A 137,526-nucleotide genomic window follows, 5' to 3' on the forward strand; every position below is an offset into this window, starting at 1 on the left:
ACGTGTTTTTCATTTATACTTCTGTTTCATTCTTTTAAAACTCCACTGGCAATCCTGATCTCTGCATTGCCACATTCCAGCTCTGAAATCAAGTCTCCGTGTGCCCTTGTCCAAGGCTGTACCTTCTGGGCCTGTGTCTAGGAGATTTAGGAACTAGGAGATCAGCTTTCACGTTGTGCTCTGGGGATCCCTGGGTTCCCTGGTACTGACGAGAGGGTACTTGATCAGACCTGCTGCCTCTTATATATTGAATATTTCTTTTAAACAAGGGATTTGAAATAATTTTTTTTGAGACAGTCTCACTCTGTCGCCCAGGCTGGAGTGCAGTGACGCAGTCTCAGCTCACTGCAACCTCTGCCTCTCATGTTCAAGTGATTCTCCCACCTCAGCCTCCCAAGTAGCTAGGACCACAGGCATGAGCCACCACGCCTGGCTAGTCTTTGTACTTTTAGTAAAGACGTGGTTTCGCCATGTTGACCAGGCTGTTCTCGAACTCCTGACCCCAGGTGATCCTCCCAACTCAGCCTCCCAAAGTGCTGGGATTACAGGCATGAGCCACTGTGCCTGGCCTTGAAATAAAATATTTTTAAAACCACTGGGCTAGGGGAGGTCTAAGTTTCCTTCAAGTTCAAATTTGTGATACTGAATTTTCATCTCAGATATGACAATGTTTTATGACAACCTGTTGACTCTGTAGATAGTTTCTGACTTAGACGTGTGCACAAAAGCACCTGACCACCTGGAGAACTGGGTCCCGAGTTCTGTTGCTAGTGAGGAAAATCTGTTTTACTTCCTGAAAAATTTTCCAATCTTTTGAAAACTTGTAGAAAGCACTCAAGAAATGTTCATAGCATTGAGTCAAAGAGATGAATTGACTTGCCCGAGATCACACAGCTCAAAGCTGATGATGCTGGAATCCATGCCTAGGCAGCCCAGCCCAAAGCCAGGCTCCAGGCCACTGTACCATGGCCTTCCCCATAGAAGCTGATCAGAGGGACACCAGCCCCAGGCCCACCCACTCCTCTCCATCTCCCCTCCCAGGCACAAGGGCACGACATTACTGTATCCAGACAGCCTCGGAGGCTGGGGCTGGGTCCAAGGCAGGGCCGTAGGGCCCCAAGTACCCCACACTCCTAACACCCATCCCCTCCTCTGTACATTCATCCTGGGACCCTGAACAAGTCCCAGGGGCTGCAGGCCTCAGCTTCCTTGTCTGTCCAATGGGAGAAACGTTCTGGTGCCCCTCACCTGGGGACAGGTCTGGCAGCAATGAGGTCAGCCAGGGCGGGAGGCCCCAGGTCACTCCTGCCCTCGACCGGCTGGTACCAGTCACAGGCCACCTGGACTCCTTCCCTCTCTAAATGATTACACAGTCGTACAGATAATGAGATCTAACATTTATTAAACACTGATGTTGCACCATTTTCAGTCCTCACTAATACCCGAGTCAGGCACTATTATTGTCCCCATTTTCAGATGAGGAAGCTGAGGCACAGTGAGGTTAAGAGATAGTGTCTCTTAACACAGCCAGTTACAGAGTGCATAGGGGATTTAAACCAAGGCTCACTGACTCCAGAGCCCGTTTAGAGACACAGTGTGAGAGTTGGCATTTCCAGGCCATTCCGGAGACTCTGAGAACCGGCCTGAGGTGGGGCCCTGTAGGTACTGCAGCTCTGGTCCAGTTCTGGCCAACAGGAGAAGGCAGTGACCTCCCGTGGGGCAATTTCTCTGGCTTCCTCATGTGGAAGGCTCAGCTTTGTGAAAACAAGAAATAGATTTGCAAACTGGACAAGTGTGACTTCAGTCCTGATATGGTTTGGCTGTGTCCCCACCCAAAGCTCACCTTGAATTGTAATAATCCCCATGTGTCAAGACCGGGGCCAGGTAGAGATACTCGAATCATGGGGATGGTTTCCCATACTGTTCTGGTGATGGTGAATAAGTCTCATGAGATCTGATGGCTTTATAAATGGGAGTTCCTCTGCAAGGGCTCTATCTCTTGCCTGCCTCCATGTAAGACGTGATTTTGCCCCTCATTCACCTTCCCCCGTAATGGTGAGGCCTTCCCAGCCATGTGGAACTTCGAGTCCATTAAACCTCTTTCCTTTATAAATTACCCCGTCTTGTATGTCTTTATTAGCAGCATGAGAACAGACTGATACAAGCCCTCTCCAGCAGGAGACCAGAGGCAAGAGGAATTTGCTTCCTGTGGTTGACAGCCTCAAGAATGTCAGACACTATATAAACCTGCAGGGTGCCCTACTTCCAAGTCCCTACAGACATGGGCCTTTTAAAAGTTGCACAGTGGTGAGAATGTCTAGTTGGAAAGCCTCGTTAGCACAGTGCAGCCCGTCCATGGCTGAAGTCCTGGGCTTATCCTGGACCTGCCCTCATCCTGGACCTGCCCTCCCACGTCCTCCCTCCTGGCTAGCGGCAGCTCCAGCCTTCCAGTCAGGCCCACACCTCACAGTCCCGGGCTTGTCTCTGCATCCTCTATCCAGCCCATCACAGGTCCTGCTGCTTTGCCTTCAGAGAGTGTCCAAGAGTTGACCACTTGTCACCACCCCCACCACTGCCCCCATCCAAGCCACCAACATGGTCCTTTTAGAATGCAAGCCAGGTGCAGTGGCTCATGCCTGTAATCCCAGCACTTTGGGAAGCCAAGGTGGGCAGATCACTTGAGGCTAGGAGTCCAAGAGCAGCCTGGCCAACATGGTGAACCCCATCTCTACTAAAAATACAAAAATTAGCTGGGCATGTTGGCAGGCACCTGTTATCCCAGCTATTTGGAAGGCTGAGGCAGGAGAATCGCTTGAACCTGGCTGCAGTGAGCCAAGATTGCACCATTGCACGCCAGCCTGGGCAACAAGAGCGAAACTCTGTCTCAAAACAAAACAAAACGCCAGGCGCAGTGGCTCACGCCTGTAATCCCAGCACTTTGGGAGGCCGAGGCAGGTGGATCACGAGGTCAGGAGATCAAAACCATCCTGACCAACATGGAGAAACCCCATCTCTACTAAAAATACAAAATTAGCTGGGCGTGGTGGCGCATGCCTGTAATCCCAGCTACTCAGGAAGCTGAGGCAGGAGAATCGTTTGAACCTGGGAGGCAGAGGTCGTGGTGAGCTGAGATCGCGTCACTGCACTCCAGCCTGGGCGACAGAGCGAGACTCCGTCTCAAAAAAAAAAAAAAAAAAAAAAAAGAATATAAGGCAGACCTTGCCCGGCTCTGACCAACACCCTCCAGGGGCTCCCATCTCATTCAGCCAGAACTGGAGTCCTCAGAATGACTTGCTAAGCCTGCACATCTGACCCCAGCCACCTTCTGACCTCATTGTCTTCTTCTCTCCCTCTCCCACCCTCTGCTCAGCCACTCTCTGCCTCAGGCCTTGTTAGCTGTCACTAAGAACCTCTCATGCTAAATGGAATGCCCCTGGGTGACTTTTCCCGCACCCTGGCATCCCCTGCCTCTGGAACACGGCCTCACTCACAGTGGGCTCTGGGGCGCTTGCTGTATGTTAGAAGCTCTCCCTGTTAAGGCCGCTGTGTGGAAGGGGCAGCCACACGGTTGCCTCCTCCACCGTTTCTGTCTGCCTCTGATGGCCCTCTGGCTCCCGACTGCCTGCACGGTCGGGGGGTGGCACAGTGCCTGCAAATCTAAGCCACCCTCTCCCACTCCCTGAGCAGCTCCTGGCCAATGACTGGAAAGCCTGGCGCCCTTGATTTCATCACAGGCTCTGCTTCTGGGGTACACTCCGAGACAGGAGCTTTCCTCTGTCCTCTCCCGCAAAGAGCCGGTTCGACCTGGGGGTCTGGGACGATGAGGGACTGAGGTGTCTGGATACACTCCCCTGTGCGTGGCCCAGGCTGCATCATCTGCCCCCACTGCCTGGGCCAAGCCCCTGCCCTGGCTTTTCATTCCCTTTGGGAATCTGACACGTTCACGACGCAGGTACACAAGCCTTCCTGGGGCCGGGATGCTGTATACACAAGATAAACGGACTTGGGTCTTAGTCCCATTCCCCTCGGGTCATGCTCCTCCTCCACCCAGGGTGGCTACGGTCATGAACCTGACAGGTGTCCTTCTAGTCCATGCTTTTCTATTTTACCGCACATACACCCAGGAACAACATATGGCATTGCTGTGAGGTCTGAAAATTCATCCCAATGCCATTCTGCAATCTGCTTTGTTCACATTTGCGGGGGGCCAACGTTGGTGGAAATAGGTCTGGTTTAACAGCTGTAACTGCTGCACTGTGCTCCATACGATGAATGGACCGTGGCTTACTGGTCCGTACTCCCTATAATGAATGGACCGTGGCTTACTGGTCCATACTCCCTACAATGAATAGACTGTGGCTTCCTGGTCCATACTCCCTATAATGAATAGACTGTGGCTTCCTGGTCCATACTCCCTGTAATGAATGGACCGTGGCTTACTGGTCCGTCTCCTGACAGCGAGGCTGTTTCCAGTTTCTCACAACTGCAGCTGCTCAGCAGCCCTCTGCCTGGAGCACAGCCCCTTCCCCACAGCAGCCTTCCTCCCTGACCCAGAGGCCCATGTCCTCTTCTTTCAGGGCTCTTGCCTCTGTCTGTAATCCTCCAGGTGGGAAGACTGCTAGGTTGAGAGCAGGCTCCCAAGGTCACCACTGCAGCCCCAAGCCCGCTCGGCACCAGGCAGGTACTGAGCCTCTTTTGATTGACAGATGGACGCAAGAGAATAATGGGAGTTGTGCACTAGGCCTTGACCCTGTGCCAGGGACAAGCCAGGATGGCCTGGGAAAGCCCTGGCACTTGGTGCCCAGGGGGCAGAAGAGCAAGCTGTGAATAGCTAGACCTGTCCGTGGGGTGGGCCGAGGCCCTGGGGAACTTCTGGAGGTGTCAGCCCAAGTCAGCTGTGACCAGACACAGGGGCCACCAGGAAGAGGTCGCCCCTGCCTCCTAACCTAGCATCGTCACTGGCCCGAGGAGCAGGTCCACTGCTAACAAGTTCACCATCACTTAGGGAGCCCTCCTCACGCCAGGCACTTCACACCTGGAGCAGGCACCAACCCTTTCTAGAAGACACTGAAGGCATGCAGCTAGTAAGTGGCAGAGCAGGATTCCAAAGAGTGCCTGGGTCATCTGGTTCAGAGAAACGGATGCCCACGCACCACACCCACCAGTGTCTCTCTCTCCTGTAGCCTCTGCTAGGCCAGAGCCAGGCTCAAGCCCAGCTCAGCCAACGCACATGCCTGTTTCCTCCTGCCATGACAGAATGGGGCAGCACAGCACAGGCTCCACCTGGGAACTGGCAGGAGACATCTTCCCAGGAACAAGGCCAGGCCCCAGCCCAGCCAGGAGATTGAAGGTGGCTCAAAACACAGCCCATCTACAGAATTCCCCAAACTTTAATGCTGTGCTCTGAAAAGGGAGGCTGGAGGTTGTGGTGGGTCACAGTGTTGCTGACACCTCTGGCCTCCAGCCCTGCATCCCTAGGCACCAAGTGACCAGGCAGTGAGAAGGACTCACTCCCATGCCAGACTGCTCCTCGGGCTGAGCAGGACCTGAAGTTCTCAGGGCTTCCACCAAAGCCCAGCAAACTTGCGGGACGCCTGAGGGGGCATCAGCAGTCCTTAAAGGCCTGAGCTTGCAACACTCAGGCAGGACTCGGCTGAGGGCCTCTGTGGTGCCACCATGGGGTAGGAGGTAAAGAGAGACCCTGGTTCCAGCCTGGGAACCAGTGGGTGCCCTGAAGGGAGGGGAGGCCTCAGGGAGTTCGGGACAGGAGTGTGCATGGTACTGGGCGGCCCATGGGGGCTCCTGGCCTCTTGGTTCAGGCAATCCCTGAGCTGGGGACACATTCCATCTTAGATCCAAGAGACGGAGGTCAGGAGCATCCCTAGAACGACCTCCCAGGCACGAGGAAGGCCCGGGGCAGGGCCGGGTGCAGCGTGGCTGGCTTCAGTACCCTCGGGCATCTTGACTCCTGCCCTCTGGGACTGCAAAGGGATCTGCGGGCGCCTCTGCTGAGTCAATCGTCTGGTAGGCACTACGGTCCTGAGAAGACCCAAGGAAACCTAGGTGACAGGGGACATGGTGGGAAAGAAAAATGAAGGGTGAGAACTCGGGATGTTCAGCTGAGTCCAACCCAAGATCCACCCCCGCCACCCTCGGGCTGGGCATCCTGACACCATGCACAGAGACAGAGGCAGCAGCCCCAGGCCCTAAACCTTTAGCATGTATTATTCATTCAATCCTGCCGTATCCCTGTGCGACGGGTATTTTTATTGTCCCCACTTTACAGATGAGGAAACTGTGGGTCAAAGGGATGAAGTGACTTGCCCGAGATCACACAGCTCAAAGCTGATGATGCTGGGACCCACGCCTAGGCAGCCGAGTCCAAAGCCAGGCTCCTGGCCCCTGTGCCATGGGCTTCCCCAGGCAGCACGTGCTTAGGAACCTGGGCAGAGGGACATCAGCCCCGGGCCCACGCACTCCTCTCCAGCTCCCCTCCCAGGTACAAGGACACCACATTACCATATCCAGATGGCCTCGGAGGCTGGGGCTGGGTCCAAGGCAGGGCCGTAGGGCTCCGAGTACGCCACATGCCTCACTCCCATCCCCTACTCTGTACATTCATCCCGGGACCCTGAACAAGTCCCAAAGGATGTGGGCCTCAGTTTCCTCATCTGTCCAATGGGAGAAACATTCTGGCACCCCTCGCCTGGGGGCAGGCCCAGGCAGTGCTGAGGTCAGCCACTGTGGGCAGCCCCAGGCCATTCCCACCCTCAACCAGCTGGTGGCAGTCACAGGCCACGTGGGGCATCTCATCTCAGGAGTGAAAGGCAGAAGGCCACACCCTACCACCTCCCTCCACTCCTCTCAAAGAGAGAGAGAAAGGAAGAGAGAGAGAGGTGTCAGAGAGCAGGCAAATGGCTCAGCCACCAGGAGAAGGAGTACAGGAGTTCAGAGAGGGCGTGGGAGAGGGCAGGTGTAAGGCTGGGTGAGTGGGGAGGGGCTGGTAGGCAGGGAAAGTGCCCCCTCCCTGTTCAGGGCTATCTTCACTGAGGCTCCCACAGCCTACACTGGCACGGGCTCTGCCCTGGCCACCTAGCAGTCTCTGCAGCAGGAGAGGGAAGACCCCATGTGGCCGGAAATGGGGTTCCAGTGATGGGCCCCGGTGAGAACAGAGAGGAGACCTGTAGGTGCCCGTGGCTCTCAGGATGGAGACAGCCCAGGGCTGCCCCTGGGAACTAAATGGTACCCCCAGCTGTGCCTGTGTTCTGGGCTGAGAGAAGGGCCCAGCCTCAGCTTCACAGCAGAAGAAGGTCACGGCAGACCAGGACAACCAGGGGACCCCTGGGCTCCTGCAGCAGAGACTAGGAGCTTGGACCTGTCCAGCCTGGTACAGAGCGCCCATGCCACACTCTCCCTGCACCTTCAGCCCTGGCCCCATGGGGCAAGGCTGGCTCACTGAGGGAGAGGCTGGAGGCCAGGCAAGGGAGAGACGGGAGCGGTGAGGAGCTGGCTGGAGGTGGTGGCCTCACCAGCGTGGACCAGGAGCTCACCCCCGCGCTCCCGGTACATGTGGTAGACGAAGCAGCAGGAGAGCGGCTTGAGCAGCAAGCTGAGGATGGCCATGCCCACGCCAAAGCGGCCCGTGTCTGTGAGGCTGACCCGCGGGTAGAAGATGCTGATGTGCACGATGTCCAGGAAGATGGTGGCCAGCAAGCCACCCAGAAACTGCAAGACACACCACACTGATGAGCACAACACCCCCAGCACGCTCCGTGGCTCCCCCACCATACACCGGATGGGAAGCTGTTTCATGCCCTGCTGTGTCCTTGGGGCTTGCGGGAAAATGGATCAAGCAAGCAGGCAGGGCCCCGTTGGGGAGCCGCTGGCTGAGACTGCAGTCTGGGGGCAGGGATGCCGGGGGCCCAGGTCTCGGTTACACCAGAGCCTCCCTCCCCACCCATTTCCCGTCATCTCCAAGGCCATGATGGGCACAAGACTTGGCTCTAGAACCTCCATAGAGGAAGGTTCCTTGGAGTTCACCCAGTCCTTCTCCAACACAAAGAAAATCTCTTCTCAGTCATCCTGAGGCCCTGGCCTCGGCTTGAAGAGCCCGTGCGGGAGTGCTCACTGCCCCACGGGGCCCCGTGGGTGCTGAGAAGCTCCCCCTGTGGGAGGTTTCAGTGGGGCAGGGTCACCTCTACTTCCTAAAGTAGTGGAATGCCCTCTTGACCAGGTCTCCCAGCCATATCCCCTCCCCTAAAAGAGAGCCGCAGAGGGAGGTTACAGGGGATGTTCCACTGCTCTTGCGAAGTGGCTAATCCGAGGCACTGGTGGGACCCACCCCATGGCTTTCCTCAGGGAGATAATGGCAGACTTGGGGTTCTCTATGCCAGACAAGAAGAGCAGCAGGCTGGGCTCCTGAAGACAGGCATGGGCCGGAGCCCAGGAGGCTGATGAACAGGCTTTAGACAATGGGAAGTGGTGGCCCAAGGAAGAGGGGGAAGATTGGGATGGGACGGGGTAGCAGAGCCAGGCTATGTCTTGCCCTGTGCTGCGGCCCCCAGCCCTGCCGCCTCTCCCCGACCCTGGCTCACCATGCTTATGGCGTCGATGGAGTCCCGCTGAGCCACAGCCCACACGCCCAAGGCCAGGATGGTGAAGTTGGCCCAGGCATAGGAGCCTGAGAATACAATGCAGCCCCTGTAGGAAGAGGTAGCTCAGTCCCGTCAGGCGGCCACCACCCCGCAGGTCACCTCCCTCCTGCTCCGGGGTCTCAGGGCCTCCTCCCAGAACATACCATAGTCTTCGAGGCCACCCGGCTGTGTGCCAGCAAATCCCATGGGCTCCGCCTCCCACCCAGACCCTGGATCTGGCTCTGTCCCTGTAGATCCAAAGCACCTCCCTCTCCTGGCAGATGACAGCCTCAGCCACCCTGTGCCAGCGTCCTGACTGCCACTCTGTTCTCTAAACAGCAACTGGTAATGTAGTCAGATGCTGTCACTCCTCTGCTAAAAATCCTCCAACAGTTTTCTGTCCCATTTGGAATAAAATGCAGACTCTTCACCAGGGCCTAAGGGGCCTGTGGGATCCCGGACACGGCCTCGCCCTACTGACCTCCCAGCCACTGCCCTGTGCGGCGGGCGCCCTCTACCCTGACACCTGGCCCTCCTTTTGTCATTCACCCTGAGACTCGAATGTTCACCCTGAGACTCCTTCCCTCGCCCACCGGTGCTAAGTACAAGTTCGTCACTTTCCTAACAGAAGGCCCGCCCTATTCTATTTTTAGGGTATTGATACTGACATTGTTGACTTGTCAATCCAATCAAAATCATAGTGAACACAGATCACTTGCTAGTACCTAGCATGGTTCTGTTTTAAATTAACTCATTCATGTACATTTATGTTAATAACCATAGGAAGGAAGTATTATTGTTACCCTCACTTTAGAGATGAGGAAACTGAGACACAATGAGGTTAAGTAACTTGCCCAAGGTCACACAGTTGCTGAGCAGTGGGGCTGGGATTTGGAGTCTGGCTGGAGAGGCCATGCTCTTGCTCACCCTGCTGTGCTGCAAGGAAGACTCAGGGGGACAGGGACTGAGTCTACCTCGTTTATTACCAAACCCACTGGGCCTTGCCTTCCCCTGCATGCAGCGGGCGCTTCCTAGATTTATAGGACATTCACTAAAGTGTAACATGCAGAAGACATGTGCAAGGCAGGTGTGGAGTGCCATTTGGTTCAATAGGTCTTTGAATAAACCATCTTATCTTTTGCTTTTAAGAAAGCAGGTGCCTGGGTCCCAGCCCAGAATCACCAACTCAGAATCTTGGGGAACTGTGACTAAGAAATCTGTATTTTGGCCCTGCTTCTCAAGGTCGTGAATCATGATGGTTACAATTCACATTACTCACAGCTGTTGCCCTGTGCGCTGCACTTCGAAGTTTGCAAAGTGCACAGGTGAGCTCAATCGTTTCCAGTCTTGGTTTGGCAGAGAAATGTCTCCAGAAGCTCAACAGATTAAAAGAGATGGTAAAGGTGAAAATCAAGCTGCAGTGCTGAGGCCTCACTGTGGGGCAGGCCCTGGGGAGCCCTGATGAGCACTTCCATGTCTCCCTCCCAGCTCCTGCAGGGTGTGCAATCCTTATGCCTATTGTACAGACGGAAATCAAGACCCGGAGAGGCAGAGCTGTCTGGCCCACAGTGACCTGGTTAAAACACGGCAGAACCAGGACCTGACCCGGCTGACACAGACCCTGAGACCGCAGGAGACACACAGATCCCCACAGAGTCACTTACCAGGTTGTCAGCAGCCAGTGACCTAGGAGAATCACCTGTGGCACAACAAGGGGGAGAGAAGAGGTCTGTGAACATGACCACCACAGAGGCAGGAAAGTGTCGGGTGCAGAAAACACAGGACGCCCCTGTGCCTGGCACCTCTGAGGGCCTCGGTAATGTCTGTTGAAAAGGCACACCAGCAACTGCAGGTGGCCCAGGAGTGAAGGAGGAGGAAGAAAGCAGGCCAGGCCAGGGAGGGGCCGCTTCATGCCTTCACCCCTCCCATGGGGCAGCTGACACACACACCCCTTCCAAGCGTCAGAGGCGTATGAACCAGAGCAATTCCATCTTGAATAGGAGCTGGGTAAAATAAGGCTGAAACCTAGTGGGCTGCAATCCCAGATGGTTAAGGCATTCTAAGTCACAGGATGAGACAGGAGGTCAGCACAAGGTACAGGTCATAAAGACCTTGCTGACAAAACGGGTTACAGTAAAGAAGCCGGCTAAAACCCACCCAAATCAAGATGGCCACGAGAGTAACCTCTGGTTGTCCTCACTGCTACACTCCCACCAGCACTGTGACAGTTTACAAATGCCATGGCAACGTCAGAAAGTTACCCTATATTGTCTAAAAAGGGGAGGCATGAATAATCCACCCCTTCGTTAGCATACTATCAAGAAATAACTACAAAAATGGGCAACCAGGCTGGGCGCGGTGGATCACACCTGTAATCCCAGCATTTTGGGAGGCCGAGGTGGGAGAATCACCTGAGGTCAGGAGTTCAGGACCAGCCTGGCCAACATGGTGAAACCCTGTCTCTACTAAAAATACAAAAATTAGCCGGGCATGGTGGTGTGTGCCTGTAATCCCAGCTACTCAGGAGGCTGAGACAGGAGAATTGCTTGAACCTGGGAGGTGGAGGTTGCAGGGAGCCGAGATCGTGCCATTGCACTCCAGCCTGGGCGATGAGAGAAACTCCATCTCAAAAATATGTAAATAAATAAATTAATTAAGTTTTTAAAAAAGGGCAACCAGCAGCCCTCAGGGATGCTCTGCCTATGGAGTAGCCATTCTTTTATTCCTTTACTTTCTTAATAAACTTGCTTTCACTTTACTCTATGGACTCGCCCTGAATTCTTCCTTGTGCGAGATCCAAGAACCCTCTCTTGGGGTCTCGATCGGGACCCCTTTCCTGTGACACAAGGGTGGGAGGCTCCTTTGTGGAATGCAGGGAATCTGCTCTGAAATCAGAAGAGGCCTCGATGGGAAGCGGAGCGGTGGGGACTCACGTGAGGGTGATTTCTTGGGACACTGGAGCTGGCGCACTGTGGGGGGCAGAGGGGAAAGCAGCTGTTGTGGCTGGAGAGAGCGGGCAAAGGGAGGGTAGCTGGGGACAGGTACGGGGGCCTGAGGGCCTCGGGAAGGAGCGTGGGCTTCATGCCAAGTGCAACGAGGGACACCACTGAGACTTTTCTACAGGGAGAGAGCTTGGTATGCCTTATGGTAAGGAAAAACAACAACAAAATCCCCCTGGCTATTTTTCTGGATTTCTGCAATATTCTACTTTTTTCTTTTTAAATTTGGAGACAGGGTCTTGCTCTGTGGGTCAGGCTGGAGTTCAGTGGCGCCATCACAGCTCACTGCAGCCTCAAACTCCTGGGCTTAAGTGATCCTCCTGCTTCAGCCTCCCCAGTAGCTGGGACTACAGGTGTGTACCACCACGCCCAGCTAATTTTTGTTTTTTTGTAGAGACAAGGTCTCCCTATGTTAACCAGGCTAGTCTCAAATTCCTGGGCTCAAGCAATCTACCCACCTTGGTCTCCCAAAGTGCTGGGATTACAGGCAGGAGCCACTGCACCCGGCTACAATATTTTACCCTTTTTAATGTCCTCTGTGTCCTTAAAATAACAGCCTCCTCTCCTGGAACTGGTCTCTACTCCGGGACATCAACAAGGCCCTGACTGGAAAGCACATAGAAAAAGGGCAGATGGAGGCTGGGCACAGTGGCTCACGCCTGTAATCCCAGAACTTTGGGAGGCTGAGGTGGGCAGATCACCTGAGGTCGAGAGTTCGAGATCAGCCTGACCAGCATGGAGAAACCCCGTTTCTACTAAAAATACAAAATTAGCCGGGCATAGTGGCACATGCCTGTAATCCCAGCTACTCAGGAGGCTGAGGCAGGAGAATCGCTTGAACCCAGGAGGCAGAGGTTGCAGTGAGCCGAGATTGCGCCATTGTACTCCAGCCTGGACAAGAACAAAACTCCGCCTCAAAAAAAAAAGAAAAGAAAAGAAAGAAAAAGGGCAGATGGGCTGGGCGCGGTGGCTCACGCCTGTAATCCCAGAACTTTGGGAGGCTGAGGTGGGCAGATCACCTGAGGTCGAGAGTTCGAGATCAGCCTGACCAGCATGGAGAAACCCCGTTTCTACTAAAAATACAAAATTAGCCGGGCATAGTGGCACATGCCTGTAATCCCAGCTACTCAGGAGGCTGAGGCAGGAGAATCGCTTGAACCCAGGAGGCAGAGGTTGCAGTGAGCCGAGATTGCGCCATTGTACTCCAGCCTGGACAAGAACAAAACTCCGCCTCAAAAAAAAAAAAAAAGAAAAGAAAGAAAAAGGGCAGATGGGCTGGGCGCGGTGGCTCACGCCTGTAATCCCAGCACTTTGGGAGGCCAAGGCAGGTGGATCACTTGAGGTCAGGAGTTCGAGACCAGCCTGGCTAACATGGTGAAACCCTGTCTCTACTAAAAAGACCAAAATTAGCTGGGCATGGTGGTGGGCACCTGTAATCCCAGCTACTCCGGAAGTTAAGGCACGAAAATTACTTGAACCTGGGAGGCAGAGGTTGCAGTGAGCCCAGATTGGGCCACAGCACTCCAGCTTGGGTGACAGAGTGAGACTCCATCTCAAAAAAAAAAAAAAAGAAAAAAAAAGACAGATGCCTCGGGAGGGCAGGCAGCTGCAGAAAGAGCTTCCAGAGGGAAGGGACCCAGGCTGAGCACAATGTAGGAGCGGGGCTCGGCCAGGCAAAGTGGGGCCAAGCCCCAGGCCCTGCATGGGTGGTGGTGGGCATGGAGATAACTGAGGTCGGGGTGGGGTGGCACAGATACTTTGGGAGGCCAGGAGCCCCAAATTGGGAGCTTCAACGGGCCTGGTGGTCAATGAGGGCCCTAGAAGTTTACTCAAGGGATTGAGGGGTCAGGCTGGAAGGGAGAGATGCCACATGCCTGGGGCAGAGGCAGCGTCCTGGCGCAGACACGGGCAAGGTTTGCGAAGAAGGCCGGGGTTTCTGGCCTGGGTGGAAGGGCAGAAGGAGCCCTCACCACCTGCAAAAAAGAACTGTGGGCCAGGTCTGGTGGCTCACGCCTGTAATCCCAACACTTTAGGAGGTGGAGGGAGAAGACTGCTTGAGCCCAGGAGTTCGAGAACAACCTGGCCAACAAAGTAAGATCCTATCTCTACAAAAAATCAAAAAATTAGCCAGGCATGGTGGAGTACACCTATAGCCCCAGCTACTTGGGAGGCTGAGGTGGGAGAATCACTTGAGCCAGTGAGGTCAAGTGTACAGTGAGCCAAGATCATGCCGCTGCACTACAGCCTGGGGGACAGAGCAAGATCCTGCCAGAAAGAGAAACGAAGGAAAGAAAGAAAGAAAGAGAGAAAGAGAAGAAAGAGAGAAAGAAGAAAGAAAGAAAAGGAAGGAAAGAAGGAAGGAAGGAAGGAATGAAGGAAGGGAAAGAAGGTAAAGAAAAGAAAGAAAGACAAACTCACTCTGGCAGAGGAGGAAAAAGCATTTCTAGAAGAGTTACTCTTGACCACACACCAACTATGTGCCAGGCCCTATGCCAACCGTCTCACATGACCTTATCTGGACCTCACAGCAGCCTCTGGTACTAGTATTCCCATTTCACAGATGAGAAAACCAGACTCAGAGATAAATTATGTTGATCAAGACTCCACAGGTAGCAAGTGGCAAAACTGGAATTAAATTTCAAACTCGCCTCCAAAACCAGCGCACCCAACCTCCCCGCTGGGGGCGCAGGCCTTCACCTGGGAACTGTTTGGGCTTGTGAGAAAGGTCCACACATGGGGGCAGATGGAATCCAGAGCTGGTGGCTGACATACTTCACCTTTACCTCCAGGGCCCAAGGCCAGAGTGAACCACAAGGGGCCTGGCTCTGTGGCCCAAAAGAAATTCCTTTCCCAGCTCCAAGAGACTAGGAAAATAATTCTGTAAGGACCGATGCACCCAACTTTAAGATCTCGAGACTCTGACCAGGCTGAGTAGTGTGTTACAGAAGTCTAGCTCTAGAAGGAATCTTCGCCATCACCTCACCTACCTTCGTCTACTATTGAGCGCTTCCTATGTGCTAGGTGCCATTCTAAGTGCTTTCTGTATATAAATGCACTAAATCCTTACAATCCTCTGAGGTCTTATTATCCCCATTTTACAGCTGAGAAAACTGAGGCTCAGAAGGAAGTAACTTGCCCAAGGTCACAGAGCAGGCCAGTGGCAGAGCCAGGACTCAAACCCAGGCTGTGCTGTCCAGCCATTAGGCCTCTCCCCATTACAAAGATGGGGAAACTGAGGCAGGAGAGGTGTAGTCTTCCATGGATTTCAATCCCCAGGGGCCTGAAGTGATAAACGGTGTTAAGTTTCTTAAACATTTAGTGTCACCCAGCATCACTGGCACCTGCTTTTCATCCACCCTGGGGAGTCAGAGGTGTGCAGAGCAGATTCGGAGCTGAGCTCTCAGTACTGACCTCGCTAACCAGGTACTCTGCCCTAGGAATGGAGGTGCAGTGAACCCTCATCCCGAAGGAAAGCACCTGATTCAAGGAAAGCATCCTGAAGGAAAGCAAGGGAAAGGGCACCTGATTGAACAGCAGGGAGGCTGGGAGGGTGGGGTGGTCAGGGGCTTCTCTGAGGAAGGGATGGGGGAGGCTGAGGGGGAAGAAGAGCATTTTGAGCAGGAGGGGCGGCACTCACAAAGGCTCTGTGGCAGAAGGGGGGCATAGAACTTTCTGGAAACTGAACAGAAGCCAGTGTGGCTGGAGTGGAAGGTGAGGGGAGTGGAGGAGGGAGCGACAGGAAGTTGGGGGCAGGCAGGGCTGGGCATGAGGACGATTCTGATCTTTATCTTCAGAGCTAACCACTGTCCCCTCCATCTGATAGTAAACCCTGGACCACAGACAGGAAGGAACTTGCTCAGGGCCACACCGCAGAGTCAGCCACAGTGGTCCCAACATCCAGCTTTTAAAGAAGACACCGAGGAAAGAGACAGAGGGAAGGTAGCTCCCATCACCCCTTTCCTCCCCAAAATCGACACCTAACTCTTCCCACTCTGGGCTTGTTTTGGAAATGATCTTCATTTTCAATGCTCTCGCTCCTATGCCTAGACTGTACACAGAGTAGGTCTTTAATAAATGGGCCCTGCAGAGCCCTGGATTATTCCGGAAAGAATGGCAGTTAGCATGAAAGGCTGAGTCCCAGGGGGGCCTCTGATCCGCAGGATACCCTAAGGGTCATGCTTACAACCTATGAGGTAAAGGCTTTTCCTAGCGCTGGAAGGGCCTGTAATATAGAGTGAGCACCCAGCTGGGTCCACACCTCTGCCATCTCTGTTAGGGAAGAAAACAAGGTAACCTGGAAATACTGCAGATCCTTAGCGCACACACAGTCTCCTCTGCGTGATGTCACTTTGGTTTGATAAATATGAACAAAGTTAGCACCATTTGCTCCTCTTAAGCCCCTGGGAAAAGAAACGTCCAGAAGCCTAAGCCTCCCCTGCCTCAGTTTCTTCATCTGTGTAACAGGAGGACACCCAGAGAGGCCTTAATGTGCAGGAAGGCTCCAGGGAGAAACTGAGCCAAACGGGCCCTGCACTTCCTGGCAGCCCAGGGAAAGAGGGGCCAGTAACTGTCAGGACAAAACCACTGTCTTTTGGCCCTGGGGGAGCTTCCTGGTAGCCAAAGAGACACAGGATTCTCAGGTATGGCCTGAAAGAGGAGCTGGAAGCAGGGGAGGAACCTGAGCTAAACGGGTGGCAGGGCCAGGACCTTTCCCAGCTGGGCAGGAAGGACGGACCTGAGCCCCTGGACTCTCACTACAGTGCTCAGCCCAGGGGAGGCCGCCCAGCTCTTTCCCAGACAGGGGTCAATGGGCCAAGGCAGCAGAGGGTCCCAGGATGCTATGCTGGAACAGGAAACCTGGGTGCTGGTCCAGGCGCCAAGGCCTCAGGCTCCTTTCTGCGAAACGGAGGCAGTACCCATTTGTCCCACGGGGGTGCCTCAACTGCCAGAGACAAGCATCTATCTGGACGGTCACTGTAAGTATCCGTTTACTAACTGTTAAATACCTATGTGGGGCAGGGATCCTGCATCATCAACGACAGCAGCAACTCCTGCTACTGACAAGCACCTGCCTGCCATGCATCTACACTGCACTGCCCCTAACTCATGTCATCCGTGTAACTGTATGGGGTAGAACTGAGGCTCTGAGAGATTAAGTAAATTGGCCCAATTCATAAAGCTTACAAACAACAGAGCCCAGACACAAATGTCAGAATCAATCTATCCAGCCAGAGTTTTTGTTTGTTTTTTTGAGACAGAGTCTTGCTCTGTCGCCCAGGCTGGAGTGCAGTGGTGCGATCTCGGCTCACTGCAACCTCTGCCTCCCGTGTTCAAGTGATCCTCGGTGCCTCAACCTCCTGAATAGCTGGGACTACAGGCGAGCACCACCACACCCAGCTAATTTTTGTATTTTTAGTAGAGGTGGGGTTACATCATGTTGGCCAGGCTGGTCTCGAACTCCTGACCTCAAATGATCCACCTGCCCGGGTCTCCCAAAGTGCTAGGATTACAGGTGTGAGCCACCACGCCTGGCCCAGCCTGAATTTGTAACCCTAATTCTAGACTACGTCCTGGACCATGGATCCATCATCCTAGGAGGTAGGGACTGTATTTAACTTCTTTTTACAATGAAGAAATAGATACTGAGAGAGTTCAGAAACCTACTCAAGGTCACACAGAAACCTACTCAAGACCTTGAATGCAGACCTGCCTGCCCCCAAAGCCTGTGCTCTGTCCACTGTGCTACACCGTCAGGATCTCGAAGAGCCGTAGAGGGCAGATGGAAATGAGGAAGTCTAACCTGGAGAAGGAAAGGCTGAAGAGAAACCAGCAGGGCATGCAGACCAAGACTTAAACCCTTTGTTTGCCACTAGAGGACCCATGGCGGGGTAGGACTTCCCAGAAATGGAATATACTCCTACCAGTCCTGTGCAAACACTTGGTGGCCTGTTACACGTGCTAGTGAGATCCCCCAGGGTGGCCGGGGCCCAGGGACACCAGTCAGGGCTGCCAAGGATGGGAGGCAGAGTTGTGCAGCGGTTAACTTCGTGGGTACTGGAGGCGAACAGGTGGATCTGATCCTGGCTCCATGACTTTAGAACCTAGTGACCTTAGGCAAGTCACCTGACCTCTCAGAACAGCTGTTGGCTCTTCTGCAGAGAAGGGCAATACTGCCTGATTCAGTGTTGTTGTGTGGATCCAGTGGTACAGGGAGGTGGAGAGGTGTGGGAAGCGCTCCACACAGTGCCTGTCAGGAGTTCAGCCCTCCATCCCAGCAGTCCTCATTACTGAGTTCTTAACCCAAATGCTACACGACTACCTCCCAGACCGCCAGATCCTCCTCCCAAGGTCTTCTTCCCACAAGACCTCTGTACCCAAGTCCAGTCCTTTCTAAGCTCATCACAATGTCATTCTTGCAGCTCAGGACCTAGCTTCAAGAGACATGGACAGGGCTTGGTCAGGAGCTGCCCTTTGTGCAAAGGGCCTGGGGCAGTTGTTTCTTCTCACCTGGCACCACTGCCCACTCCGGCTGAGCTGGGCAGAAGCAGGCACTCAGCCCTTGCCCAAGGAATATACAAAACGAGGGAGTGGGGAGGGAGTGCAGGCCACAGGGAGCAGTTCCCCACCTCCTGAAGGGCTCTGAACTCAGAACATCCCCTAAGTGCCTACAAGCAAGGAGTCAACAGCTGCCCTCCACAGGGTGGCCAGATCCAGCAAACAAAAATACAGAACACCCAGTTAATTTCCAATATCAGATCATGAATAATTTGTTAATATGTCCCACATATTGCCTGAGACTTACTTATACTAAAAAACGGTTCGTTGTTGATCTGAAATTCAAATTCACCTGGATCTCCTGTACACGACCTGACAACCCTGACCCCTCAGGGCCTTCCAGCACTTCGTTGTCTCTGACTGGTAGCGGCTAACACCCTTGGAGACTGGGGTCTCGTTTGCCAAGTCAAGGAGAGGACCAGCCTTTTCATCCTGGGTACCGAAAGCCAGCATAGCTCATACCTGTGGATGCTCTTAGCCTGTCAGGCCCAAAAAGTTGCTCAAAAAAAGCCCCAACGAGACTAAGCCCTCCCAAAGGACAGAAACAGCCAACGTTAAAGTCAGCCCTAAGCTGGTACCCCAGAAAGGACCTGGCCCTGGAGTCTGATCCCTATGGGTTCAAATCCTGATACTGCCACTTACTCCCTGTGGGACCTTGGCAATTTACCCAGTCTAAGCTGAAGTTTGCTCATCTGTAAAAAGATGACCATATCAGCTTTCTCATAAGGCTGCCTTGATTAAATAACCTGGCACACCACAGAAGCCCATAAATTAGAGCTCTGTCCCTCCCACTGCCCTCACCTGATCCTCTGTCAGCAATTATTTTAAGCAAATCCCTCATCAGAGAAAAGGCAGTTGGTGTTAACCCCACATTGCCTGGAATAGAGTGCATATTGATACCAACAAACCTCGGCTGCTGTCACGTAAATTTCTTCCCAGCTGAACGTGCCATCCAAGCCCATTCCCTTGCTCCAGCCATGTCTCCCCACCACCTTTGACTGGAAGCTTCAGGAAGGTTTGCTGAAGCAAGTATGATTAAGAAGGGAAACATGCCTATAGCAAGTCATAGCACAGATGTTGTGTAATAATAAAGTGTATTAAGCCATTGTTTTGTAACCATCTATTTCTCAGGTTCCTTTAGTCCCAGACACCAACAGGGAGTTAAATGCTTTGTCATTCATGAGTAAGAGGACATTCCTGGATATTGCCTCAAAGGAGGCTGCACTAAGACCCAAAATGGCCGGTTTGGTCCAAGGTCCACACCTTCCTGACCAAAGCTAAAGCCCCTAGCCCCTCTAATGCAAATGGAGCCCAGACACGTGGGCGGCGGGGCTGGGCGGGGAGAAAAAGAACAGCCGCTGGCACCCAGACCCGGACTGAGCTCACGGCTCGGGAAATGAAGACACCACAGGAAGCCCTGCAGCTTTTTCCCCAGTGCACAAAGTTGGGGTTTTCTGCTTTTAAGTAATTTCTGTTGGAGTTCGCGCTTCTTGATTATGAAAGAAGGGCGCTGGATGTGTAAACTTTATAAAACCAACTGCTTGGGAACATCTGATTTCCTTAACCCGACTTAGCAAACAAGGAGGCTCCTGAAACGGTGCTGGGACCCGGGGGGCAAGCCCAGTCCCTGACCCCGCGCGGGGGAGGTGAGCCGCCTACAAGCCCCTCCCGCGCACCTTCCTCCTCCTCCAGGGGAATTCTGGGCGTGCAGGCAACAGCAATGCTGGGACCGGCGCTGCCCGCTGGAGGGTCTGAGTCCGGGAGGGGGCGGCCCTTGCCCTCCGCTGCCACCTCCAACGGCCCCTCTGTGTCGCCCTGCTGGCCTGTGCCTGGATCACTCTCCCTGCTGTGACCTGCCTGCCCATCTCCTTCTTGCGTGGGGTCTGTACCTTCCCTTCCTCCCTACCATCCCTCTTTCCCCAAAACTCCGGTCCTTCCTCCCACCTTCCGGGAAAATGCAAATGTCCCACTTCCTCCCGCAAAGGGGACCCTCCCCCCAGCCCGTCGCCACCTTCAGGTTCACAGCAGGCAGCTCCATCCCGACTCAGGCCGAGGGCACCTGCGCCGCAGCCGCGGGGGGCTCCTAGGCTCCGAACTCGGGGAACAAACTTGCCCGGCCCCGCCCCGCCCGTTGCGGCCACTCCAACCCCAGCGCAGCTCAAGACCACGTGAAACGGGCTGGAGCGGGTCACGTGACCGCCGCTTGGTTGCTAGGAGACGGCGTCGGCAGCTCGCGCCTTCAGCCAAGCTCCAGACTCCCGCCACCGCCCAGGCAGTACCTGGGGGCCGCTGGCGAAAGTTGGAGTTTCTGTCGCCCAGGGCGTATCCTGCCTGGCTAATATTCCAGGAAGCGGACTGTTCGGACTGCCTGCAGCCAGGACAACTGGGGGACCGTCCAGGCGCAAAGTGCTGATGTGGCAACAGCTTGTGTCTCATCCTTGGGGGCACCCTCTCTCCTTCCCACTTCCCTGTGTAAATGGGCTATTTAGGCTACCTACCTCATATGATCCTTATGAGGATTAAATGAGCTAACTGCTGTTGTTAAAGAAAACGTTATCGGGACTGTTGTTAAACCAGTACTGTTCAAGACTTGCTGTAGGGTTATTGCCATGGAGTGAGAGTTTGGGCTCAACACAGAATACAACAAGGACCAAGGAGGGATTTATAGCCAGAGCAGAATAAGGGAGGAGGAATGGAAGATTCCTAGGAGGAGACATCAAGGATGGGGGAGTTCTTGCTAACTTAGCAGGACTCTTGCTGAAACTGGTTTATTATGCAGGCTCAGGCCCAGCAAGGACAGGAAGACACAGAGGTCCAAGGTCGAGGCCTAGTCAAGATGAGGACTCAGAGGAGTCTAACTACGGTTTGTTCTAGGAGAGAACAGTGCCCGGCACTTAGTAAATGGGCAGGACACACAAGCTATTGTTATTACCAACACAAGATGAGGCTGGGCGCAGTGGCTCACCCATGTTATCCCAGCACTTTGGGAGGCCAAGGAGGGTGGATCACCTGAACTCAGGAGTTCGAGACCAGCCTGGCCAACATGGTGAAACCCCGTCTCTACTAAAAATACCAAAATTAGCAGGGCATGGTGGTGTGCACCTGCAGTCCCAGCTACTCAGGAGGCTGAGGCACGAGAATTGCTTGAACCAGGGAGGCTGCAGTGAGCCGAGATCACGCCACTACACTCCAGCCTGGACGACAGGGTGAGACCTTGTCTGGGAAAAACAAACAAAAAGCAACACCTGAGGAGCCAAATTGGTGGGAGCCCACTTTAATCAGCATACCAAAAGTTTTAGAAAACTCTAGCTGAAAAACCATAAGAAATTCCTCCCCCAATTGTACATGAGGAAAGAAAGGGCTGTCTCCTGCCTCACCTGGCACCTCCCTTAAAGATTGTTGACCACCACATCCCCCCACCGCAACAAGAACATTAATCCGCTCTACCTCCAGGTCCCTTCCTAACATCAACTTTCCTTTAGAGAACACCAGCTTTTGTTTAGTGTCACCTAGGTATGGAAACCTTCAGGGTACACCGGAGCACTTGGTCTTATTCCTAGGATGGGGGAAACCAGGTGGGAACCTACAAAACTGCCTGGGTGAGTCCTTAGATAATACCAAGACCCATAGTCTCTCCAGATGCAAAGAAAGGGTTTCTCTGGATGGATGAGGAGAGTTTTGCAGGGCTGCAGGGCCCACAGGCCTAACTTAATGCCCTCTTAGGAGGCACAGATCCCCCCAGTCTGGGGGTAAATTAGAGACCAGCCAAATGGCTACATCCAGTTTGATTTAGGACTGGTTGCTATTATTAGTAGTAGTTCATTATTGGTAATTAATTATTGTTATTAGTAAAGTACTTAGAAGAGAGTAATTTCTCAGTAAGCAGTCAATATTAGAATATTATGTTATTATTATCTTTTTTTTTTTGAGATGGAGTCTGGCTCTGTCACCCAGGCTGGAGTGCAGTGGCGCGATCTCAGCTCACTGCAACCTCCGTCTCCCGGGTTTAAGTGATTCTCCTGCCTCAGCCTCCTGAGTGGCTGAGACTACAGGTGGGTGCCAACATGCCCGGCTGATTTTTGTATTTTTAGTAGCGATAGGGTTTTGCCATGTTGGCCAGTCTGGTCTCAAACTCCTGACCTCAGGTGATCTGCCCGCCTCGGCCTCCCAAAGTGCTGGGATTTCAGGCGTGAGCCACGGTGCGCAGCCTGATCAATTTCCTTCTAAAAAATATTTCCCATACACTCCAGATTCTAGAGGGATTTAATCCAAGCCTTTAGGTATATAATAAAGTTGTGATCACTTTGTAAGGAGAAAATGAAAAACAGGCCGGGCACGGTGGCTCAAGCCTGTAATCCTAACACTTTGGGAGGCTGAGGCCAGTGGATCACTTGAGGTCAGGAGTTCGAGATCATTTTGGCCACCATGATGAAACCCTGTCTCTACTAAAAATACAAAAATTAGCCAGGCATGGGGGTGTGCACCTGTGGTCCCAGCTACTTGGGAGGCTGAGGCAGGAGAATTGCTTGAACCTGGGAGGTGGAGGTTGGAGTGAGCCGAGATCCTGCCACTGCACTCTAGCCTGGGCAACAGAGTGAGATTCCATGTCAAAAAAAAAAAAAAAAAAAAAAAACAACGCAAAACAACTGCTAGGATTAGAGCTGACATTTACTAAGCTGACATTTACAGGACCCTGTAGGGGCGGAAGGGTGTGATACCTTTCCTCACCCATCATAAAGATCACAGCTGACACTCCTGTAAAAAAAGACTGCTTAACAAGAGAAAAGCATACCAAGTTTAGTTAAGCAAAGCTTCATGTGACATGGGAGGCTTCAGAGATGAAGACTTAAAGGCCCTGGGAAATCTGTCCATTTTTGTGCTTAGTTTCAAGGAAGAATGAACAGCCCTGTAGCAATGCAATTGGATAAAAAGAAAATGAACAAGTCTTGTCCAGATTCTTCTTGGGCTCTCCATGCAGCATTCCTTCCTCCTGGGTATGGGGTAGAACCCCTCTGTAATGAGGTCTTTAAAGAGAGAAGGGAGAGAGCCACCTTTCTAGGTTTTATGGCTACTTTGGAGACACGGGTTCTAGTTTCTGTGACCCACCTTGGAGAAGGAGGATTTTTTTTTTTTTTCTTGAGACAAGGTCTTGCTGTGTTACCCAGGCTGGAGTGCAATGGTGTGATCATGGCTCACTGCGGCCTCAACCTCCTGGGCTCAGGTGATCCTCCCACTTCAGCCTCCTGAATAGCTGGGATTAGAAGCACCTACCACCATGACTGGCTAATTTTTGTATTTTTTTTTTTATAGAGACAGGGCTTGCCATGTTGCCCAGGCCGGTCTCAAACTCCTGGGCTCAAGCGATCCACCTGCCTCGGCCTCCCAAAGTGCTGGGATTACAGACTTGAGTCACCTCATCCCCTGCCAAAGGAGGAATTCTTGTTCTGTGACTGCCTCACGGGAGAAGGAGGGGCTGGAGACAGGAGGTCAGGAGGGGGTCACAGAGACCTTGCTTTTGAGGCCTCCAGTCTTCTGTAGTTCATAGTACTTAGCATGCCAAAGCACCAGATATTGGGGTGACATTTTCTGAGCCCCAACAGTAGTTGTCGTGTGGCAGACAGTGTGAAAGGGCTTCACAGTGGGCCGGGCACGGTGGCTCACACCTATAATCCTAGCACTTTGGGAGGCCAAGGCGGATGGAACACCTGAGGTCAGGGGTTCGAGACCGGCCTGGCCAACATGGTGAAACCCTGTCTCTATTAAAAATACAAAAATTAGCCGGGCATGATGGCACATGCCTGTAATCCCAGCTACTCGGGAGGCTGAGGCACGAGAATCGCTTGAACCCAGGAGGTAGAGATTGCAGTGAGCCGAGATCCTGCCATTGCACTCTAGCCTGAGAGACTGAGAGACGGAGCGAGACCCTGTCTCAAAAAAAAAAAAAAAAAAAAGAAAATTCTTCATAGTAAATGCTCAAAACAACACTATGGCACGCGCTGTTCTTATTCCTGTTTACACTTAGGCAACTGAAATCAACAGAAGTGAAGCTGCTTGCCGCAGGCACAGCACTAATTGCTGCTGGAACTGCAGTGGGACCCAGGAAGCCTGGCTCCAGGACCCTGACGTGTAACCACACAGCAGAAAAATCCGGCCAGGGCTGAAATGCGAAGGATAGAGCGAAGCAAGGAGGAGAAGACAAGGATCGGAAGGCAGCACAAGGCTAGGCCTGTGGAATGTCCCTGTGGCTCAGACACTGACACTGTATTCATCTCCACCAGCTGGGGCCAGAGGCGGAGGGAGGAGAGCACGAGAACACCCAGCTGGCTGGGCGGGCTTGGCAGGCTGGTGGGGTTGGGGGGATGGGGGGAGGTGGGAAGCACGGAGAAACAAAAGAAAGTGAAACTGTCCGTATCCTCAAAGGAACCGGAGTTCCTGCCACGACCTATTCTTGGCTATGGAAGGACATAATAGACCCCCACGTGGCATTCCACAAGGCTTGGGGTCATGTATTGAGTGAGTACAGACACTCCCCAACTTACAATGGTCTGACATGATTTGTCTACTTTCCAACAGTGTGAAAGCGATCTGTGTTCAGTAGAAACCATATTTCCAGTCCCCAGTATAACCGTTCTGTTTTTCACTTGCAGTATAGTGTTCAATAAATTCCATAGGGTTTTCAGCACTTTATTATGGAATAGGCTTGTTTTTCATGATTTTGCACAACTGTAGGCGAATGCAAGTGTTCTGAGCATGTTTAAAGTAGGCTAGACTAAGCTATGATGTTCAGTAGGTTAGGTGTATTAAATGCATTTTATTTTCTTTTTTTGAGACAGGGCCCTCTAGGTGCTCTGTCACCCAGACTGGAGTACAGTGGTGCAACCTTGGCTCACTGCAGCCTCCAACTCCTGGGCTCAAGTGATCCTCCCATCTCAGCCTCCCAAGTAGCTGGTATTACAGGCTCACACCACCATGCCCAGCTAATTTTGCTTTTTTTTTTTTTTCTTGAGATGAACTCTCACACTGTCGCCTGGGCTAGTGTGCAGTGGGGCGATCTTGGGTCGCTGCAGCCTGCACCTGCCGGGTTCAAGCAATTCTCCTGCCTCAACCTCCCAAGTAGCTGGGACTACAGCCACGTGCCACCACACTCAGCTAATTTTTGTATTTTTAGTAGAGACGGGGTTTTACTGTGTTGGCCAGGCTGGTCTCGAACTCCTGACCTCATGATCCACCTGCCTTGGCCTCCCAAAGTGCTGGGATTACAAGCATGAGCCACCGTGCCTGGCCAGAGGGGACATTTGTTTCTGTGACTACTTAAAACTAATGAGGGCTGACTCTGAACGATTTGTCCCGATGGCACAGAATTCAATCTTACAGCGGCATCCCTTGCTGACACTTATGGACTCCAGCCAGCCTCCATAAATACTCCTTGAGCTTTAAAACACAGGAAATCATGCCTGATGTTCCGGCTGCTCTGCCACCTCATCAGGGTCCTATGAAAATTACTGCCGGTTAAGAATGATCCCCGCCAGGCCTTCCCAGACATGTGGCAATAGTGCCCTGTCCCTCCAGAGACCCTTGTGCTCAGAGAACCCATCAGAATGCCCTATGGAACCCTTGGTGATTGTAGAAAAGGCAGAAAAGGAAATTGCCTGTGCTCTGTTGGAGTCCAGGAAGCTGTGGCTGTGTTAGAAACCACCCAGAACACAAGCGGAAGTAAGAGGCTATTGCCCAAGAGGAAGGAGAGGCACTTCAGCTACTCTCAAATTCTGACCTATGGTATTTCCTTCAACCCCTGCTGCAAACAGCAGCAATCCTCTTATTTTATTGTGTGCATGTGCGCGCACATGTGCGGGTGTGTGTGTGTGTGCATGTGTGTAGGTGTGCATGGGCATGTGCATGGGTGTGCATGTGCGGGGGTGTGTGTGTGCTTTGTGTAGGTGTGCATGGGCATGTGCATGTGTGTGCATGTGTGTGGGTGTGGGTGTCTGCATGTGCGGGTGCGTGTGTGTGCATGTGCGGGTGTGTGTGTGTGCGTGTGCATGTATGTGTGTGTGCGTGTGTGTGTGTGCATGTGCATGCTCACGTGCTTTCCTCAACTCTGAGCATCTTGTTCAGAGCTCAACTCCAGCCCCTGGCCCAGGCCCTGCACGGAGCGAGCTTCAATGTGTGCTGCTCGCCTCCCGCCTCCCATGGCCTGTCCTGGTTGTGTCATAACTTCAGGCTGCTTCCTCCTCCTCTCTTTGTTCTCCCATCTTTCCACGTGGATGCTGCTGGAATTCCAAGGGAGGCGTTGGAGGGCTCTGGCTGAATCTGAGTGATGGCTCAGATACACACATGAGGCCTGTTGTGGCCACTGAGCCCGACGGCCCGAGACGCCTATCTGCCATGGGGTTTATCTTCGGTGTTTGCTTTCACTGTTTTCAGGCCTCACTGGCGGTGGCTTTCACGTCTGACTCTGCTGCAGGTTCTTCGAGGTCTCATCTTCCTTGCAGGGGGCCAGTGGCCACAGGGAGAGAGAAGAGAAGAACGAGGAAGTGGGTGGGGGAGGGGAGGGTGCTTCCACTGGCTCTCTGGAAGGAATCCAGCCCTCTTCCTCTCTGGGAAGCCGGCCTGAAGGTGAATCCAACTTCGGTCCTGGCAGCCCCCTGCCTGACAGCGGCCTCGATGGGTCCTAAATGAGTGGCACAGTGCCTGTGAGGTGGGAGTAGGGGTGAGATCAGTGATCAGCTCCTAGTAGGTGCTCAGTAAACTTCAGGTATTTGAGAGGCAACACGGGGTCATGGACATGATCAGGTTTTGGAGTCAGGCAGACCTGGGGGAGGCCTCTCCAGCACCACTTTGGGCAAGTGGCCTTAATTCCTTTGTGCTTCCATTTTCATGCTTGGCAAAAGAAGGTCTAACAATTCCCAGTTACGCAAGAGGAGGGGCGCCTCACGCCGTCAATGGAGGCCAGGGCTGTGTCTGGAGGAAGGTGTTCCCTCTGTACACAGGTATTCTGCTCTGTGCCAGGCGCTGACACAGGTCAAGGTCGGGATGCACAGTGCCAGTTCAAGACCACAGCATATAGCGCCGTCCAATTGTGCCCTTGCCGCAGTGCCTAATCGCCAGCAGGGACAGAGCCCAGGCTCCTGACTGCGGTTCCCCAGTGCAAACGTGTGAGTTTCAGGATATGCCATCGTGTGTTGGGGGAGGTGTGAGGAAGGGACAGGGGCAGCTCTGTTTTGTCATTTGCTGACCCAGTCAGGCATCCATTCATATCGCTCCTCACCCGATCCCTCCCCACCCCATCCCACCCCAAATTGCAATTTCATGTCCTAACACTGGGTAGACACTGGTCTGGGCCCACCACAGCATGTGTGTCCATGTTCATGACCAGGGTTGGCCACCGCTACACTGAGGCTCAAGCTGCCAAACAGAGTGAGGAAGCCCAGAGCTTCATGACCCGCCACAGTCAACTCTGTCGCACGTCCAGTCACCGGGATCTGAGCTGGGGAGCTGAACTCCAGAAAGCTCCATGATGGTCAATTTCATGTGTCAGCTTGGGCAAGTTCTAGTACCCAAGGTTTCAGTCAAAAAAGAATGTAGGTGTGTGTGAGGGCATCTGCAGTCAGTTGGCTTGAAGGAAAGGAGGGTACCCCTGAGAATGTGGTGGGCCTCATCCTATCAGTTGAAGGCCTTAAGAACAAAAACTGAGGTCTTGGGAGAAGAAATTCAGCCTCAAGACTGCAGCATTAACTCCTGCCTGAGTTTCTGGCCTGCCTGCCTGTCCTACTAATTACAGACTTGCCAGCCCCTACAATCATGGGAGCCAATTCCATAAAATAAATCTCTTTATATACAGTCATGCATTGCTTAACAGCAGGAATACATCCTGAGAAATGTGTCATTAGACAATTTCATTGATGGGCAAACATCATAGCATTACACACTGCAAACATCATAGTGTGTACTTACACAAACCTAGATGGTGAAGCCTCCCACACACCTAGGCTCTCTGAGATAGCCTGTTGCTCCTGGGCCACAGACTTGCACAGTATGTTACTGTACTGAATACTGCAGACAACTGTGACACAATGATGAGTATTTGTGTATGTAAACATATCTAGACATAGAAAAGGTACAGTAAAAGTATGGTATTAGAATCTTATGGCATGGTGGCTCATTACAGGCATGGTGGCTCATGCCTGTAATCCCAGCACTTTGGGAGACTGAGGCAGAGGATCACTGAAGCCAGGAGTTTGAGACCAGCCTGGGCAACATAGCGAGACCCCATCTCTACAAAAAATACAATAATTAACCAGGCTAATTACTGTATTTATAATACAATAATTATTATTGCATTAATAATACAAAACTTCGGAGGCCGAGGCAGGAGGATCATTTGAGCCCAGGAGTTTGAGGCTGCAATGAACCATGATTGTGCCACTAGACATAGTGTCATGACTGTGTGCAACCTAGACGTAAAGCCAGATTCTGTCTCAAAAACAAAACAAAACAATCTTAGGAGACCACTGTTGTATGTATGGTCTGTCGTTGACTGAAATGTTTATATGGCACATGACTGTGTGTATACACACACACACACACACACACACACACGAGATATATAAATACATAGCTATTTTAAGATATATAAATATAAATATCCAATTGTTTCTGTTTCTCTGGAGAACCCTGACTGATCCACCCCAGTGCAGCCACCTGCCGTCCACCAAGGGCTGCACCCAGGCTGCTGGCACTGAGAGCTGACATCCTGTGGCCTTGGGCTTGACTGGCCCTAACCCCTTATCTCAGCACTGTTCTGACCTTTATTAGTAGAAATGGGTTCCAGTGGACATCCCAGGACAGAGGGGTTTGGCTTTTAGATGGCCAGCATGCCTTTCTGTAACCTTTGACCCAGGGGTCAGTAGTACAGACTGGGGTCAGCAAGCTACAGCTCCTGGACCAAATCCGGCCCGCTGCCCTTTTGTGTAAATAAAGTTTTATTGGAACGCTGCTGTGCTCACTCATTTGCATGCATCTGTTTCTGTGTGATCCATGGCTGCTTTCATACGATGATGGCAGAGTTGAGTAGTGGGCAGAGAGGGTATGACTTGCAAAGTCTCTTGGAGGGGGACAGGCCTTCTGGACTCAGCTCCTCAGAACCATCCCCCGTGGGAGCTCCTCCAGCCACCTGGGGCTGTGTGGGGAGGACTGTGAGTTCTCAGAAGATTTGGTGCAGCAGCTCTCAGACTTGAGTTTCAGTTGTGCAGATTCCCAAGCCCATGCCTGGAATTCTGAGTCAGAGGCCCAGGTGGGGCTCAGAAACCTGGGCTTGCTGTCCACAGGATTCTGATGCTGGGGGTCCGAGGACCCATGTTTTAGGAAACCCTGGATTTGGGAAGCCTGATTTTCCCTGTCCTGGCTAGGCAGAGACATCTCTGCAGATATGGACACCAGGCTCTCAGGGCGCCCCATCTCTGTGGTCACCACGGCCCCCAGGGGTGTCTGGGCCCCACCTTGGCTTTAGGACCAAGGTCACGGGGAGACATAACAGCCTGCCCGAGGAAGCCCTGGTCAGCAGAGCTGGGCAGCACTGGCTGGAACTGCCACCACGATAAGAGATGTCCTTCCTGGTGCCAAGCCAGGCCACCCCCTCACCAGTTCACGCCCTTTCCCAAGATGGCAACTGACCCTGCCCCAGCCCTGGCTTCCGTTGAGCTGCCTTGTCCTTTCTTATCTTGCAGGAGTCCCGCTTCTGCTCTTCTCTGCACTCGGCCACCTTGGCTCGGAAGGAAGCTGCTGGGGACTGGCCTGCTGCAACCCGCCTCAGAATCTCTTTGGGACCTCAGCGGCCCCAACCCTAAAATGGGTAGGGAGATAAAAATCTGGGACTCCGGCCAGGTGCGGTGGCTCACGCCTGTAATCCCAGCACTTTGGGAGGCCAAGGTGGGTGGATCACTTGAGGTCAGGAGTTTGAGACCAGCCTGGCCAACATGGTGAAATCCCGTCTCCTAAAAATACAAAAAGTAGCCTGGCGTGGTGGCACACGTTTGTAATCCCAGCTACTCGGGAGGCTGAAGCAGGAGAATTGCTTGAACCTGGGGGGCAGAAGTTGCAGTGAGCCGAGACCGTGCCACTTTACTCCAGCGTGGGTGACAGAGCAAGACTCTGTCTAAAAAAAAAAAAAAGAAAACAAAAAAATCTGAGACTCGCAGTCAGGAGGTCTGGCTGAGGGATTATGATGAGGACCAGGCGAGGGCAGGGGTCCTGTCTGCCTTGTTTGCTGCTTAGCTCAGGGCAAATGCTCAATCCAGTGTGTTGAGAAGTCATAGGTGGAATACCAGGCTTAGGATCCCCTCCAAATGCCCCTGTAGAGCTCACTACCAGCACAGACAGACCGTCTCCTGGAGGAACAAAGAGAGACACCAGGTGGGCTTTTCAACCATCGTCTCTTTATTTACAGCTCAAGAGCACATGCAACATGACATCATGAAACTACAAGGGCGTGGCACTTCCCCCTCCCCCTGCCGCTCCCCAACTTTAAAAGGAAGTACAGCACCCTAGGAAGTTGCCTAAGAGTCAGAAAACCCTACACTGAGGGTCCCAGGCCGAGGTGCTCCCTTCATTGCCTCCAAAAATAAAGACCAGTTGCAGCCCAGGAGGCTGGGCCTCAGAGCCTGGGAGTTTGTCATTGCTGGTAATTAGCTACGCAAAACAGGTCTCGGATTTGCCAACTCACACCTGAATACAAATAGCCCGAATTATCCAAATGTCCCTGACCACCCCACATTTCTGTTTTCCCTGTCGCATCCTAGACCTGTGATTCTCAAATTTGATCGTGCCCAAGAATGACCTGGAGAACTTGTGAAAAGCCAAATGGCTGGGCCCCACCCCCAGAGATTCTGGCTCAGTAGGCGTGGGGTGGTGGGGCCCAAGAATCTGCATTTCTTTTTGTTTTTTTTGTCTTTTTTTGAGACAAGGTCTCGCTGTATTGCCTAAGCTGGAGTGCAGTGGTGCGATCATGGCTCACTGCAGCCTCAACCTCGGGCTCAAGCGATCCTCCCACCTCAGCCTGGAGAATAGCTGGGACTACAGGTGTGCACCACCATGCCCGGCTAATTTTGTTATTTTTTGCAGAGATGAGGTCTCCCTATGTTGCCTAGGCTAAGATTCTGCATTTCTACCAAGCTCCCAGGTGCTGTTACTGGCCCGGGACCGTAATCTTGAGTGTCTAAGGTCTAGAAAGCCTCTTGCACCCAGAAGTGACCCAGCCATGGATCCTGTATCAGACCGCTTGTTCTGACTTAGAATTCAGAAAATACACTCCCTGCAATATAAACCCCTGGTTCTGCAAACCGCCCTTCCCAGGAAAGGCAACCGTTCCTGCTAACCTCCTCCCCAGGAAACACACACAGTCACCATTGCCTGTCAGAGTGAAGACTATCACAGAGGTGACAGGGCTCAGTCCAACCCCGTGAAACCCCCAGTGAGGAGCCACAATGGTTTGCTTCTCTGGCCTCTCCACTGTCTGTCCTAGCACCATTTTCCTGGCTGTTCTGTTGTTTTATAAACCTGTTCCTTGCAGGTTTCAGGTATGCTGTCTCTCCAGCTGCAGAGTGAGCCCCACGGCAGGGGCCGTGTGCCCACCACCTCAATGTTAGGTTTTGTTGGGTGGGTTGAATATGGCTTGAAATAAGGACCCACCTCCAGCAGCTCAGTGGTAGAAGGGGTTGTGGCTTTAGGATTTACTTTGTGGCTTGGTCACTCCTCAAGGGGCTGTGAAGCTGTCATTTTCCCACAAGCCTTGGCCCTCATGTCCTTGCATGCTCAGCCTATTCCCAGCAGGCATGGAAACCACTCTTGGTGTCTCCAGACAAACCACGGAAAGGCAGCCCTGTGGGAACAGCAGGTATTCCTGGGATCCGCGGTGAGACTCCAGCTGGAGGAGTGCAGGAGGGTTCAGGCCACGGGCCCAGCAGCTATTGGTTGCCACCTGGCCTCCTGCTCAGCTCCCCGACTCCACCTAGGGTATCGTTTTAGACTCCAGCACCCATTTTATTGCAAAGCCACTTACTCCTCCAGCCCTGCCTCGGTGCCTGGAATCTGCACATGCTGCCAAGGGCTGAGGCCAGAACAGTTTTCCAAACCTCTCTGACCATGGAACCGTACCCTGACCCTTTCTAATGGAGCATCTCATGGTCCCAGTGTTCTATGGAACACACTTTGGGGAAGGAGCTTGAATGGTGTCTTAGAAATGATCTCAGAGTATGTGATGGGTCATTGTCAAAGAACCGACATCTAAAATTCTCCTAGAATAACAAATCAGCTAACACTGGAGGTTTATTAGGTGCTAGGCACTGTTCTAAACACCTTATAAGAATTCTGCGTTCACAGGCCAGGCATGCTGGCTCATGCCTGTAATCCCAGCACTTTGGGAGGCTGAGACGGGTGGATCACCTGAGGTCAGGAGTTTGAGACCAGCCTGGCCAACATGGTGAAACCCCATCTCTACTAAAAATACAAACAGTAACTGGGCGTGGTGGTGCTTGCCTGTAATGCCAGGTACTCGAGAGGCTGAGGCGGGAGAATCACTTGTACCCAGGAGGCAGAGGTCGCAGTGAGCCGAGATCGCGCCACTGCACTCCAGCCTGGGCAACAAGAGTGAAACTCTGTCTCAAAAGAAAAAAAAAAAAAGAAGTATGCATTCACTACTCACAACAACCCTATGAAGGGAGAGTTATTATTCCCATTTTACAGATGAAAAAATCAAGGCACAGAGACCTTAAGAAACTTTCCTAAGATTGCCAAAGCGGTGAGAGGTGGAATAGGTGGATTTAACACCAGTCGCACTGCTACAGATGGAAGGGGAGAGCAGAGACTCTCAGCCCCAGCTGCACCTGAAGTTACCTGGGAGAAAAACTATGAAGCCCAGACCAAACAAAACAGAAGCTTTGTGGGTGGGCCCCAGGCGTGTGAATGTTCCTGGATTATTGCAACGTGCAGCCAACGTTGGGAGTGAGCAGGCTTGAGCAGGGGTTGGCAAACCGTGGCCCTCAGGCCAAATCTGCCCCACTGCCTGTTTTTGCGCAGTTGGCAAGCTAAGAGCAGTTTTTGCACTTTTAAATGGTTTTAGAAAATTAAACTAATAATATTTTATGGCCAGGTGCGGTGGCTCACACCTGTAATCCCAGCATTTTGGGAGGCTGAGGTGGGCGGATCACCTGAGGTCAGAAGTTTGAGACCAGCCTCGCCAACATGGTAAAACCTTATCTCTACTAAAAATACAAAAATTAACCAGGTGTGGTGGCACATGCCTGTAATCACAGCTACTTGGGAGGCTGAGGTAGGAGAATTGCTTGAACCTGGGATGAAGAGGTTGCAGTGAGCTGAGACTGAGCCACTGCATTCCAGCCTGGGCAGCAGAGCAAAACTCCATCTCCCAAAAAAAAAAAAAAAAAAAAGAGAGAATAATATTTTGTGACATGTGAAAAGTATACGGAATTCACATGTGTGTCCATAAATAGTTTTCCTGGAGCATAGCCATGAATTCATTTACACACTGTCTGTGGCTGCTTCGAGCTACGACAGAGCTGAGTAGCTGGTGGAGATCAGATGGCTTGCAAATCCTAAAATGTTTATTTGGCCCCTCACAGTAAAAGTTTGCTAAACCCTGGATTAGAGGAAATTGGCTTCTGTATGAGCAAAATAAATTTAAGATAGACCTAAGGAAGAACTTCCTGGCAGAGAGGTTGGTTAGACACTTGAGAGGGCTTTGGGATTCCCAGCTCTGGAGTTAAGAGGTTCCATCCACCCATCCCTCTTTGGAAATGTCAAATAGAGATAGCTAGGGCAAAGAGATGGGCCTTGAATTTCCAACCATGGAACTACCCTGGCAACCAGTGGCAACCAGTTCTATGGGCCTTTTAGCTTTGTCCTGACCCTCTGTGTTCTCCATGGCTGATGTCCTAGGACCATCTAACAGCTGTCCCCCAGCCATAGTAATGCTGGGCTTTCTTCCTGCGGTACTCCTTAGGGTTCTAGCCCCATAGAGCCAGCACAGTCCCAAGTCACCACTTAATGTGAGGCACACACAGCATGTGGGTTGTCTGGTCTCAAGTACGAAGCTGCTGGCAGATCCGCCTTTTTAAATTTTTAAGTGTTTTATATTTTTGGAGTCTCACTCTGTCGCCCAGGCTGGAGTGCAATGGCGTAATCTCGGCTCACCGCAACCTCCGCCTCCTGGGTTCAAGTGATTCTCCTGCCTGAGCCTCCTGAGTAGCTGGGATTACAGGCACCTGCCACCATGCCTGGCTTATTTTTGTATTTTTAGTAGAGATGGGGTTTCACCATGTTGGTCAGGCTGGTCTCGAACGCCTTACTTCAAGTGATCTGCCTACCTCGGCCTCTCAGAGTGCTGGGATGTCAGGCGTGAGCCCTCGTGCCCAGCCTTAATTTTTGTATATTTGGTAGAGACAGGGTTTTGCCATGTTGGCCAGGCTGGTCTCGAACTCCTGACCTGAGGTGGTCCGCCCACCTCAGCCTCCCAAAGTGCTGGGATTACAGGCATGAGCCATTGCATCTAGCCATATCTGCCTTTCAGCTAGCCTGCTTTGATCTCCCAGTTCCCCTGCCCTCCCCGCTCCCTCCCCACAAGGTTCCCATGCCCATCAAACTTGGATAGGGAGAGAACAAGCATATTTAGTTTCTTCTAGATCTGCCTGCTTTCCTTGGTGCCTGACCCCTGACCCCGACTGATTTTTCCAATGCAGTAAACATCTCTGGCATCTTATGGGTATGATCCAGGCCAGTGAGGAATTTGGCCAGGAAAGTCTTTTGTCATTTGCAACCTGGTTCGCCCTGGAACAGAGGGTTGGCCAGGAGTGAGATGCCAAGTGGGGGGATTTAAATGGTTCTCCTGAAGTGACCCCTGAAGCCAGATCTGCTGGGACAGATGTTCTGGGTGGGCATTGTGAGTCTGGCCTGTTAGGGGCAGTTAGCTTCAGATAGCACCTCAATTTCAGGCGAGCCTCAACTTCCCAGTGGGCTCTGCTGCAAAAATGTGGGGTGGGGTTCCAGGGATGGTTTTGTGGTCCTGGAAATCACTAAACACTATGCAAAGTGGGTAAACATGGGCAATATGTGTGGGGTTTTTTTGGATTCCATGCTTGCATCAGAACCCCTGGGGTGGACGCGCTCCAGAAAACTGTAAAGTGCCTGTCCAGGACTGGATGATCAGGACCACAGGGACATAAAGGCCAACATGATTCTTTTCCCCAAACATTTCTTATCCCAGGATATCAGCTACCAGACCACAGGGATCAACCTGCCCAACTTATTCCTGCAAGCAAGTATGTGCTTAAGTTGTATTTTGTTTTGTTTTTAAACATGATACACCTTTATCCAGGGAAGGCAGAGAACAGTCAAGTTATTCCAGCCACAGAGGAAGGGAATACCAGGGTGTAAGCCTCTCTTGCCAAAAGCCTTAGAGAATCTGGAAGAAATTCTTGGCTGTGGAGCAGCAAGAACGTGGGCCTTGGAGCTGGACAGCCTTGGCCCAGGTTCATGTCCTTGCTCTGCCATGTACTTCCTAGGACCTCTCAGTGGGTCCCTGGGCCAGCAGCCTCGCGTTCCCTGGGAGCTTGTTAGAGCACAGAGCCCACTGAGTCAGATGTGCTTTTTTTTTTTTTTTTTTTTTGAGATGGAGTTTCACTCTTGTCCCCCAGGCTGGAGTGCAGTGGCACGATCTCTGCTCACTGCAACCTCTGCCTCCCAAGTTCAAGCGATTCTGGTGCCTCAGCCTCCGAGTAGCTGGGATTACAGGTGTGCACCACCACGCCCGGCCTAATTTTTGTATTTTTAATAGAGACGGGGTTTCCCCATGTTGGCCAGGCTGGTCTCGAACTCCTGACCTCAGGTGAGCCACCCGCCTTGGCCTCCCAAAGTGCTGGGATTACAAGCGTGAGCCGCCGCGCCCGGCCAGATGTACATTTTTAACTGGACCTCCAGGTGACTCTTAGCATGTTCAGGTTTGAGGAGCACTGACCTGGGACCCTGGGCAAGTCGAGTCAAATAACTCCAGCGTGCCTCACGGTCCTCAACCTGTCGCATGGTGATAATGCCTACTTGAAAAGGTCGTTGTGATAATTCAATGAGATGATGTATTCCAGCACTTAGCACAGTGCCTGGTACATAGGAGATGTTCCATATTCATCTCCTGATGGTGGACCTTCTTTCGGGAAGTTTAAATTTCTTTTCCACTCTCAAAAACGCCTCTTGGTTTTGAACTTGAAGCTGTTGCAGTGCTGGAGTCGGACAGTAGAGGGCACTCTCGGCATTGCCATCGCGGAGAGCAAGACACGCGGGATGGAGGCTGCGTGGGTCCGGACTTCGTGTGTGCAGGTGCTGCGGGCCGGCTCCTGGGCACCCACCCAGCTCATTCGCCGAGCGGCTCCCCTCCTGGGGTTGAGTGTCCTGGGCCTGAGTCTGCAGCCTCAGCCATCTGTTCCCCAACTTCATCTCCCACTGCTAGTTACAAACAAATCGCCCGGCTTGTGCAAACCTCCCGGGCTCAGTCCCCAGTCCCGCGGGGCCGCTAGACGTTGATGAAGGATCCCTGGTCGCCGTTGGCCGTCTCGGGCTCCACACAGCGCCCTTTCCTCCGTGTAACCCTGCGGTTCCGGTGGAATTTGGCATAGCAGCGCAGCCCTGGGCGAGTGGAGGCAAGGGGGGTCAGAGGCGCGAAGGGCCCGTGCCATCCCCTTCCTTCCCCTGCACGCTCGGGGCCAGCCAGCTCCCTCCTGCCTTCTTTATTCTGCCCTACAACCCAGCTTCCTCACGGCAGCCCCAGTGAGCTTAAAAGACACGAACCCAGAAGAGGGGAGGAATGAACACGGAAGGAGAACGGAGAAGACTCAGGGCGGTGAACATATTCTGTGTGACACGTAATGGTGGGACATGGCATGCATTTGTCAAAACCCACAGAATGCACCGCACAGTGAACTAAAACTTACGTTGACTTCAGTTAGTAATAATAATACATCACTATTGGTTTGTCAAGCAACAAATGTACCAAGAGAGGCCGGGCACGGTGGCTCACGCCTATAATCCCAGCGCTTTGTAAGGCCGAGGCAGGTGGATCACTTGAAGTCAGGAGTTTGAGACCAGCCTGGCCAACATGGTGAAACCCCGTCTCTACTTAAAAAAATACAAAAACTACCCAGGCATGGTGGTGGGTGCCTGTAATCCCCGTTACTTGGGAGGCTGAGGCAGGAGAATCACATGAACCCGGGAGGTGGAGCTTGCAGTGAGCCAGGATCATGCCACTGCACTCCAGCTGGGGCGACAGAGCTAGACTCCCTCTCAGAAAACAAACAAACAAACAAATCTACCACATGATTGCAAGATGTTATTAATAGGAGAAACTGCATGCAGGGGCAAAGCAGGTATATGAGAACGACATTCTGTGAAATTTTTCTAGAAAACTGCTCTAAAAATAAAGTCCACAGGGTACGGTGGCTCACACCCGTAATCCCAGCACTTTGGGAGGCTGAGGTGGGAGGATCGCTTGAGCCCAGTAGTTCCAGACCAGCCTAAGCAACATAGGGAGACCCTATCTCTACAAAAAATGTAAAAATTAGCCAGGCATTGTGGCATACACCTGTAGTCCCAACTACAGGAAGGAGGGGCTAACATGAGAGGATCCTTTGAGCCCAGGAGTTCCAGGCTGCAGTGAGCCTTGGTTGCACCACTGTAGTTCAGCCTGGGTAACAGAGTGAGACTCTGTCTCAAAAAAATTAAAAAATAAAATACACAGATACATTCAATTAAAAAGTCTATAATCTTGAAAATTGGAAAGGAAAAAGGTTATTAAATTTTTTTTAAGTGGCTCAAATTCTGCCCTTCCCTGTAAAACATCCTATGGAGAGCCATTGCTTTTTTTTTTTTTTTTTTTTGAGATGGAGTTTTGCTCTTGTCACCCAGGCTGGAGTGCAGCGGCACCATCTTGGCTCATGCAACCTCTGCCTCCTGGGTTCAAGTGATGCTCCTGCCTCAGCCTCTCGAGTAGCTGGGATTACAGGCATGCGCCACCACACCCAGCTAATTTTGTATTTTTTTTTTTAGCAGAGATGGGGTTTCACCATGTTGGCCAGGCTGGTCTTGAACTCCTGGCCTCAAGTGATCTGCCTGCCTCGGCCTCCCAAAGTGACGGGATTACAGGCATGAGCCACCATGCCAGGCCTCCCTTTTTTTTTTTTTTTTTTTTTTTTTGAGACAGGGTCTTGCTCTGTTGCCTGGACTGGAGTGCAGTGGCATGGCAAGATCTCGGCTCACTGCAATCTCTGCCTCCTGGGCTCAAGTGATCCTCCCCACTTCAGCCTCCCAAGTAGCTGGTACTATGGGTGTGCGCCACCACACCCGGCTAATTTTTTTTTTTTGTATTTTTGGTAGAGACAGTGTCTCTCTACCTTGCCAAGGCTGGTCTCCAACTCCTGGGCTCAAGGATCCACCTGCCTTGGCCTCCCAAAATGCTGGGATTACAGACATGAACCACCCCGCCTGGCCTCCAATGCCCACTTCTGTCTACCCTTTCTTTTTTTTTTTTTTTTTGAGACGGAGTCTCTCTCTGTTGCCCAGGCTGGAGTGCAGAGGCACGATCTCAGCTCACTGCAACCTCCGCCTCCTGGTTTCAAGAGATTCTCCTGCCTCAGCCTCCTGAGTAGCTGGGATTACAGGTGCGCGTCACCACACCTGGCTAATTTTTGTATTTTTAGTAGAGATGGGATTTCACCATGTTGGCCAGGCTGGTCTCAAACTCCTGACCTCATGATCTGCCTGCCTCGGCCTCCCAAAGTGCTAGGATTACAGGCATGAACCACCCCCCTGGCCTCCAATGCCCACTTCTGTCTACCCTTTCTAAAACAACTGTAGGACTCATTATCACATTATTATCTTTATAGCCCTTATTACTTACTTTTTTTTTCTTTTTGAGACAGAGTCTCACTCAGTCACCCAGGCTGGAGTGCAATGGCAGGATCTCAGCTCACTGCAATCTCCGCCTCCCGGGTTCAAGCGATTCTCATGCCTCAGGCTCCTGAGTAGCTGGAATTACAGGCAAGTGCCACCATGCCCATCTAATTTTTGTATTTTTAGTAGAGACAGGGTTTCACCATGTTGGCCAGGCTGGTCTCACTCCTGACCTCAAGTGATCCTCCTGCCTCGGCCTCCCAAAGTGCTAGGATTACAGGCATGAGCCACCATGCTCGGCCATAGCCCTTATTATTTTCTAAAGACATACTATCTATGTATTTGATTGTTGTCTGCTCATATCACTAGAATGTAATTCATGGGCACAGAACTTGCTGGTTCTTTTCACTACTGAACCCCCCAGTGTCCAGAGCAATGTCTGATACACAGTAGGTGCTCCCTAAATATTTAACTGATTAGATGAGTGAATAATCAGAACTACATAGCTTTATTGCCGAGGCGGGAGGATCCCTTGAGCCCGGGAGTTAAAGCTACAGAGAGCTGGGATTGCGCCACTGCACTCCAGCCTGGGTGACAGAGTGAAACCCTGTCTCAAAAAATAATTAAATTAAATTTAAAAGTCCACAATTTTAAAAACTGGGAAGAAAAAGATTTATTATTATCATTTTTAAGACAGGGTCTCGCTCCATCATCCAGGCTGGAGTGCAGTGGCACGATCATGGTAGATAACTCTCTGAGGCTAATATGAGCAAAACGGGGCATGTATCTCAGGTCCACAGAGGGGCTGAGCCCCAATTCCCCCATCCAGGAGATGTGTGAATGCTGATTTGATATTGGATGGAACTGATTAATTATCGTTCATGTTTGGCATTTTGTTTTTAAAAGAGTACTTGTCTTTCAGAGGTACACACTAAAATATTCACAGGTGAAATACCTGTAAGCTCCCAGGAGTTGCTTAGAAATCATGTCGGAATAAGGAAAGCGTGTGAGAGATGATAGACACAGATTGGCCGTGAGTTGGTATTTACTGAAGCAGAGTGATGAGAAATGGGCGTTCATTAGACTATTCTAACTACTTTAGTATATATTTGAAACTTTGCAGAATACAAAATTGAAACTGGCTGGGTGTGGTGGCTCATGCCTGTAATCCCAGAACTTTGGGAGGCCAAGGCAGGTGGATTGCTTGAGGTCAGGAGTTTGAGACCAGCCTAGGGAACATGGCAAAACTCTGCCTCTACCAGAAATACAAAAATTAGCTGGGCTGGTGGCATGCGCCTGTAGTCAGAGCTACCTGCAGGGCTGGGATGGGAGGATCACCTAAGCCTGGGAAGCAGAGGTTGCAGTGAGCCAAAACTGCACTGCTGCACTCCAGCCTGGGTGACAGAGTAAAACCTGTCAAAACAAAACAAAAACCTGAAACTATTCCCCCCACTTTCCTGGCTGTGTAAGTTTGGGCATCATTAAGCTTTCTGTGCCCCAGTTGGCTTATTTGTATGGTGGGGATCATCATAGCCCCTTTCTAGGGGTGGTCATGGGGATTTCAGTAGAAAAGTGCTCAGCACAGAGCCCAGCACACCTAGGCGAGGTGGGGGCACGGAGGAGTTAAAGAGGCAGCTGGGCAAGTGCATCCTTCCCTGGGACATGCTGGGAAACCCACCCCCACCCCATTATCACACTTCAATGCCTCCGCTGGGATAGAATTCTGGTGTGAAAGCGGCAGCCTTCTGAGGCTGGATCTAATTTAAAGAGATGTGCTCCTATCTCCTCCCTTCTCTTCCAGATAGTGGGAGATTGCGCCAGCTTGTATTTCAAAAGTTGAGAAAAGCAAATCTCAGAAATGATGCCAAGAATCAGGACTAAATGAGTTCACAGATTGGGAAGGCACTGATAAAGCTGTTCTTGCTCACGTCTTCGGCTCCCGAGGGATTCTCCCACCTACACCCCCGCCGCAGGCCCATGATCCACCCTCTGCAAGGAAAGCTTGTCCCCCACTCGGTGCAGAAGCAGCTTCGAGAAAGGGAGGCTTTGTGGTTCTCAGAGCATGGGGAGCCCCCCGCAAAGGAGTCTGGACCCACCTTCCACACACATGCAGTCATCGAAGCATTTGTTGTTGAGGCCTCGGTTGTGGGGTGTGCAGAGATGCTCCCGCAGGTCGCAGCAAGTCCCTGCCAACACAGAGAGCACACGCAGTCAGCCAAGCTGAGCCGCCCCTCCCCGCAGCCCTGCACTCGGTCCCACTGGACAAGAGATCCATCATCTCTGTGGCAGGCCGTGCCCTGGCGGGCTGGGCCACCTGGTGTGCAAGGCTCCTGAGTGGAACCACAGAGAGATGTCATGGCCGAGGCCCCCAAGGATCGGTGGCAGAGACCCCAGCTGCCTCAGATAGGGAACTGATTGATCATGGGAAGAGCGAAGGTGGTGTGAGGTCTCCTCCCAGACAGAGCCAGTAGAACAGCTGGGGGCTGCCAGGTGTGGAGTCAGCTCAGAGCTGGGAGGGGCCTCAGGATCCCCAACACCAATGTCCTCTTTTGACAGATGGGGAAACTGAAGTCCTGGGCACCTGCCATGGAGCCGGCTCCCAGAGCGACTGTCCAGTCGGCCCAAATGCGGGCCTTTTCTTTGTGCCCAGGGTGAAAACAATGGTTTGGGAATGAAGCAGCCTGTCAGGGAGCTGGTGGTTTGCCTTATACAATGCTAATTGCTGGTTTGGTTGCTGTTTTGTAGAATATTCTGGTCACTGATCTAACAATCGTGGTGCCGTGGAGGTGTGCCGCTCAGATCTCTCTTGGGGAAAGCGCTTGCTGGCGGCCTCCAGCTGGTACAGCTTCAGGGCCACCTTGGCCCATGGCAGGCTGTTCCCAGCAGCCCCTGCCAATGACAGGCATGGGGGTTCTGGGGCCCAGCCATTTCTGCTCAGCACGGGCCTCGTCTAACAGGCCACCTCTGTACTGGAGCGCCCATCCGGTGCATGATGTCTGAAGCTTCCTCCATGCTTCCTCCACCTTTCATCATTCACAAGTGTTTCCCACCCCTAGCCCACCCCAAAATAAATCTGTTGCACTTTTTGTTTTGTTTTGTTGAGACAGGGTCTTGCTCTGTCACCCAAGCTGGAGTACAGTGGTGCGATCATATCTCGCTGCAGCCTTGACCCTCGAGGCTCAGGTGATCCTCCTGCCTTAGCCTCCTGAATACCTGGAACCACAGGCGCACACCACCAAGCCTGGTTGGTTAATTTTTTATTTTTTTATTTTTGTTTTATTTTGAGACAGAGTCTCGCTCTGTCAGAGTGCAGTCGTGCAATCTCGGGTCACTGCAACCTCCACCTCCCAGGTTCAAGCAATTCTTTGCCTCAGCCTCCTGAGTAGCTAGGATTACAGGCACCTGCCACCATGCCCGGCTAATTTTTGTATTTTTAGTAGAGATGGGGTTTCACCTTCTTGGCCAGGCTGGTCTTGAACTCCTGACCTTGTGATCCACCCACCTCGGCCTCCCAAAGGGCTGGGATTATAGGCGTGAGCCACCGCACCCAGCCAAGCCTGGTTATTTTTTAAAATTATTACTATTTTTGGAGATGGAATCTTCCCGTGTTGCCCAGGCTGGTCCTGAACTCCTGGGCTCACGGGATCCTCCCGCCTCGGCCTCCCATAGTGCTGGGATTACAGGTGTGAGCCACTGCACCCGGCCTCACACTTCTAACTTACCTCAGTATCTGCTTCCTGGAAGGTCCGACAGACCCCCAAGGGCCCCCAGGGTTTAGGACATTAGTTACAACGTCCGGCTTCTTGTTTTTAGACTGTCTCCATGGAGACGGCTGCCGAACAGTGAGGATGTCACCAAAAGCATCTCCAGAATGCCTGGCAGTGTTGTGATGGGACAAGGACAGCATTAAGCCCTGCCTGGTGTCAGGAGGAAGAGGGCAAGAGAGGATCATCCCGATTTAAGGCAGCATGGGGCTGTGGTGAAGAGGCTTTCCAGCCAGGCCAGGTTGGAGCCACTTCTTAACCGTGTGACCTTGGGCAAGACAGCCTCTCTGGGGCTCAATCACCTGGCTTGAAAACTGCGTTGTTGTGAGTAATGTATTTTTTTTTGAGACGGAATTTCACTCTTATTGCCCAGGCTGGAGTGCAATGGCACGATCTCAGCTCACCACAAACTCCGCCTCCCGGGTTCAAGCAATGTTCCCGCCTCAGCCTCCCAAGTAGCTGAGATTACAGGCGCACACCACCATGCCCAGCTCATTTTTGTATTTTTAGTAGAGACGGGGTTTCACCATGTTGGTTAGGCTGGTCTCAAACTCCTGACCTCGTGATCCGCCTGCCTCGGCCACCCAAAGTGCTGGGATTACAGGCATGAGCCACCATGCCCAGGGTATTTTTTTTTTTTGAGATGGAGTTTCCCTCTTTTCGCCCAGGCTGGAGTGCAGTTGCATGATCCCAGCTCACTGCAAACTCTGCGTTGCAGGTTCAAGCGATTGATTCTCCTGTCTCATCCTCCCGAGTAGCTGGGATTACAGGCATGTTCCACCATGCCCGGATAATTTTTATATTTTTAGTAGCGATGGGGTTTCGCCATGTTGGCCAGGATGGTCTCAAACTCCTGACCTCAGGTGTTCCACCCGCCTCAGCCTCCCATAGTGCTGGGATTACAGGTGTGAGCCACCGTGCCTGGCTGTGAATAATGTATGAAATGAATGGATGTCTGACAGCAACTCTCAGGAAAGTGGCAGCTGTTGTTTTTATCATCCATGAAGGGTCAAGGATTCTCAGGTCCTGCACATGTGGGAACCCCCACTCCCACCCAGGTTCCCTCCCAGCACCCAGCCTGGTGCCTTGAATGTGGGTGCTGGCTGGTACCTGGCAGGCAGTCTTGGTGATGGTCGCATGGTTCCCCTTCGGCTGGTGATGTTTCGTTACCATCACTGGAGAGTTTACCGCGGTGTTTCTCTGGGGATAAGAAGATCTGTCGTCAGAAGCTGGGGCCCAGCAGAGCAGAGGTTAAGCACAGGGACTCAGATGTTGGAGTGCCCATACCACCACCCTACAGCATGGCTTGGACAAGGCACTGTACCCCTCTGTCTCTGCCTCGGTTTTCTCTTCTCTAAAATGGGATCAACAGTACTATGGACCTAACAGGTATTTTCCCTCAGGGTAACATGAGTGGAAACATGGAAGCGTGTGGCACGTGATAAGCATTTGACAGCATTCTCCATTCCAAGTGGTGTTTCCAGGTTAGGCTCCATGCTCCCCCTCTCCCCACATCCCACCTTTGGACATCTGAAGATCAGACAGGGCTCACTGGGGCCCCCACCTCAACAGATGGTGCGGGAGGGCAGGGCACCCAGGCATGGAAGGTAGTGGGGTAGGTGGGCATACCTTTCTTCTTTGCAGAGGGCCAACCATCAGGTTTTAAGTCTTCATAATCGGTCCAGTCGAACAAGGCCATGTCCAGCGTGGGCATCACCTCCCCGTCAGACCTGGGCTGTGCCTGCTGGAGACCGTGGAGAAGGGGGATGTTGGAACCTTCAAATCCATGGAAGCAGGAGTGTGGAGTCCCAAGGTCAGAGGGCAAAAAAGAGGCTTCTCAGAGGCCACCTTATCCTCTGCTGGGCAGCCTGGAGTCTCAGCCCGAGGACATAAAGATGGCTGCCGGAGGCTCCTGTTCCAGTGGCCACTAGGTAATTTCCTTCCTGTGCAGCCATTACTCAAGAAGGACCATGCAGACACACACAGGTGAGTTACCTACCAGGCCCTCTGAGGAGGGGCAGAGACCACCTGCAGGCTGGGAAGGCAACCTTGCTTGCCCAGGGTCTTTAAGCCCACGAGGAGGGTGTTGGAAGTAGCCCAGCCACTCACTGGACTTTCCCATCCCTTCCTCTCTCTGCAGAGGTTACCAGCAATCCGTGGCACCATTAAGGCCACAACCAGGGCTCAGTCCCACTCACAGCCTGGGCCAGTGGCCCCAGGAATGCAGAGGGCTAGAGGTCCTCAGCAATAGCTGGACCTACACATGGGCATGTGCGAGCACTAGGGCATGGGCAGGAACCGCACCTTCTAGGCTGGCCTGCAGGGGGCCTTGGATGATAAGACGGATAACCATGTATTCCTGGGAAATGGTCTGCAGCTTTTATCACAATCTCAAGGGGGTGCAAGACCCCAAAAAAGGATAAGAAAGATCTGCTGCTAAAAAAGCTTTATTTCTTTTGTATTTTTGTAGAGACGGGGTTTCACCATGTTGGCCAGGCTGGTCTCGAACTCCTGACCTCAGGTGATCTATTCGCATCGGTCTCCCAAAGTGCTGGGATTACAGGCGTGAGCCACCCACTGCACCTGGCCTATTTCTTTTTTATGTATTTTTTATACATATATATTATTGATCCTTTTAAATAATTTTAGTTTGAAAACATTTTTTTTTTTTTTTTTTTTTTGAGATGGAGTCTCACTCTGTCGCCCAGGCTGGAGTGCAGTGGCGTGATCTTGGCTCACTGCAAGCTCTGCCTCCCGGGTTCAAGCAATTCTCTGCTTCAGCCGCCCAAGTAGCTGGAACTACAGGTGCCTGCCACTACGCCCGGCTATTTTTTTTTTTTTGTATTTTTAGTAGAGATGGGGTTTCACCATGTTAGCCAGGATGGTCTTGATTTCCTGACCTTGTGCCCGCCTTGGCCTCCCAAAGTGCTGGGATTACAGGCATGAGCCACCGCGCCCGGCCTGAAAACCTTTAAAAGCCACAGAAGAGGTGCAAGAATGATGCGGTCAGCTCCTATATACCCCTCTTCAAGAATCACCAGTGGGTAGTGTTTTTGCCACATTTGCTCGCTTACTTTCTCTCCACATTTTTTTTTTCCCTTGAGACAGGGTCTCACTCTGTCGCCCAGGCTGGAGTGCAGTGGTGCAATCATGGCTCACTGCAGCCCTGACCTCCTGGGTTCAAGCGATCCTTCTGCCTCAGCCTCCCAAGTAGCTGGTACTACAGGCACATGCCCTCATGCCTGTCTAATTTTTAAAAAAAGTTTTGTAGACACAGGGTCTCACTATGTTGCCCAGGATAATCTCAAACTCCTGGGCTCAAGTGACCCTCGTGCCTTGGCCTTCTAAGGTGTTAGAATTACAGGCTTGAGCCAACATGCCCGCCCCACATATCTTTTTTTTTTTTTTTTGAGACAAAGTTTCACACTGTCACCCGGGCTGGTGTGCAGTGGGGCGATCTTGACACGCTGCAGCCTCCGCCTCCCAAGTTCAAGCGATTCTCCTGCCTCAGCCTCCCGAGTAGCTGGGACTACAGGCGTGCGCCACCACGCTCAGCTAATTTTTGTATTTTTAGTAGAGATGGGGTTTCACTATGTTGGCCAGGCTGGTCTCGAACTCCTGACCTCGTGATCTGCCCACCTCGGCCTCCCTAAGTGCTGGGATTACAGGCATGAGCCACCGCGCCCAGCCCACATATCTTTTTTAAAGATCTGATGCAGATGGGTCCAAGTGTTAGCTAATGCTTATTAATTCTGGGTCTTGACGACACAGTTTTAAAAATCACCATTATTATGCTTCATGCTCCTCTGTACACAGAAAGCTCCTCCCCAGGCCTTGCTGCTCTCCATGCAGACACCAGCATGCTGAGCTACCACTTGCCTCCTTGGCTGTCCCCAGAGTGGGCCCCTGGGAGCACTTTGCCCTGGACAGTGGCAGACCCTTGTCAGGATGGAGCACCCACCAGGGCTGGAGCTAGACTGGATGGGCAGCAGGAGATCTGGTTTCAATCTAAGTAAGCTCTGTGGCCTCCTGCCCCCGTGCCTCAGTCTCCCTACATGTATTAAGAGGGCTTTCCATGACATGGGCTCAAGGACCCTTCCAGATCCGAGGCTGTTTGGGGACCCCTTACCTGGGGCCGCAGGGAGGTGACGGGCAGGATCAGGGACTCTTCTGTGGCAGGTGCTGCCTCAAAGGTGGTGAGAAAGAACATGGTGGGAGCCAGGCTGGTGGAGGATTCCTCCATGGCTGCATCCAGCACCTGGGCTTCGGAGAGCTCTGCCTTCTTCATCAGGGAGCTGGGACCTCGGACCAAGGCTCGGCCTGAGACACAGGGTGGGGAGCACAGGGGCTATATCTGCTTGCCACCTCGTGGCAGTCTACAGTAGAACCCACGTTTTATGCTGCAAACTAGGAGGCAGCAGGCACTGTGTGACAAGCCCTTGGTTCAGCCCCCATTCCTGCTTCCTACCCTTCTTGGGAGGTTGGGGGATGGGAACTCGGAGGAAAATGTCTTGGAAGAACTTGCAGTGTCGCTGGGGAGACAGTCCAAGGATTCTCCCTGTAAAGCAACATTCCAGCAAGTCCAAGTCCAGATTGGCTGGGCGCAGCCAGATATGTAAGTATAACAAATAGGAACTAGTAGGATTAACCATGGAAGGCTTCCTGGAGGAGGTGAAGTTTGAGTAGGGAGAAATGTCATGAGGCTGAGAATCATTGCAGTGGCCTTTGAGGAAGCTGGGAGGTGGGAATCACTGCTTATCACACACAAGTGAGTGCATCCTGTGTGGTGACCATTAGTCATCACCCCATTAATGGAGCACCTGCTGTGTGCTGGGTCCCAGAGGAGCTGTGTCACAAGCGTTATTTCGTCTAACTACTGCAAGAGCTCTGGGAAGTGGGTGCTCCTTCAGTCTCATCTACAGGGAAGGAAACTGAAGCACAGAGAGGTTAGGTGACTCACGCAAGGATGCACAGCTCATGAGTAGCAGGGTCTGGATTCAGCTCCAGCAGGGCTGGAGTGCAGGGGCTCAATCTTGGCTCACTGCAACCTCTGCCTCCAGGGTTCAATTGATTCTCCCACCTCAGCCTCCTGAGTAACTGGGATTACAGGCATGCGCCACCACCCCTGGCTAATTTTTGTATTTTTGATAGAGATGGGGTTTCTCCATGTTGCCCAGGTTGGTCTCCAACTCCTGATCTCAAGTGATCTGCCTGCCCAGCCTCCCAAAGTGCTGGGATTACAGGTGTGAGCCACCACGCCCAGCCTGGCCTGAGGTTTCACAGCCAGTCATTAGCAGAGCAGGGCCTAGCCCGCAAACCTTCTCCATTCCCCACCTCCTTCTCACCATATCAACTCTCCCAGGAGGCCTGGCTGCAGCCCTGGAGCTGGCGGAGTGGGAGCCCAGCAGGACGGGTCCACACCCCACGCGTGCCCTTTAGCTGTCCTCAAAGGTCCCAGCATCCTCCCCTGAAAGCTGACACAGGTAACTCCAGGAGTGGGAGGCTGAAAGTCGAAGCCGGGGGACCCTGACTGACCTCTGCCCTCTTGGGGGGTTCTCAGGCCTCACAGGGAAGCCAGCCTCAGCTGTTTGCACAAGAAGGGGTGTTGAAGCTCCATTGCCTTCCTGCCAAAGAACCCTGCTGTCACCACTGCATTTGTGGCACTCGGCATGTCCCTAGAGGCAGTCGGGTCACATGGAGAGCTTAGAAGCCAAGTTCCCTGGCTTAGGGCCAGGCAAGGCTGGGAGGAGCCACCTGACTGGAGCTGAGGGGACATGTCTGCTCCGAGACTGAATGGGCACGGGGAGGGGGAAGCCTGGGCCAGCAGGGGGCTAGCTAGCTCCCAGGGGATGTGGGGGAAACGTTAAGGAAGGTGGGAAGGGCTAGGGGAGCACTGAGACAAATAGGGCAGAGGCAGGAGCGGTAGGCAAGCGATGCCTCTCCTGGAGTCACCTGCGTCCAGGCTGGAGGACACTGAGTTGGCCTCAGCAGGGGGCTGAGATTAACCAGAACAATGACTGCTCATGGCCCTGCCAGCTGAGCTCCAAGCGCCCCACTAACTAAGTCTCTGCAACGACACTGAGGGTAGATGGGATGGGACCAGTCTCCTTGCTTTACAGAGGGGAAAACCGAGGCACAGAAAAAGAACTTGCCCAGGGCCACACCCTAGTGGTGGAGGCAGGACCTGATCTCGGGCAGACCTGGCTTCAGAGTCTAGGCTCTTAGCTCCTACTGGATGCGTCAGAGTCGAGTAAGAAATGTGCTTGGAGGGCGCTGAACTGTTCCATTTCTACTCAGAACTTAAAGTAGGAGAAATTTAGGTCAGATACAAGGTAGAACTTCCTGATTCAGGAGGATGATCTGTTGATAAGACAGATTATTATTATTATTTTTTGAGACGGAGTCTCGCTCTGTCACCCAGGCTGGAGTGCAGTGGCGCCATCTCAGCTCACTGCAAGCTCCGCCTCCTGGGTTCACACCATTCTCCTGCCTCAGCCTGCCGAGGAGCTGGGACTACAGGCGCCCACCACCGCGCCCGGCTAATTTTTTGTATTTTTAGTAGAGACGGGGTTTCACCGTGGTCTCGATCTCCTGATCTCATGATCCGCCCGCCTCGGCCTCCCAAAGTGCTGGGATTACAAGCGTGAGCCACGGCACCGGGCCGCGATAAGACAGATTCTATTGCAACACATCCCTCTCCTCTTCCCATGCCCCAACCCCAGGCCTCTCCCAGCCTCCTCCCCTTACCAGGTCCCTCTGGCTTCAGTGAGACCCCTCCTCTCCTCTGGACCTCACGCCCCTGACCCTTGCCTGCATCCTCTCCTGCTCCCCTCAGTCCATGGCAGGAATCACCCCCATCCCCACCCCTCGCAGCCCTCCAGCTACCTCGGTGCAGCCTCAACCTGTCCCTGCGTCTCTTGTGCTCCCTGCTGCGTTTCCTGGTCCTCTCCCAACCTGGAGGTCGGTTCTCCTTCTCGGGGTAGGGCAATGCCAGCCCCAGGAGCAGGTCCTTGTCCTGCAGCAGGCCTGCAGGACTCTGCTCAGGCAGCAGCCCCTCAGCCTCTGGCAGCCTGGAGGCCTGCCTGGTGGCGGTGACCACAGCCCCATCCTGGGCCTGGCTGGGCAGGCCTGGGCCCCACTCCTTCTTGCCCGGGCCCCGCCGGCGGTGGTGGCTGGCCTGAGGCGTCCACAGCGCTGGGCCTGGGAGGTCAATGTGATTCTCAGGGAGGTTCCGGGCAGGGGTCCCAGGTGCAAGGGCGCCTGCCAGGCTCAGCTCCAGGGGCAGCAGGAGGATGAGGAACAGCATGGGAGCGGTGTGGATGGCAGGCCCAGCCATTGGCTCCTCCCTGCAAGAAGAGCAACACCATGAATGCGCAGCCCCAGGCCTCTCTCTGCTGCCCCTCACTCAAATGATTAAAGCCCAGTTTTTCTCAACAGCCGTAGAGGGAGATTTTGCTCCCAGTGACATTTGGCAATGCCTGAAGACATATTTTAGTTGTCAAAACTGGGGAGTGCTACTGGCAGGTAGAGGTTGGAGCCCGTGGATGCTGCTAAACGCCCAACAATGCACAGGACAGCCCCCCAAACCAAGAATCATCCGGCCCAGAAAAACAACAGTACCGAGGCTGAGAACCCCCGGCTTAAATCGTTTCAGCAGCATTCAAGTTCCAGATTAGTCCAGAATTCCTTTCTCTGCACAAACCTCTGCCCCTTACCAAGTCCCCTAGAAGGAACCGAGTCCCTCAGAGCTCAGAAATATGCCTCTGGCCCCTGAGACTTGACTCGGAGCCTAATTCCATACAAATGGAATAATAGCGTTTGAGCGCACGCTGTAGGCAGGACCCACGTTAAGTGCTTTGTGTGAATTCATGTCACTTCGCCCTTTCAAGAGCTCTCTGAAATGGCTCCTGTTATTTTCCCCATTTTTCTGAAGTGGCGATTAAGGCTCAGAGAGGTTAAGTCACACCTAGTAAGTGGCACTGTGTCATTCCTGTCCCTGAGCCCTGAACCCCGTGTGGCTGTCCCAGGATGGCCCAGCTCTGCCTTTCTCTTCTCCTCTCATGATGAGCTCTGAGGCCCCAGAATGTTCTGACACTGTCCCTTCCCCTGGGGGAGGGGCTTTGGGAACAGCTTTGCAGACTTGGCTCTGACCCCTGCAGGGTAGACTGAGCCAACCCGACCTAGCCTCAGGACATCCCCCTCAGGGGACCCAGTGCCCTCCCTCCACACTGGAGGGAGAAGCTGCAGCTCAGGGGGTGGTGGGGGCGACTGTCAGACTCTGGAGACCTCCTGCCCCCATGCACCACCCGCAGCTGCTCCTCCACGCACCCCTCTCCATTGTACCAACCTCACTGTATCCTGGAGCTGGGCACTAGGTTAGCCAGGCTAATTGAATTTTTATGGCCTCCCGAGTATTCCACTAGGCTGGCAAGGGTGCTTACGCCACCGTTTCTTTGTGATTTGTGGCCATATAATTGTCCCGGGCTGAGAAAAGGTTGGTGGGCCTGTGATGTTTCCCTGCTTCCCGGCGCCTCTCCCTGCGGCCCCCATGCTGGCTGGCCCACCCCAGTGTCACCTTAGCCCCGACCCCGAGGGAGGGTGGTAGGGCAGGGAAACTGCTGTGCCCTCGAAGCTCTGACCACGCACTCGTGGAGGGGAGGGGGGAAACACCTTCTCCAGCCTCGCAGGGTCTGTGGTGGCTTCACCCAGTTCTGCCTCCATCCCAGCCTGGCATGTCCTGGTCCCCTGGGATCCTGGGCCCTGGCCCCCACTGTCCACAGCTCAGCTCTTCCTAGAACTGTGGATGGAGACAAGGAGGTGGCCGTCACTTTCCATCTTGTCCCCTATCCCGGGGATCTGGCTGAAGATACTAGGTGAGCCTTGGTGACGTGCGTGGGACCCTGGGACAGGCTTGTTGTGACAACCCTGTCTCCCATCACAGCTGCATCCATTCCTAAGGCCACAGACCCTGCACCACAGTCCCTGCTACTGTCCTGGTCACGTCACCAGCAACGGAAGGCTCTGTCCCACTGGCCTTGCCTCCAGCCCTTCCCTAACAAGTGCTCTTGAGGCCAGAGCTCAGCAAGCGGGACCTGTGTCCCTGGTTCCTGAGGCAGCCCAGGGGGAGGAGGGGCCCATTTTAAAGGCCTGTCACTCAAGCATTGTTCGGCGCAGAGGGAACCTCAATCCTGCTTCGGGGCCAGTGGAGCGGGGCTGCTCTCTGGGCTGGCATTTAGCCTGACCACTGCCAGACTTCACCCCCTGCTCTCCTTGTGACTGGAAAGGCCAAGCGCATATGGGATCCCGTCCATGTCCGAGACCCAGCCCTGCCTTTCTGTCCTGCAGGGACATGACAGCCTGGGAGAAGCCCAAAGAGCGTCCTAGGGACAGGGAAACCTTGGGACGTTGGCCAATGAAAGGAATCACCACCTCCTCCTTGTCCTGGGGGTTGAGGGGAATGAGGTAGAAAACCCAGACAGTGCGGGCAAGAGAGCAGAGGAGGCTCAGTAGAGAGGTGGGCAGCTTCTCAGCTAGTCTGCTGTCCCCGGGGACACACAAGGCTGTCAGTAAACCTCAGAGCCGCCTCTGAGCCTGGTGAGCAGCCTAGGTGCTGGTCTTGGAGGACAGCTCCTTCCCTGCAGAGCCAGGAGATGAACTCCCACTCCTGCCCCACTCCAACACCCCCAAGCAGCATGATCCCACCCAGACTGCCACCTTCCCAAGCTCCGTTGCCAAGACCCTACTTGGCTGTGGGGCCGTTCACAGTACCCATCCTGCTTCAGGGCCAGTGGAACCCCAGTCTGAATGCCATCTTTGTTCCCTCCCACCCTTCAAGCACCACATATCACCCACGCAGCCAGCCTGGGACAGAGGAAGTGGGATTCAGTGCACAGTGCCAGAGCACCCATGGGGGTCCATCCAAGGGGGCTCCATCCTCTCCCCAGACCCAGCATATACTGGTGGTATGGCTACTCGGGTTGTGACCCTTATCTGCTCAAAACTGTCTATGGCTCCCTATTGCCTTCCCATGTAACCACAGACTCCTTACTTTGGCACTGAAGACCTTGTGTAATGTGGCCCCAACCAAGCTTTGCAGCTCCAACTTCTACTTTCTCCCCTTCACAGGCAACAGAGACTGCTCCCTGGGCCCCAAACACACCCCTGCTTTCTGGCTGGCTGTTCTCACTTTGCCTGTCCCCTCTGCATGGAACCTCTCCCCCCCTCCCTCATCTCTCTCCGTCCACGTCCTGCCCATCCTTTGGGACTCAACCCAAATGTCCCTTCCTCCAGGAAGCCTTGTTCAGTCCCCTGACTCCATGTGCTCTCCGCTTGGTGCTCCCACATGCCTTTGTCCTGCTCTTGAAGACCTTGTGTGTCATTTTGTGCTGGGACCGTCAGGTTTTTTAAAGCCCCTGGCTAGACTGGAAGCTCATAAAGGACTCTGCCCAGTCTCCCTTCTGCTCTGCGGCCCCTCCAGGGCCCTGCACATAATAGGCGCTGGTAGCCATGGATCAGAACAGAAGTGGATTGAGCACAATCCAATTTATGTATCAGGCCGGGCACAGTTGCTCATGCCTGTAATCCCAGCACTTTGGGAGGCCAAGGTGGGAGGATCACCTGAGGTCAGGAGTTTGAGGCCAGCCTGGCCAGCATGGTGAAGCCCCGCCTCTACTAAAAATACAAAAATTAGACGTGCATGATGGCATGCGCCTGTAATCCCAGCTACTCAGGAGGCTGAGGCAGGAGAATTGCTTGAAACTTGGAGGCGGAAGTTGCAGTGAGCCAAGATTGTGCCTCTGCACTCCAACCTGGGCGACAGAGAGAGACTCAAAAGAAAAAAAAAAAAAAGAATTCATACCTCGGTAGAAGATCATAAATAAATCCCCAGGATGTGTGAGTGTGTGTGTGTGTGTGTGAGCATCTGGCATGTATGTGTGAGCATGACGTGTGTGTGGAGCATGTGTGAGCATGTGTGTGCGTGTACTATGATCATGTGTAAGCGTGAATATGTATGGGTGTGTAGGTGTGTAGTGAGTGTGTGGGAGTGTTAGCATGTGTGTGTGGAGCATGTGTGAGTGCACGTGTGTGTATACTATGATCATGTGAGAGCATGAATATGTGTGGGTGTGTAGGTATGTATGTGTGTTGTGTGTAGGAGTGTTAGCATGTGTGTGTGAACATGTGTGAGCGTGTGTGTGATGATGTGTAAGCGTGAATGTGTGGGTGTGTAGGTGTGTGTTGTGAGTGTATGTGTGTGCTGTGAGCATGTGAGTGTGAATATGTATGGGTATGGGTGTGTATGTGCATGTGTGTGTGACAGCGTGTATGTGTTGTGAGCATATGTGTGGGTGTGTGTGAGCATGTGTGTATGTGTGAGCATGTGTGTTGTCAGCATGTGTGAGCGTGAATATGTGTGTGGGCGTGTACGTATGAGTGTGAGCATGTGTGTGAACTCGTGTGTGTGTGAGAGCATGTGTGTTGTGAGCATGTGTGAGCGTATGTGTGTGCACAAGCATGTTTGTGAGCATGGGTGTGGACTGTGTGCAACAGTGTGTGTCAGCTGGAGGAGGGGCTGGGGGAAGACTACACGGGCCCCTCTCTCCAAGCCCAAGGATTTGTACACAGCTCTTGGCACAGCCCAGCAACTGAGATGCCAGCCTGGCAGGGAGCCCCCGAGGAAACGTGGGCTGCTACAGAAGTCGTGCCAAGGATCCACAGCGACCAAGGGCTCCAATCCATTTCTGTCACTCTGAAAGCCAGTTGGAGGCTGTGTCACAAAGCACCAGGCAACCAGGCGGAAGGAGGAGGCAGCCCCCTCCGCCTCCCCGCAGCCCGGGGCGGTTCTGCCCGGCCCGGGTTGCTCACAAAGCCTGCGCTTCTGGCCCAGGGTCTGCTCCTTCCAGCCGGGCACGGTCAGCAGCCCGGAGTAGCCCTGGACCAGAGTTGCTGAGGGATGGCAGGAACATCCACAACCCACAGCCGGCCCCTTTCACAACTGAGGTCTGATAGCGAATCATTAAAAACAAAACAAATTAAAACAAAAGCAATCGTAATTGTAGGAGCTGCTGTCCCGGAGCAGCTGTGAAGCCCATGCCTTTCCGCGTTTCCTTCTTTCATCCACATCTCATTTTTCCTCTCAATTGCGCTGTACATCAGGGAGACTTTTCCATGGTTTTAAAATGATGAAACCGAGGCTCTGGGGGTGAGGGGGTTGTAAGCCACAAATCCAAGATGGCACAAACCCAAGCCCATCTCAAGGCCGGGGTTCTCCTGGCACCCGGTGCACACAGGACATGGTTCTTGTCCCCATTGCCCGTGGGGCCACCTGCCTCCCTCACGCAGCCGCTCATCCTCGCTGTAAGAGCCATCTTCCTCCTTGAGTGCAGTCAGGGCCCAGGAGCCACCAGCAGCTGGGAAACAGACACTAACCAGGGAGGGGAAGGGGCTTATCTCAAGCCCCCATCCTGTCCCCCATCCTAGGGGAGAGTTGGAGAGCTGTCAGCATCGCCGTATGCAAACGAAGGCGATGAATCGAGCCTGGAGTCAGCTTTGATTCCTGAGCCCCTCCCCCACAACAGCCTTGCATTTGGGGGCCAGGAGACTCGGGGGATCCTGCCCCGCCTGCCTGAGGGACAACTGTGGAGCTCGGCCACCCGGGACAGCTGTCGGACCAGCATTCCTGCGGCGCTGATCGGCCTTCCTGTTGCATAGTGGGTTGGGGGGAGCAAGTCATGGCTGGCCAAGGCGGGTCCCATGGGAATCCTGGGTCAGGGATATCAGTGATGCTCAGATGGTGCGGAAGGATTATGATGTGAAGCAGACAACCCCCCACTGGGAGAACCGGAGCCCATCAGCCTCCCTCCCTTACCCCGAATCTACTCATGTGCCAAAGCGACAAATTCGTGCGACTGTATTTGGCAGGAATGTTTCAGGGGTTCTGTAAGCATCTGATTCTAGCTTCACTTTAAAAATATATTTTTAAAATTATTTTGAAAACTGTAGTAAAAATAACAGACACTCTCGAATACATTCTCTACCCAATTTGAACATGGGCACGGCCCCATCATAACTTGGGCTTCTGGTTCACTGAAGAGTATTCCAGGGATATAAGGTGAGCAGTTTCAAAGACTCGCTGCCATTTGCAGCTACTTAATTGCATGCTCCAGGATTTTCTGAACGTGAACAATCAAAGCCAGTTAGAAGCGCAGCCTCACGTCCATGAGGGTAACTGATATCCATTACATCATTTTCTATCATGGAGAACAGCTTCTTTTTTTTCTCATTGGTTTACTTTATTTATATTTATTTATTTATTTTGAAACAGAGTCTCGCTGTGTCACCCAGGCTGGAGTGCAGTGGCACAATCTCGGCTCACTGCAACCTCCGTCTCCCGTGTTCAAGCAATTCTCCTGCCTCAGTCTCCTGAGGGATTACAGGCGCTGCCACCACGCCCAGCTAATTTTTGTGTTTTTAGTAGAGACAGGATTTCACCATGTTGGCCAGGCTGGTCCTGAACTCCTGACCTCGTGATCCACCCACCTTGGCCTCCCAAAGTGCTGGGATTACAGGTGTGAGCTACTACACCTGGATTTACTTTATTTATTTATTTATTGAGAGTGAGTCTCGCTGTGTCGCCCGGGCTGGAGTGCAGTGGCACCATCTCGGCTCACTTCAATCTCCACCTTCTAGGTTCAAACGATTCTCCTGCCTCAGCCTCCCAAGTAGCTGGGATTACAGGCACGCACCACCACGCCCAGCTAATTCTTGTATTTTTAGTAGAGACGGGGTTTCACTATGTTGGCCAGGCTGGTCTCGAACTCCTGACCTCAGGTGATCCACCCACCTTGACCTCCCAAAGTGCTGGGATTACAGGTGTGAGCACCATGCCTGGCTTGAGCCACTGCGCCCGGCGGTTTGCTTTAAAATAAGTAAATATTAGTCCTGGCTACTTGGGAGGCTGAGGCAGGAGGATCCCTTGAGCCCAGGAGTTTGAATTCAGTCTGGACAACATAGTAAGTCCCTGTCTCTAAAAAAAAATTTTTTTAACAAAAATTAAAATAAGTAATTATTATAAACTGGGGCAAAGCAGTGGTCGCACAGAATCTAGGTGGGAGAAGCCAAAGAGAGTTAGTCTGATCGCAAGTAGGGCTTAAAGGTGTGTTGTGTCTGCATAAAATAGAAACATTTTTGATTTGGGGAAAGGCATTCTTGGTGGTGGTGGAGTGCTACATTGCTTATAAAACACTGTTTTGTTGATTTTATGTATTGGGATTATGGATCGAATTTCATTTGGGAAAAGATTTGCACTACTCAAAACATTTCTTTTTGGCAGGGAGTAGGGGAGGAGGACCACTGGGCCATTGGATTAGGTGGTCCCAAAGGCCCTGTCTGCCAAGGGAGCCTGAGAATTTATGATCCATGACGATAAGACTCCTCCATCTGTCTGTCTGTTCAACTGTCAGACCCCTATGGGGAGGGGTGACAGACAATATTCAGTAGGGTGTGGACTGAGCCTCCAGGAGCTAGGGGCAAAATCTTCTTCCCTTCCGGATACTCCCAACCTAGGAGCTCTGTGGGGAGGAATTGTATACCCAGATTCAGGAGATTTTGTTGAATGCAGGAATCATCTCAGGTTTTATGTCTCTGTAGTTCCAGGAAGATTTTACGATTGCTTTTTTGTTTGTTTGTAGACAGAGTCTTGCTCTGCCCTACAGGCTGGAGTACAGTTGTACCATCATAGCTCACTGTAGCCTCAACCTCTCCGGCTCAAGCGACCTTCCTGCCTCAGCCTCCTAAGTAGCTGGGACAACAGCCACAAACCATCATGCCAGGCTAATTTTTTCTTATTTTTAGTTGAGATGAGGTCTCTCCCTATGTTGCCCAGGTTGGTCTCGAACTTCTGGCCTCAAGTGATCCTCCCACCTTGGCCTCCCAAAGTTCTGGAATTACAGGCATGAGTCCCGGGCCCAGCAATTGCTTTAACTTGAGATTGATCTGCCCAACTTTTCCCTCTGGCTACTCCTCATCACTCACATGGACACTTCCTGAAATGGCAGGAATTGGAGATGGGCAGTGCAGTCCCCAAGCCCATCTGCTCTTAGCAGAGTGTGGCCACTCTGCAGTCAGCCCCAGATCTAGTTAGGGCTTCCTGGAGCCCCGGCCCCCTAGGAGCAGACTTCTGTCTTGTTTAGGTGGAGCTGACACCCCTAGGGCTGGAAAGTGGGTAATTTTCTTGTTCAGTCAAAACAGTCATATCCTACATGAGAGTTGGGGAACAACTGTATGGATTCTAAATTAATTCCTGGGCTGAGCTCTTCCCAAGGTAATTTGGAACGAGAGTGTTCTAACCCCCCTCCTGATCCCTCCCAACATCTCCTCCCTTCATGAGTCTATTCCCTTGTCTGTGAAATGGGATTATTAGGCTGCCATGAGACTTGACTACTTAGGAAGTCAGTGCTTCTGTGTGGTTTGTGTGTGTGGGTGGGTGGTGGTGGTGTTCCGGGTATGGATGGAGCCTGGCAGTGCAGGTGGCATAGAGGATGGGGCGGGTGAGATTCACAGCAGCTGCCCTGCTGGGTGTTCACTGGCATACTGGTGCGTTGATCATCCTGGACTAGTCCCTACCCATCTCCCTGCCTCCTTGTGGCTCTGTATCCCCCAAAGTGCCACTTGGCCAATAGGAAGGGGCGTCTCAGCAACCCCTAGGCCTCAGAGCAGCCAGAGCCCCACCTACCCCTCCACGGGTCTTTCTCAGGCACAGAGCTCTGCCTTTTGCTCTGCTGGGGACTGCTGCCTCCTTGCGATGGAGATTGCAGGGGAGAGTGAAACCCGGTGGTCAGCCACTAGCTGAGCCCCTCTGTGTGCAGAACCAGGATGCCAGACAAGGGCACCTGCTCCAGTCTGAAGGGAGAGACCTGGCTTCTGCTCCTGGAAACCACCAGTCTGAGGGCGGACACATAGTCCTGGCTCATTGGGATAGGAGGGAACCAGGTCATGCCTTAGAGGACTCTATGACTATTAGGGGACCCAGCCCATGGCTGCAGAGTGCTTTCAATCTAAGCCAGAAGCAGCCCCTGCCCTGGGGAAGCCTCCCATCTAGCAGGGTAGATACAGTTGCTGTCCTCAGGAATTTGCCAATCTGATAGGAGAGGCACAACTCTGGCCTTGGGAGGGTCCCAGAACATGGAGCTGCTGTTCTGCCAGCAAAGACACAGTCCTTGCCTCCAGGTGTCCCCATTGATAAGGGAGACAGTCCGGGTGAGAGGCCACAGGTCTCATTAATGAGAGGTGGAGGCCCAGACATCACTACTACCGATTCCAGCTCACAGATGTCAGCCCAAACTCACCAAGCTGACCCATGGGAGGGCCCTCACTGAGCAAAGCAGAAGGAGCTAGACAACCTGGGCAAGTTTTTTAACCTCTCTGGGCCCCAGTTTCCTCTCTTGTAAAATGTTAGCTGTCATGAGGATTGGGGAGTAAAAGTTGTTTTTTTTTTTTTAAATTATTAAGATGGAATCTCGTTCTGTTGCCCAGGCTGGAGTGCAATGGCACGATCTCGGCTCACTGCAACTTCTGCCTCACGGGCTCAAGTGATTCTTCTGCCTTAGCCTCCCAAGCAGCTGGGATTACAGGCATGCACCACCATGCCTGGCTATTTTGATTTGTTTTGTTTTTGTTTTTTGAGACAGAGTCTCGCTCTGTCACCAGGCTGGAGTGCAGTGGCGCGATCTTGGCTCACTGAAACCAGGAGGCTCATTGCCTCCTGGGTTCAAGCAATTCTTCTGCCTCAGCCTCCCGAGTAGCTGGGACTACAGGTGCACACCACCACGCCCGGCTAATTTTTGCATTTTTAGTACAGACAGAGTTTCACCGTGTTGATTAGGATGTTCTCGATCTCTTGACCTCGTGACCTGCTCGCTTTGGCCTCCCAAAGTGTTTTTTGTTTTGTTTTTTTTGAGACAGATTTTTGCTCTTGTTGCCCAGGCTGGAGTGCGATGGCACAATCTCAGCTAACTGCAACCTCTGCCTCCCAGGTTCAAGCGATTCTCCTGCCTCAGCCTTCCGAGTAACTGGGATTACAGGCTCCCACCACCATGCCCGGCTAATTTTTGTATTTTTAGTAGAGACGGGGTTTCACCACCTTGGCCAGGCTGGTCTCGAACTCCTGACCTCATGATCCGCCTGCCTCTGTCTCCCAAAGTGCTGGGATTACAGGCGTGAGCCACCGCACCCGGCTGGGGAGTAAATGTTTATAAAGTAAATGGGACACAGAAAGGGTGAAATAAACAGTAGTTGTTACTATGGGAAGGGGAGACAGAGGGAGTAAGGTGGCAGGTGTGGGTGTGGTGGGGGCCAGGGAGTTTCCTGGAAGCATTTGTGCATCTGTGCCTGGGTGTGCAAAGGGGCAGGCGCAGGTGGCTGCGTCCTCTGTCCTCAGTGGGGTGATCAATGGCAGGGCAGGACTGTCCTAGGCCAGCCTGGAGGGGACCATTGTCCTGGCAAATGAGGTTTGGCTTCCCTGCAGGGGCGGCTCCATCTGCTTTTATTGTTTCTGACAGCAGCCTTGGGATTTTCAACCCACCCCAGACCTCACACCTTAAAAAACCTGTACAGGGGCTTTGCGGGAGTTCATCAGAGGCCCCACCCATTCAAAGGCCTCCAGCTTCCAGCATTCCCCGCTCACCTGCTGAACTCGAGTCCTACCTCCTGCTAGATTATAGGTACTTGTGGCCCCTTTTCCTCCTCTCCTAGGCAATTTGTGGGTGGGGGAAGCAACCCTCAGCCTCCATATTCCTCAAACTTCATTATCTTGGTACCTAGACCATTTAGCTCTGTGTGTTTGTTTGGGTATCATCTACTGTTCTAGGTTCTAGGCCCAGAGCTTTATAGGCATTATTTAACTTGACCCTTTGAAGTATATATATATATATATATATATATATATATATATATTTTTTTTTTTTTTTTTTTTTTTTTTTTTTTGAGACAGAATCTCACTCTGTTGCCCAGGCTGGAGTGCAGTGGTGCAATCTCAGCTCACTGCAGCCTCTGCTCACTGCAACCTGTGCCTCCTGGGTTCACGTGATTCTACTACCTCAGCCTCCCAAGTAGCTGGGATTATAGGCGTGCACCACACTTCCCAGCTAATTTTTGTATTTTTTTTTTTTTAGTAGAGATAGGGTTGCACCATGTTGGCCAGGCTGGTCTCGAACCCCTGGCCTCAAGTGAGCTAGCTGCCTCGGCCTCCCAAAGTGCTGGGATTATAGGCATAAGCCACTGCACCTGGCCTGAAGTGGATAATATTTTTCAGATGGTAATAGCAACAATGGCTGTGTAGGAACATTAAGACAATGACCAAGGGACTTGCCCAAGATTGCCTAGTAGAGCAAGTGATAGAGCTGGGATTCGAACCCACAGCCGTCTGACTCCTCAGACTCATCATCCCTGCTCCATCATATTCCTGGCCGAGACTGCTCCTCATGCTGCCATCCAGTAACCAACACCAGTGCAGCTGCTGTGAGTCCCAGGGAAGGTGGCATGAGCTGGGGCCTGACCCAGAGCCTGGTACACCTGAAAACCGTTAAGTCCTGCAATGAGCTCCTTCCAGTTGCTCTGGGTTCTAGCAGGAGCCTTATCCCTCATAACCACCCCTTCAACCCCATCCCATCAAGAGAAGTCTTGGTGTTGGGGCATGGGGGGGTCATGATGTTGGGGCATGGGGTGTTATCAAGCTGGAACCTGGGGTGGCAGAGCCTCTACTGGCAAGGATTCAGCCATCCTCCCACAACCTTCTTCTTCTTGGGGACCATTGGCCACAGCGACTCACCCCTGAGAAGGAAGGCTGGAGTAGGGCATGCAGAGAGGGCCAGCGGAGCAAGAGGGAGGCAGCTCCAACCCACTGGGCCAGAACAGGGGTGCTCCTATGACCTGCCCCCCAGGAACATGCTCATGCCTCTGAAGGAAGTTCGGGGAGGCCGGGATGCAAGTCCCTGCTCCATCACATTCCTGGCCGACACACATGAAGGAACTCCCTCTGGGTCCCATAGCTGCTAAGCGATCAGCTGGGCTTCAAACCCAATCTGCACGGCTGGGGTGAGCCACTTCCTTCTCTGGTCTCAGTTTCTACCCCTATAACAGGCACAGAGACCACCCTCATTTTCCAGAGTGATACAGGGCCTCAGTATCACAGGGGTTTCCGGGCAGCTTGCTCCCCCTCCAACCTCCCCAGCCAGAGGGCCAGCTCCGCCCTGGCCCCACCAGCAGGACCCAGCAGAACTCAGCAAGACACTGGGGCTTGCAGTTTTCAGTTCATTCCTGTGCTTTTGACCAGGAATCACATTCAATATAACAGGTGTGCACAGAGCCCCTACTGCATGCCAGGCACTGGGACCACAAGCAGAAGGAGACCCAGCCCCCACCCAGGGAGGAGCAGACCCCTCCCAGATAGGGATTATGCCGTGCAGTTCACAAGACATAGGGAGGCAAGGGAGTGCCGGGGTGCTTCCCACAGGAGAGGACATCAGACTTCCTTGGTCAGCAAAGACTGAGGGCTGAGATCAAACACAGGGCAGGGCAGAAAGAGCCCTAGCAAACGCTCAGAGGAGGGCAGGCTGTGGAGATGGTCAGTTCTCCATCGTGGCTGCAACCTGGGACGCAGAGGGGACAATGCTGGGAGGCAGGCAGGACAGGGCTAGGCGGGGCTGAGGTCTCTGTAGTTAACTGAGTGGCCACAGGGAGCCACTGAGGACTATGGACTGGGAGGGCGATGAATTGAATAGTGGGGAGGAAGGCAGCGGAGGGAGCAGAGAGGACCTGAGCAAGGTTCCCGAGCCTCTGAGCTGGCTTTGCTGCAGAAGGCAGGGGGTAGAGATGGTATGAAGGGCCGGGTTCACCGAAGTAGGGCCTGTCTGCCAGGTCGGATTTCGAGCAGGAGCCTGGATGGGGGATGTCGTGGGGATATCCGGCTGTTCTTGCCTCTAAAGAGAAAGGTTCCAGTTGCCAGCCCTGGCTGTAGCTGAAACAAGAACTCAGCCAGGGGAGCCTGGAACCTGCCAGCTGGGAGGTTTCCCTCTTCTGAAGTTGCCCTCATTAAGACACTCAGGCCGCGTCACTGCCAGACTCCTGGAGTGTTGTGTCACATGTTATGACCACCTAGACAGTGGTCAGGGGGCTTGGGCAAGCACACAGCAGGTCCAGGAGCCAGCAAGACAATCCCCTCAGAGGAAAGGAAGTGGCCTGTGAGCTGGTGCCGCTATTAAAGGCATCAAGCCAAGACTGAGGTTCAGAATTGGGGGTGAGTCACCGGACGCCTTCTGATGGGTGACCAGTTGTTGGCAACACCAGCTCGGCCACACTGATCTCATTTTGAAAAAAAGTGACCCATTGGCCCTGATTGTTTTAGCTGATTTTAGGACAAGCAAAGAGGAGGAGAGAGAGAAAGAGAAGAGTGCTTGCAAGGGTGTGGACGCCTGTATGGGCACGAGGAGGTGAAGGTGACAGGAAGTGTGATGGGGGAAGAGGCTGTGGTGGGGGGGGGGGGTTACTCTGAAGTGTCTCTAAGCCTTGACTTTCAGATCCATTTCTGTGGAGCCCCCTGTCCCCACCCCATCCCAGGTCTGTAGACTCCCCTCCCCTCCCCTCCCTTCCTCCACAGGGTGTGTGAACCAGCACCAAGCGGCACCCCACAATTTCCAAACACATCCCTATAGGTAGGGACTAGCACCATCCCTGTTTTGTGACAGGAACACTGAGGCTCAGAGAGGTGCATTCCTTTGTCCAAGATCACTCCCAGAGCCCCAGTGTACCCGACTCCAGATGCATAGTACTGAACCGGTTCCAGACACCGGTGTGTCACTGGGCTGGGACGTGGGCAGCGTGGAGGGAGCATATAGGGCAGGGGAGACCACCGGGCGGAGAGGATGGCCCAGGGAGCACCCAGCTGAGGAAAGCAAGAAAGACTTGGCGGGAAACCCCAGCCCTCTCTCATCTCATACCCCGGCCCCGAAGGCGGCTGAGACCCTTGACGAGCGGACGGAGAAAAGCCAAAAGCCGGCGGTGGGGAGCAGGAGGGACAGAGCGGGAGACCACAGGCGGGAGACCACAGGCGAAAGACCAGCGCCGTCGGGGGAGCCAGGCTGAGTACCTTCCTGGGCACAGATGGGACGGCGCGGGGCCACCGGCGGTGCTGGTTCCGGGCGCACTCAGCGACCCCGGCCACACACCCCAGCCTCCTGGGCGGCCTCGAAAGGGGCTGGAGGGCACGCCCGCCAGCTCTGCCCGGGGCTCAGGGAGTCTTCGAAGACTTCTTCCAGCGGTGGCGGACTGGGGCCCCTCGCCTGAGAGACCACCCGGAGACTCAGAGACAGAGAGACAAAGGGAGACTGGGTCCGGAAGAGAGAAGGCTAGTGCCAAGGAGAGTAGGTGCGAGCCGGGACCCCAGAAGGCGGCGAGGGCGCGCGCGAGGCCGAGTGTCAGAGCGTGGAAAAGTGGGCGTCCAGCGGCAGGTGGACGGATGGGGAGCCCGGGAGCAGAGCCAGGGTCCGTGGGCAGACGCGGCGAGGAGAGGAGGCGGCGGAAGGACTGGCGGATAGACGGGTCCGAGGGCTGGGAAGGAGGCAGCATCCTCACTTCCAGCCTCGGGACCCCGCGCACCCCGCCCCTGGGCGCGCCAGGTAGCCCACCTTTGTCCGGGCTCGCAGCCAGGTGGGGCGGGAAGGGCGGAGCCAGGGGCGGGCCGAGGCCGTGCCTTACCTGTCCGGCCGGCGGGGAGGGGGCGGAGGGGCTCGGGGCCGAGCGCCCGCGGGAGCCGAGCGCAGCCGAGGGCGAGCCGCGGAACGGGGCCGGCGTGGAGAGGTGCGCGGGCAGCCGGAGGATGTGCCCAGGCTGAGCGGGACTGGAAGGAAGGGGGAGTGGGCGGGCAGGAGGGAAGGGGGCGGGAGCGCGGGGAGGGGACAGAGGAGGGGCGGCGGGTGGCGGTCTCGACTGCCCCCAGCCGAGGGGCAGCCCCGGGGCTGGGCCCCGCGCGCTCCCGGCCAGCGCGCCCTCGCCAGCTGCGCTCTGAGTTCTGGGCCAGCTCCCCAGAGGCCTAGGCGCCGCCGCCGCGAGGGCGCGGGGCAGACAAAGGAGGCAGACAAAGGCGGGCGCAGCCCAGCAGCCGTGCGGGCACCGGGCGAGGCAGGCCCACTCCTCCCGGTGCGTAAGAGCCGCCTCGGCGCGGCCCAGGGCGCGTGGGACGGGAGGGGCTCCGGCAGTTGTGGCGCATCAGGAGCGGCCGCGGCGGGCGGTCCTCGGTGGACCCCAACAATGGAGCGAGGCTGCGCGCTCAGCTGCGGCCGCGTCTGTCCGGGCAGGGGCCCGGGGCCGCAAAAGGATTATTCCGCCTAGACTGTCAAAAGGGATGGAAGAAATGCCCAGGGCGGGGGAGGCGGGACGGGGAACGGCGGGGCCTTTGTAGCCGCAGAAAGTGCGCAGAGTGGGCAGGCGGGGTTCTCCGAGAGGTCGCTCCTGGATGTGGGGGTACAAAGGGTCTTCAAAGTGCTACCAGCTCACCTGGGGCGCTGACGGCGCACCTGTGCCCTCTTTCCCGGTAGGGAAGGGAGAAAGACAACCGCCCCAATACACACACACACACACACACACACACGCGGCGCGGCTCTCGCCACGCCCCGTCCAAAGCCGGCCTGAAGCTTCTCAGACCGGCCCAACCCGGACAAAGCCAGCGCTGGGGCCGGCTCATCCATCACCGCGCGGGGCGCCGTGTCCTGACGACCCTGGGAGTCTGAGAATGCTGGGTTATGGGTCTCGTGCCTCCCATAACTCACGACGGGGTCGGTGGGGCCACGGACGCTGCAAAGATCAAAGAGCGATGGGGCCGGAATCCCATATGTGGGAAGCAGCGCGCCCACCTGGCGCCCTGAGCTCGCCAGGTGGCTTCCGTTTCGACTGTTTTCTTTCTCCAGCGTGTGGCAAATTATGACTTTGAGGTTTTAGAACACAGTTCTGCCGTCAGGCTAAATGTCTGTGTTCCTCTTCTGATGCCATCCCCTATGACCTCGAGCAAGTCGCCTGACCTCTGAGCTCATGATTATACCTAATTTCAGTGTTCTAGGCTTGAATGCAGTGCCCTGTGTAAGGAGATAACGTTTCTAAGGTCTGGCCCATAGGAAATGCTCCTGTAAAATTAGCTGCCATTGTTACCGTGATATTATTAGCTTGGTGGGCACCAGGATGGATTGATGAGAACACTGAACTGTTTATTCACCGAAAGGTTTGAGTCATCCATCCCATAAATACCTATTGAACACCTACTATGTGCCGGCACCGGAGGTGCAGTAGTAAACAACATGGACAAGAATCCCTGCCCCCATGGAGCTCAGATTCTAGTGAAGGAGACAGAAGATAAGTGAACAAATAAATATAAATGATGTCAGGTGGTGATTAGTGCTATGAAGAAAAGTAAAGCACATTACAGACAAAGCATGAAGGGACGAGGTGTTGTTTTACATAAAGTTGTTAGGAAAGGCCTCTTTGCTGGGGCAGTTCTTTTGGCAAGGAAAAGGAGGTAATGAGCCACGTGGTTGTGGGGAGAAGACTTGCAAGCAGAAGAGCCACTGCAAAGGTCCTGGAGCGGGAGTGTGCTTGGTGTGTTTGGCGGAGAAGAGTCAGGCTGGAACAGAGTGAGGTGACATCAGACAGGGAGCTGGGATAGGACCATGTTGTTACAGGAAAGGGGTCCTGACCCAGACCTCAGGAGAGGGTTCTTGGATCTCGCACAAGAAATAATTCAGGGCGAGTCCATAGAGTAAAAAGTTTATTAAGACAGTAGAGGAATAAAAAGAATGACTACTCCATAGACAGCACAGCACCAGGGGTTGCTGGTTGCCCATTTTTATGGTTATTTCCTGATGATGTGCTAAACAAAGGGTGGATTATTCATGCTTCCCCCTCCCCCCGCCTTTTGTTTTTCTTTTTGAGAGGGAGTCTTGCTCTCACCCAGGCTGGAGTGCAGTGGCACAATCTCAGCTCACTGCAACCTCCACCTCCCGGGTTCAAGCAATTCTCCTGCCTCAGCCTCCCGAGTAGCTGGGATTACAGGTGCGCACCACCATGCCCGCTAACTTTGTGTTTTTAGTAGAGATGGGGTTTCACCATGTTGGCCAGGCCGGTCTTGAACTCCTGACCTCAGGTGATCCACCTGTCTCAGCCTCCCAAAGTGCTGGGATTACAGGCTCGAGCTACAGCACCCAGCCTTTTTTTTTTTTTTTTTTTTTTTGAGACAGAGTCTCACTTTGTTGCCCAGGCTTGTATAGTGGCACAATCTCGGCTCACTGCAACCTCTGCCTCCCAGGTTCAAGCGATTCTCATGCCTCAGCCTCCCAGTTAGCTGGGGTTACAGGCACACACCGCCATGCTCAGCTAATTTTTTGTATTTTTAGTAGAGACAGGGTTTCGCCATGTTGCCCAGGCGGGTCTCGAACTCCTGACCCCAGGCAATCTGCCTGCCTTGGCCTCCCAAAGTGCTAGGGTTACAGGGGTAAGCCAGTGTGCCTGGCCTTTGCTTCCCCTTTTTAGACCGTATAGGGTAACGTCCTGATGTTGCCATGGCATTTGTAAACTGCCATGGCACTGGTGGGAGTGGAGCAGTGAGGACGACCAGAGGTTGGTCTCGTGGCCATCTTGGTTTTGGTGGGTTTTGACAGGCTTCCTTACTGCAAACTGTTTTATCAGCAAGGTCTTTATGACCTGTATCTTGTGCTGATCTCCTGTCTCATACTGTGACTTAGAATGCCTTAGTCATCTGGAAATATGGCCCAGCAAGTCTCAACCTCATTTGACCCAGCCCCTACTCAAGATGGGGTTGCTCTGGTTCAGACACCTCTAACAATGTGAGCCTGCAAAGGCCACAGGGAGGACTTGAGCTTTTTAGAGGGACCATGAGCAGAGCAGAGACATGATCCGACTTAGGTTTTTAGCAGGTTTGCTGATTCCTTTTTCTTTTTTTTTTTTGAGATGCAGTCTTGCTCTGTTGTCCAGGCTGGAGTGCAGTGGCGCGATCTTGGCTCACTGCAACCTCTGCCTCCCAAGTTCAAGCGATTCGCCTGCCTCAGCTTCCTGAGTAGCTGTGACTACAGGCGCCTGCCACCATGCCTGGCTAATTTTTTGTATTTTTAGTGGAGACAGAGTTTCCCCATGTTAGCCAGGATGGTCTCGATATCCAGACCTCAGGTGATTCGCCAGCCTCGGCCTCCCAAAGTGCTGGGATTACAGGCATGAGCCACCGTGCCCGGCCACGTGTGCTGATTCCTAAGGTTGGGAGTAGTTTGCAGTGGGACAAGGGTGAAAGCAAGAGACCAGCTAAGTACTGTGGCAGAGAAGAGATGATGGTCACCTGGGCCTGGGAGAGGGGGCAGTGTGCAGCCAGCATGATTTGCGTCGCCAAGGATAGAGCTGTGGGCCAGCATTCATGAGCCAGGAGAAAAACCTTGGAGTCTCTGGTTCAAATGCTGCTACTGTGGCTGTCCCCTGGCTGGGTGATCTTCCGATGTGCTTGGAGCTGGGGTGACACAATATGAAAAGGTGGATGTTAGGAGAGGCCTGGACTCCTATCCCATCCAGGTTATGATGACTTTAGGGCCTCAGTTTCCTTGTCTGTAAAATGAGGTACTTGAGGGGCCAAAGCAGGCTCCAATATTCATCAACTGATGACTGGATAAGCAGATGTGGTCTATCCATACACGGGAGTATTTTGGTTCTACGAAGGAATGAAGTATCAATATATGATTCGACCTGGATGAATCTTGAAAACATTATGCTAAGTGGAACAAGCCAGACATAAAAGACCATATTTTGTACAATTACATTTATATGAAATGTTCCGTATTGGCAAGTCCAGGTCAGGCGCAGTGGCTCATGCCTGTAATCCTAGCACTTTGAGAGGGTGAGGCAGGAGGACCTCTTGAAGCCAGGAGTTGGAGACCAGCCTGGCAACATAGTGAGACCCCTTCTCTACAGAAAATTTTAAAAATTAGTCTGGGCGTGGTGGCTCATGCCTGTCATCCCAACACTTTGGGAGGCCAAGGTGGGTGGGTCACCTGAGGTCAGGAGTTCGAGACCAGCCTGGCCAATATGGCAAAACCTCATCTCTACTAAACATTTAAAAATTAGCCAAGCATGATGGAGGTCGCCTGTAGTCCCAGCTACTCGGGAGGCTGAGGCAGGAGAATCGCTTGAACCGGGGAGGCGGAGATTTCATTGAGCCGAGATTGCACCACCGCACTCCAGCCTGGGTGGCAGAGAGAGACTCCGTCTCAAAAAAGAAATAAATGAAATAAAAATTAGCTGGGTGTGATGGTGCACACCTGTAGCCCCAGCTATTGGGGAGGCTGAGGTGGGAGGATTGCTTGAGCCCAGGAGGTTGAGGCTTCAGTGAGCTGTGATTGCGTCACTGCACTCCAGCCTAGATGACAGAGTGAGACCCTGTCTCCAAAAAATAAAATTAAAAAATAAAAAAATTGGACAATCCATAGAACAGAAAGTAGATTAATGGTTTTGGAACTGATGTGCCTGGCAACACACTTTGGGCATGAACAATCCTTCTCAAGACATCAGGAGTGATGAAAATGTTCCGAATTAGAGAGTAGCGATGTACAACATTGCAACTATACTAAAAATCACTGAATTGTACCCAGGGAAAATGTGAACTTTATGGTTTGTGAATTATATCTCCACAGAGAAGTGTTTTTTTTTTTTTTTTTTTTAAAGTGGCAGTTGAGCTGGATCAAAAGTTCTTACCTTGTGGCCCAGGATGGCTTCTGAATATATCTGGACACTCCTGATGTTGTGTAAGGCATTTAGTGTCTCTGGGCCGGGCACAGTGGCTCAAGCCTGTAATCCCAACACTTTGGCAGGCGGAGGCGGGCACATCACTTGGGGTCAGGAGTTCGAGGCCAGCCTGGCCAACATGGCGAAACCCTGTCTGTACTAAAAGTACAAAAAAAATAGCTAGGTGCGGTGGCTCATGCCAGTAATCCCAGAGCTTTGGGAGGCTGAAGCAGGAACTCTGGAGGCCAAATGTTCAAGACCAGCCTGGGTAACACAGCGAGACCCTGTCTCTGTGAAAAAAGAGCAGATGATCAGTAAGGTCCCCCTGACCACTGAGGGGTCAGCAACACTGGGAATCAGTAGAACCCCACGGAGGGAATGGCGGGTGAGGGCTTTGCTCTGGCTGAAGTGTCGGAAGCCATCTCAGGTCAGCAGTGAACCCCGGGATCTGGGACAGCTGTCCAAGTCAGGCCTCACACCAGAAGGCAGATGAGAGCGGAGAGGAGCTGTCAGCAGGAAGTCCTTGTCTTTAGGCATCTTGTTCCGTGATGATGCGTGTCCTCCCTAGGGCACCTTGGGAGTTGCCTGCTGCCTTGGGAAATGGAAATGGAGCTATGGGGATGCCACTAAGGATGGTTTGGATGGGGTTTTGAAAAGTGTGACAGCTTGTCCAGAGGGTTTGTTCTGGGGGCTTAAATAGTGTATATAGACCTTAATATCATTGTCATAACAGTCATTAATTGAGCATTTATGTGCCAGGCATTGTGCACTTTATTTATTTGTTTATTTTTTGAGACACGGTCTCACTTTATCACCCAGGTTGGAGTGCAGCGGTACAAACTTGGCTCATTGCAGCGTTGATTTCCCGGGCTCAAGTGATCCTCCCACCTCAGCCCCCTAAGTAGCTGGGACTACAGGTGCACGCCACCATGCTCAGCTAATTTTTATATTTTTTGTAGAGTTTTTGCCATGTTGCCCAGGCTGGTCTCGAACTCCTGAGCTCAAGTGGTCCGTCCACCTTGGCCTCCCAAAAAGCTGGGATTATAGGCGTGAGCCACCATGCCTGGCATTGTGCACTTTATATTTTTTATAAACATGAACATGGACATAAACATTTGCTCTTTGTCAATCCTATGAAATTAGAACTACCATTATGCCATTTTACAGATGAGCAAACTGAGGTTCAGAGAAAGAAGGGCCTCGCAGCTGGTTAAGGGGCAGTGTTGGGGAGAGAAGCAGCAGGTTGGACACATGAGCAGGCCCAGTGGGTGCTGGGGACACCATAGGGAACATGCCACAGCCCTTGCTTTTGTTTTTGAAAATAGCTTTTCTCTGCATAGCGCCACCCATAGCCCAGGCACTGAAGTCGACGTGTTTTGCTCCTCATCCAGACTCAGTCGGGATTCAAGTCAGGCAAGTGGTAATGAGCCACTGTCCACCATCATTTCATTCCTCTGTCATTCATTCTTTCATTCACTCATTTGACACACATTTGCTGAGAACCTGAATTCGGGCTGGGCATGGTGGCTCAAGCCTGTAATCTCAGCATTTTGGGAGGGTGAGAGGCAGGAGGATCACTTGAGCCCAGGAGTTTGAGACCAGCCTAGGCAACATGGGGAGACCCTGCCTCTGCAAAAAATTTGAAAAATCAGCCAGGTGTGGTGGTGCACACCTGTAATCCTAGCTACTCAGGAGGCTGAGGTAGGAGGATCCCTTGAGCCCAGGAGTTTCAGGCTGCAGTGAGCTATGATTGCCCCACTGCACTCTAGCCTGGGTGACAAGGAGAGAACCTGTCTCTGGGGAAAAAAAAAAGAGAGAGAGAGAACCTGAATTTGGCCAGGCACTGTATTGAAATAATGAATGAGGGCTGGGTCCCTGCCCAGGAGCATTGCAACTGGATGGGCCCCTGAGCGTCAGGATATCAGGAGATTGTCACCAGGCTATGTGTGTCTCACTCTGTATGTCCCCCATACCCATGTGATTGGTGTCCTGGGAACCTTAGGCAGGGTGGGAGAGCTGATTCATTCTGCCATCAGCCTGGTGGGGATGGGAGGGGTCTTGGAATCCTCTCTGGGGTCTGGAAACTTCATTGCCCGGTTCACTCACTGTGGGTTTGTTCCATAAACCCCAGCAGTCCTCCTCTGCCCGTGCAGGTCTTCCTCTTTGCTGGGCTGGTGCTCACAGCTCACCTTCTCAGTTTCCATTTCAATGTCTCTTGGGAGTGATTTTCCCTCCGTCCCCATCAGAGATCCTCAGGGACCTGCTCTAGTTGGCAAATAAACTCTTGCTCCCCCTAAACACCCATCCTTCCTTCTCAGCCGCCCTCCTACATATTGTCATTATGGTGAAAAATATGCAAATAACTTTGAACAACAGTCTCCCAGCAGACGGATGTTCAAAAATGTAATAAATTAACCCCATAATGTAATCTGGATCCCGCAACCATCCATCATGCTGATGCGATTAAGATATGCAAAACCAGATGCTGAAGAGCGCATGGATGGAGTGTTGGCAGAGCTCCCCGGATGGGCCCATGCTGACTCGGCCCCCTGCCCCTGCCCCCGCCCCCGTGGAACCTGAGGCCATCAGAGGTTTAGAGAACATCTGTCTGGCCTGTTCATTTCACTAATGAGACTGAAGCCTTTTGGGGGTTTGGGGTCAGATGGGTTTGAATCCCTCCCCATCTGCTTCCTAACCCACCTTCCTTCTGTTTGTGATTGGATCTGAACCCAAGGCCCCAAACCCAGACTTTTTTTGTTTTTTTGAGATGGAGTTTTCGCTCTTGTTGCCCAGGCTGGAGTGCAATGGTGCGATCGGCTCACCACGACCTCCGCCTGCCGGGTTCAAGCGACTGTCCTGCCTCAGCCTCCCGAGTAGCTGGGATTACAGGCATGCGCCACCACACCTGGCTAATTTTGTATTTTTAGTAGAGATGGGGTTTCTCCATGTTGGTCAGGTTGATCTCAAACTCCTGACCTCAGGTGATCCACCAGCGTCAGCCTCCCAAAGTGCTGGGATTACAGGCGTGAGCCACCCACCGCGCCCAGCTGACTTTTTTTTTTAATTGCAATAATTTTTGGTTACATGGGTAAGTTATTTAGTGGTGACTGCTGAGATTTTGGTGCATCCGTCACCTCAGCAGTGTACACTGTACCCAGTATGTAGTCTTTTGTCCCTCACCTTCCCACCCTTCCCTCACCTTCCCACCCTTCCTTCCCCCAGAGTCCCCAAAGTCCAATATATCATTCCTATGCCTTTGCATCCTCATAGGTTAACTCCCACTTACAAGTGAGAACATACGATATTTGCAAACCCAGATATTTTTATCCACAGGTTTCTAGTTGACAGGGTGGGTACTCCAGTGTCAAAAGCTGTTGGGACCTCAGTTTCCCCAAGGAAAAATGAGGGTTGAGTTTATGTCCTCCAAGGTTTTTCTGACGTTCTTAGCTCTGTGTGTCAGGAGTTCTACGGGTGGCTTGTATTGTTTCTCAGGGCAGAGGGCTGGGGCTGGGAGCCCATGGAGAGAGGGCCTGACTTGAGCCCCAATGCCCCTCACACTGTGTCCTGAAGGCCATCCCAGAGGAGTCACTTGGCTCTCAGTTTCCCCACCCCAGGCCCCAGTCTGAAGGGCTCCTTTGCAAGGAGTTGCCCCCTATGACTGCCACTGCCTGTCACCAATGCAAAAGCTGCTTAAGCAGCCTCCAGAGAGGGAAAGGAAAGACCCTTGCTTTTCCCAAGTTCTGCAATGAGTCAGTCTCAAGGAGCCACGGAACTCTGTGTATAAGCCAGTGAGCTGCTTGGCCAGCTCTGTGTGGAAATGGCATGATGTGGGCAGGATCCCCATATCTTGAGAAGGGTTGCTGTGCCCAGAATGTGCTGCCAAGTGCACCAGTTCCTAAAACAAAATCATCCATCCCTTTGGATGGATGATTTTACATCACAATTTTACAAAATGCATCGCATTTTTACAAAATGAAGATATTCTCTGGGAACAGTCCAAACCTCTGTGGTGATTCCCACACTTTGCTGGGCATCCGGGCCCCTGGGGAGCTTGTTAAAGGGCCAGTGCCCTGCTGTGCACCCCACCTCGATCAGGTTGCTCTAGGCAGCAGGGCAGCTGTGATTAATGGGCTCCTGGGGGATTCTGATGCAGATTTCCTAGGACTGCATTTGAAGAAATGTTTTGCTGACATTCCTAGCTTAATGGGTTACTTACAGGTTACTTTTTCTCTCCCCATTAGAAGTCTGGAAATGCAGGTTTGAAGGCATCAGGGGGCGGGGGGAGGGATCCAGGTCTTCTATAATGAGCTGTAAACGATAAACAAGTCTGGCTAGATCTGTGTCCAAACAGACGGATGGGACTAACAAGCTCTTACGTCCCTGGAGGTCACAGACAAAGTCCTCTTGGCTTCTGGTCCTGACTTGTTGCCCACTAACTCCGTAGCTGCTTCTCAGATCTTAGTTTTCTCACTTGTAAAATAAGGGGGCTGTAAATAAGTGGAAGCCCTGGTGTCAGAAGAGGCATCAGAGCTGGGTTTGTATTCCCACTGTGTGATTTTGGCGAATTAGAGAACGTTTCTGGGCCTGTTTAACCATCTGTAAAGTGGGGCTATAAAATGGAGACTTAGCTGCTAGGGTTAATGAGAGAATTAACGGAATCAGTGTTTGACACATAAGAAGTGCTCGATGTTAGTCATTATTTTTTATTATTTTAATAATATCATCTCTGAGGGCCCTTTCAGGACTTCCAGACCGAGTCCACGCCCCTGGGGGACTTGGGAGCAGTAAAATGTAGTGGCAGGAGGCACCTCGGCCATCGCCCACCCCACCAGCTGGGAGACTCGGGCAGGTTATTCACCCTTCTGCACCTCGCTTGACTTATCTGTATAAAGAGAACAGTCACAGTAACTGCCTCATGGAGTTACTCCCAGGACTGAGATAATCCACGGACACACTTAGCCCAGTGCCCAGCACTCGGCTGGAGCTCCATAAAGGTCAGCTATTGTTATGAAGCGTAGGGCGGGGAGGGTTCATCCTCTTGGGCGGTCAGGCCAGGCTGCATTTAGGTACCCGGTGGGGGCGGAGCAGGGGCGACGCCGGTGCACGCCCTCTTTTTTTTATTTTTAAAATTTCACCCGGGCCTTGACAACCGGTACAACCCTGTCCTCCCCTGTTCCCGCCCCCGAGCCAGAGGATTCGCTTTTGCGTGGGCAGCTGCAGGGATGGTGACTCGGGCTAGCTCAGATGTGGCTGCCGTTAGTCCCCAGCTGCGCGCTCCCCGGCCCTCCCCAGCCCTCTTCCGGCGCCCGCTAAAGCGAGAGAAATGCCCTCGGGGGAAGATATGTAGCGATCCAATGGAACGTGGAGATCAACGTTGTGTTTTCTTCGCGCCCACCCGAAGTTGAAGGGAGGTGGCGCGGCGGGTCTCAGCCCCTCCCGGACGCCGAGGCCCGGCCCCCGCCCCTCGGAGCCCCGCCCCCGCAGGCGGAACCGCCCTCTGCGAGGCCCGGTTTGGGCGGTGCGGGAATGGGCGTGGCCTGGGCGGGGCGGGCGCTAGGACCCACCGGAGCGCCGTGAACGTCACCGAGCGGCGCCGAGGCCCCGGGTTGAGCGGGAGGCGCGATCGGTCCGGTCGGTGGCTCCCCGCGGCGGGGCCGGGCCCGATCTCGGGCGGGAACCGAGCGCAGAGCCGGTACTGGGGGAGGGGAGAGGGGGCGGGATTCCCGCCGGGAGGGATCCGGCGTAGCAGGGGGCGGAGTCTTATTCCAACCCAGCTTCGCTTTCCGCATGTCCCGCTTTGCGCTCCCGGCCCTGGGCATCCCGCTGTTTCCCTCTGCGTCCGCGGCCCTGCCCTTTTCGGGGGCACAGCTGTGGTCTTTCCACCCCGCGAGACAGCGGGGCGAGGGGGCGCGGGCGGCCAGTGGATAGAGGCTGATGCCCCCAAGCACGGACGCCAGCGTGGGGGTGGAGGTTCTTCCAGCTGCCCTGAGCCTGTGCGAAGCGGGAGGTCCTGCCCCAGTTCCCACAGACTGTGGGGAGGGAAGAGACGGTGGAAGCGAGCGGGTTCTGGGCTCCTGGGTCTCTGGAACTACCCTCTGCCCTTGCCCCAACACTCAGGTAGCGGGAAGGATGACCACGCTCACACGACAAGACCTCAACTTTGGCCAAGGTAGGGAGGCTGGACCTGCGGGCCCGGGGGCGGGGGCGTCTGGGCCGGCGGGCTTCCTCGAGCCACCGACCTTGTGCCCCCCTGCAGTGGTGGCCGATGTACTCTGCGAGTTCCTGGAGGTGGCTGTGCATCTCATCCTGTACGTGCGCGAGGTCTACCCCGTGGGCATCTTCCAGAAACGCAAGAAGTACAACGTGCCGGTCCAGGTGAGGCACGTCCCAGAACCACAGAGTGGGTACAGGGTGGACTTTTAAAAACTCTTTGGTCGGGCGCGGTGGCTCACGCCTGTAATCCTAGCACTTTGGGAGGCCGAGGCGGGCGGATCACCTGAGGTCAGGAGTTCGAGACCAGCCTGACAAATATGGTGAAACCCCGTCTCTACTAAAAATACAAAAATTAGCCGGGCGTGGTGGCCAACGCCTGTAATCCCAGCTACTCAGGAGGCTGAGGCAGGAGAATCCCTTGAACCCAGGAGGCGGAGGTTGCAGTGAGCCGAAATTGTGCCACTGCATTCCAGCCTGGGTGACAAGAGCGAAACTCCGTCTCAAAAAAAAAACCTCTTCCACTTCGGGCCAAGCCACCTCATTCCGCAGGGCCCTGCCCATGCCTTCCAGTTCCAAAGTGGTGATGCCTACCCACCCCTCAGAAGGGAGTTCCCCTTGCCAGAAGTTAGGGACCAGACCTGATAAGAGTTACCCCAGGGGTGGCCGGGCATGGTGGCTCACACCTGTAATCCCAGCACTTTGGGAGGCTGAGGCGGGCGAATCACGAGGTCAGGAGTTCAAGAAACCAGCCTGACCAACATGATGAGATCCTGTCTCTACTAAAAATACAAAAATTAGCCTGGTGTGGTGGTACGCGCCTGTAATCCCCGTTACTAGGGAGGCTGAGGCAGGAGAATCACTTGAACCCGGGATGCAGAGGTTGCAGTGAGTCCAGATCGTGCCACTGCACTCCAGCCTGGGCGACAGAGCAAGACTATGTCTCAAAAAAAAAAAGTTACCCTGGGGGCATGGTGGCACTTTGAAGGAGCTCGTGAAGCTGGTGAACCTTGGTGTGAGGAGGGTATTTCCAAAAACCTCCAAACCTTCTCCCTACCATTTATCCTAAACTCAATGGGTTAAGGCTAAAAGGCAGACGAAGCAGTGTGCATCGCACTGTAGCTCCAGTCCCTAGAAGTGCCTGTCTCTGGAAGGCACTCAGGAAACATGAGAATAAGTGGTAGAAGCTTAAAGGACATCCAGGTGGTCCCCGCTTCAAGTCCCCACACCACCATTGTTTTCTCACTTCCAGTATGGTATTCAAGACATTACGTGAGGTAGTCAGCACTTTATTTTTTATTTTATATTTTATTTTACTTTATTTTTTGAGACTGAGTCTCACTCTGTCACCCTGGCTGGAGTGCAGTGGCGTGATCTTGGCTCACTGCAACCTCCACCTCCTGGGTTCAAGTGATTCTCCTGCCTCAGCCTCCCGAGTAGCTGGGATTACAGGCGTGTGCCACCACACCTGGCTAATTTTTGTATTTTTAGTAGAGACAAGGTTTCGCTGTGTTGGCCAGGCTGGTCTCGATCTCCTGACCTCCGGTGATCCGCCTGCCTTGGCCTCCCAAAGTGCTGGGATTACAGGCGTGAGCACTTTATTATGAAACAGGTTTTGTGTTAGATAATGTTGCCCAACTGTGGGCTAATGTGTTTTGAGTGTGTTTAGGTAGGCCTGGCTGAGCTATGATGTTCTGTATGTTATGTGCATTAACTGCATTTTCCGCTGGTGATATTTGATGGGTTTATCCAAACATAAACCCATAGTAAGTTGAAGGTCACCTTTAGAGGGGAAAGGAAAAAACAATTGACATTTACTCACTTCTTCTTTATGATGAAGTGATTGAAGCCCAGAGAAGTTAAGGAATTTGCCTGAGGCCACACAGTTCCTTAGTTCTTAACTTTTGACATCTGATTACATTTTCCTGGATCCTTTTTCTGGAAAAATGCCCAAGTGCACAAAGATACAACTTTAGGGACTTTTCAGACTCTGGAGGAGTCCATGGACCCCACATTAAGAACCCCTAATGGTATATTAAATGCTCATATTGGGATTGAGTTCTTATCTTTTTTTTCCTTTGAGATGGAGTCTTGCTTTCTTGCCCAAGCTGGAGTGCAGTGGCTTGATCTCAGCTCACTGCAACCTCCGCCTCCCAGGTTCAAGTGATTCTCCTGCCTCAGCCTCCCAAGTAGCTGGGATTACAGGTGCCACCTCACCTGGCCAATTTTTGTATTTTTTAGTAGAGATGGGGTTTTGCCATTTTGGCCAGGCTGGTCTCAAACTCCTGACCTCAGGTGATCCACCCACCTCATCCTCTCAAAGTGCTGGGATTAGAGGAGTGAGCCACTGTGCCCAGCCTGAGTTCTTATCTTCTAACTTCTTTCTCTATGGATAAGTTCACAGTTCTTAGCCTCTTTTTTTTTTTTTTTTTTTTTGAGATGGAGTCTCGCTCTGTTGCCCATGCTGCAGTGCAGTGGCGTGATCTCTGCTCACTGCAACCTCCGCCTCCTGGGTTCAAGCGATTCTTCTGCCTCAGCCTCCCAAGTAGCTGGGACTAAGGTGCCTGCCACCATGCCTGGCTAATTTTTGTATTTTTAGTAGAGATGGGGTTTCACCATATTGGCCAGGCTGGTCTCGAACACCTGACCTTGTGATCCACCTGCCTCGGCCTCCCAAAGTGCTGAGATTACAGGTGTGAGCCACCATGCCCGGCCAGTTCTTAGCCTCTTGAGGGAAAGTGGGGTCTCCTGGGTAGGGAGCCCTGGAGAGCTGCTGGGCCTCTGACCGAAGGCAGATGGGGCCTTAGGCTCCTGGTTGTGTTGGGTGGTTTCCCCATTCTGTGCTTTCGGCCTCACGGGCCACATGGTGTTGTGTGCAGATGTCCTGCCACCCGGAGCTGAATCAGTATATCCAGGACACGCTGCACTGCGTCAAGCCACTCCTGGAGAAGGTGAGGGTGCACTGGGCTCCCCAGCCATCTCACCCCATGCTCACCCCTGTCCCTGTGTGCTCACAGTCCAACTCTGGGATGGGGTGATGCTAGGACTCTGTGGGGTCTTCATGGCTCCAATACCCAGAAGCCTGTTCCCTGCACTCTGGAGACCATCCCAACCCAGGGGCAGGCCCCAAGGCATGTGGGCCATGTTCAGAGTGCCTTGGGCCTGGGAGCCCGGGTTGGAGCTTGCTCTAAGTAGGGGCTGCCCCAGAGGGTTCGGGGTTCTTCTCACATCCGTCCCCTCTTCTCCACGCTAAACGTTCTGTCTGAGCTGAGCCCCTCAGGGTTTCTTCCCCATCTAGTCCTGATCTCAGACTTCCTGGGACCTTCCCTGTGGGGCCCGGGCATTCTCTCAGTCTACACCACTCATGCTGGAGGGTGCCAGCTTCTCAAACCCGCTCTCTGGCCTCTTGGGGACCCCCAGCCTAGCAGCTGAGCAGGGCTGTGAGTGGGCCGTTTCCCCTCCTTCCTTGGGCAAGGGGGTGGAGGTGGGGTGGTGGAGTGGGGGTGGGGTGCCTGGCTCTGCAGTAGGGGTTCCTCTCTTTGCAGAATGATGTGGAGAAAGTGGTGGTGGTGATTTTGGATAAAGAGCACCGCCCAGTGGAGAAATTCGTCTTTGAGATCACCCAGCCTCCACTGCTGTCCATCAGGTGGGCTGCCCCTGCCCCTCGCCCACTAGCTGGCATCAGGTGTGTCTCTGGCAACACACCCACCCCTTTAAAGCGGCCCTTGAATACCTTGGTAAAGGCCTGGGAGGAGAAAGGGCAAGAAGCACCAGCATGACAAGGGGACAGCCTGTGAGCAGCTGAGATGGTTCCAGAGAGATGACATGAGCTACCCAGGGTCACCTGGGTGGGGGCAGAGCCCAGGACACAGGAGCAGTTTTCTGACTCCCCAGGCAAGTGTCCAGTCAACTCGAAGTTGACCTCTGGCACATGCGTTAGTTGGTCAACTGCATGCTTCCAATGGTGAGGTCAGGGCACTGGAATCTGGCACCAACCTGTCCCCACGGGCTGTGTGGCCTTAGGCAAGCCCTTTCCCCTCCTGGCTTGGTGTCCTGGTTCTTGGGCCTGGCTGCACATTAAAACCACCTAGGGAGGCCTCCTCAGGCTGCCCCTACCTCCCCTGTCCCCTGCCAAATTCTGACTTTGTCTGGGGTGGGGCTGGGCATTTCTTTTAAACTCCCTTGCTGGTTTAATTGTGTGGACCGGATAGGGAGCTGGGTCCCAGGCATGCAGCACTCTCACAGGCACTGGAGGGGGTCCTGTACCCCAGGTCTGCATCCAGGCTTGATGCCTGTGGTGGAGGGGAGGGCGCCAGTGTGATGGGAACACCTCCTCTCGCTCCCAGCTCAGACTCGCTGCTGTCTCATGTGGAGCAGCTGCTCCGGGCCTTCATCCTGAAGATCAGTGTGTGCGATGCCGTCCTGGACCACAACCCTCCAGGTGTGTCCACTCCCCACCCTCTCTTCCCTTGGCGTTTCCATGGTTATCTCGGGTTGGGCTGTGTTCCCAGGTCCATGTTTGGCTGTTCTGAGACTCATCTCTTCCTAACCCTGAGAGTCCACCTCCTCTGGGAAGCTTCCCTGATTGATTCTACCTGGCTTCCATCTCCCTATTGACTGGGGCTTTTCTTAGCACTTGCTTTGCCATCTGCTCTGGGGGTGCTGCTGAGCCAGCAAGGGAAGTGGGAAGAGGCTGGGCCCAGTGGCTGGCACCAGGGCGGTGGGGGAGCCTCCACCAACCTCTTGCCTCTCCAGGCTGTACCTTCACAGTCCTGGTGCACACGAGAGAAGCCGCCACTCGCAACATGGAGAAGATCCAGGTCATCAAGGTGAGATGAGACGGGTCTGGGTCTGGGCGCAGGCTCTAGAAATGTGATGTCGCAGTTCCAGGCGGGCAGGGGCACTGCCTGTGGCCAGCCACCCATTACATTGGTGCGGCAGCACCTGGCACCCAGCAGGTCCTCAGGCCTGGCCACTGCTCCATCTGGGCACTTGGGGCAGTGAGGAGCCCAGGTGGAGCCACCTACTGGGGCCCCCAGCTCATCCTGGCTCTTCTGAAGTGGGGGCTCTCCAGGGAGGGGTCCTAGCCCACCAGGTTCAGCGTTGGTGCCTGGAGCCTGTTCGTCACTTGGGTTCTATGGACTTGGCCTCTGTGGGGGATCGGGGGGGTCCTGGGGTCTGCATCACCAACAGCTTCCTAGTGATTCTGAGGCTCAGGTTGGAGGCCCCTGGTCTGGAGTGGGAGGGACAGCAAAGTGAGGGCAGGCCAGGGCCCAGCCCCGTCACCCCCCTGACCTTTGTCTCCTCCCTAGGATTTCCCCTGGATCCTGGCGGATGAGCAGGATGTCCACATGCATGACCCCCGGCTGATACCACTAAAAACCATGACGTCGGACATTTTAAAGGTGAGCTTCGTGGGGACCCGGGAAGCTTTATTTAGGGGCTGCTTACGAAGTGAGGCCCGGTGCTGAGGCCTTACTAGAGGGCTTGCGGGAGAGAACGAGGGAATGCCTGGTGGAGGGCTCCTCCCGTCTCTACTCTTCTCCACCTTGGCTATGGCCATGAGGCCCCACCCGTGGTGGAGGTCTGCCCACCAGGGGCTTCTGTGTCCTCCAGCAGGGATGCCCTGGCTGTCTTGCTGACTGTGGCTGTTTGCTTGTGTCTGTCAGATGCAGCTTTACGTGGAAGAGCGCGCTCATAAAGGCAGCTGAGGGGGCACCTGCCACCCCACTGATGCCCAAACTGTCAGACTTTGGGGGATCCCTGCCTAGGGCAGTGCTGCATGGCTGCCCTGATTCCAAGTGCTCTTATCGCCTCTGTGTGTGGATCGCCTGCCCCAGCCCGGGGCCGCTCAGGTCTGCTTGGAGGATGCCTCCCCCAGGAGGGCAGTGAAGGATGCCGCAACCTCGACTTCTCAGCCTCCTGGGGTTCCGCCGGCCAACACTGTCTGTCTCAAATACTGTGCTGTGAGTTGTTTCAATAAAGGGGCCCCAAGGGCTGGGCTGAGCTGAGCCGTCATTAACTGGAGTGGGAGGGACAGGTATGGCCAGGGTAACCTGGGGGAGGGGCTGCTTCTCCACCAAAATGCCAGGGACCCCCTCTCCCCACTCCTAAAACCAACCCCAGGGTGGTTTTACTGAAAACATTTATTTTTTATTTATTTATTATTATTATTATTTTATGAGCCAGAGTCTCGCTCTGTCACCCAGGCTGGAGTGCAGTGGCGTGATCTCGGCTCACTGCAAGCTCCGCCTTCCGGGTTCACGCCATTCTTCTGCATCAGCCTCCCAAGTAGCTGGGACTACAGGCGCCCGCCACCACGCCCGGCTAATTTTTTGTATTTTTAGTAGAGACAGGGTTTCACCGTGTTGGCCAGGATGGTCTCTATCTCCTGACCTCGTGATCCACCTGCCTCGGTCTCCCAAAGTGCTGGGATTACAGGCGTGAGCCACGGTGCCCGGCCTGAAAACATTTATTACAACAAAACGTCAGAGCTATGTGACAGTAAGTTTCCACAAGCTCGTAGGGTTGAACCGGGGCAGGAGTCGCTGGTACAGGGACCTCACTGCCCACCCCATGCTCAGCTCCTGCCTGGAGGAACCTCTGGCTGACCCAGACACAGGATGGACAGCTGTCAGAAAATCTGGACAACAGCTCGGTAGGGCGATTGGGCAGCCTCCTCCTGTCCATGCTTCTGCCCAGGCTGAGCCTCGGAGGAGGCCTGGTTCCTGGTCATCTTGGGGCTGACGACGATGCTGCTGTTGGTGACTCGGGGCCCATACCAGCCTGCCCAGTACTGGGTGTCCCTGCCCCCATGCTGGAAGAGGATGTAGCGGACACCCCGGGGGTAGTCTGAGAAGGTGTAGGAGACCTGTCGGGAGGAAGGGAGAGGAAGTGACCACCGGGACGGGGGAGGGGAAGGCAGGAGCCAGGTCCTCTAAGAGAGCTGCCCAGGCTGGAAGGCAACAGCTCCAGGCCAGAGAGCAGGGGCACCCTGGGCCCTGAGGCTGCCCTTTGCTTCCTGCCATCCTGGCCCTGGGAGGAGTGGGTAGAGACAGCAAGTGGGTGAGGCCTCACCTCTGTCCATGTGGCATTGTTCCACTGTTGGATGGTCACAGGTGGGGGCTCGAAGGAGGCCAACACGAAGTAGTCAGCCGAGGCCAGCTGCACTTTGAGTTGGTAGGTGCAGCCACAGTCGGCTCTGGCAGCAAACCTGGTGGAGGGGTTGAGAGCCCTGTGTCCAAGCCACCGAGAGCTGGCCCCAGGGGTGGGGGCAGGTGGGACCTACACATTGGAGCTCGGAACTTCATCTCCCATCAGCTGACACTGCTCTGCCTGCAAGGCCCAGCTGGCTTCAGCGCTCCCTATGCCCCACTGTGGCCCGGGGATAAGCTGTCTGTCCATGCTGGCCTCCGTTACCCCATCTGAGAAGAGGGACCCTTTTGGGCATCCTACTAAAGATACGACCTCAAAAATCAAAAGACCCCTCCAGAGAGGCCTGGTCTGTCCAAGCCATGTCACCTGTACTTACAATGGACCAGGCTGTGGATTCAGTGGGAGAGTCAAGGGGGTGGCCTGTGTAATGGGGCTGGCACAAAGCTCACCCTCTGCTCAGCCCAGCCACCTCTCCCCCCTGCAGCTCTGCATACCCCTCCATCCTCACCGCTTTATCCTCAGAGTGGCAGCCCTGGGGCCTGCCTAGAACTGGGGTCCTGCTTCTGCCACCGGCCAAGCCAGAGCCTGGCACAGTCCTGTGCACAGAGTAGGAGCTCCAAAAAGAGTCATGGGATGAATAGGGAAAGGGGCAGGGGAGGCAGGTAGGTCAGGGGACCTGGGGGTTCCCACCCAGTCCAGAGAGGGCTGAGGTCCTCTGTTGCCCAAGTGCCTGTCAGTGTCGGCTGGGCACAGTGGCTCACACCTGTAATCCCAGCACTTTGGGAGGCCGAGGTGGGTGGATCACTTGAGGTCAGGAGTTTGAAACCAGCCTGACCAGCATGGTAAGACGCCGTCTGTATTAAAAATATAAAAAAAAAAAATAACCGGGTGTAGTGGTGGGCACCTGTAATCCCAGCTACTCAGGATGCTGAGGCAGGAGAATCGCTTGAACATGGGAGGCGGAGGTTGCAGTGAGCCAAGATCATGCCACTGCACTCCAGCCTGGGTGACAGAGCGAGACTCCGTCTCAAAAAAAAAAAAAGTGCCTGTCCATGACAGCGCACCTGGGGGCCTCAGCCTCCTCACCTGCACACTGGGGCTACTGTGTCCTGCTGACTACGTCACAGGGTGGTGGGGAGGCCAGGTGGTGCCGCAGGGTGTGGGTGCAGAGCAGGGGCGGAGGCCGGGGCTACCTGGCTCCAGGACACTGCTGTGCAGAGTGGGCACTTGCTATGGGTTGTCTCACGTACATGCAGCGCAGTAAGAGGAGCATGTAGAGTGTGGGGACACAGGCCATGGACCCTACTCACCAGTCCTTAACCACGATGTCCGGCCGGAATGTGTCTAGTAGCTCCTCCCAGTAGCCCTCGGCTACAAGGTCCACCAGCTGGGACTTGAGGCACATTCTGGGGAGCAGAGTTGGGGGCTTGCGTACCTGGGTGTGCTCTGCATGGCCCCCCCTCACCCAGGCCTTGGCAGCCCCTGTGAGCCCAGGGAGGTGGTTTGGGGACCTAGGGTACCCCTTGGCCGCTGCGGGACAGGCACTGGCTGGGGCTGACTCTGGCTTTTCCTCCAGTGCAGGAGGGAGTTTGACCCACTTGTGCCTGGGCGGCATTTGATCCCAGTCCAAAGGCCCATTGTTCCAGGGCACTTTTGTAAACTCAAGTTCCTAGCTTAGGGACGGATGCCTGTAGATAGCCCTGGCTTATCTTAACCGCCCAATGGACTCCTGGCCTGCTTCAGTGATCCCCACCCCCACTGTCCATGAACACAACAGCACTGAGTGATTCCAGGAAGCAGTGACTCTGGGCAAGTTTTGGGGCCACCTCCCTCGAGCTTCGCAGAGAGGACTTCCCTTAGGAAGACTTTGCCTGAGACTTGGCAAAGGTGTCCTGACCCTCTCTCCCCTCCACGCAAGCCTGGTAGGTTCAGTTTGCCTTACTCGTAGGATGTGACAAAATACTTCTTGACTTTGGGGTCAGGAAAATCTGTCCCGTGGGCTCCAGGGAGGCTCTCCACCTTCCAGCGGTCCCCACCATTGAAATCGATTTGCCATGCAAACATATCCTCTAGGAAGAACAGAAGCCGAGGTGAGACCCCCTGTGTAAATCCAAAGTCCAGCCCTCCCCACCTAGTCCCAGGAGGGCGGGAGGGAGGGTGGTTGGCGTTAGTGACCTTCTTGGGAGGCAGGACTTGCTCATGCTCAGGTCTCTGGGGCTGTGGACACCAAAGGGTTAACCAGCTTGTTTCTTCTCAAGGGCATTGTGCGGCCAAGATACCCCACCAGCCCAAGTGTACCCCAACTGCACCTTGGAGCACCCCTACAAAGCACCCCTCCAACACATTCCCAACTGTCCTCACCATATCAGCTCTGATCTGACTCTGTCCCTCCCACTCAGTCCCAAACTGGCCTCACTCCTAACACGCAGCTGGAGAAAAGAACGCGTGTTACCAGAAATTCTAAACCAACCCCTTCCTCACTTCCATGTTGCGGTGGAACTCTGGGAAATACCCAAGTATCAGTTCTCAAAAAATTACATTACTAGAGGCCTGTGAGAGTACTGTCCTCAAAGACTAATGTGAGGCTGGGCACGGTGGCTTGCGCCTGTAATCCCAGCACTTTGGGAGGCCAAGGCAGGTGGATTGCTTGAACCCAGGAGTTCAAGACCAGCCTGGGGAACATAGCGACACCCCCCCCCCCTTTTTTTTTAATAAGTAAAATAATTTTTTAAAAAAGGCTAACGTGTTCATCCCAACACAGACTGCTTACTTGACCCAGATGGCACCCCAGATGTCCAGGAGGGAGAGGCCCTTGGTTAACTACATAACCCAGGTTGGAGGCCCTAGAGGACGGGTTTGTGGGTTTGTCGGTGGGTCATGGGGACCAAGATTCCCATAGGGCTCAGATGGCCTCTGCCCAGGGCAAGAGTGCCAAGTGGAGGAACAGGTACCCTTTGGGCTGGGCGCTGTGGTAACATTCATGGGTGGGCCTCCATTAGGTGGGCCTGGTGGGTGCAGGGGAGCAATCACCCTCTTCACACTGAACTTAGAGGACCTTAGAAGACAATGGCGCTTCTCTACTGGCGCTGCCCAGGCAATCACCAGGGCACTTTTTTTTTTTTTGAGACAGAGTCTTGCTCTGTTGCCCAGGCTGGAGTGCAGTGGCGCAATCTTGGCTCACTGCAAGCTCCGCCTCCCAGGTTCACGCTATTCTCCTGCCTCAGCCTCCCAAGTAGCTGGGACTACAGGTGCCTGCCACCACGCCCAGCTAATTTTTTTACATTTTTAGTAGAGACGGGGTTTCACCCTGTTGGCCAGGATGGTCTTGATCTCCTGACCTCGTCATCCGCCCGCCTCAGCCTCCCAAAGTGCTGGGATTACAGGCGTGAGCCACCGCCCCCGGCCCACCGGGGCACTTTTCAAATGGCTCGCTTGCTCCCCCTCCAGGAGCCCGCTATTCTCCAGGTGCTCTGGGGTCCCCAGTAGAGAACCAGGGGAGTAATACAGAAATCCAGGAGCTGGGCTGGTGCTGAGCACAGACCTGGGGGTACCCCAGCAAGGCTTGACTGAGCACTGCCAGCCCCAGGCAGGCCAGGCTGTAAGGCCAGCTCTGTCAGGCGGTGTTATGCCAAGCAGGCAGCTTAGCCGGGCAGCTTCTGAATGGAATCTAGGGCAGGCAGAGGGACTGAGTGTCGGGCGCTGTCTATGGGGGCTCTGGGATTTGGGGCGGGGGGAGTTTGAGGCCTTTATCTGTCAGGACCAAACCCTGGAAGCTGGGCAGTTTTGCGTCTTTGGGGAAGTCACTCATCTTGGGCCCAAAGCTCCCCATCTATACAATGGAGTCCACCCTAATTGTCTTGGCATCTCCCAGGTTCCTTTTGTGTGTGTGTGTGTGTGTGTGTGTGTGTTTGTGTGTGACAGAGTCTTGCTCTGTCACCCAGCCTGCTGGAGTGCAGTGGCGCCATCTCAGCTCACTGCAACCTCCACCTCACAGGTTCAAGCGGTGCTCCTGCCTCAGCCTCCCAAGTAGTTGGGATTACAGGCGCCCACCACCATGCGTGGCTAATTTTTGTACTTTTAGTAGAGATGAGGTTTTGCCATGTTGGCCAGGCTGGTCTCGAACTCCTGACCTCAGGTGATCTGCCTGCCTCGGCCTCCCAAAGTGCTGGGATTACAGGCGTGAGCCACCGCACCTGGCCTATTTATTTTATTTTTAAATTATTTTTTCAGAGACAGAGTCTCACTCTGTTCCCCAGGCTGGAGTGAAGTGGCATAATCTTGGCTCACTGCAACCTCCATCTGGGTTCAAGCGATTCTCCTGCTTCAGCCTCCCGACGAGCTGAGATCACAGGTGCCTGCCACCATGCCTGGCTAATTTTTTTGTATTTTTGTAGAGATGGAGTTTCACCATGTTGTCCAGGCTGGTCTTGAACACCTGACCTCAAGTAATCGCCCATCCCAGCCTCCCAAAGTGCTGGGATTACAGGTATGAGCCACCGCGCCCAGCCAATCTCCCAGGATCCTAATGAGGATGAAGAGAGTACAGAGATAGCAAGGGGATTCTAAGTACACAAACCAGGTCTCAAAATCAGTTGCTGCTGGAGCCCCAACAAGAAGTATGGTGTGTTTGGGATGGATGGTGGCTCATGCCTATAATCCCAGCACTTTGAAAGGCTGAGGTGGGCGGATCATTTGCGCTCAGGAGTTCGAGACCAGTCTGGGCAACATGGTTAGACCCTGTCTTTAATTTAAAAAAAAAAAAAAAAAAAAAAATATATATATATATATATATATGTATATACACACACACATGTGTATATATATGTATATATATAATATATGTATATGTGATGGAGGTTGCAGTGAGCCAAGATTGTGCCATTGCACTGCAGCTTGGGGAACAGAGTAAGACCCTGTCTCTGAAAAAATAATTTAAAAATAAAACAAATAGGCCAGGTGTGGTGGCTCACGCCTGTAATCCCAGCACTTTGGGAGGCCGAGGCAGGCAGATCACCTGAGGTCAGGAGTTCGAGACCAGCCTGGCCAACATGGCAAAACCTCATCTCTACTAAAAATACAAAAATTAGCTGGGCATGGTGGTGGGCACCTGTAATCCCAACTACGTGTGTGTGTGTGTGTGTGTGTATGTATATGTATACACATATATGTATACATATGTATATATACATGTATATATGTGTACATATGTATACATACATACATATATGTATACATGTGTATATATACACGTGTATATATGTATACACGTGTATATACGTATATGTATACATGTGTGTGTGTGTATATGTGAAGGTGTCACTGTGGATGCTATAGTGTGGCAAACAAGGTCCATTTGGCCCCTGGAGCTTGAAGTTTGTAGCAGAAAAAAATAAGGAAATTCTGAAAAAAATTTTTTTTTTTTGGAGACTAAAAGTTTCACTCTTGTCACCCAGGCTGGAGTGCAATGGAGCCATCTCGGCTCACCGCAACCTCTGCCTCCCAGGTTCAAGTGATTCTCCTGCCTCAGCCTCCCAAGTAGCTGGGAATTGTAGGCGTGGGCCAGCATGCCCAACTTTGTGTGTTTTTAGTAGAGACAGGGCTTTGCCATTTTGACCAGGCTGGTCTCTAACTCCTGACCTCAGGTGATCCACCCATCTCGGCCTCCCAAAGTGCCGGGATTACAGGCGTGAGCCACCGCGCCTTGTGAAAAGTGTTACAGGGCATGAAAGGGGGGTGCTATGCTAGAGGTGGAGAGGGCTGTTTTTAGATTGGGAGCACAGGGCAGGTCTCTGAACTGAGACCTGAAGAATGAGAAGGAACCAAGGAAGTGAGGTGGGTGTTTAGGGTTAGAGAATATTCCAGGTAGTGTGGGAATTGCAAGTGCCAAGGCCCAAGGATGAGAAGGAACGAGCCCGGTGGCAGCCTCCACCCTGCCCCCATGCCACCTTCAGCACACGGGTTGCGCAGGAGGTTCCTATGCAGGCTCCGTAGGAAGTAGAAGATTTTCCAGTTGGCCACGGGCTGGTCCCAGTCCTCGGTGATGAAGCCCTCTCGCAGGCACTTGCGTTTCCAGAGGGTCATGAGGTCGATGAGGTCCCGCCAGAGGCTGCAGACCAGGCGGCAGTTCAGCAGCAGCTGGCGGGCGGGCACGTGCGTGAACAGCTCCAGCAGGATGTTCTCGGGCAGCTCGTTAATGCTGTCCAGGGCTGCTTTGGAGTGGGGAGCATCCATGGCCTGTGGGGGCAACAGCAGTTATAAGCCTGACCAGGGAGGTGGGCCCTCAGGTCCCCAGGGAACCAGGCCAGGGACTCCTCTCCAACCCTGCATTAGCCAGGTGTGGTGGCACACGCCTGGAGTCCCAGGTACTTGGGAGGCTGAGGCAGAGGATCCCTTGAGCCTGGGAATTCAAGGCTACAGTGACCTATGATGGCGCCACTGCACCCCTGCCCGGGCAACCAAGCAAGACTCTGGCTAAAAAAAAAAAAAAACCCACAAAAGAGCATTTCTGAGGCTGAGGGTCCTTCCAGTAAACAGTAGCCCCTCAGTGGAAAGAGTAGTCATGGGACACACATTCAGAAGAGTGCAATACAAATAGTAAGGTCTTTAGAGACACATTTTTTAAAAGGCCCCTCCCCAATTTAAAAAAAATTGCTTAATTTTAAAGCCAGTGGGTTGGGTGGACTGTAAGATTTTGTGGAGGCCACACTTGTCTGCAAAGTTCTGTGAGGGTTTTGGTGATCGTTATTTTAATGCTCTGGATTCACTGTTAGAATATAAAATCTTTTTTTTTTTTTGAGACAGAGTCTCTTGCTCTGTCACCCAGGCTGGAGTGCAGTGGTGCAATCTCGGCTCACTGCAACCTCCACCTCCAGGGTTCAAGCGATTCTCCTGCCTCAGCCTCCCGAGTAGCTGGGACTATAGGCGCATGCCACCATGCCCAGCTAATTTTTTGTATTTTTAGTAGAGACGGGGTTTCATCGTGTTAGCCAGGATGGTCTCAATCTCCTGACCCCATGATCAGCCCGCCTCGGCCTCCCAGAGTGCTGGGATTATAGGCGTGAGCCACTGTACCCGGCCAGAATATAAAATCAGTTTTACATCCCAGACTCATTAATGTTCATTTAGTGGTGGGCTAGTGCTGAGAAACCACCTTCCTATCTCCAGAAGCTTACTTTGGCCTGGAAGTCACGTGATAAAACAACCCCATGGGAAGCCCCCACGGCACCCGCCTGAGCTGTCTTTGGTGTCAGGCCAGAATCCACTTGGAGATGGCCGGAAAAAAAAAATCAGATGGAGGGTGGCTGAGAAGACTGCCTGGGTTTGAATCCTGGTCTGCAGCGACCAGTTGGGAAGCTGTGAAAAGGAGGGGGTAACTGTCCCGACCCTGGAAGGGCCAGGAGGACCAAGTGAAGCACAGAGCTTCAGTCAGCATTGCTGTCAGCACAAACCCGCTCTCAACACTGTCCTCCCTGTACCTCTGCACTGCACACGGGTTCTGGAAAACTTCAAGCAGTGCCACAGCCCTGGCCTGAATCTGTTACCTGGGGGCACCTGGTTAGTCCTCTTAAGGGGATCCCAGGTACTTGCCCCAGGTAGGTGGGGGTTGGCCGGCAGCCAGGGCTCTGCACTGTCACTCGGGTGGGCCTCATCTGCTTACACATGAGGAGAGAATGTTCTCCACCTACAAGCAGGGACACAGAACCTTGCTGGCCTCTTTTTTTTTTTCCTTCCCCCCCACCCCGAGACAGTTTCACTCTTGTTGCCCAGGCTGGAGTGCAATGGCGTGATCTCGGCTCCCTGCAATCTCCACCTCCTGGGCTCAAGCAATTCTCCAGCCTCAGCCTCTCAAGTAACTGTGATTACAGGTGCCCGCCACCACACCCAGCTAATTTTTGTATTTTTAGTAGAGACAGGGTTTCACCATGTTGGCCAGGCTGGTTTTGAACTCCTGACCTCAGGTGATCCACCCGCCTCGGCCTCCTGAAGTGCTGGGATTACAGGTGTGAGCCACTGTACCCAGCCTTTTGCTGTGGCCTCTTCTGATTTTCCATAGAGGCTTGGCCAAAGCAGCAGTTCATGGTCTTCTGAAGGCTCCCATCTCAGAAAACAGGAGGGTGGGTGCATGCTCGCTCCTGCCCAGGGAGGAACACTTTACATGGCAGAGAAAACAGGTGAGGTACTTGTGCCTCGTGAAAAATGCTTTGCAGGCCGGGTGCGGTGGCTCAAGCCTGTAACCCCAGCCCTTTGGGAGGCCGAGGGGTGCGGATCACAAGGTCAGAAGTTCGAGACCAGCCTGGCCAACACAGTGAAACCCCATCTCTACTAAAAATACAAAAAAATTAGCCAGGCGTGGTGGTGTGCGCCTGTAATCTCAGCTACTCAGGAGGCTGAGGCAGGAGAATCGTGTGAACCTGGGAGGCGGAGGTTGTGGTGAGCCGAGATTGCACCACTGCACTCCAGCCTGGGTGACAGTGCAAGGCACCGTCTCAAAAAAAGAAAAGAAAAGAAAAGAAAAAAGGCTTTGCAACCTTGGCAACACAGGGAGGCCCCGTCTCTATAAATAGTGAAAAAATTCGCCAGGCATAGTGGCGAGTGCCTGTGGTCCTAGCTACTTGGGAGGCTATGGCGTCAGGATCTTCTGAGCGCAGGAGGTCAAGGCTGCAGTAGCTCACAGGCGTGAGCCACCGAACCCGGCCCCTCAGATTTTTCTACCTTACAGTCCATGAGGCCTGCCGAGGTCACACTCTAGGGAAAGAAGGAGCCTGCTGGAGCAGAGTGAGCCATGATTGCTCCATGGCACTCCAGCCTGGGCAACAGAGCAAAACTGTCTCAAAAAAAAAAAAAAAGAGAAAAGAAAAATGCTTTGATGGAAAAAAAAAAATAACAAAAAACCCAATGTGGCCAAGTCTTCTAAGTTCTGAGAAGCAACTGTAAGCATTTGAAAAAAAATGTAAAACTTGTCAATTAAAAATGCTTGTAGTCTGGGCAACATAGTGAGACTCTGTCTCTAGAAAAAAAGAAATTAGGTCGGACGCGCGGACTCAGGCCTGTATTCCCAGCACTTTGGTAGGCTGAGGCGGGCGGATCACAAGATCAGGAGTTTGAGACCAGCCTGGCCAATATGGCGAAACCCCGTCTCTACTAAAAATACAAAAATTAGCTGGGCGTGGTGGCGGACGCCTGTAGTCCCAGCTACTCGGGAGGGTGAGGCAGGAGAATCGCTTGAACCCGGGAAGCGGAGGTTGCAGTGAGCCGAGATCGTGCCACTGCACTCCAGCCTGGGCGACAGAGTGAGAATCTGTCTCAAAAAAAAAAAAAAAAAAAAAAAAAAAAAAAGGCCGGGCACGGTGGCTCACGCCTGTAATCCCAGCACTTTGGGAGGCCGATGTGGGCGGATCACGAGGTTAGGAGATCGAGACCGTCCTGGCTAACACAGTGAAACTCCGTCTCTACTAAAAATACAAAAAATTAGCCGGGCATGGTTGCAGGTGCCTGTAGTCCCAGCTACTCGGGAGGCAGGTGCCTGTAGTCCCAGCTACGCAGGAGGCTGAGGCAGGAGGATCGCTTGAGCCCAGGAAGTCAAGGCTGCAGTGAGCCGTGATCATGCCACTGCACTCCAGCCTGGGTGACAGAGCAAGACTCTGCCATAAATAAATAAATAAATAAATAAATAAATAAATAAATAAATGCTGCCAACTTCTAAAGGCACTGCTAGACTCTAGACCAAATAAAAGTCACTGGGCTCCAAGCTAGAGGCATCTAGGCACCAATAGCTTCCCACCGTGGTGACCGAAGTCTGGTCTCTGGCCCAGTCCGCATTTTCTTGCGCCCCTTCCCCGCCCCGGCCCGGGGCATTTTGTGGTGGCGAAGTCCATGCCAGCCCTAGGAAGCCCTCTCACACCGATCGGGGTCCCCAACTGCCCGGCCCGGCGTCTCATGCTCGCCTTCTCCGCACCCACCCTCCCAGCAAGCTCTAGTGGCATTGTTACTTCACCGGTTTCTCGGAAACAGAAACTGTGGCTGGGGAAAGGCAAGCGCCGGATATCGCAGGCGTGTGGGGGCCTGGAGGTCCCTTGACAGTTCTCCGAACCCGGCGCCGGCCTCGGGATGTGGCCGGGGTGGAGGCGGCCGCAGAGCCTCCGCCTGGGTGGCCCCGGGGCCAGGCCCCCAGTCGAAGTCCGGGCCCAGCCGCCCGCGCCCCCCACCCCTGGCCGCCCGGACCAGCGCCCGCAGGCTCCGTGAACGCCCAGGCGCCGGAGACCCCGGCTCCCCACTCGCCCGCCGCCCGTCCCCCCGGGGACGCGACCTGGGCGCAGCGGCGGAGCTCCGGGTCGGCCCGAGCCTACGGCCTCGGCGTCGTCGTCGCTGGGCCCCGCCCGGCCCCGCCGCCGCGTCACTCGCTGCGCTCGGTCCCCACCCCCGCCCCGGACCCCGCTGCCGTCCCTCTCGGCCCGGCCCCTAACCCTCACCGCGGGAAGACGAACCTGGGATCCCCAGGGCCCGGGCCCTCGCTGCGGCCTGCGTGTCCTGAAGCTGTCTCCCCCTCCAGGCGGCGGGCGGCTCAGCACCCACACCTGCACCCGCCTCCTCCGCAGGGCAGAAGCTCCCGAACGCGCGGCCGCTCCCTGGACCTCCGCACTAGTTCCTTCCTTATGCGGCCCAGGGCTCCACCTTTGACCCGCGGTCCCCTCCCTAGAGGCAGGAGCTGACACCCAGTGGGCTCCTTCTTTCCCTAGGGCGTGACCTCCGCAGGCTTCATAGACTCAAAGGTAAAAAACCTGAGGGGCTGGGAGGTGGCTAACGCCTGTGATCCCAGCACTTTGGGAGGCCGAGGTGGGGAGGATCGCTTGAGGTCCGGAGTTCGAGACCAGCCTGGCCAACATGGCAAAAACCCTCTCTCTACTAAATATACAAAAATTAGCCGGGCGTGGTGGCACACGTCTATAATCCCAGCTCCTCCGGAGGCTGAGGTGGGAGAATCGCTTGAACCTGGGAGGCTGCAGTGAGTGGAGACTGTACCACTGCACTGCAGCCTGGGCGACAGAGCCAGACCTTGTCTCAAAAAATAAAAAACCTCTGAGGTTTTTTATCAGGATTAAGTTCATGAATTTCTTCCATCAGTCAACAAATATTTAGCAAGCACCTTGTTCAGGCAACCACCAAGGGTTGTGCAGGCTGTGCACTGCACAAGGGGACTGGCCCAGGACACATTAATTGCAGTCAGGGCTACATGTTCTCTGTGGAAGGCCGTCCTTTTGCAGTTTGCCATGGGCTGGTGGGTGGTGATCCTGCCCTGGCCAAAGCCCTTATCTAGCTCACCCTTGACTGAGATAGCTAAATGTGAGGAGTACTTATTGAGCACTGGATTAGTCCATGTTCACACTGCTATAAAGAAATAGCCGCGACTGGGTGATTTATAAAAGGAAAGAGGTTTAATTGACTTATAGTTCCATATGGCTGGGGAAGCCTCAAGAAACAATCGCTGGGCGCGGTGACTCACGCCTGTAATCTGAGCACTTTGGGAGGTCGAGGTGGGCGGATCACGAGGTCAGGAGATTGAGACCACCCTGGCCAACATGGTGAAACTCCGTCTCTACTAAAAATACAAAAAAAATTAGCCGGGCATGGTGGTGGGCGCCTGTAGTCTCAGCTACTCCAGAGGCTGAGGCAGGTGAATGGTGTGAACCTGGGAGGCAGAGCTTGCAGTGAGCCGAGATTGCGCCACTGCACTCCAGCCTGGGCGACAGAGCGAGACTCCATTTCAAAAAAAAAAAAAAGAAAAGAAAAGAAAAAAGAAACTTACAATCATGGTGGTGGAAGGTGAGGGGGAAGCAACGACCTTCTTCACATGGCGGCGGGAGGGAGCGGGGAAACCGTCACTTGTAAAACCATCAGATCTCGTGAGAACTCACTCACTATCATGAGAACAGCATGGGGGAAAACCGCTCCCATAATCCAATCACTTCCCACCAGGTCTCTCCCTAAACACCCAGGATTACCATTCAAGATGAGATGTGGGTTGGGACACAAAGCTTAACCATATCACGCACCAACGGTGTGCCAGGCACCATTCTAAATGTTTCGGCTTCATCCAATGTCCGTAAAGCTGTTGGCAAAGAGTAACACCAGGAGGCAGAGCCTGGGTGGCACTGCTGATCTGGCACAAGGTGGACTCAAGGGCTGCCCAGAGATGTCCACACACCCCAACCCCAGCCTGTGGCTGGGCCTCCAGAGGAAGCCAGCAGTACTGGACGGCTGCCAGGTGAGATACCTGCAGCTCACTGAGGGGTCTGCCCATGAACCTGTTTCTGTGATGGCCTGGTTCCTGAAATGCCAACCCCTCTGTACCTTAGACAGAAGCCATGCCATTGTACCATCTGCAGGTCCAGGCAGGACCACCTAAAGTCTGCCTTTCCTTCCAGAAACCACAGGGCACAGGTTAGACTGGGCACACCTTTTATTTGGCTGCATGCAGTAGGGCGAAGTCAGGAGAACACTGCTGTCCTTCCAGCAGGACAAGAGGCAAGTTCCAAGGGTGGCTGGCTGGGAGACAGAGGTCTTGGGAATGGCAGTTCTAGGGGTGGGGTGGGGTCTTGGAATGCTCTCCAAGCCAGAGGGGGCCTGGCCTGGATTTGGGAGGTGGACAGGGGATCCTTCAAACCCCCTACCACACTCATCCAGGGCTCACGTGTCCAGCTGTCAGAGCAGGTCCCAATCCTGCTCCCCACCTACCCTGGGACATCCTGTGCAGGACTCCCTCAGTCCTCTGGGAACCTGACCCCACCTGGTACCCATCTAGCTTCTGGGGCTCCACTGACAGTGAGGACAGTCCACACCCGACCTGGACCCCACCCCGCCCTGGGTCTGCCCATCTCAGTCCTGGCCTGAGCCTCTGGGCCAAAGCCACCTCTTCTGAGCAGGCAGGCAGAGCGAGAGACTGGGAGCAGCAGACAGGGGCAGAGCACGGCCCATGAGCCCACCCTCCACTTCCCAGATTGGTCAGAGTTACATGGTCACCTCCCTGCACCTGCACCATCAGGGCAGCTGCAAGCTTGCCAGTTGTCTTGCCTGTCCCTGCTCCGAGGGTCAAAGAACACAGGTAGAATGGTCCCAGGAGGGGAAGGGAGAGACAGATCCAGGCTGGCCTCCAAGCTCGACTTTCTGAGGGGCCCAGGGGAACATGCTGCACCTCCCACATCTCAGGTGCTCCGTCTCTGAAAGGGGCACACGCAGGCTTCCCCGGCCATCATTCAGGTCAAGACCTTTCGGGGAGAGCTGGCCCGATCCCAGCATGTGAGGGCTGCCCACACTGAGAGGCTCCACAAAGAAGAGGCGGCTAGGGGCAAGGGTTAGAGGTCTGGGGACGCCTGGCCTCCACCTCCCCTTCCCAAGCCCAGCCCTTTTCTGACAGCAGTTGTTTACCAGTCAGGGTTCAGCAGATGGGGGCTCAGGGGGTGTCAGGGCAGCGGGGGCCCGATGGTGATGCTGCTGTTGGTGACCCTCGGGCCGTACCAGCCGGCCCAGTAATGAGTGTCCACGCCGCCGTGCTGAAACCAGATGTAGCGGACGCCGGGCGGGTAGTTGGAGAATGTGTGGGAGACCTGGCAGGGCAGGTAGAGGGGGGAGAAAGGTCAAGGGAGCTGACTCAGGCTGGGTGTGGCGGCTCACACCAGGAATCCCAGTACTTTGGGAGGCTGAGGTGGGAGGGTTGTTTGAGCCCAGGAGTTTGCAACTAGTCTTGTCGCAAACCAGAGATAGTGAGATACCATCTCTACAAGAAAAAAAAAATTAGCCAGGCATGGTGGTGTGTGCCTGTAGTTCTAGGCAGGCTGAGGCAGGAGTACAGGCTAAAGTAGGAGTTCAAGACTGCAGTGAGCTGTGATCATGTCACTGCGCTCCAGCCTGGGCAACAGAGTGAGACCGTGTCTCTAAAAAACAAAAGAAATAAAAGAAGATGAGCCTTAAAAAAAAGGGTGGGAGCAGACTCTGAGTGTGGCACTGCCTGAGGGGGGCAGGGGAACAAGGAAGGGGCTGAGTTCTTGGTGCCAGCTAGAAATCAGTGGAGTTCTTGTTTGAACTCTGTGATTTGGGACAGACCAATTCCTTTCTCTGTGCTTCAGTTTCCTCATCTATAAAATGGAGCAAAATCCTGCTGGTCTACTCCACAGGATTATCATTCAGCCCAAAGGAATGGAAAGAAACTGCAAGCTGCCAAAGGATGTCCAATATACTCATCACGGGGCACATGTATTATTTAGGTTAAAATTAAGTAAAAGTGCCCGGCATGGTGGCTCATGCCTGTAATCCCAGAACTTTGGGAGGCCGAGGCGGGTGGATCACCTGAGGTCGGGAGATGGAGACCAGCCTGACCAACATGGAGAAACCCCATCTCTACTAAAAATACAAAATTAGCTGGGCGTGGTGGCGCATGCCTGTAATCCCAGCTACTCAGGAGGCTGAGGCAGGAGAATCGTTTGAACCCGGGAGGCAGAGGTTGTGGTGAGCTGAGATCGCGTCACTGCACTCCAACCTGGGTGACAGAGCGAGACTCCGTCTCAAAAAAAAAAAAAAATTAAGTAAAATTAGATGAAATAAAAAATTCAGGTACTCAGTTGTACTAGGAACTGGCTCTTACTAACTTCAGTGGTCACATGTAGCTACTGGCTACCTTATGGATAGCATAGACACAGACCATTTCTATCACTACAGAAAGTTCTATTGGACAGGGCTGGGGTTGGCAAACGATGGCCTGCAGGCCCACTGCCTGTTTTTATAAATAAAGTTTTACTGGAACATAGCCATGTCCATTCGTTTACATATTGTCTAGAGCTGTTTTCACACAACAGCAAAGTTGGAGAGTTGAGTAATTGTGACAGAGACAATGTGACCTGCAAAGCCTAAAATATTCGTATCTGCCATTTTAAGAAAACATTTACTAGGGCTGGGCACAGTGGCTCATGCCTGTAGTTCCAGCACTTTGGGAGGCTGAGGCAGAAGGATGACTTGAGGCCAGGAGTGCGAGACCAGCCTGGGCAACAAAGCAAAACTCCATCTCTACAAAAAAAAATTTTTTTTTTAATTAGTGGTGGTGCACACCTGTACTCCCAGCTACTCAGGATGCTGAGGCAGGAGGATGACTTGAGCCTAAGAGTTTGAGTCTGCAGTGAGCTATGAATGCGCCAGCCTGGGTGACAGAGACCCTGTCCCTAAAAATATGTTAAGTAAATTAAAACAAACAAACAAACAAATATTTGCTGACCCCAGTCTAGAAAACAGTAGTAATCAATACTAGTAATTAGTAACAGTCAGTCAACCTTTTGGAATTTTTTTTTCTTTTTTTTTTTTTGAGATGGAGTTTCGCTCTTGTTGCCCAGGCTGGAGTGCAATGGCGTGATCTCGGCTCACTGCAACCTCCGCCTCCTGGATTCAAGCGATTCTTCTGCCTCAGCCTCCCAAGTAGCTGGCATGCGCCACCATGCCTGGGTAATTTTGTATTTTTAGTAAAGACAGGGTTTCTCCATGTTGGTCAGGCTGGTCTCGAACTCCCAACCTCAGGTGATCTGCCTACCTGGGCCTCCCAAAGTGCTGGGATTACAGGTGTGAGCCACTATGCCCTGCCAACCTTTTGGAATATTTTTTGGCCCTGGCTTTGCCAGCATCATTTCACTGATTTCTTTCAGAGCTCTATGAGGGAAACACTATATACCCATTTTACAGAAACAGCGAGTGAAGCTCAGAGCATTGGAAGCACAGGTGAGAAGGTGCAGAGCTTGGATCTGAACCTAGGCCCCGTCTGACCACAGTCTCAGCCTTGGACGATCTACCTCTGCCCCCGTCCCCCAGGCCCACGCACCTCCCTCCACTTGGCATCGCTCTTCTGCTGGATGGTCGCCGGGTCTGGCTGGAAGGTCCCCAGAGGCGCGTGTGCGGACGACAGGAGCTGAACGCACAGCTGGTACTTGGACCCGCAATCTGGCCTGGCTGCGAACCTGCAGGGAGAGGGAGGGCCCATCAGGGCCTCGGAGATTGGGGGCAGGGCGGGGGTGGGGTGCCTGATTGGCATGCCCCACCCCAGACCCTCGCCCCAGGCACTCACCAGTCCTTGACCTCGATGTCCGGCCGTGTGGTATCCATCAGCTCCTCCCAATACCCTTCGGCCTTGAGGTCTACCACCTGGGACTTGAGGCAGGTGCTGGGGGCAGGCAGAGGGGTGGGAGGGGCTGGGCTCACCACTAGGGCAGTGAGTGGCTAGGACTGCCCCTTCCAGGGTGGGAGAGACCCCAGGGTAAATTGATTTGGGCTTTCCCCTACCCCAAGTCCCCGGATCTTACTAATATGAAGTAACGAAGTATTTCTTGACCTGGTCATTGGGGAATTCCTTCCTCTGGTCTCGAGAGAGATCCTCCACCTTCCACTCATCGCCTCCATTCACATCCAGGCTCCAGAACTCGAACCCCTCTGATGGAAAAGCAGAGTTCACACTGAAGGGAAGCCCCTCAGTGGCCGCCTTCTCCCAAATGCCCCTTCCTCCCCACTCCTCTGCCCACATCTTGGCGGCTGCCCTCAAGCCCTGTGCTGTGGGACGCTGCAGATCACAGTGCCCACCGTGTATTAGGTGCTTCCTGTGTTGCAGGCACAGGGAGGTGACTTCACTGGGGGCCCTGAGACACATGGTGATGGGAATGACCAGACCTCTTCTGTGATGGAGAACGCTCTGATGTGGGCCAGACAGACCTGGGTCTAGTCCCAGCTGTACCAGTACTCGGTTGTCTGACCTTGGACCAGTTGCTTTTCCTCTCTGACCCTTGGTTGTCTCCTCTGTAAACTGGAGTAAGAATAGGGGCTGAGAAGCATTTTTGGCAAAGTGCCAAAATGTTTTAGGACTTGTGGCCCACATACTATCTCTATTGTATAGTTTTTTGTTGTTGTTGTTTCTTTTCCTATAACCCCTTAAAAACACAAAAACTTTTTTTGTTTTTGTTTTTTGAGATAGGGTTTCGCTCGTCACCCAGGCTGGAGTGCAATGGCTCGATCTCAGCTCACTGTAACCTCTGCCTCCTGGGTTCCAGTGATTCTCCTGCTTCAGCCTCCCGAGTAGCTGGGATTACAGGTGCATGCCACCACACCTGGTTAATGTTTGTATTTTTTTGTAGAGACGGTGTTTCGCCATGTTGGCCAAGCTGGTCTCGATCTCCTGACCTCAGATGATCCACCCACCTTGGCCTCCCAAAGTGCTGGGATTACAGGTGTGAGCCACTGCACCCAGCCCAGCTGCCTTCTGTGATGGAGAAAGCTCTGATGTGGGCCAGACAGACCTGGGTCTAGTCCCAGCTCTACCAGTACTCAGCTGTGTGACCTCAGGCCAGTTGCTTTTCCTCTCTGAGCCTCAGTTGTCTCCTCTGTAAACTGGAGTTAAGAATAGGGGCTGGGAAGCTTTTTTGGCAAAGTGCGAAAATATTTTAGGACTTGTGGGCCATAAACTATCTCTATTGTATAGTTTTTTGTTGTTTCTTCTTCTTTTTATAACACTTTTAAAATGTAAAAACAATTATTAGAACAATTATTAATGCCTCAGCCAGATTTGGCTCATGGACAGCTTGGAGGAGTGGTTTTATTATCATTTTGCTCCAGAATTTGGTCAAGTTGTGGAAAATGAGGTTCCCATGCCATCCCAGTGTCAACCCAACAACATAGCAAGCAAGGATCAGTGGAAGCCTTGCTTTACCTGTTGTTGTAACATACTGAGAAGACGACTGGATCTCCCATTCTTCCACAAGCAAAACCCTTTTGGCCCTCTGGGACCATGTCAGTAGGCCCAACCCTGGAGCCTAGAAACTAGGCCAGCAAAATATGGCTCTGACTTCCTGGCCTTGTGTCTTGAGCGGAATTAGTCTCAGCTGACCAACATTCCCTTGCCTAGGAAAGGTCACTGGGGAAATAATCTTAAGAGTAGAATAAGAGGCCGGGTGTGGTGGCTCATGCGTGTAATCCTAGCACTTTGGGAGGCCAAGGTGGGTGGATCACTTGAGGCCAGGAGTTTGAGACCAGCCTGGCCAACATGGTGAAACTGTGTCTCTATTAAAAATACAAAAAATTAGCTGGGCGTGGTGGCGGGCACCGGTAATCCCAGCTACTCGGGAGGCTGAGGCAGGAGAATCGCTTGAACCCAGGAGGTGGAGGTTGCAGTGAGCCAAGATCGCACCATTGCACTCCAGCTTGGGCAACAGAGCGAGACTCCACCTAAAAAAAAAAAAAAAATTAGCCAGGTGTGGTGGCACATGCCTGTAATCCCAGCTACTTGGGAGGCTGAACTTGGGAGGTGGAGGTTACAGTGAGCCAAGATTGTGTCACTGTACTCCAGCCTGGGTGACAGAGTGAAACTCCGTCTCAAAAAAAAAAAAAAAAAAAAAAAGAAAGTATAGTAAGAATAAGAAACACCACTCTTGGCCTCAGTTTGCCCATCTGAAAAATGTGTGCACTAACAGTAGCTACCTCTTTGGGTTACTGTGAGAGAAGTAAAGGTGTTAAACCATCCAAAGTACCCGGCTCACACTAAGTGCTCAATACATGTTCCTGGTGTCATGACTGTGTACTGGAGGCATGCCAGACCCGGCCTGTACCCCACCTTCAGCGCACGGGTTGTGCAGGAGGTTCCTGTGCAGGCTCCGTAAGAAGTAGAAGATCTTCCAGTCGGCCACGGGCTGGTCCCAGTCCTCGGTGATGAAGCCCTCTCGCAGGCACTTGCGTTTCCAGAGGGTCACGAGGTCGATGAGGTCCCGCCAGAGGCTGCAGACCAGGCGGCAGTTCAGCAGCAGCTGGCGGGCGGGCACGTGCGTGAACAGCTCCAGCAGGATGTTCTCGGGCAGCTCGTTGATGTTCCCCACAGCCATGGCTTGTGGCTTCTGGACACCCTCCTGTAGCTGTTGAAAAGCTATGCTGCAGGCCTCATCCCTGCTCTGCCATTTATCTCGGGAGAGCATGGTGCCTCTCCCAGCCTGTTTCCTTCTCTGTAAATGGATGCCTTACCTCCAGGGGTCACTGGGGCGGTCCAAGGAGCTTGGGACACATCAGGTACTTTAATAAAAGGTGAGCTCTGATTTTTTTTCTCTGGCCTCTCACAATAGAGGTGGAAGGCACTGCCCAAGGTCAAAAATAAGGGCAGAGGGGGAAGGAGCCCGGATCTTCTTTGATTCCAGGGCCAGCCTTTTTCAGTAGGCCAGTCTTTAATGGGGATATAATGCGCAGCCGGGCAGAGCACCCCAGGCCTCCGGTGCCGTCACCATCCTCTCTCCCATCCTCAGAACATGATGGGAGGAGGAGGCTAATTATCACTGCCTCCCGCGGAGGTCCAAAGGGCTCCAGCCACCTTCTCAAGATCTCAGAGGACATGATCTCCTGCCTAGGTGGGAGTGGCAAGAGGGTGGGCGACAGGGAAGGGCCCTTCCTATCTCCCCACCCCCACCCCCAGCCCCGCGGCTGGGCTCCGCCAGCCCCAAGTCCGCCAGCGCGCCTGCAGCCTCCCCTTCCCACGCTGTGCCTTAAAATGCCCCCCAAAGTCTGGGCTCGGACCCCTGTACATCGATGGCGACCCCAGCCCCCGTTCGCAGCCGCGCAGCGCAGCCCGGGCAAGCTCGGCGGCCTGGGCCTAGTCGGTGCCAGGCCTCCCTCGGCAACTGCGGCGCGACCCGGAACCCAGGAGCCTTCCCGGCAGCCCCCGCCCAGCCGCGCCCCCTCCCCAGCGCCCCCCGCGCCCCCTCCTGCCGGTCACCTGCGCTCTGCCGCCGCGGCACGATCCGCTGGGCCGCCCAAGCTGCACCGCCTGGACCTGCGCTTGCCTGGGAAGCGAGGCCCCGCCCCGGCCCGCCAGGCCCCGCCCCCGCGCCCCGCGCCCCGCCCCGCGCAGCGCTGGGCCAGGGACGCACCCCCACCGCGTCGTAGGAAAATTACCTGGTGTGGGGGGTGGGGCGGAAGGCACCTCCTATACCCCGACTCCGCCTGGGCCACCCGCCCCGCACCCTCGGCCTGACCCAGCCTCTCCGTGCCTCCCCTAGCCGCCTCCTCCCAGCAGTCCCCCAGGAGCGAGCTGCGAGATGCCCCAAATCGGACCCCTCCCCAGCTGGAAAAAAAACGACTCCTGACCTTTCCCAGCCTCCTCGGTCCGCTGAGGAACCCGCAGCCCCGGGCCTCGAGCAGACTGCTGGGACTGCGGGGCGGCCGGGCGCGGGGCCAGAGGCGGGGCGGGGCGGGTCGGGTCGGGGGCCTTTAAGAGGCGCGGTCGCCGGGACCGACACAGACGCGGACAGCGCCGGGACTCGCCGCCCCGGGACTCGCGCAGCCCGCAGCGCTCCGACTCCTCCTTCTCTCGCGACCGCCCTCCGCAGCGATGGACGGAGACGGTGACCCAGGTAGCCGCCGCCTGGACCGCTCGCTGCGGCGGGGAGGGGAGATGGGGTCGGCGGGCGAGCGCTGCACAGAGGGGCGTCAGAGAGCGAGGGGACCCGGAGACCTGGCGCGGCAAACTTTCACGCCAGCGAAGTCCTAGAGGCGGTCTCCAAAGAGCACGTCTCTCTGCTATCTTGGTCTGGCGGGAGGCCTTGAGAGGCGACTGGCAAGGAGAGAGAACTCCTGGGTCCCATTTAGCCAGGAAGTAGCACCAGAGGACCCCCACATTCCCGCCTCCCAGCTTCCTGAGGGTCTGTCTGGCGGGGGCCTGGGATGCGTCTGGGAGGGAGGCTGCGAGCCTTTTCTTTCATCAGCTCTTCCAGCTCTGGGCCTTGGACCGTCTGAATCCCCGTGGGTTCCTTGGGGTCCCAGGCCTGGCCTCACCTATTCCTGCCTTCCTCCTGAGCTCCCTTGTCTGGAGGGGCTGCCCCTCCCCGGGGTAGTGAGATGCCCAGTGGGGACCCGACTAGCAGTGAGGGAGCGTTGGGGGCAGCTTTGGCTGGTGCTCAGGGCCTTCCCAGGCTGCCCAATCATCCTCTCTGGCACCCAAGACCCCTCACCCCCATCCCTCCAACTCCCTGCGGGGCCTGCAGGGGTTGCCTGCTGAGTCAGGATGGAAACAAGACCTGCCTGCAGACAGCCCTCACTCTTTCCTCATCAGGTCCAGCTGGGGATGGGCATTGCTTGGGTTAGGCGGTGGCAAACAGACTGATGAAAGCTCAGGCCCCCCCTCACCCCCCATTCCCCCGCCTCCAGCCCTGAAAATTCCAGCTCCTGCAGCCCTTGCTCCCAATCCACGGCCTTCTGGCCACACCCTCTGTAGGGCTCCAGAACTGGCTCCTGCTTTTTCCCAGGGCTGAGCTATTCCCTGGACTCTGGGGCCCACTCCAGGTGAGTGAATCAGCCTCGCAGGCAGGCAGCTTCCAGGGGCCAGATAACTTTCCGCCGGCAACAATGTGGGGAGTTGTGTGTGTAAGAGAGAGGGTGGGGGGAGCTGTAATTGGATCTGGGGCCTCGAGTGCCAGGCCCCGGGGCCAGAAGAGGGGACTGGGTGAGGTGCACCTTTCGGGGAGCATCAGGTGTCCGATGGGGCCAGGGCCGGAGGGAGGGCTGGAGAGGTGAGGACACTGGGCCTAGCTCCCCAGAGAGCTGTGGGCATCCGCCTGGGCAGGCGATGTGACTTCAGGGCCTGGCATTTTCCTCTGTCTTCCTGCTGTTCTGCGATGTGGTCTGGGAGAAGCTGTTAAGCCTTTTTTGGCCTCAGTTTCCTCTTTGCCAAAGGGGCCGGTGTAAATCCCCACATCATAAAGATGTGGCCAAAAAAATGCTAATAAGGAAGGAGAAGTGCTGTGTTCAATGAGGTTCACTCAGTAAGATTGACTGAGGACTCACTGTGTGCTCTGGGCTCTGTGAAAGCTCTCAAGGGCCTGACTGTGGGTTGGGCAGGGAGGAGAGGCTGCATATGAGGAGGTTAGGGGCTGGTGGGCCTGGAGACTTGGGTCTGGGTCCTGCCACCTGTCCCCTTCCCCAGTGCCTGGCCTGTTCCCACCACCGCCTTGGCTCTCCAGGGCCTAGCCCACGGGAACTCCCCATCCGTAGGTCAGAGCTGTAGTCTTCCTGATCACCCAGAGTGGCCCCATCTCCTCCTCACTGGCTCTCCCTCGTCCAGGCATCTGGGGCACTCGGTGTCCACTTACTCAAGGCTGTGATGGCCCAGCTGAAGCCGACTGGGATGCAAGAGACAGTCTGGCTGCTGCGGTGACATCTGCCTGCCTCCTTACAATTCAGAATGCCCTTGTCCCCCTCATCAGGGGATTTGGACATCTGTCCTGCTTGTATGGCCTGGCACAATGATTACCCCCATTTTATAGATGAGAAAACTGAGGGCCACGGATGGGAAAAGGAGGTGGAGAAAGTTTCCTTCCCCAAGCCCCTATGTCATCTCCTTGCTTGATACAGTTTCTTTTAATAAGTCCCTCCTCATCCCCAAGTCACACAATAGCTGGGGACAGCTGGGTCTCCAGGCTCTGTTCTCCAGCCCCTGAAGGCCCCAGGTCCCATGTCCCCTTCCCTAAATACTGGCAGTGTGTCCTTCAACAAGTCACTTCATCCCTGAGCCTGAGCATTTGCACCTGCAAAGTCAAAATCCTGGCCTGGGTGTAGTGGAGAATGACTAATCCCAGAACTTTAGGAGGCCGAGGCAGGAAGATTGCTTGAGTCCAGGAGTTGGAGGTCAGCCTGAGCAACAGAGTGAGACCCTATCTTTAAAAAGAAAAGTCAGCCAGGCGTGGTGGCTGACGCCTTTAATCCCAGCAGTTTGGGAGGCCGAGGCGGGTGGATCACCTGAGGTCAGGAGTTTGAGACCAGCCATGCCAACATGGTGAAACCCCGCCTCTACTAAAAATACAAAAATTAGCCAGGCGTGGTGGCACATGCCTGTCATCCCAGTACTTGGGAGGCTGAGGCAGAAGAATCGCTTCTCAGCTTCCAGCTACCTGGGAGGCAGAGGTTGCAGTGAGCTGAGATGGAGCAGTGACAGAGCAAGCGAGACTCCATCTCAAAAAAAAAAAAAGTCAAAATCCTAACACTGCCTACTAATTCAGTGAATTATTTTGTGGAGGCTGTGGTGGTTTAAGATGGCTCTGGAGCCAGGCTGTCTGGGTTCAAATCCAGGCTCCAACCACTGATTAGCCGTGTGATCCTGGGCCGTTTCACCTCTCTGTGCCTCAGTTTCCTCATCAATGAAATAAGAACAGCAATAAGAGCAACCTCAAAGAAATGGTATGAGGATTTAAAGAGTAAATGAAGTTGAAATGCTTTGGACGGTGCCTAACACTTGATGAGTGCCCCCAAAACATGAGTTCCTGACAACAGACCAGGAAAGTGCCAGATGCCAGGCACAGGGCATGAAGCTGTGTGTTTTCCAGACCATGTTCTGGCCCTTATAAGGCTCCGTATGGTCCAGAGACAGGCGTTTATCACAGGATCACACCCCAGGACAAAAGCTAGGAAGGGCTGTGAGAGGGTGTCATGGGGGAAGTCCCGGAAGCCTTCCTGAGGAGGTGAGGGGAGCAGGAATCTCAGAGGGTGGTTGGGAGGAAGAAAGAAATTCCTGTGTGAAGCATTGTACAGTGCTATAGATGGATGTCATTAATAATAATAATATGATCCTTGCTGCCATCTGCCCAGGCGTGGGGCTTACTGGTCCAGCAGAGGAAATAGGCCTCTGAGGCACCTCTTTGGACTTAGGGGCTGATCCGGGGTTGGTCTGTGGCCTTGTGGCCCTCGTTCTTGGGCACCAGTATGGAGTCACAGAATCTCCCGCCCCAGCTGTGGATTGTCCCACGGTGGGTGGGGGAAGATACGGGCACATTGCAGTCCTGGGGCCTGGAGGAGTACAGGGTGGAGGAATCACAGCCCCCCACCCATCCCTGCCTGCAGAGAGCGTGGGCCAGCCCGAGGAGGCAAGCCCGGAGGAGCAGCCAGAGGAGGCGAGTGCTGAGGAGGAGCGGCTGGAGGACCAGGAGGAGGAGGAGGCGGCGGCCGCCGCGTACCTGGACGAGCTGCCCGAGCCGCTGCTGCTGCGCGTGCTGGCCGCACTGCCGGCCGCCGAGCTGGTGCAGGCCTGCCGCCTGGTGTGCCTGCGCTGGAAGGAGCTGGTGGACGGCGCCCCGCTGTGGCTGCTCAAGTGCCAGCAGGAGGGGCTGGTGCCCGAGGGCGGCGTGGAGGAGGAGCGCGACCACTGGCAGCAGTTCTACTTCCTGAGCAAGCGGCGCCGCAACCTTCTGCGTAACCCGTGTGGGGAAGGTGAGAGGCCCTCGCTGGGCGAGCTCAGCTTCCCCTGCTGCGAAATGGGCCGAAACGGCGCCGGCTGGCTTTGAGGGAGAAATGGGATTAAGCGCCTGGCTCAGTGCCAGCACTGGGTAGCCCCAAGGCTGTCTATTACTGTAGCTCTCTGGCCACCTGTGCCCTGGGGTCTCCCGGGTCCTCCCACCCTCAGCCAGCTGGGGCAGGGCGGGATGCGGGACATACCTCCCGGGAGGCAGATTTAGAAAGTGCCCACTGGTCCACCCTCTCATTCATCATCTGCCCACCAAGACACCAAGTGCCACCTTTGCCCTGCCCCCCACCACATAGTGGCAAGAGCCAGCCTTAGCAGGGACTGAGTGACCAGGGTGGGGCTGTCGTGTCCCTACAGAGGACTTGGAAGGCTGGTGTGACGTGGAGCATGGTGGGGACGGCTGGAGGGTGGAGGAGCTGCCTGGAGACAGTGGGGTGGAGTTCACCCACGATGAGAGCGTCAAGAAGTACTTCGCCTCCTCCTTTGAGTAAGGAGAAGGGGGTGGAGGAGGTGGGAAGGGGGGAGTGTTCGCTCTGTCCTAACTCCAGTTCTCCCAGGTGGTGTCGCAAAGCACAGGTGATTGACCTGCAGGCTGAGGGCTACTGGGAGGAGCTGCTGGACACGACTCAGCCGGCCATCGTGGTGAAGGACTGGTGAGAGGGTCCTGGGGTGGCATGGGGCTGGGAGGAGCGGGGTAAGGCAGAGGGGAGAGCCAGCTGGGGAACCCCCCGCCTGGGGGTGCTGCCTCCCCACTGCAGGGGTTGAGGCCACGTGGGCCACGGGTCTGCAAAGGTTGACAACTTCCGTGTTTGCAGGAGAACCTGGAAACCCACCTCCCCTCCTGAGTTTTAAATGTTGGCAAATATATGCACATATATATGTTTGTATATATGTAATGTATATATTTCAAAATCAGTCTGCGGTCCAAACCAAAGGCCACTCTGTGGACTGGCTTTGGCCCCAAGCTGGGGTCTGGCCAACTTGGAATGTAGTCCTTGTGTTTCGCTCGTGGGCTGTCACTTTCTCTTGCTGGCCTCGTTTCCCTTATCTGTAAACTGGGAACACTGGCAGTGCTGGCTGACAGGGATGTTGGGCGCACAGGAGGACTTTTGTGGAAATCCCCATCCCCAGGACGTGTTCAGCAGGGCTGAGGCCATGCCCCCACCCCACCTCCCGCCCCCCACCTCGCTCCCTCCCTCTGAGCAGGTACTCGGGCCGCAGCGACGCTGGTTGCCTCTACGAGCTCACCGTTAAGCTACTGTCCGAGCACGAGAACGTGCTGGCTGAGTTCAGCAGCGGGCAGGTGGCAGTGCCCCAAGACAGTGACGGCGGGGGCTGGATGGAGGTGAGCCTGGGGGACCCAGGGCGGAGGGGAGGGGCACGGACGTGAGGGGCGTGGCTCGAGGAGACCCCGCCCACAGCGCTCCTGGGCTGGGCTGGGCTGAGATAATCACCGGGTGGTGGAGAGAGCTCTGAATACCGCGGAGAAACCGAGTGGGGGAGCTGCAGGTCGGTCGGTGTACCGGGGTGGGGCGGCAGGAGAGGCCTCAGGACCTCCGAGGCTGACTCTTGCTACCTCCACCCCCAGATCTCCCACACCTTCACCGACTACGGGCCGGGCGTCCGCTTCGTCCGCTTCGAGCACGGGGGGCAGGACTCCGTCTACTGGAAGGGCTGGTTCGGGGCCCGGGTGACCAACAGCAGCGTGTGGGTAGAACCCTGAGCGACCCTGCCTCCACTCTCCCCCAGCTGCCTGGAGGGGCAAAGGTCGAGGGTAGATAGGCCTTAACTTAGTCCATAGCGTCCTCACCTTCCCCAAGCCACACATCCTCCTGCCATCCCTTGCTCCGATCCCAGCCCCTGAGCAGGGAGAGAGAAGTTTTGTTGGCATAGGTTTGCTTAGGTAGCCGGCTTCTAGAATGTAGATCCGTGAGGGCGTGAGCTTGGACTGGACCCACTGCTGAATCCCCTGCACCTAGCACAGTGCCTGCCACAAAGTGGGCTCTCAATAAATATTATTTGTCCAAGGAAGGAATGAATGAACAAATGGATAAACACTGCTCCCTTCCCATCCTTTTCTGTCTCCTGAGGGCCCCCGGCATAGCCTGGAAAAATACTTGGTAGGGCTCCAGCTGCTCTGGTTTCCAGCGGACCTTGGGCCAGTATGGAGTCAGCTGGGCCCGGCCTTGCCAGGCAGGACAAAGCTGGGATTGTGAGACCAAGGAAGGTTGAGCTGAGCCTGGCGCCTGACCGACACCCAAGCTGCCCAGAGGCCAGAATAGGGCATGTTGGCGGGGGGGCTGCCCTCCAGGCCTCTCTTGGTCCAGTGAGTATCCTAGGCCTTGCTATGACCCCCCATCCTTTACTAAAGGCAGAGTGGGGTTGGGGGTGTACCAGTTCTCAGGGCCCGGGTGACCAATAGCAGCATGTGGGTAGAGCCCTGAGCGGCCCTGCTTCCACCCTCCCCCAGCTGCTTGGAAGGGTAGAGGCTGGGAGTAGATAGGCCTTAACTTAGTCCATAGCGTCCTCACCTTCCCCAAACCTCCACAGCCCTTCATCAAGCTGGGCCCCTAGGGCAAGGTGTCAGTTCCTTTGTCTGATTGGCAACTGGGGTGGGTGTGGACTGTGCTAGGGTCTAGGGTACCAGTTCTCTTGGGCCCAGGGATGGAGGTGAGGGGCCTGGGGTAGGGGATGGGAGGTGGGGATGGGGAAGCACAAAAAGGATTGGTTTGGGGTTTCTCTTAGTTCGTGCCCACCCCCTGGAGTCATTAGCATCTGGTCTCATTGGCCCTTTTCCAAACCTGGCCCAGAGGTTGGCCCAGGCTTTGGCCTGGGGGAGGGGAGGTGGGGAGGGTATTGTGCCAGACTCTGTGCTCCGGCACGCTCCTTCCGGCCGACTGTCAGCTGCTGGTCCTAGGGGTGGGCATTTGAAGGGCCTGGAACCCTCTGCCCTCCTCTCCTGAAATGGAGACCAGTAAAATCACCGAGAGTCTCCAGCTTTGCCTCGGTTCTGAACCCTGATGCTACCTGCTGTTCTGGTGGGATTGCAGGGTTCAAGCTGGGGCCTGCCTGCAATTGTTTATTCATTCACTAGTTCATTTATTTACAATTCCCAGAGCCCCAACCCCAGGCCAGGTCATGTGTGGGGGCCCTGAAGTTACGGTGGGGAATAAGAGACTCCTTCCCAAGAAGAATCAGCAGCCTGGCCACATGAAGGGTGGGACCCCAGGGGAGGGGGAGCCAGTGTCGTGGGCCCTCCAGTGCAGTGGTGGAGATGCAGCCCCTGCTCTGGGGGCATCCTCAGTCTGACAAGGGCGACAAAACCTTGACTTCAGAAAACTCTCAGTTTCAAGGGAGAGGCATAGCCTCTTCCACAAGGATGCCCTCCGTCCTGTCTGGGGGATTTCAGTCTGCTGGGGAAGGCACAGTCCATGTTCACCCGAGCTGCCAATCAGACAAAGGAACTGATGCCTTGCCCTCAGGGTCCAGCTTGATGAAGGGCTATGGAGGAACAGGCTCACCCCATGAGCTCCCATGCTTAGGGGTGGGAGACTAAGGGTGGGCATGTGGGGAGCCAGGTTAAGAGGAGATGGGGTGAGTGGAGAAAGGACCGGAGCCCGCACTGGGCTATGGGAGGAAACTGAAGATGGAGACAGGTCGTGGGTGTGAGGGGCCAGGAGGCCAAGTAGGGCCTGGCCCTTCAAGGACTGGAGGTCAGCATAGGAATGTGGGGGGTGTGGAATGTGCTGCAGGTGGAGGGGAGCGCCCCTGAGTTTCAGGTGCCCATGGGACATTCGGGAAAGAGGCCCATAAAGAGTGTGGGGCCCTGGGCTGCCGATGCAGGTATAGGAGTTGCAGTGTCTGTGGCCAGCAACCAAAGCCAAGGGCGGGAACAGGCGCAGAGTGAGGCAGGAGAGGCCTCTGGGCTCACGACAGACCGGACTGACCGGGGACAGGGAAAGCAGGGCAGCCAGGAAGGCAGGGAGATGGGTGGGAGGAAGGTGCAAGACCAGAAGGCCACCTGCAGCCAAGAGCCTGAGGAAGGAGCCAGAAGCCCTGCCCAGAAGCCCAGAGGCTCTGAGCCTGGTGTGGTCTCTCCCCAGAGCATGGGGCCCTCAGAGGAGACCGGAGGGGCCTCAGGCTCACTCTTGCTGTCACTAGAGGGACATCGGGTACACCAGTGGTGTTTAGGTCAGGAAGATAGGACAACTGCTTCTCAGCCTTCAAAGGGCTGTGTGAGGCGGGCCAGAAGGCTCACTGGGCATAGGGCACTTCCTATCACACCACCCTACAGTCCAGTCAAGTGGGACAGGGGAGAGGGCATGGTCATCCCTTTTACGGTTTCCTGGCAAGTGACACAGAGTAACTGGAGAAGCAGAAGCTCCCATCCAGGCACATCTGGCTCTGAAGTGAGTGCTCTTAACTCCTCTCAGCATTACTGTCCCCTACCCTGGAGGACAGAGCTGGACCCACGTGTAAATGTTATAGGATGGCATATACCAGCTGCCTGTAAGGAAAAACCTGTGTGGCGTCCAGCAGGGGGCACCCCAGGGCTGTCTCTAGGACAGTGGGGACAGTTGAAGCGAGAGACAGCAGATAGGGCTTTCATGTCTCCTATGATCCTATTTTTTATTTAAAAATTAAAAAAAAATTTTAGAGACACGGTCTCACTCTGTCACACAGGCTGGAGTGCAGTGGTGTGATCATGGCTCACTGCAGCCTCAATTTTCTGGGCTCAAGCGATCCTTCCACCTCAGCCTCCTGAGTAGCTGGGATTGCAGGCACGTGCCACCACACCAGGCTAATTTTTATTTTTTGTAGAGATAGGGTCTTGCCATGTTGGTCAGGCAGGTCACAAACTCCTGACCTCAAGCAATCCTCCTGCCTCGGCCTCCCAAAGTGCTGGGATTGTAGACGTGAGCCACCGTGCCTGGCCAGTTCTTCCTAATCATTTGATATTTATTGAGCACCTACTATATGTAAGGTAGGGACAAAACAAACAAAGTCTCTGGTCTCTTGGAATATACAGTCTAGATGGAGAAACATAACACAAGCAACTAAATGAGTGAACAAGATAATTACCCACATGAGATAGCCCTTCATCAATAAGCCAGGCACTACTCTAAAAGCTTTATCTATATTAATTTGTCATAATAACCTCACGAAGTGGAAACTGTGATTACTTCCATTTTTACAGATGAGAAAATTGGGCCAGGTGCAGTGGTTCACACCTGTAATCTCAGCACTTTGGGAGGCCAAGGTGGGTGGATCACCAGAGGTCAAGAGTTCGAGACCAGCCTGACCAACATGGTGAAACCCCGTCTCTACTAAAAATACACAAAAATTAGCCTGGGTAAGAAGAGCCAAACTCAGTCTCAAAAAAAAAAAAAAAAAAAAAAAGAAAGAAAGAAAAGAAAAATAAAATTGAAGCACAGAGAGATTAAGCAACTTGCCTTAGGCCATACTGCTAAGAAGTGATGGAACTTTTTTTTTTGATACGGAGTCTCGCTTTGTCTCCCAGGCTGGAGTGCAGAGGCGTGATCTCAGCTCACTGCAACCTCTGCCTCCCGGGTTCAAGCAATTCTCCTGCCTCAGCCTCCTGAGTAGCTGGGATTACAGGCACCTGCCACCACACCTGGCTAACCTTTTTTTTGTATTTTTAATAGAGATGGGGTTTTACCATGTTGGTCAGACTGGTTTTGAACTCCTGACCTCAAGTGATCCACCTGACTTGGCCTCCCACAGCACTAGGATTACAGGCATGAGCCATCATGCCAGGCCGGAACTGGAATTCTACTCAGCCACTTAGGCACTTGGCCTCTGTAGAGTAGAGAGTGAGGGCAGGAGTGCTACTTTGGTTGGGGTGATCAGGGAGGACCTGTCTGAAGAAGTGACTTTTTTTTTTTTTTTTTTTTGAGATGGGAGTCTCACTCTGTTGCCCAGGCTGGAGTGCAATGGTGCTATCTCAGCTTACTGCAAACTCCACTTTCCGCATTCAAGCAATTCTTGTGTCTCGGCCTCCCGAGTAGCTGGGATTACAGGCGTGCACCACCATGCCCAGCTAATTTTTTTTTTTTTTTAATAGAGACAAGGTCTCACCATGTTGGCCAGGCTGGTCTTGAACTCCTGGCCTCAAGTGATCCACCTGCCTTGGCCTCCCAAAGTGTTGGGATTGCAGGCATGAGCCACGGCACCTGGCTGGAAGTGACACTTGAATCACATGATGACGAGAAACCAGCCATACGGCTCTGGGGAAGGAGCACTGCAGAGGCAGGCAGAGGCAGCCAAAGGCTCCGACGTGGGAATGAACTTATTCACAGGTCAGAAAGGCAGCCGGCATGGCTGGAGCAGTGAGCAAGTGAGGAGGTGATCTGACGTGAGCTTGGAGATGTAGGAAGGTGACCCAGAGAGTTTCCTGAGGACCTACTATGTGCTCTGCCCTATAAGATATAAATGCTCTAGGAAGCAGATATGATATCGTTTCCATTAAGGAAAAACCTTTGCTCTGTTCAGCAGGAGCTAGGGATGGGGGTTTAGACATCAGCTGCTGACAATCTTGTTTGATGAAACCAAATTTCCCAAGAGTAGCAGGATGATCAGGATGATGACGATGGTGATGATGCTGATGGCAGCAATGATGGCGATGACAGGCATTTGCTGAGGACCTAGAGCGCCAGTTCATGAGCTCAGTGCACAGGCTCATTTAATCTGTGCAGTGGCCCCCTTAGATAAAAGAACTAAGACTCAGAGATGCAGGGTAGCTTGCCAGGGTCATGCAATGAATAAGGAGTTGAAGCTGGCTTTCCAGCTTAAGTCTTTTTTTCTTTAAATTGACATTTTATATGTGTATATAGACTTTTAATTAACATTATTTTCACAGAGCCAAGCAAACATTTTCAGTCCGCAGGAGGGAAAGAGGGGAGTTGTGGGTTGTGTTGCTGTTTTTTTTTTTTTTTTGAGATGGAGTCTCGCTCTGTCGTCCAGGCTGGAGTGCAATGGCGCAATCTCAGTTCACTGAAACCTCCGCCTCCCAGGTTCAAGCGATTCTCCTGCCTCACCAGCTTAAGTTTTAATGACTTTGCTGGGGTACAGAGTCAGAAGGGGCCACATGCTGGGGGACAGAGCAAGGACAGAAGCTGGGGGCTCCCAGGTGAGGAAGAGCAGAAAGAGTTGGAGATGACGAGGACACGGCTCCAGAGTGTCTGTGCGTACCATTACCCCAGGCAGTAGGAGGGATGCTAGGTGTTTGGGGGCTATTTTGGCTAAGTGGTCAGGGAAGGTAAAATGAATTTCCTCTTAGATTTCTCAGTGGAAACATATGTTTAACAATTTGGTAATGGAAAAGTCCCTCTTCCCCTTTCTGATTTCTTTTTCTTTTTTTGAGACGGAGTCTCGCTCTGTTGCCAGGCTGGAGTGCAGTGGTGCGACTCTGCTCAATGCATCTCTACCTCCCGGGTTCAAACGATTCTCCTGCCTCAGCCTCCCGAGTAGCTGGGACTACAGGTGTGCGCCACCACGCCCAGCTAATTTTTGTATTTTTAGTGGAGACGGGGTTTCACCGTGTTGGTCAGGCTGGTCTCGAACTCTTGACCTTGTGGTCCGCCCACTTTGGCCTCCCAGAGTGTTGGGATTACAGGCATGAGCCACTGCACCTGGCCTCTGGTTTCTTTACCTTAAAAATCTGGATTTTTGTGTACGCGGTGTATTCAGTTGTGGACATGGTATATTCAGTTGTGCACATAGAGGGAGGGAAGGGCCAGTTCCTCCAAGAACCACTAGGTGTCAGCATTGTCAAGGCTGTCCCCAAGCTGTGTCTGTCCTGCCCATTTCTCTGCGGAGGAAAAGTCGAATTTGAATCCAAATCCTGGTCTCTTCCCATTGCTTGGGGCTGAGCCTGGCTCTTCAGGGGCTGGGATTTGGCGCTGCTCTGACCCCAGAGGCTGTATGAGAAACATTTAGGAGGCTAGGTCTCCAAGGCCTGGGAGGCCCCTGGGTCTCACCCCAGGCCACATAGCAAGGGCTTTGGATGGCTGGACTCCCCTCCAGAGCTGGGCCCCTCCCAACTAGGGAGGGCTGGTGGTATCCTGGGATCTAGCTCCAAGTAGGTCTGGGAGTCTAGAACCCCCCCCAAGTCCATCCCCACCTCGGCAGAGCCCTGGGCCTTGCTTGATGATGCCAGGCCTGCAGTGAACACAGAACACCCAGACAGATCCAATCCTGAGTTCCTGGTGCATAATGACTTTGCTATTTCCCACCACCGTAAATTAAACCTAATCTTGTGTTGACTCTGCTGAACAAGGAGAATAATGAAGAAGATTAAGATGAGATGGTATTCATTCTCCTCCAACAAAAGCCAATTAATCGTCAGTAGTATTACCGCCTGGAGCCAGGAGCTGCTTGCTAGGAGCTCTGCAGACAGGATGGAACAGGGCTGGGGGCCATTCGCTAGGGTTGCCACTGGGGTCTGCTGGTCATGCAGCAGGAAATATTGCAGGTAGATGTTAGGGAGAACTGCCAGAATGAAGGAGGGGGCTGGCACCAAGGAGGAGGGTGCAAAGAGCTTGGAATCACTCACAGAGGTGATGTTTCTAAGTCATGGAGGGGAACGCTGTGGAAGTTCCCAGCCACCTGACCATGTCCATCCGAGGCCCCCTGGGACCTTCCCCTGACCATGTCCATCCGAGGCCCCCTGGGACCTTCCCCTGCCTTTCTGCAGTCACCTTTGATGAATGAAGCTGCATTCAGGGGTCTCTGGCTTCCTCCCCACTCTGCTTTTTTTCCTCCCTTCCTCTCCTAGGAATCAGGGAGGCCATTTGTCCAGTGTTAACAGCTTGGGTTTAGAGACAGAAACATGGCCAGGCGCAGTGGCTCACGCCTGTAATCCCAGCACTTTGGGAGGCTGAGGCGGGTGGATGGCTTGAGGCCAGGAGTTCCAGATCAGCCTGGGCAACATGGTGAAACCCCGTCTCTACCAAAAATACAAAACAATTAGCTGAGCCTGGTGGCACACGCCTGTAGTCCCAGCTACTTGGGAGGCTGAGGCATGAGAATCGCTTGAACCTGGGAGATGGAGGTTGCAGTGAGCAGAGATCGCACCACTGCACTCCAGCCTGGGTGGCAGTGAGATTTTCTCTAAAATAAAAATAAAAATAATTAGAGACAGAAACACTTGGGCTTCACCTGGCTTTGCCCCTTGTCCTCAACCACACAAATGGAACCTACGATCCTCACCTGCCAACCTGGTTTGATACTCCCAGGCACTAATGTGCCTCCAGTTCCTGCACCCACTAGATTCTTGGAACAAGACAGTGAAGCTGAATGGAGCGGCCTGACTGCTGTGGGCCATTGCTGAAAGGTGAGGGAACCAACATTTGTTGGTCTACTGCTGCATTATCTCATCGACTGCCTACAGCAGCCTCCTCGGGAGGCTTTATTTTGTCATCACAAAATTTATCGAAGAGGAAACTGAGGCTCAGAGAGGTGGGGCCCTTGGTCGAGGTCACCAAGCTGTAGGCTGCAGAGTTGGCTGGGACGGGGCTTCTGTCACCATGGCCCCCAAAGCTTGAGCCCTTTCCTCATCTGCTCATTGCTTCGTGCACATGGAAGGGATTCAGTGTGTGCTGGCCGGATGAATGAAACGCTCATCAAATGCTATTTCTGGTCCAGTAAGTTCCGTTTCAGACTCTCCCACATCCTGATAACTCCCAGAAGTAAATGGATTGTGTGTGATTTGTGAAATTCTTCTTGGTAATTCTTGGCAACTCACCCACCTCACTACTACTGTGAAGAAAACTCTACCCTCCCATCCAGATCTAAGTTTGCTTCATTTACTCGGATTGATGAGGTTTTTTTTTTTTATTTATTTTTAATTTTTTTTATTTTCTGAGCATGGCAAAAGTAGCTTCAAAGTCCAGTTTTACAATCTATGCTATCTCAGCACACGCTGAGCACTCACCATGTGATAGGTGTGTTCAAAACATCACTTGTGTATGGTTTTATTTAATCCTCCAAGCATATCTGTGTGCTGTTATTCCCGTTTCAGAGGCTGAGATGAAACGGAGGCCCAGAGACGTGCATTCTCGCCCCAGGTCACACAGCAAGGGCTTTGCATGGCTGGAATCCCCTCCAGAGCTGCCTCTCCTCGCCCCCTGCCACCACCTGCAGGCTTTCCTGGGTGAAGTGATTCTTGCGGAGGGATTCTAGTCCTCTGTGCAGACAGGAATTGTGGTGGAGGCCGTGGGCTTCCGGGTTCAGTTGGAACTGGTGGAGTTTTCTGTGTCCCGCAAATCACACACTTAGACTCAGCCTCAGGAATTGATCTTTGGTTCATATGTGGAAGGATTTACCACTTAAGCTTTTTTTTTTTTTTTTTTTTGAGATGAAATCTCGCTCTGTTTCCCTGGCTGGAGTGCAGTGGCATGGTCTTGGCTCACTGTAACCTCTACCTCCCAGATTCAGGTGATTCACCTACCTCAGCCTCCGAGTAGCTGGGATTACAGGTGTGCACCACCACACCTGGCTGTTTTTTGTATTTTTAGTAGAGATGGGGTTTCACCATGTTGGTCAGGCTGGTCTTGAACTCCCGACCTCAAGTGATCCGCCCGCCTCAACCTCCCAAAGTGTCGGGATTACAGGTGTGAGCCACTGTGCCCGGTCACTTAAGCATTTACTCAGCACCTTCTGCGTGTCAGCACCTTGTTATGCTTTGAGGATACAACAGTGAACCAATGAGGTCCTTGTCCTCTAGGAGCTCACAGACTAGAGGGAGAGAAGGATCTGGGTTCCCAGTTCTGACCCTCCCCAGGTGTGTGACCAGTTAGTGCCTCAGTTTCCACATCTGTAAAATGGGGATGATTTTGTTACTTACCTGATAGGATTGTTATGAGAATCAAATGAATTAATATAGGTAAGACACTTAGATCAAGGCCTGCACATAAAAGGTGCTACATACAAGTTTGTTAAATAAAATGGACAAGTCTGGCAACTATAGTCTAATAATAGTAAAAGGGTGGTGAGGGGAAGCCTACTGAATTTTAGAGGAGGGACATCTAACATAGACCTTGATCAGGAAGGTTTCCTGGAGGAGGCGGTCCATGGACTCTTGACCCAAGTGATGGTAGGAGGGTGAATTACTTCCCTAGCCAGCTTGTAGCTTCCTGGGCTGTCACTGGGAGCTGCAGTACTAACTGGCCTTTTCCTGGGGCTTATTGTCATAATTTATCAATGTGCTAAGCACTGTAGTGGCATCTGGATTCGAATAGAAATCTCTGTGCTCAGGGACCTATGATTGAGAGGGGTGGGAGGAAAGCATCCTGAATATGTTCTAGGACAGAAAAACAGGCCCCCAGGTGCTGTGGGCGTGTGTGGGGAGGTCTCCAGTGGGGCAGGGTGTAGAGAGGCCCTCAAAGCTGCAGAAAGACAAAGATGTCCTTGAAAAAAAGAAAACTAAAAAAAAAAAAAAAAAAAGGAAGGGGGAAGCCGGCAGGGAAAATGATTTTCTCGGCTGGCATTTCTTGGGGAATTAAATCTTGTTTTTCGTCACCACCAAGTGGAGTAATCCAATATATTAAAGCAGAAGTCCCCGCTCCTATTTATTGCTGCGACTTTGACCTAACAGTCTCGGGTCTGCATTTGGAATCAGACCGTCCCGGGGAGGGAGAGCAGGAGGGAGGAGGCATCAACCCCTTGGATCAATTACTTTCCTCTCCGACACAGGAAAAATGAATTATTCCCCGAAAAGCAGGCACCTCATCCGATGAATTCTGCACTGCAGAGCTGGCAGAGTTCTACCAAATTGAATTTGGTCTTTGAGAGACATTTAAAACCAAGTGGAGTGTGTGTGCTGGTGGGGTGTGTCTGACAGCCACTGGGGCTTCTGTTAGTTGGGGTTGAGGAAGCCCCCCACTTACAGTTCTCTGGGTTCGGGGGCAAGAGTTAGCCATGCTTTCTGCCCCAGGGACCCCCAGCACTCTGCAGGGGCGAGATGTTTTTGTTCCCAGCCTGAGGCTCAGAGAAGTGAGGTTGCTTGCCTGAGGCCACACAGTGAGCTGGTAACCATAGCAACCTGTTACCTTTATGTCCCTGTCCTCTGGGTCCTGCTGAAAATGTCCCCCGCCCTCCCAGGGAACCCCAGGTTGAGCAAGTTGGAGTTGGGAGCTTTCCTGTCTGGAGCACTGGTTCTTCATGTCCATAGCTGTATGACCTGGGGCAAGTAGCTTCCCCTCTCTAGGCCTCCGTTTCCTGACTCAGAAAACAGCGTTAACCACAGTCCTTGTAGTGTTTGCTACTCTGTCAGATACAAAGGGCAGAAATGCAATTCCAAGTGTTTTAATCCAAAAGCAAAGGTTCTGGCTCACATGGATGAGAAGCTCCGTGTGGATTTCTGGCAGTGTCCTTTCAGGTACAGCTGGATCCAGAGGCCCCAACAGTGTATTCAGAACTCGGCTTTTCTCTGTCTCTCAGCTCTGTGTGGCTTCCTCCCAAGCAGGCTCACTCCAGAAGGGGTCGGCAGCCCCCCAGGCCTATGTCCTTCCAGCATCAAGTTCAATGGGTTCACGCGCCCACCTCTGAGCTAGTTGCTGTGGCTAGAGGGCTGGTGCCCTGGTGGGCAAGGCTTGGGGTGGAGTCACCCAGTGAGAACCATGTGGCTGACAGAAGAGTGCAGAGGGTGCTGGGTCAAAAACCTAACACAGAGCCCCATTCCTCACAGGTCTCGACATGGAAGAATTCACCATGGTGCTTGCCACAGGGCAAGTGCTCAGCCAGCCACAGCTCTGCTGACAGTGACTCCTTCTGTTTCCACTAAGGGGGCTGCCACATCCTCCTGGGCAGGGTGTGAGGGGCCCTCCCTGGACTTCCTCTGCCTCCCTCATGGCCTCTCACTGCCTCTACTCCCATCTCCAGGCCAGGTATCAGGCATCGGCCCTCTGCCTGGCCAGGAGTCCCCAGGGAAGGGGAGGCATTCCTCACTCCACACACCCTGGGAGCTGCAGAGACTGCAATTTCACTAATGATGTGGGGAAGAGAGGAAAAGGCTAGCCCAAGAGGGAGATATTTTAGCTGAAAAACCTCCCCCTGGATTTGGGCAGGTTTTTCAGGGCTAATGAGCTGGGGCCAAGGGAGTTTCCAGGGAGGGAGGTGGCTGTGTCTGGTCCAGGCTTTGGTTCTAGAGGGGCTGGAGGTCTGGCCAGTGAGAGAGGAGCTGGGGGCCGGGGAGGGTGCAATGGGGGGCTCTGTGCCCCAAGCTGAGAAGCGCTCACTGGCTCACCCCACAGATGCACTGCTCACTCTGTGTTACCCCCATTCTCCTCATGTAGGAAAGATCCCCAATGGCCAAGATTATCTTGCCAAGTTTATTATCTCTATAGTCCCTACTGTGAGAACACTGCATATCTGTTTTATTTTCCCCTGATATAAAGTCATGTCATGATATTGCAATTGCCTTTTTTTTTTCTTTTAGACAGAGTCTTGCTCTGTCACCCAGGCTGGAGTGCAGTAGTGCTATCTCTGCTCACTGCAACCTCTGCCTCCCAGGTTCAAGCAATTCTCCTGCCTCAGCCTCCTGAGTAGCTGGGACTATAGGCGCACACCACTGCAAACTTACAGACTGGGAGATACTGTTTTCACCAGATTCTGGGCTGCAGCCTGACCCCATTCCTCAATTTCTAATGTCTTTGGGAGAACATTTACCCAGTCAGTTAGCTTTGAGGGTAGACTGGAGCTCTAGGCCTGACCTGACCCCTTGGGTGGATTTCTGGTTTTCTCTGGGCCTTGGTGAGCTAGACTATAATGTCGAGGTGATAATCCCTGTCTTCTCCCCCATCAGTGCTAATTCCACCTGAGAAAATGTTGGTCTGGCTGTGAAGGGACAGGCAGTCCATGCAAATACACACTACGCAGCCATATGAGGTTTCTCCAAAGCCAGTATCTCCCTCAAATACTGGAAGTCAGCACACACTGTGGCCAGAGAAGACAGCCCATCCATACCCTGTCCAGAACCCACAAGAAAAGCAGGGATCTACCTGGCACAACAGACACCGCAGACAAAACTTGCCAGAGTCCAGCAGCTGCACTTTTGCTTAGCTGAAGCCGGGTGTTTCCTGTGTCCACAGGGTCTGGCGGTTGGGGACCAGTGATGCTTTTCCTTTGAGTGACTTTGCACCCCAGCCCTGAGTTTTAGTCACTTTGGGATGTGGGGAGGCAGACCTTTAGGGAAAGATCTGGTCCTGTGCCATTCAGGTCACCTGCAGCAGCTGCCTTAGGGTGGGGAGAATTTTCACAGCCCGCCAACCAGGCTGGAGGATGGAAGGGAAACCATGTGGAACCCGGACCTAGAGAGAGGCGCTTCAGCACCGCGGACAGCGCCCTGCCAGCCTCTGAGACCCAGAGACCTGAGCTGTGAGGAGTGTGGATCCTGAAGGAAAGAGCCCTGGCCGGGCGCGGTGGCTCACGCCTGTAATCCCAGCACTTTGGGAGGCCGAGGGGGGCAGATCACGAGGTCGGGAGATCGAGACCATCCTGGCTAACACGGTGAAACCCTGTCTCTATTAAAAACACAAAAAAATTAGCCGGGCGTGGTGGCAGGCGCCTGTAGTCCCAGCTACTCGGGAGGCTGAGGCAGGAGAATGCCGTGAACCCGGGAGCCGGAGCTTGCAGTGAGCCGAGATCGTTCCACTGCACTCCAGCCTGGGCGACAGAGCGAGACTCCGTCTCAAAAAAAAAAAGCCCCAAGTGGACAGGGCGACCCAGTCCCTGCCCTCAGGGAAGGAGAGAGGGGAGGCACAAGGATTATTAGCCCTTCTATCAGCCAGCGCTGGTGATGGACACTTTAATACATTAGCTCAACTTGACCTCCTCTTTATTTTATTGCCCAGGCTGGAGTGCAGTGGTGCGATCTCGGCTCACTGCAAGCTCCGCCTCCCGGGTTCACGCCATTCTCCTGCCTTAGCCTCCCGAGTAGCTGGGACTACAGGTGCCCGCCACCACGCCCGGCTAATTTTTTGTATTTTTAGTAGAGATGGGGTTTCACCGTGGTCTTGATCTCCTGACCTCGTGATCCGCCCGCCTCAGCCTCCCAAAGTGCTGGGATTACAGATGGGAGCCCCAGAGCCCGGCCGGCCTCCTCTTTATTCTTATTTTACGAGGGAGAGAACGGAGGCTCAGCAAGGCTGAATAGGCTGCCCAGGTCACACAGCTAGTTAGCGGTAGAGCATGGACTTCCGTCCAAGTTCATCTGGCTCCAGCATCTCCATCTTACTGTCTCTCTAATCTGATGGGAGAGGCACAGCCTTCAAACACTTGTGGCAGCCATGGCCCCCAGAGCTGCTGGCATTTGTGGCTGGAAGGCTGCATTTGCATTTGTGTGTGGTTTTGTGAGTGCTTCTGGGTGTGCACGAGGGTGAATTCAGTGGAGTGTGACTGTTTACAGGAGGCTGTGTGAGACCCCATGGGAGCTGGAAGATGAGAGGTGGTGTCATATCTCAAAGACTCTCCCTCCTCCCTCCTCCTGGAAGGAGACCTAGAATTCACTGGCCTTTATTTTTTAAGCACTTAAAGAATAGACCAGAACTGATAGCTAAATTAAACCTGCTGAGAGTGCCTGTTTAATTGAAAATGCCATCTGTAATTTAAATATCAGAATCAGGATGGTTATTACAGGCGCCTTGAAGACTGGGGCTCATTTCACAGTTTCAAAACAGACCGGGAAAAGCAGCAAATGGACCATGGCCTGCAATGTCGTGAAGCGATTAATAACTTCTCTGGTCCTGCTGAGCTCCGGCTCCCACCACTGCCCTCACAGAGGGAGCATGGCTGGGAGCTGGGAGTTAGGGGCTTGGGCTCTGGGACTCCGCCTCCTGCCTCACCCCCTCCACGCCTCTGTGCCATCCTCCACTCAGCTTCAGGGCAACCATTCCAAAGGGTGAAGCTTATCCTGTCTCACTTCAGGGTCTCCCTGGCACTTCTGGAATGAAATCCTAATCTCTTAGTCTGGCATTCAAGGCCTTTGGAAGGCAAGGCCCTGCCTCCCTCTCCAGGTTTGGTGCCTGCCACTGGCGGCTGCAGACATCCTGAATGCCTCCAGGCCTTTGCATGAGCTGAGCCCTCTGCCTGGACAGCCATTGCTTTTCTTATCCACCTGGTGAGCACAGTGTATCATTCATGATTCAGCCGTCATGTCACCACTTCCAGGAAGCCTTCCTTGAGTACCCTATGCCTCCCCAAAGCACTGATCCAGGCCAGGTTAAGTTTCCTTTTCTCCCATGGCCCCTTGCTCACCTTCATAGCTGACTTAACATGGGGTTGTCTATTCGCCAGTCTCTGTATGCTGTGAGCCCCTTAAGGACAGTGATAGTGCCTTGTTCTGAGACCCAGTGCTCTGCCCTGAACAATGACAATAGCTAACATTTATTGAGCACCTGCTATGTAGCAGGCACTATCATTAGTCCCATCAAAATATTTTTTTCATGAACCATACATGGGACTTAATATTAGTCCCCCCCCTTTTTTTTAAATGGAGTCTCGGCCGGGCATGGTGACTCATGCCTGTAATCTCAGCACTTTGGGAGGCTGAGGTGGATGGATCACTTGAGGTGGGGAGTTCGAGACCAGCCTGGTCAACATGGTGAAACCCCATCTCTACTAAAAATACAAAAATTAGCTTGGCTTGGTGACATGCGCCTGTAATCTCAGCTACTCGGGAGGCTGAGGAAGGAGGATCACTTGAACTTGGGAAGTGGAGGTTGCAGTGAGCCGGGATGGTGCCACTGCACTCCAGCCTGGGCAACAGAGTGAGATTCTGTCTCAAAAAGTAAAATAAACAGAGCAAGACTCTGTCTCAAAAAGTAAAAAAAAAAAAAAAAAAAAAAAAATGGAGTCTCACTCTGTCACCTAGGCTGGAGAGCAATGGTGAGATCTTGGCTCACTGCAATCTCCCCCTCCTGGGTTCAAGAGATTCTCCTGCCTCAGCCTCCCGAGTAGCTGGGATTACAGGTGTGCACCATGATGCCCGGTTATAATTTTTGTATTTTTAGTAGAGATGGAGTTTTGCCGTGTTGGCCAGGCTGGTCTCGAACTCCTGACCTCAAGTGATCTGCCCGCCGCAGCCTCCCAAAGTGCTGGGATTACAAGCATGAGCCACCACAACCAGCCTAGTCCCATTTTTGAGATGAAGAAGCTGAGGCATGGAGGGTGACTTGTCACAAGCCAAATGGCTACCAGTGGCAGAGCTGGGAGTGGACGGAGGTAGCCTGTCTCCAGATTCCAGCTTCTTAACCACTATGCTATAATGCCACATTCAGGGCCCTCTGCTTGGAGAATGTTTGTTCATTGAACACATAAAGGGCTCATCGGGTGTGTTCTATCCCTACTGGGGGAGGAGATGCCATAACAAAGTGATCCAAAGGGAGCTAAGCTAACCCCCACTCAGATGAAGTTCCCGTTCCTGGACCTCAGGCCCTGGTGCTTCTTTCATGCACTAGAGGCTTTCAAGAGGGGGGATCCTTTTGCCAAGACCCCCAGAGCTTAAAGCAGGGGGTCTTTATCCCCTCTCCCCCTCTCCACCATAGACAACTCCCTGCCGGCTCTGTGCTCTGTCTGTCTGTAATCCCCCAATTGCACTTAATGGGGCAGTGAGGTGCAGTTGGATACCATGGTTTGTGCCCCAGCTTTGCTACTTACAGCCTATGTAAATAGCAAACATTTCACCTCCTGCCCTCACTGTCTTCATCTCTGAAATGGGGTCCTAATCATACCTAACTCAGAGTGTTGAGGATTAAATGAGATTGTGGAGGTGCAGTGCTTAGTAGAGGCACACAGCAAAGGCCCAGCATGAGACAGCTGTAACTTCCTTTTCCTTCCTTCCTTCCTTCCTTCCTTCCTTCCTTCCTCCCTCCCTCCTTCCCACGCTCCCTCCCTCCCTCGCTCCCTTCTGTTTTTGTTTTTGTTTGTTTTGTTTTGTTTTTTTCATTTTTTTTTTGAGATGGAGTCTCCCTCTGTCACCAAGGCTGGAGTGCAATGAAGTAGTCTTGGCTCACTGCAACCTCTGCCTCCCAGGTTCAAGCGATTCTCCTGCCTCGGCCTCCTGAATGGCTGGGATTACAGGCTTGCACCACCACCCACCACACCCAGCTAATTTTTGATGAGGTTTCGCCATGTTGGCCAGGCTGGTTTTAAACTCCTGACCTAAGGTGATCCTCTCACCTCAGCCTCCCAAAGTGCTGGGATTACAGGTGTGAGCCACCACACTTGGCCTACTTTTTCTTTTTCCTTCCTTCTTCCCTCCCTCCTTCCCTCCCTCCCCTCCCTCTCCCCTTCCCTTCCCTTCCCCTTCCTCCCTTTCTCTTTCTTTCTTTCTCTTTCTTTCTTTCTTTCTTCCTTCCTTCGTTCCTTCCACTTTCTCTCTCTCTCTGAGCCCATGTCCTCAGTAACAGTCTGTGCCTCCTCAGTGTTACTGGGCCCCCAACTTCCAGTGTTGGGGCATTTTTAGCTGCTTAGTGGAAAGAGAGCTGCCAAGATCACATTTTTGCTCTGCATCTGATGCTGCACCCATCACGCTCTCAGCATGGCCCCAATCTCCCTGCCCCCTGCCCACAGCCCATCTTCGTGTTCTTTCCACTCTCCGTCCTGCTCCATCCTTGACCTGGTCTTCTCTGGGGTTGTCATGCAGCCATTTATTCCCTCAACCAAAAGAAAAACACAGAAACTCACTCCTAATTAGACGGTTTCCATCTCCCCAGGTCTTCACTTCTTGCATGTTCTCAACTTGTTAGAGGAAATCATATACTGACATTGGTATTGATTTGCATAATTCAGATATAATTAGGAGAAAGACTTGCCGGAGTGGCAGGCAGCGGGATTGGTGCTGCTGTATCCTGCTGACCTTGGGGAGAACTTAGAACTGGGCCCTTAACTCTTACCAAGTTCATGTTTACTTTCTCTGCAAAGCCCTGTAGGCACCAGTCCCCTGAGCTTCACTCTTCCATGAGGTTTTAAGGCAACAGAGATGGCTCCCTTCCCCCCAGAGTGTCCCCTTGCCAACCGCAGCATCTGGAATTCTGATCATGAGGGCTGTCGTGTGGGGCCTGCTGGGGATGCAGAAAGACTTTCTACTGTCCTGGAGGTCAGCAGGCACAGGAGTCATCTTGCATGTGACGCCCACCATCTGGAGCTAGCAAGAGGATTTCAGGGTAGTGTCATCTTGACAGTTGGAGGAAGAAAAAGTCCCAAGCCCAAGCAGTGCTTGAAGCAAGAGAGTAGAAATTAGTGTGACCCAGTGAATTCTATTGCTGCCATGATGAAAAGTGCTGGTGCATTCTTGGAAAGATTAGGAACATAACGAGCCAGAGAAACAGATGAAAAATGCACGCCCGTGCCTGTTCTGTTTGTAACCGTTTCTTCATGCCTTTATTTATTCATCTATTCATTCAGCAAGTATTTATTGAGGGGCTAATATGTGCCAGGCACATAAAAGAATTAGGAGGCCGAGCATGGTGGCTCATGCCTGTAATCTTAGCACTTTGGGAGGCCAAGGCGGGATGATCGCTTCAGCATAGGAGTTTGAGACTAGCCTGGGGAACACGGTTCAACCCCTTCTCTACAAAAAAAAAAAAAAAAAAAAAAAAAAGCTGAGCATGGAGGTACACGCCTGCGGTCCTAGCTACTTGGGAGGCTGAGGTGGGAGGATTGCTCGAGCCCAGGAGGTTGAGGCGGCAGTGAGCCAAGTTTGTGCTGCTGCACTCCAGCCTATGACAGAGGGAGACCCTGTCTAAAGACAAACAGGCAAACAAAAGAATTAGGTGTTCACCTTGGGAATGGGGATGTGATCTCAGAAAACTGTTGTTGGTGAATTTGGTTCCCATCCACCTCAGCCTACATGGGTGGATTTGGGTCCAGGATTTAGGGCCTGGGAGGCAGGCTCTGGAGGACTCATGCCCAGAAGACCATACGATGCCCACTTTGAATTGTGCCTCTGCCTGTTTGACCTGCAAGCTGGCACTGTCCCAGGAAGGCCCCTGACAGCATAGGGCTGGGGTGGAAGCAAGGGACATTCCTATTCACAATGACCACCCTGGGGTGGGGTGAGGGGTACTCCCCATCTGGTGAGCTTCATGGGAAGCAGGACAAGGGGCAGGGAGTCTCTCTACACGTACCTCTGCCCCTACTCCTGCCCCAATGTGACCCCTCCTCCTCCCATACAGCCCCTGTGAAGTGGCCATCACCAGAAGCCACAGCCAATTTCCCCAGGGAGCAATCTCCAGGGCACTGATTTACTTGTTAGCTGTCACCACGGGCCCTGAATAATCAGGTCTCTTCCCTCAGAAAGGATATTAGAGGCTGAGATGGGAAGGGCTAGGGCAGTGTGATATTTATTTCCCAGGCATTTGCTGCCATGAATCACGGGGCTGTCTCTAACCTGCTCTCACACAGCACCGCAGGCCTGTCCGAAGGCCCGGAGAGACTTTCCAGGGTCCCAGGGGGCAGCTTGCCTGGCAATCCATTCCAGAGCCCAGCTCACGATTCAGGCTGCCTGTCAGGGTGCTGCGCTGGGGAAGCTGAGAGAGGGGAGGAGGCAGTCACCCTCTATTTGGGGAGAACTCCATGATTCATTCATTCCCTCATTCATCTGGGAAACATTTATTGAACATCTGCTGCTTCCTGCTGCACACTGGGCTGGGGGCTGGGTATACAGGGGCGAACCAGCCAAGCCGGGTCCTGTCCTTGGGAGCATAAGTGGTGTTTCCTTTTCCATCTTTCTGCTCCCACCCAGCAGGCAAGACTGTTATGAGCTCTGGCTGGGGGCGGGAATAGATCTCTACATTCCCGGTCCTGCCCCCTCTCCCACTCCCGTCCCCACCCCATCCCACATTGGCCCAGATGGTTGAGCAAGATAACTCAGTCCCTTAATGCTGCAGTGATATTTCCCAACATTGTCCCAGGACTCCTCTGCAAAAGCAGAGGAGTTTCCTTCTCCTGGGTGGGAGAAGGAAACTCTTGCTTTTTCAACCCCAACTCTTGTCCGGCCCTTCACCAAGGCTACTTACGTTATCCCATTTAACCCCCATTGTACAGAGGAGGAGATGTGCCCAGGGTCACGCCACAGCGGCAGCGTGCTGCAGTGGGCTATAACAGTATGCCTCTCTTCCCAACTTGGCCTTTGATGACTTCAGGTTGGTGGTGTGAAATTGACCGCAGTGGGAGTATTTATACCATGGGAATGGGCAGGTGCTGTGAAATTGACCGCAGTGGGAGTATTTATACCATGGGAATGGGCAGGTGCTGTGAAATTGACCGCAGTGGGAGTATTTATACCATGGGAATGGGCAGGTGCTGTGAAATTGACCGCAGTGGGAGTATTTATACCATGGGAATGGGCAGGTGCTGTGAAATTGACCGCAGTGGGAGTATTTATACCATGGGAATGGGCAGGTGCTGTGAAATTGACCGCAGTGGGAGTATTTATACCAATGGGAATGGGCAGGTGCTGTCAATCAGGGGGTTTCCTCTTTGCAGGGCTATCTCAGCATGGACCAGTGCACCACTGCACCCAGATGCTTTGACTGATGCTCTTCTCTGGAGCAGCAGCAGAGGATGGCTGTCACATTGGAGCAGCAAAAGATGTCTCTGCTGCTGGGAAGCGGTTGCTTGTTGTGGAAGAACTGAGGAATAGTAACATGAATTCCCATTGGAGAGTTAAGAGTTTTCAACCCCTGCGTGGCCACTTTTTAACATCACAGGTGGCTTTAACAGTCGGGTGTGGTGCCCTGTCACCCTTCCCTCCCATACCCAGGTTGATGGTGGAGCTAAGGCCTTGCTGCTAATTGAGGTCTCACTCAAGGTTAATAGGTGCTTTTATTGGTGTGAGTGATAGCTTTTCACTGGGCTCTGAGAACATGGCAGGAATCTAGTCAGGGGGCAGTGCACTGAACAACCCCCCCACAAGAGATAAACACATACGTGTCCTCTAGGATGCATTTTTTCTATGCTGGTGTCTTTTTTTTTCTTCGCTCATTCTTCTGATCTCAGCTTAAACATCATGCCCTCAAGGAGACCCTGACCATCCTATCTTTTATTTATTTATTTATTTTTGAGACGGAGTCTTGCTCTGTAGCCCAAGCTGGAGTGCAGTGGCGTGATCTCGGCTCACTGCAAACTCCACCTCCCGGGTTCATGCCATTCTCCTGCCTCAGCCTCCAGAGTAGCTGGGACTACAGGTGCCCGCCACCACACCTGGCTAATTTTTTTGTATTTTTAATAGAGATGGGGTTTCACCTGTGTTAGCCAGGATGGTCTCAATCTCCTGACCTTGTGACTCACCCGCCTCAGCCTCCCAAAGTGCTGGGATTACAGGTGTGAGCCACTACGCCCGGCGACCCTGAGCATCCTATCTATGGTATGTTTCTCTGCCCTACAGTTCTCTTTTAGTTTATTTTCTGTTGACGTACCTCTTTGTCTATTTCTTTCACTAGACTACAACGTCCATGAGTGGAAAACTGAGGCAAGAGAGGCTTAGCTCTTTTCTTTTTTGAGACGGAGTCTCACTGTGTCACCCAGGCTGGCATGCAGTGGTGTGATCTCAGCTCACCACAACCTCCACCTTCTGGGTTCAAGTGATTCTTGTGCTTCAGCCTCCTGAGTAGCTGGGATTACAGGTGTGTGCCACCATGCCTGGCTAATTTTTGTATTTGTAGTAGAGATGTGGTTTTGTCATGTTGCCCAGGCTAGTCTTGAACTCCTGACCTCAGGTGATCCGCCTACTTTGGCCTCCCAAAGAGCTGGGATTACAGGCAATTTGCAACTTCTGATGCTTCTTGTTCATCCTCTCCTCCCTGTGGCTTTCTGGTGCTTGATCTGGGAAGACTTTACCCCTGGCTGATTTCTCCCTAATACACCTGCCTATCAGATGCCAGGTGAGGGGGTTTGAGGCCAGGGTTAGGTCTCTGAACTTGGAGTCAGAGCCCTGATTCTGCACGCTGGTTTTGGTGCTTACTGGCCATGGGGCCACAGGGAGAGGACAGAAAGGACAGCCTGGAACAGAAGCTGCAGAAGGAAATGGCATCCACTCCCCACTGGGCCCTACCCCAGCCCTCTGTAGCTCCTTTCTCCCAGGGACAATTTCACAGCCACTCTAAAGCTTTCCTGTCTTTAAAAAAACTTACTTTTCATGTTATAAAAATAATGCTTTCCGGCCGGGTAAGGTGGCTCACATCTGTAATCCCAGCACTTTGGGAGGCTGAGGTGGGTAGATCACCTGAGGTCAGGAGTTCCAGACCAGCCTGACCAACATAGCGAAACCCTGTCTCTCTTAAAAATACAAAAATTAGCCGGGTGTGGTGGCGAATGCCTGTAATCCCAGCTACTCATGACGCTGAGGCAGGAGAAATCGCTTGAACCTGGGGGGTGGAGGTTGCAGTGAGCCGAGATCGCTCCATTTCACTCTAGCCTGGGCGTAAAAGCGACACTCCGTCTCAAAAAAAAAAAAAAAAAAAAATGCTTTCCATTGCAGAAAATTTAGAAAATACAGAACAATAGTAAGGCAAAATAAAAGACATCTTTTAGACAAGGAAGAACCATGTTGACTTTCCTCTTTTCTTGTGCTGGATTAGCTCCGCCTACCTAAGCCCAAGACTCTGCCTCCTCTGGTAATTATAAGTAGCATTAAAACTGCCTCCCGGACCAAGTTATTACTTCCAAGAATAATAGTCTCTGTTACTACAAGAAACTAATTAACAGCATGCAATGAGGGGGAAAAATTCAATTAATTAGTGGCTTAATAAGTGCTCACAATGACTCTGGGCTTGGCTTGGGCGTTGGGATGGGAGGGATGGAGACCCCCAGAGGGCTAGGCGTGGGGGGCTGCAGAGGTGGGGGAGAGCACAAGGCTTGGGAATGGGTGGGGTCCTGTAGGAACCTGAGAAGCCCAGAGAGCCTAGTCAAAGAGGAAAGAAACCTGTTTGTTTCTGTTTCTGTCTGTTTTTTGCAGACCCCTCCTGAGCTGAAGCTCTCAGCCTTACTGGTAACACTGGGTGGGGAAGGGTCTTTGGTCTGGTGTTGTCCCAACATGGTGGTTTGGCAGGTGCAGGGAAGTGAGGAAAGACTTGCTTTTTTCTGTCCTGCAGGCTGGAGGTGGGAAGGGGAGGTGAGCACACGGGTGCCCTCTTCTTTGTCACAGCCCCCGCCCACCCCACCCCTTGGGATCTTCCCAACTCTCAGCCAGAGTCTTGGAGTCAGCTCTGACATTGCTCCTCCCCAAGCCCACCTCCCACCTGGCAGAAACTCTTGGGGCTGCTCCCTGCTAAGCGGTTCCCCTGCTTCCCTTCCTCACCCTCACCCCCACCCCACCATCTCCTCCACCACATCCTGAAGGGGTCTCCTGCAGTGATCTGCCCGGCGTCCACCCCTTCTCCTCCAGCCCGTCCACCACCCGACAGCCACTGGGGTCTGACGCCAGCACCACTGGGGAATAGGACGAGGTCAGGCCCCTGCTTTGAGCCACGAAGCCCCGGCTGGACTGGCACCAGCTCCTCTTCCAGGCTCTCTGTGGCCCCAACACCGCATCTGCTTTGAGTTATTTGAATGAGACTAATGCGGAGTTGCCAAACACCGATGGCTCTCAGGGCTTGGGGCCTTCTATTGCACAGATCCCCTCCGAGGCCCTGAGAGGGGCCTTAGCATCATGTCCACACGCTTATGTGTGTTTGTAAAATTTGCAGATATAGATGATGTGAACTGCAGTCCATGAAGACCGACCATACTATTGTCTCTGTCCACTCAGACTTCCCGCCTCCGCAAAGTGATCAGATGAAACGGGATTGATCGGAATGCCTGCATTTGGAGGTGCGTTCGTTTCTGACAGCCTCTGTAACAAACAGTCACAAATGCAGTGGCTTTGGCAACACAAATGGCTTAATTCACAGCTCTGCAGGTCAGAAGTCCAAAGTGGGTCTCCCTGGGCCAAAATCAAGGTGTCAGCCTGGCTGCATTCCCTTCCGGAGGCTTTAAAAGGAAATTCACGTCCATGCATTTTCCAGCTTCCAGAGGCTGCCCGCATTCCTTGGTGTGCGGCCCCAACCCTCATCTATGTTGAACTGGGTCCTTCTCACACTGCTCTGTCTCTGATTCTCCCTCTTATCTCTTCCGCTTTTTTTTTGTTTTGTTTTTTTGAGACAGAGTCTCGCTCTGTTGCTCAGGCTGGAGTGCAGTGGCAGGATCTCGGCTCACTGTATCCTCCACCTCCCAGGTTCAAGCAATTCTTATGCCTCGGCCTCCTGAGTAGCTGGGATTACAGGTGTGAGCCACCATGCCCAGCTAATTTTTGTATTTTTAGTAGAGATGAGGTTTTGCTATATTGGCCAGCCTCAAACTCCTGGCCTCAAGTGATCCGCCTGCCTTGGCCTCCCAAAGTGCTGGGATTACAGGCGTCAGCCACCGCACCCAGCCACCCTCTTCCACTTTTAAGGACCCTATGATGACTTTGGGCCCACCTGGCTCATCCAGGATAATCTCCCTATTTTAAAGTCAGCTGATGAGCAGCTTCAACTCCCTTTGCCATGTAACCTAATATAGTCACAGGGGATTGGGGCATAGACAGTTTTGGGGGGCTATTATTCTGCCAGCCACAGTAAGGCACAAACCTGTCGCAGCTCTACAGACAATAAATGTGTGTGTGTGTGTGTGTGTGAGTGTGTGTTAAGACACATGTTTTGTGCATCCTACATAACAAAATACATTTATTATATATGTATGTATATATACACATATGTGTCTGTGTATATGAATGTATGTATATATATATTTTCTTTTTTTGCGACAGGATCTTGCTTTGTTGCCCAGGCTGGAGTGCAGTGGCACAGTCATGGCTCACTGCAGCCTTGATCTCTCATGCCCAAATGATCTTCCCACCTCAGCCTCTCAAGTATAATATTAATAGCTGGGATCACAGGAGTGTGCCATCACACCTGGCTAATTTGTATGTGTATATTTCACTCAGCCATGCTGGAGGAATTATCTATCTTCTCTCTAGAAAATGATATTACAAAATCTTGACAGTTAAAGGGGGAATCCAAAAAGAACATGCAGCCAAAAATGTAAGAAAAAAATATAAGTGTGTTGAGCAGTTAATGAAAATATATTTTAAAATGTATTTTAAATGTAATTTGTAACACTTTTTCCTTCTAAAGAAGCATGAACTTTCATGCCTAATTTTACATTCTTTTAAAAAAGTCCAGTGGGGTGTGGTGGCTCATGCCTATAATCTCAGCACTTTGGGAGGCCGAGGCAAGAGGGTCGCTTGGGCTCAGGAGCTCAAGACCAGCCTGGACAATATAGTGAGACCCCAATCTACAAAAAATTTTTAAAAAATGTAGCCAGGTGTAGCAGTGCACGCTTGTAGTCCCAGCTACTCAGGAGGCTGAGGTGGGAGGATCTCTTGAGACTGGGAGGTCAAGGCTGCAGTGAGCCATGATCGTGCCACTGCACTTCAGCCTGGGTAGAGTGAGACCTCATCTCAAAAAACCCGCAAACCACAACCTAGGATCCTCTGCTGCTCCCACCCCAGGGCCTTTGCACATGCTCTCATCTGTGTTGAGAGTGCTCCATGTCTCCTCCATTCTCTTCTCTTAGCTTAACCCTCAGACTTCAGCTCAAGCTTCAGTGCTCCACAGAAATCTTCTCTCTGGTCGGACACAGTGGTTCACGCCTATAATCCCAGTACTTTGGGAGGCCAAGGTGGGCAGATCACATGAGGTCAGGAGTTTGGGACCAGCCTGGTCAACATGGTGAAACCCTGTCTCTACCAAAAATACAAAAATGAGCTGGGCACCTGTAATCCCAGCTACTCGGGAGGCTGAGGCAGGAGAATCGCTTGAACCTGGGAGGCAGAGGTTGCAGTGAGTTGAGATTGCGCCACTGCACTCCAGCCTGGGGGACAAGAGCGAAACTATGTCTCAAAAAAAAAAAAAAAAGAAATCTTCTCCCTTCATGTTCCCCCTTCCCCACAGTTGGTCTCCTGGACCTCTGATTTGTGGCCCCTCTGCAGTGATAACTCATGATTCGTGATCTTGCCTGCTGCTGTGTCCCCTGTTGGAATGCCAGCCCCGTGACCTTGCCTGTCTTGCTGCTGTTTTCCCCACTGATTGACACAGAGTCCAGCACACAGTAGGAACTCAATAAATTACAGGCAAAATGAGAGGATGAGTACAAGGGTGGGTGAAAGGTGTTCTCAGGGTGGGAGGGGGGAGTACACCTGAATGCACGTACCCATCCTAGGTCTCACTGCTCGCATGTGCTGGAGCTGGGATTCAAACTCAGAACCTTCCCATGTCAAATGCGTGCCTTCCACCACCCTGTACATTTGAGGCCAATGGCCATTTAATGGATGCCCAAATGATGGATGGCAGAGGCGTGTGTCAGTAAATCCTAAGGCAGGAAGTTGGTGAAGGGCTAAGCTGGATTAAATGGTGGGGTGATAGGGAGCCACAGTGGGTTCTGGAGCACCACTGGTGGTCATGGCCTGTCCTTGGGGGAGTCTGCTCTGGAGAAGGGTCCCTGACCTGGCCCCAGTCAGCTGGGACCAGCAGCTGAAACTGCAGCCTGCCTGTCTGCACTGACCTGTCTTCCCACGGCCCCTCCGTTATGCCTACCAAAGCCAGTTGCTGTGGGCTGGCCATTTCCAGAGGGGGGCCAAAAAGGCGTTTATTGAATTTATGATTTTAATTTATTACAATTCTAATCCCATTATGGGTTCTGTTTTGTCTGCAGCCTGCACAGCAGTGGAGTTTAATTATGGCCAAGCAAGATTTCCCCTACTCAGGGGACCTTTCCTGCCAGTCCTGGTGGCCTCCTGATTGCTTCAGAGGTGGTGGTGGGTGGGTTAGGAGGTGCAGAGTGGAGAAGGAGAAGCTCACTGGTACCCGGGAGTGGCAGGCTGCTGCAACCCTTCCTGCATTTGGCAGCTGTACTGTGCAGGATGTGTGGGGATGCCTAGTGAGCGACAATTAGGACTGCAGCATGTGGCTGTGCTGGGCGAGCAGTGTGCAACCTGCACAGCTGTACAGACAGTCTTGGGTTATCCAGAGATAGGCAGGTCCTGGAAGTAGGAGGGAGGGGACCCTAAGGGTCCTGCCAGGGTGTGTGTATCAAAGGTTCCACAAAAATGACTGTCTGGGGTGGGTCTAAGACTCTACTGCCCACTCAGAAAAGGGAATGTCTCCCAGGTGGTCAGGGTCCCCAGAGGGAGGCCTGAGCAGAGAGAATGGGTCACAGAGTGGAGAAAAAAACATGGTAAGACAGGGGTTGGGGTCAGGTGCTGCTGCCAGCTTTGTCAGGAGTCCCTGTGTGACCTTAGGTCACATTTAGCCTCTCTGGGATGCTCTTTCTTCTGTTGGGAAATGAGCAGAATCCAGGCCCCACCTACACCTGGAAGGACAGTGTAGCTGGGCCAGATGTGAAATGGAGGAGGTGGAACGAAGGGCCAGAATATCAGACAAGGAGGCTTAGGTGCAGCACAAAGCTAGGGCTCCTTGAGGCCCTGTGCCCAGGCAAAGGTGAGGGGCCCAGACCTGGTCCTAGAGCTCAGGGACTGATGGAAGCATCAGGAGTACTGGGAGGGCCAAACAGCCTTGGCCCGTGGTCAGGGAGCCCTCGGAAGTGAGAGCAGCCTCAGACATTGCAAAGAGAGACCCAGCATCTTGCCTCAGTTCCTTCATCCATAAAATGGGCACGGGAACAACCCCAGCCCTACCTCCCCGACAGGTAGGAAGGGGCATGCTGACCTTGTTGGCGGACAGGGCTTGATGACCGTTAGGTGTAGGACCAGGCAGACAGCAGCATTCCTAGCTCTCTAGGCCTCAGTATCCTCATCTGTAACTGACGGGTTAGAACCAAATGACCTCAAATAATCCTTTCAGCTTAGACATTTGCAGCGTTGGTGATTAAGCAGGGAAGGCTTCCTGGAGGAGTCAGTCTGTAGGAAAGGGAAGGGTCGAGCTTTCTGCAGATTTACAGGCCCCAAATCCTGATTCCTGAAGAAGGAGATGAGAGTGAAGGAAGTATGAGGGAGGAGGCAGCATAGTGTAGAGGTTGACAACTCAGAAACCCATAGGTGCAGAGCAAGTGACTTAAATGAGTGAGACAGACAGGGTGTAATATAACAGGGACTGGTGAGGACTGTGGCAAATTGGAACCGCACGTCCCACCTAAAGGGGCAGCCATTTCTCTGCTCCACTGATCATTGCCATGTAAGGGTGTTGATCATGGGTTGTCAGATGGATTCAGTCTTTGCAAGTGTCTCCATCTGTAAAATGGGCACAGTATTAATAATTGTCTTATTGACTTGGTGTTAGGACTAAATGAGCTAAGAAATGCAAAGTGCCTATTAACAGAACAATGGCTGGCATATAGTGAGTGGCAATGACTTTGTACTGACAATTACTACGATTGTTGTTATTCTCTATTTGTACAAAAGACCAGATGTCTTCCTTCCCCGGCCCCCAACACACTCCTGGCAGGAAGATGGGGAGCATCTAATCATTTCAGTGCAGTTGTTTGGGGTCTCCAGGGCCGTGGGCTTCTTTGGCTGCCTGTGGGCTTGGCTTGAATGGCTCCAGCAGATGAGAAATGTTTGTGATCCAGAGAGAAAGCAGACGCCGGAAATGCTGCTGCCAACAGAACACTTTGAGTCACCTGGACTCACTTCATGGGGGTTTTATTTTCTTTTGGTAGGTTATTCTGAGCCCGAGACATGCACGTTTGCAGGAAGGATTTGTCAGGCTTCGTTGGGCTGAGAGCGGCCACTGAAAAGCTTGGGGAGAGGCGGAGTCACGTGGTGAGGCGTGGAAACAATGCCAGTTGAAAGGGCCCAATTGTGAGCCTTAAAGAGATTCCCAGTTGTGTCCAAGGACGAGGTGGGAGAAACTAGGAGCGGGAGTGACAGGAAAATTGTCTAGCCGGTCCTCTACAGCACATGCATTCTTAATTCAGCCAGGGCTGGCAGAAAGAGACAGTGTGCATGGGTGTGTGTGCATACAGGGTGTGCATGTGTGTGGCGTGCGCCTGTCTACCTCCTCCAAGACACACTCCTTGGTTAACCCCAGCTGGCCTGGATTATACCTTCTCCTGTCTTGACTTCCAGTTCTGGATCTTTGGAAAACGAGCTGCAAGTCTTAGGG

The 137,526-nt window shown here is 53.4% G+C and overlaps 6 protein-coding genes across 48 annotated transcripts; 2 read left to right on the top strand and 4 right to left on the bottom strand.

Moving 5' to 3' along the window:
- Window positions 1–5,372: 5,372 nt before the first annotated feature.
- Window positions 5,373–20,444, bottom strand: AGTRAP (angiotensin II receptor associated protein). Of its 9 annotated transcripts, none has more exons than XM_009448290.5 (6): window positions 20,199–20,316; window positions 10,298–10,332; window positions 9,913–10,009; window positions 8,595–8,700; window positions 7,551–7,725; window positions 5,373–6,059 (listed from the first exon to the last, which is right to left on the bottom strand). In XM_009448290.5, the coding sequence occupies exons 1-6, from the start codon at window positions 20,223–20,225 to the stop codon at window positions 6,032–6,034; spliced, it is 468 nt and encodes a 155-aa protein (XP_009446565.2). In that variant the 5' UTR covers window positions 20,226–20,316; the 3' UTR covers window positions 5,373–6,031. The 9 variants fall into 9 exon arrangements, with proteins under 9 accessions (XP_009446565.2, XP_063642300.1, XP_009446560.2 ...); XM_063786230.1 differs by having other exon boundaries at window positions 7,530–7,725; XM_009448285.5 differs by lacking the exon at window positions 20,199–20,316 and adding an exon at window positions 19,096–19,221.
- Window positions 20,445–30,599: 10,155 nt separating this feature from the next.
- Window positions 30,600–64,847, bottom strand: DRAXIN (dorsal inhibitory axon guidance protein). Its single transcript, XM_001138925.6, has 7 exons — window positions 64,648–64,847; window positions 49,783–50,243; window positions 47,027–47,217; window positions 44,527–44,641; window positions 44,008–44,097; window positions 41,230–41,319; window positions 30,600–36,874 (listed from the first exon to the last, which is right to left on the bottom strand). Exons 2-7 carry the CDS (start codon window positions 50,231–50,233, stop codon window positions 36,762–36,764), a joined length of 1,050 nt encoding a protein of 349 aa, XP_001138925.1. The 5' UTR covers window positions 50,234–50,243; window positions 64,648–64,847; the 3' UTR covers window positions 30,600–36,761.
- Window positions 64,712–81,933, top strand: MAD2L2 (mitotic arrest deficient 2 like 2). 3 transcript variants are annotated; one of them, XM_009448280.3, is made up of 9 exons: window positions 64,712–64,749; window positions 75,835–75,886; window positions 75,974–76,092; window positions 78,807–78,878; window positions 79,473–79,573; window positions 80,274–80,368; window positions 80,683–80,756; window positions 81,240–81,332; window positions 81,597–81,933. In XM_009448280.3, the coding sequence occupies exons 2-9, from the start codon at window positions 75,847–75,849 to the stop codon at window positions 81,636–81,638; spliced, it is 636 nt and encodes a 211-aa protein (XP_009446555.1). In that variant the 5' UTR covers window positions 64,712–64,749; window positions 75,835–75,846; the 3' UTR covers window positions 81,639–81,933. The 3 variants fall into 3 exon arrangements, with proteins under 3 accessions (XP_009446555.1, XP_001138745.1, XP_016809543.1); XM_001138745.7 differs by lacking the exon at window positions 64,712–64,749 and adding an exon at window positions 64,941–65,088; XM_016954054.4 differs by lacking the exon at window positions 64,712–64,749 and adding an exon at window positions 75,170–75,409.
- Window positions 81,934–82,055: 122 nt separating this feature from the next.
- FBXO6 (F-box protein 6) lies at window positions 82,056–93,730 on the bottom strand. 5 transcript variants are annotated; one of them, XM_009448182.4, is made up of 6 exons: window positions 93,552–93,730; window positions 89,028–89,316; window positions 85,025–85,151; window positions 84,393–84,488; window positions 83,005–83,140; window positions 82,056–82,798 (listed from the first exon to the last, which is right to left on the bottom strand). In XM_009448182.4, exons 2-6 carry the CDS (start codon window positions 89,311–89,313, stop codon window positions 82,562–82,564), a joined length of 882 nt encoding a protein of 293 aa, XP_009446457.1. In that variant the 5' UTR covers window positions 89,314–89,316; window positions 93,552–93,730; the 3' UTR covers window positions 82,056–82,561.
- A 765-nt stretch (window positions 93,731–94,495) lies between these two features.
- On the bottom strand, window positions 94,496–103,306 carry FBXO44 (F-box protein 44). 29 transcript variants are annotated; one of them, XR_010148244.1, is made up of 9 exons: window positions 102,851–102,963; window positions 101,708–102,002; window positions 99,443–99,540; window positions 99,179–99,274; window positions 98,936–99,071; window positions 96,505–96,683; window positions 95,133–95,188; window positions 94,886–94,997; window positions 94,496–94,675 (listed from the first exon to the last, which is right to left on the bottom strand). XR_010148244.1 is itself a non-coding variant. In XM_054679086.2 (8 exons), the coding sequence occupies exons 3-7, from the start codon at window positions 101,970–101,972 to the stop codon at window positions 96,540–96,542; spliced, it is 768 nt and encodes a 255-aa protein (XP_054535061.1). In that variant the 5' UTR covers window positions 101,973–102,002; window positions 102,109–102,481; window positions 102,851–102,960; the 3' UTR covers window positions 95,522–96,418; window positions 96,505–96,539. The 29 variants fall into 29 exon arrangements, 21 of the variants coding, with proteins under 21 accessions (XP_016809492.1, XP_063642322.1, XP_054535061.1 ...); XR_008546616.2 differs by having other exon boundaries at window positions 94,496–94,678; XR_010148243.1 differs by having other exon boundaries at window positions 94,886–94,961; window positions 95,082–95,188.
- Window positions 103,307–103,356: 50 nt separating this feature from the next.
- FBXO2 (F-box protein 2) lies at window positions 103,357–109,396 on the top strand. The gene is made up of 6 exons (XM_514389.7): window positions 103,357–103,487; window positions 106,966–107,331; window positions 107,723–107,852; window positions 107,923–108,018; window positions 108,572–108,710; window positions 108,954–109,396. The coding sequence occupies exons 1-6, from the start codon at window positions 103,466–103,468 to the stop codon at window positions 109,086–109,088; spliced, it is 888 nt and encodes a 295-aa protein (XP_514389.2). The 5' UTR covers window positions 103,357–103,465; the 3' UTR covers window positions 109,089–109,396.
- Window positions 109,397–137,526: the final 28,130 nt, after the last annotated feature.

The sequence above is a fragment of the Pan troglodytes genome, chromosome 1 (assembly GCF_028858775.2).
Source record: "Pan troglodytes isolate AG18354 chromosome 1, NHGRI_mPanTro3-v2.0_pri, whole genome shotgun sequence".
NCBI lineage: Eukaryota > Metazoa > Chordata > Mammalia > Primates > Hominidae > Pan > Pan troglodytes.

Excerpts from the sequence above, each read along its gene's own strand:
- FBXO2 (XM_514389.7), top strand. The coding sequence starts at position 103,466 with ATGGACGGAGACGGTGACCCAG. Across the intron at positions 107,332-107,722 it reads GCGTAACCCGTGTGGGGAAG|AGGACTTGGAAGGCTGGTGT; the intron begins GTGAGAGGCCCT and ends GTGTCCCTACAG. Across the intron at positions 108,711-108,953 it reads ACGGCGGGGGCTGGATGGAG|ATCTCCCACACCTTCACCGA; the intron begins GTGAGCCTGGGG and ends CTCCACCCCCAG.
- MAD2L2 (XM_009448280.3), top strand. The coding sequence starts at position 75,847 with ATGACCACGCTCACACGACAAGACCTCAACTTTGGCCAAG. Across the intron at positions 80,369-80,682 it reads CCTGGACCACAACCCTCCAG|GCTGTACCTTCACAGTCCTG; the intron begins GTGTGTCCACTC and ends TTGCCTCTCCAG. Across the intron at positions 80,757-81,239 it reads AGAAGATCCAGGTCATCAAG|GATTTCCCCTGGATCCTGGC; the intron begins GTGAGATGAGAC and ends TCTCCTCCCTAG.
- DRAXIN (XM_001138925.6), bottom strand. The coding sequence starts at position 50,233 with ATGGCTGGGCCTGCCATCCACACCGCTCCCATGCTGTTCCTCATCCTC. Across the intron at positions 44,642-47,026 it reads TCACCTCCCTGCGGCCCCAG|CAGGCACAGCCCAGGTCTGA; the intron begins GTAAGGGGTCCC and ends CACGGTCTCCAG. Across the intron at positions 36,875-41,229 it reads TGACTGCATGTGTGTGGAAG|GGCTGCGCTGCTATGCCAAA; the intron begins GTGGGTCCAGAC and ends CCACTCGCCCAG.
- FBXO6 (XM_009448182.4), bottom strand. The coding sequence starts at position 89,313 with ATGGATGCTCCCCACTCCAAAGCAGCCCTGGACAGCATTAACGAGCTG. Across the intron at positions 83,141-84,392 it reads GACATCGTGGTTAAGGACTG|GTTTGCTGCCAGAGCCGACT; the intron begins GTGAGTAGGGTC and ends CCCCTCCACCAG. Across the intron at positions 82,799-83,004 it reads ACAATGCCACATGGACAGAG|GTCTCCTACACCTTCTCAGA; the intron begins GTGAGGCCTCAC and ends TCCTCCCGACAG.
- FBXO44 (XM_016954003.4), bottom strand. The coding sequence starts at position 101,972 with ATGGCTGTGGGGAACATCAACGAGCTGCCCGAGAACATCCTGCTGGAG. Across the intron at positions 99,275-99,442 it reads AGGAATTCCCCAATGACCAG|CACCTGCCTCAAGTCCCAGG; the intron begins GTCAAGAAATAC and ends GCCTGCCCCCAG. Across the intron at positions 99,072-99,178 it reads GACATCGAGGTCAAGGACTG|GTTCGCAGCCAGGCCAGATT; the intron begins GTGAGTGCCTGG and ends CTCTCCCTGCAG.
- AGTRAP (XM_009448284.4), bottom strand. The coding sequence starts at position 19,149 with ATGGGCTTGGATGGCACGTTCAGCTGGGAAGAAATTTACGTGACAGCA. Across the intron at positions 10,333-19,095 it reads TTTACGTGACAGCAGCCGAG|GTGATTCTCCTAGGTCACTG; the intron begins GTTTGTTGGTAT and ends GTTGTGCCACAG. Across the intron at positions 8,701-10,297 it reads CACTGGCTGCTGACAACCTG|GGGCTGCATTGTATTCTCAG; the intron begins GTAAGTGACTCT and ends CTCTTCCTACAG.